This window comes from Bos javanicus, chromosome 21, assembly GCF_032452875.1.
Source record: "Bos javanicus breed banteng chromosome 21, ARS-OSU_banteng_1.0, whole genome shotgun sequence".
Classification (NCBI taxonomy): Eukaryota; Metazoa; Chordata; class Mammalia; order Artiodactyla; family Bovidae; genus Bos; species Bos javanicus.
Genome location: NC_083888.1, coordinates 21555169 through 21677064, shown reverse-complemented (window position 1 = coordinate 21677064; position 121896 = coordinate 21555169). Strand labels below are relative to the sequence as shown.

Below are 121896 nucleotides of genomic sequence, written 5' to 3'. Positions count from 1 at the left end.
TCTTCCACTCTCCAGTTTCAGCAGCCATCTGTTTCCTGCCCGGACTCTGACTGATACACCGGTGGACCAATTAAGGTCTCAGTTAGGCAGAGACTTTGCTGCTTGATCTGGAGGGTGGTTGTTACGATGAAAAGGCGTGGGTAAATTCTAGAGATGTTTAGGAAGCAGAGTTGGTTTACTGGGTGTTGGAAGAGTGGAACCTGGGTCAGCAGGTGCTCTACAGGAAGTATTCTAAGATTGAGAGAGATGATTTTAGAAAACTGATTAATTTTTGCCTAACTAAAACATTTATGACATTTTAATTCTACTTGTTTGACTTAGTATGAATCGAATGCTAGCTTTCTAATAAAAAAATATGCAACAAGCAACAAAGGTTTACTATATAGCACAGGGAGCTATAGTCAATAGCTTGTAGTATGTAGTAACCTACAATGGAAAATAATTTCAAGAAGAATATATGTGTTTGTGTATAACTGAATCCACTTGCTGTGCACTTGAAACATTGTGAGTCAACTATATTTCAGTAAAGTATATATATTAAGAAAAAGAAATTTGGAAAGTGTGTTTCATCATTCTCTTTGGAAGTCACAACACACATAAACATTAAAAACCTCTGAGGGACTTCCCTGGTGGTGCAGTGGTTAAGAATCCACCTTCCAAATATGTGTGGATTATTGTCAAATATCTTTTGATATTGATGTCTGACATAATTCCACAGGGATAAAAGAACAGACTCCATATGATCTCAGTACCTTTAGACCATGACATTTTTGCACCTTGTTTTGCTTTCCTGAAAATGCTCCAGTGTCTCCTTGTTTATAGTCTATGGGAACTTGAATAGAATTTGTATCCTACTGTTGTGTGAAAATTGTATAAATCTTAATTATGTTGAATTGGTTCATAGTGCTTTTCAAGTCTACTGTATCCTTCTACTTTTTTGTCTATCCATTCTATTAATTTTTGAGGGGTGATATTGAAAGTCCAACTAAAAATCTTAATTTATCTATTTAAAAAATAATTGTAAGCTATAATGGAACTATGTGTGTAATTTTGTTCTGTATTTTCCAAGTCCCTTGTAAATGTGTTATACTTTCATAATTAAAAAAAAGAACCCACCTTCCAATGCAGAGGATGCAGTTTCGATCCCTGGTCAAGGAATGAAGATCCCACATGCCCAGGCACATCTAAGCCCATGCACTGCAACCATGAGCCTGTGTGCCACAAAGAAAAATCACACGTGCTGCAAATAAGACCTGATGCAGCCAAAAATAAATAAGTAAGCAAATCTTTTAAAAAATAATAAAAAGCTTTGAGAAATCCTACAGTCAGGAGACCAGCCCACCCCTCCTGCTTTTCAGGGAGCCCTTCTTAGCCATCATTGAGACTCATGTTCCATGAAACACACCCTGTGAGATGCTAGAGAAAGAGGAGGCTACAATAGTACCCGGCTTTAAGCTCTCAATAACTGTTAAATATTACTTAGGAAACAAAAAAATAAAAAGTGGGTATTTGTAGGTCACTTTTGCTAAAGAATTTTGGATTCCATTAAAAAACTTGAGTTGGGTGAAGTTATTTGTGAAATACTTTGGGCCTTAAATTGCAATTCTGACATTTACCCCTAAGTTTGATATGATTCGGTAAAAATGTATACTTGATAAGCTCACTATACATTCTCAGAGTCACTGACCTCTGGAGAAACACATTTCCAGCTCCTATGAGTACAGAGGCACCAAGTCTGCAAAGTGGAGAAAAATCTGGAGGTAGGGCTTTCCTGGTGGCTCAGTGGTAAAGAACCTGTCTGCCAATGTAGGAGACACAAGTTCAATCCCTGGGTCAGGAAGATCCCCTGGAGAAGGAAATGGCAACCCACTCCAGTATTCTTGCCCAGAGAATTCTGTGGACAGAGGAGCCTGGCGGGCTACAGTCCATGGGGTCACAAAGAGTGGGAGATGACTTAGCAACTAAACAACAACAGAGGTTGAAAAGGCACACACGTGAAAGGGTGACGTGATAGAAGTTAAAGGATAATTCCTCTCAAAAAAAGCCGACTCAGAAAGACTAGCTTCCAAAAATAAAAGAACCAGTGCCCAAACACCCTTTTCCATGAAAAGAAACCAGGACTACTTGGAGAAGTGACCGGTTCTGGGACTGGAAAGGAAAAGTACAAGATGGTCAGGATATCTTGTTGTGTCCAGAAAGAAAAAAAAATACTAAAAAATGGATAGGGACATATTAGAAGGACACAGAAGCCAGATTAAAGGTTAAAGCTGGGATAACTTCAATGTAATGATAGTAATGGGTTATAACCTATTGAATGAACTAAGAATTCATGAGCCCATTCTAATATAAAAGAATAAATAGGGAAAAGGCAAGAATCGTTAATGAGTACTAAAACTAGTTTTTTGCAAGTTTCAGTTCAGTTCAGTTCAGTCGCTCAGTTGTGTCCGACTCTTTGCAACCCCATGAATGGCAGCATGCCAGGCCTCCCTGTACATCACCAATTCCTGGAGTTCACTCAGACTCACGTCCATCAAGTTGGTGATGCCATCCAGCCATCGCATCCTCTGTCGTCCCCTTCTCCTCCTGCCCCCAATCCCTCCCAGCATCAGAGTCTTTTCCAGTGAGTCAACTCTTTGCATGAGGTGGCCTAAATATTGGAGTTTCAGCTTTAGCGTCATTCCTTCCAAAGAACACCCAGGACTGATCTCCTTTAGAATGGACTGGTTGGATCTCCTTGCAGTTCAAGGGACTCTCAAGAGTCTTCTCCAACACCACAGTTCAAAAACATCAATTCTTCGGTGCTCAGCTTTCTTCACAGTACAACTCTCACATCTATACGTGACCACAGAAAAAACCATAGCCTTGACTAGACAGACCTTTGTTACTCCTACCCCAAATGCATAATCTGAAATTAATCATCAGGACACACTACACAAACCCTAATGAAGGGACAGTCCATAAAATAACTGGCCTGTCACTTCAAAGGGCTTCCCTGGTGGCTCAGCTGGTAAAGAATATACCTGCAATGGGGGAGACCTGGGTTCGATCCCTGGGTTGGGAAGATCCCCTGGAGAAGGCAACGGCTCCCCACTCCAGTATTCTGGCCTGGAGAATTCCATGGACTCTATAGTCCATGGGGTGCAAAGAGTCGGATACACTTCAAAAATTTTCAAAGTCAAAGACAAAAACTGAACAACTGTTCCCAATGAAAGGATACTAAAGAGGACTTCCCTGGTGGTCCAGTGCCTAAGATTCTACATTCCCAATGTAGTGTTAGGGGAACCATATCCCACATACACCAGCTAAAGATTCCACATTCCCAGTGAAGATTGAAGATCTTGCATGCTGAAACTAAGACCTGGTGCAGTCAAATAAGTAAATAAAAATAAAAATAAACATATTTTAAGAAAGAATAATAAGATTAAAAAAAAAGCTTTAAGAAAAAAAGGGATACTACAGAGACATGTCAATCAAATATTGAAAGCAATCCTAGATTTTCTTTTGGCATACAAATGTATTGGGATAGTTTTCAAAATTTTTAAATAATATCTGCAGATTATATAATATACTGTATCAAAGTTAATTTCCTGATTTTGATAATTTTATTATGGTTACATAAGAGACTACTCTTGTTTTTATGAAATAAACACCAAAGTTTTTATGGATAGATTGGCATCATATCAACTTACTCTCAAATGGTTTAGAAAAAAATGAACATATATACAGAGAAAGAAATAATAATGCAAGTGCAATAAATTCTTAGTATTTGGGAACCTGGGTAAAGAGTATATGGGAATTCTTTACAAAATGGCAACTTTTCTGTTAATCTGAAATTATGAAAACATTAAAAGTTAAAGGAAAAAAAAGAAATGAAGATGTTTACTGAAGTGCATCAGGAATGATTTTGGCTGCAAGAAATGGAAAACAGACTCCCCGTGATTTAAACATTGAGATCTACCTTTGTTTCACAGACGTCTGGAAGAAAAAACTTGCTAGTGTTGGTTTAGCTGCTCACAATGCTGGCCCTGATCAGGCTGTTTTCTGTCTTTCTGAATTTGGAATTTTTTAATGTTTTCTCTTTTTGTGACTGCAAGATGGCTTCCATAGCTCCAGGCATCACGTCTGTATTCCAAGTACAAAGGGGATAGGGGCTGGCTGCAGTTGAATATGTTCCTTTGATCTGAAAACCAAAGATTTTCAAAAAGCTTCCTGTTTGGCTTTCCCTTAGGTCTCAATAACCAAACTGGTCATGTGGCCAGGCCCATCTGTGAGACAGCCTGGGAAGTGGCATCTGCCTATCTGGGCTCTGCAAAAGAAGAGTGGAGAGAGTTTTGCTAAGGAGTGATTGCTTTCCATTTGAAAAATATAGCCCATATTAATTCTTAGGTTCATCCTTTTTTATATTTATTTATTTCAACCTTTAAAAATATATATATTCATTTACTTGGTTGTTCCCGGCCTTTGTTACTGCATGCAAACTCTTAGCTGAAGCATGTGAACTTTCAGTTGCAGCATGTGGGATCTAGCTCCCACACTAGGGATCCAACCCAGGCTCCCCTGCACCAGGAGCACGGAGTCTTAGCCACTGGACCACCAGTGAAGTCCCTGTGATTTCATTCTTAATGGCAGCATTTCTTAAGGTTTGACCCATAAATGACCTACATCAAGATCGCCTTCTATGATTTTGATCTATGGGCCCTGAACATTCTTCAACATTCTGGCCAGTTATGCCACATATACAAAGCTCTGGTCATTCCTTGCTGGGCTGTTCCTCAGAGTTGTGTTTATAGCGAGCAACTCGAAGGGATGAAGCAGTGTCTTCTTCTGAGTCAAAGAGCAAATTGATTCCTCTCCTGTAACAGAACCCATGCATGTCTGGGCATCCATCTGGGCCCTTATTGTTTTTAATTTTTAAACATATTTATTTATTTTTGGCTGCCCTGGGTCTTTGTTGCTGCCTGGGCTCTTCTGTAGTTGGGGTGAGCAGGGGCTGCGCTCTAGTTGCAGCACGCGGGCTTCTCATCGTGGTGGCTTCTCTTGTTGCAGAGCACGGGCTCTAAGGCTTGGGGTCAATAGTTTCACAGCAGGTGAAAGCTTCCTGGACTAGAGATGGGACCCATGTCTCCTGCATTGGCAGGTGATTCTTCACCACTGAGCCACTAGGGAAGCCCCATCTGGGCTTTTCTGCATCATCCCTGTGGGACCCGATGGGCAAGGTAAACTGACACATAAATGATGCTCACGAGGCTTGCTGTCTCTGACCTGGGAATCTCATGCCTCCTGCCAGCAGCCATGCAGTAGTAACAGGTTGATGTACATGTCTGTAAGCAGGGTAAAATCCCAGCCTGAAAGAGTAAACTCTACTACAGGCAAAGCTGACAAGGAAGTTTGACTCTCTCTGCCTGGGTTTTGACAGGAGTGGGGAAGCCCCTTGAGAAGCCAAAAACTTGGCCCATACACGGGTTTAGGGTCTGAATGTATGGTTTCTATGTAATAAAATTCTCATGTCTAGTAATTGATTCCCATGCACCTCAACAAAAAAAACAACAGCAACATTCGAGTCATATTCCCACTACCCAGGATTCCCATGGGGTATAAATCGAGCCCTCCTAAAGTTGAAAGCATAGTTAAAAACATTAGGAAATAATTCATCATAAACAAGAGCCTGCAGATAGAACAAACAGGGTTCAGTTCAGTTCAGTTCAGTTCAGTCGCTCAGTCGTGTCCGACTATTTGCAACCCCATGAATCACAGCACGCCAGGCCTCCCTGTCCATCACCAACTCCCGGAGTTCACTCAGACTCACGTCCATCAAGTCGTGATGCCATCCAGCCATCTCATCCTCTGTCGTCCCCTTCTCCTCCTGCCCTCAATCCCTCCCAGCATCAGAGTCTTTTCCAATGAGTCAACTCTTCGCATGAGGTGGCCAAACTACTGGAGTTACAGCTTTAGCATCATTCCTTCCAAATAAATCCCAGGGCTGATCTTCAGAATGGACTGGTTGGACCTCCTTGTAGTCCAAGGGACTCTCAAGAGTCTTCTCCAACACCACAGTTCAAAAGCATCAATTCTTCGGCGCTCAGCCTTCTTCACAGTCCAACTCTCGCATCCATACATGACCACGGGAAAAACCATAGCCTTGACTAAACCGACCTTTGTTGGCAGAGTAATGTCTCTGCTTTTCAATATGCTATCTAGGTTGGTCATAACTTTCCTTCCAAGGAGTAAGCATCTTTTAATTTCATGGCTGCAGTCACCATCTGCAGTGATTTTGGAGCCCCCAAAAATAAAGTCTGACACTGTTTCCACTGTTACCCCATCTATTTCCTATGAAGTGATGGGACCAGATGCCATGATCTTCGTTTCCTGAATGTTGAGCTTTAAGCCAACTTTTTCACTCTCCACTTTCACTTTCATCAAGAGGCTTTTTAGTTCCTCTTTACTTTCTGCCATAAGGGTGGTGTCATCTGCATATCTGAGGTTCTTGATATTTCTCCCAGCAATCTTGATTCCAGCTTGTGCTTCTTCCAGCCCAGCGTTTCTCATGATGTACTCTGCATATAAGTTAAATAAGCAGGGTGACAATATACAGCCTTGACGTACTCCTTTTCCTATTTGGAACCAGTCTGTTGTTCCATGTTCAGTTCTAACTGTTGCTTCCTGACCTGTATACAGATTTCTCAAGAGGCAGGTCAGGTAGTCTGGTATTCGCATCTCTTTCAGCATTTTCCAGAGTTTCTTGTGATCCACACAGTCAAAGGCTTTGACATAGTCAATAAAGCCGAAATAGATGTTTTTCTGGAACTCTCTTGCTTTTTCCATGATCTAGCGGATGTTGGCAATTTGATCTCTGGTTCCTCTACCTTTTCTAAAACCAGCTTGAACATCAGGAAGTTCACGGTTCACGTATTGCTGAAGCCTGGCTTGGAGAACTTTGAGCATTACTTTACTAGCGTGTGAGATGAGTGCAATTCTGCGGTAGTTTGAGTATTCTTTGGCATTGCCTTTCTTTGGGATTGGAATGAAAACTGACCTTTTCCAGTCCTGTGGCCACTGCTGAGTTTTCCCAATTTGCTGGCATATTGAGTGCAGCACTTTCACAGCATCATCTTTCAGGATTTGGAATAGCTCAACTGGAATCCCATCACCTCCACTAGCTTTGTAGTGATGCTTCCTCAGGCCCACTTGACTTCACATTCCAGGATGTCTGGCTCTAGGTGAGTGATCACACCGTTGTGATTATCTGGGTCGTGAAGATCTTTTTTGTACAGTTCTTCTGTGTATTCTTGCCACCTCTTCTTAATATCTTCTGCTTCTGTTAGGTCCATACTATTTCTGTCCCTTATCGAGCCCATCTTTGCATGATATGTTCCGTTGGTATCTCTAATTTTCTTGAAGAGATCTCTAGTCTTTCCCATTCTGTTGTTTTCCTCTATTTCTTTGCATTGATCGCTGAGGAAGGCTTTCTTATCTCTTTTTGCTATTCTTTGGAACTCTGCACTCAGATGCTTATATCTTTCCTTTTCTCTTTCTAACTAACAAGGTTAGAGCTCCCCAAACTTGAAATAACAGAACTACCTGTTGAAAGAGAATATAAAATTAATGTAACTAGAGGCATAAAGGAAGGAATAAAAAGATAAGGAAAGAATAGAACTCAGTGAAGAGTAGTTGTGCGTGCTCAGTTGTGCCTGACTCTTTGCAACCCCATGGACTGTATCCTGCCAGGCTCTTTGTGGGATTATACTGGCAAGAACACTAGAGTGAGTTATCATTTCCTTCTCCAGGGGGGTCTTCCCAGCCCAGGGACAGAACCCATGTCTCCTGAATCTCCTGTATTGCAGGCAGATTCTTTACCCTGAGCCACCAGGGAAGCCTTAGTAAAGAGTAGGCATATTTGAAAAAGAACTAAATGGAGTTTGTAGATGGGAAAACAGTTCTTAAGGAAGAAAAAACTCAAAGGATAGGTTAAACGACAGATTAGACATGACTGGAAAGAGAAGTTAGTAAACTGGAAGACAGATTTGATGAAATTACGTAGATGTAGCACAAAAATTAAGAGTAGAAAAATATAAAAGGGAGGTAGAAAGACATGAAGAATAGAATGGAAATGCTTAATACGCATCTAATTAATCTTCTACAGGGAAAGAACAAATATGAAGAAGCGGCATTTAAAGAGATTTTAGAAAAATTTTCTAGAACATTTGGAAGACATATAGCAAAGTCTTCCAGTTGTTCCCTGTCATCTAAAAGTAATGGCCCTCAAAGTGAGATCCCAGAGAACAGGCAGCATCAGCATCACCTGAGAATTTGTTAAAAGTGCAAATTCTCCCCACCATCCAAGACATACTAAGGCAGCAACTCAGAGTTTCTGAGCTCTTTGAGCCCCAGAATGTGCTCATCAATCTGTGTTTTATATGACCAGAGGTCAGCAAACTATAGCCAATGGGTCAAATCTGCCCCACTGTCTGCTGTTGTAAATAAAGTTTTATTAGAATACAGTCATGTCCATTTATTTATGTGTGGTCTATGGCTGCTTTCATGATACACTGGCAGAGGTGAGTAGTTATGAGGAGACAGGAACAGATGATCTGCAAAACTCTTTACAGCAAAAAGTTTACCAACCCCTGACTTAGACCAATGATACATCTCAGTGAGTGTGGTTCCCAGAGTTTCTCTTCTATTCCTCTTAGATGGATGCTCAAGTGATGGTAGCAATGGTCAACAGACCTGAAGAGCTTCCAAATAAAGCTTCCTGGTAGTCCAGTGGTTAAGAATCTGCCTGCTAATGCAGGGGACATAGGTTCGATCCCTGGTCTGGGAAGATCCCACATGTCTAGGGGCAACTAAGCCTGTGCGCCACAACTGCTGAAGCCTTCCCTCTAGAACCTGTGCTCCACGACAAGAGAAGCCACTGCAATGAGACACTGTGCACCACAGCTAGTGAGTAGCCCCCACCTGCCAACCGCAACTAGAGAAAGCCTGTGCAGTGACAAAGACCCACTGCAGTCATCAATACATTTAAAAATAATTTTTTTAAAGGTCCCAGTTTTAAATTTACTCCTGCAAAAGCAGCCATATCAGTTCTTGGAAACAACTTAGGTGACATTAGCACATAAGAAAATAATTTTGCCATTCTGCAAGTCAGGTCACCTGGGTCTTCATTCTGGGTTCACCATCCTGAAATTCTTAGCGTGTCCAACATATGCAATTTCTCCTTGCCTGTGCCTTTACTTTTAACTTTTTTTTTTTAACCCTCCCAGAACTTCAACATATAACTTTTAATTTTTGTCCAGTTAGGGGCTTTCCGGTAGGCGGCCTAGTCATGACTTCCACCCCATGGACCAATAGTAATCAGCACAGCAGAACATAAAAAGCTGAAACCAAAGTACCTGCGAAGCAGGGGAAAGGGGAAAATCTAATGAGAAGCAAGATGATTTACATCAAAGAACTTCAGAAAGAGGGCCGAAGCACCTGAAGAAGGAAGGGATGGAGTTAAAAATACAAATATTGGTCAAAAATGTGTACAAGGTGCAGTTAGACACCCAGATCCTTTCCACTGTGGCTGTAGACGAGAGGTTAACTGGGGAAGTAGAGGCAGAGATGTTTTGGACTTAGGGAGAGGCAAATACAAAGCTTCCAGTGAGGTGTTTTTTGAAAACAGAGAGATTAAGCACAAGGCAACACGTCAAATAGTGGGACTCTTAGCAGTTTTTTTCCCCACGTGACTCTCAGAGAGCCAGCAGCTTATTTAAACTTCTGGTTAGTCAACTGGAAGATTCTTTAGGCAGGAGAAATTGACCTGCCCAAGAGAAAAAACAAATTTTAGAGTCTCTCCTGTGGTACAGATGAATCTATTTCCAGGGCAGGAACAGAGATGAAGATGTAGCATGTGGACACAGGTAGGGAAACGGAGGGTGGGGCGAACTGGGAGGTTAGAATTGACATATATACACGACCTGTGTAACACGCCGGCTGGGAGGAACTGACGAGAACGCATAAGGAGCTCAGCTCGGTGCTCTGTGATGACCTAGGGGGGTGAGATGCAGGGGTGCAGGAGAGAGGTCTAAGAGGGAGGGGATGTATGTATACACATGGCAGATGCACTTCATTGTACAGCAGAAACTAACGCAACATTGTGAAGCAATTATATTCCAATAAAGAAAGCAAAACACACCCCAAATCCTAAGGATATTGTTACTCGGAGGACATGCATTGAAAATTCTGGGTCTCTGTTCCAGTGAGCTCTTTAGTCAGGAAACCTCACAGGTGCACAGAGCTTCCAGTCAGTTCTTTAAAAACAACTGATATTTGTACTCCCTTATTTTTTCCTGATTCTACTAGTAATGCACACTTATCTCTAAAACTGTATATAATTTAGAAATGTGTAAAGTGGAAGATAATTTTCCCAGTAGTCCCTACTCCTCAAAGACAAATGTTATTAACCGTATCTTGATATACTTACAAATTTTTTTCCATTTAAATGTAACAGGTCCTGGCTTGATTCCTGTAATAAGGCCAAAATAAGTGGGTTTGAGACAAAATCAATACTTCTCTCTCAGCCACCTTATAGCCTAGAAGCAATTTAGAGCTGATACCGTGGTTCCCCAGGGCTGGGAACCCAGGGGCCATCGCTGCTATTGTTCTGTCATTCTCAACACAGTTTTTATCTAATGGTCTACAAAGAGGGAAAAGGTCTTTCTCCTTTTCATTTAAGGGCATGATCCCAAAGTTGCCTGTATTTCTTCTGCTAACATCTGTGGGGTGAAACATGACCAGATCTATTCACAAGGGCGAGTGGGAAATGTAGTCTTAAGTTGATTTTAGCTGGGCAATGAAGCATCCAGTTAAAGTTCAGAATTTCTTTTAATGAAGGAAGAAGGGGAGAATGAATGTTGAGAGAACAGCTAGCAATTTCTGCTACAGAATATATAAAAATATTAATTTAAATCATTTTAATTTCCACAAACAAGATATCTATACATATTTAGTGTTTCTGTCTTAATTATGAATGGAGTCAAGGATTACCAGAGGCGTGAGGGAAGCCTCTAGATGGAGACCAAAATGAACAAACTAAAAATTGAACTCAGACAAAACAGAGACTGACAATACAAGGAGTAGAAGAAAATATAAAAAGAGGAATAACCTCTAATTAATAGCACACCCTTGAAATGAGTATAGGATGCTATTTTAAAAAGGAGCAGTCAGAAATCAGGAAAGAGCATTTAGAAATTAAAAATACAATCATAGAAATAAAAGTTCAACAGAAAGGAAAGACAAAATTGAAAGAAAGAGCTGAAAAAATTTATTAGGAAATAGAATAACAACAGCAAAAGACAAAAAAATAGAAAATAGGAGAGAAAAGATGAGAAAATTAGAAGAGCAATGTAGGCGATCCATTAACTGATCAAGTAGAATCTCCATGAAAGAAAGAAAAAAGAATATTGTCAAAAAGATAAGACAATTTCCCAGAACTAAAGGATATGAGTATTCAGTTTCCACATACATATCTAATGCCAGTGTGGTGAACAAAAATAAAGCCTCCCACCAAAGGACATTATCATAAAGTATCAGAATACTAAGCCTTCAGAGAATGGGAGTGTGTGTGAAAATAAACAAACAATAATAGCCCTCAAAAAGCAGGTCACCTACAAAGGAAAGGTGAGTGTGAGTGGAATGTGAGTGGACTTCCCAATGGCAATACTGGAAGTGAGAGAACAGTGAAGCAATGCATTCAAAGAAGTAAATGCGAAGGATTTCTGATGAAGAAGACTATTCTTAGCCCAAATATCAGTCAAGTCTGAGGGAAAAATAAAAACATCTGCACACACACAAAGCCTGGAGGATTTTATTTTTATGTATTCTTTCCCAGGAAACTATTGGAGAATGTCCTCCGCTAACATGAATTAGTACATGAAGCAGGAGGACAACTTGAGATGCAGGAGGCAGAAGTCAGAAGACGGGAGATGAAGGGAACTCTCAGGACGATGGAGGAGAGCCAGCAGATAGCAGGTGAGGAAAGCAAGAGTACAGGATGGAGCAGGTAGGCAAAATGGTCTGCAAGAGAAGTTCCCTCCCAAACTGACCATTCATAGGTTCAGTAATGTCTTTCACAGTTCAGGGAACTTTAGAAAGAAGACCAGAGGGACCAGAAGACGGGAGAGACAGAACTAAAATCCAAATACTATAAATCAGAGTTTGGGAAAGGATTTCTAATGAGTTGAGAGAAATCTAAGCAAGTAAAAAGAGAAATCTAAGCAAATAAAAAGTTTTTAACTAAAAAATAATGTAAAAATGGAACTATTGTGTATTGTGTAAACACTTAATATTGACTTAACAAAAATTATCATATATTAATAACTACATTGAAAGAATGGGAGCAGGGAAAATCATATTTGTGTTGGGGGCACAAAAGAGCCAAAGCATTCTTCCCCATAGTAGAAAATGAATAGTTAACATCTAAAACTGAAAAAATAATCACAAAACAGCAGGAAAAACTTATTTACCGTGGGAACTGGGACTTACTTGGGAAAATTGTGTGCCTTGTAAAGCTATTGTTAAAAAATTCACATGTATTTATTTGATTAAAACATTAAATGGAAAGTGATTAGATTAACCATAATAAGAATAGAAGTAGAATGACTATTTTCCAAATTAGATAAGGGAAAAATGGAAATAAAAAAGAGTCATTCAGGGTTTCCCTGGTGATCCAGTGGTTATGAATCCACATGTCAATGCAGGGAACACTGGTTAGATCCCTGATCTGGGAAGATTTCACAGGCCTCGGGGCAACTAAGCCCTTGCTCCGCAACTACTGGGCTCCCACGCCTAGAGGCCAAGTTCCACAACAAGAAAAGCCAGTGCCATGAGAAGCCCGCACACAGCAACAAAGACTGTAAATAAAAACGGAAGTTAAAACAACAACAGCAACAGTCATTCAGTGCAACAGAACCCAGACATGATAGATCCCTGCATTGGTGAATTGGTGGATGAAAATAGAGGATTTAGCTCAACACCCATTCCAGTGTCCTACGGCGCCTTCCTATATCTCAGAAGCTGAAAGGCTATAACTACATTGCCTAAATGTTATTGCGGCTAGGATTCTGGATGCAGTTTTGGCACTTCCAGTCCAATTTTGTTTATTAGATTTGTGAGATGGAAGCGAAGCTGAGCCTTTATATGTGCTGTCTCTATTGGTGAGTACTGTTGTATTTTTCTATGGTGGCTTCAGGATCCAGGAGGTGGCCAGTGTAGTGACAACCTTCCAATTCAGTAGGTAGCTTCCAGATTTTAGAAGAAGCTGTGGCTTTTTTGTTGGCCTGGGTCTGTAGCATGTGTCTCCAGGTCACTTCTGAACTTTCAACCCAGAGTCTGTTTCCTCAGCCGTTCACACAAGTCCTTAAGCCATTTTATACCCTATAGTAAACTCTTCTGTACTTTACCTAGGATGAATTCTGTTCTTTGAAACTGAAACCAGACAATGTAACAAGAAAGCAGAAAATATAAAGTAAAAGCATGATAAACAGTACAAAATAAGACAGAAGAAATAAATCCAATTATAATGAGTGAATCAAACTAGCCTCTAGCTAATAGAGATACATTCTCATTAAATTTTCTAAAAAACAATCTATGAGACACATGAAAAGTAGAGTGAAATACTACACAGGAATTAAAAGAATCAACACAAACGAATTTCAAAAGCAATGGTAAATGAAAAAAAGCTGTCAAAGTTTATTTAGCATGATGTAGCTTTTTTTGTAAAATTAAAAAAATAAAATTTGGTATTCCATATGCAGTTGGTGGATCCATATGTCGTATATAATAAAAATGTAAAAACATTAATGCGAATGACACGAACCAACTTGAGCCCAGTGACCATCTCTAGGGAGGAGGGATAAAGAATAAGGGTGGGGTTTTAGTTCTGCCTGATTTTCTATTTCTTTAATAAATACCAAGTAAATGAAGCAAAATGTTTTGATACATTTAACTTTGATAGGGGAGGGCGTGGGTGGCGCTAACATTTTCTGCAATCTTCTGCGTGTCCCTGATAGTCGCTGCCGCTGCTGCTGCATAGATACCAGTTTACAAAAGGCAGAGACACACTCTGAGAGGCGTCCAGGACTCTTTACACACATCAACATCTCTACGGAGAGGAACTTCGGGGGCTGCAGCAGAGGGAGAAAACCAATGAGGCTGACAGACTAGGCTGGAGCTGGAGTCCGAGAGAAGCCACGGGCGCTCATAAAGAGCCTGGAAAAGGGGCCGGGGCTGAGGAGCGAAGAGGGGGACCCCCGGGCGGGGGGGGCACGGTGTCTCAAGTTCGTGCAAACTCGGGAGATGGTTTTAGAAACTGAGATCCAGATTTAGTAACTGTTTTCTTGGGTGGGCCCGAGCGGACCGTCAGCGACACAGCTCGAGGGAGGAAGCGGGCTGGGAGGCGGAGGACGGAGGGCAGCTGTTAGGCCCCACAGGGTGGGAACCGAGGGAGAGGATTGCTCAAGCGTAGGTCGCCCGTTTTCGCCCCACTGAAGGAATTCGGCCTGACTGGGGAGGGCGAGCAAGGTGTTCAAACTCTTTGAAAACTGTAAGGCCGAAGGCCAGGCGAGCCCTACCAGGGAGCGCTTCAGTAAAATGGTACCCTAGCTGCTCCCTCACGTCTGGCCCACTCTGCCGCGCGAGCCGGGGGTTTCCTCGCGGGGTCCGCGCGGCGGGTCGCGAGCCGGGCGCGGGACGCCGGGGAAAGCCCTCCGGCGGCGGGCGCGGGGCAGGGTCGGGGCCGGGCGGCGGGCGGGCCGCGCCGAGGGCGGGGCCGGGCGCGCGGGGGCGGACCTCGGCGCGCTCCCGGCCGCTCGCTGGCTGTGGGGCCGCGGCGGCTCCTCTGCCGGGTCGCGCCGGAGGACGGGCTTCGGGCGGCGGCCGGGGCTGGCCTGCGGACGGACGGGTGGGCCGAGGCAGGGCCCGCGCCCGCCGTCTCCTGCCTCCTGCCGGCGCCGGGCCCGCGCCATGGCCGCCTCGCCGGGCTCCGGCAGCGCCAACCCGCGGAAGTTCAGTGAGAAGATCGCGCTGCACACGCAGCGGCAGGCCGAGGAGACGCGGGCCTTCGAGCAGCTCATGACCGACCTCACCCTGTCGCGGGTGAGGGCCCGGGTCGCGCGGGCGGGGGCGGCCGCGGCACGGGGAGAGGTCGCGGGGCCGAGGCGCCGGCGGGGCCGGGCGCGGGGCCCGGGAGCTGGCCGGGAGGAGTCCGGGAGCGGGGCCGGCGCCCCCCCGCGCGGCCTCGGCGCGGGCCCGCCTTCCGACACCCGCTGACCGTCTGCGGTCGCCGCGGAGGTGGGAGGGTCGCGGGGGCCGGCTGTGCGGGGAGATGGGAAGGGGCCGAGCCCGGGAAGGCGGGCCGCCGGGTGAGGGAGGCCTAAGGGGGAGGGTGACCGGGAGCCCCGGGAGGAAATCACAAACAGCTTGGAGGCGGGAGGTGCGGCTTCTCGCTGCTCCGAACATCCACCGCCCGCGAGTCCTCCGGGACTGCCCGGCGGGGCGGGCCCGGGGCTCCCACCCGCTCCCTCGGGAGAGCTCCGCGCACCCGTGCATCCGGGGACGGTCCCGGCCTGCTTTGGGGTCCGTATGGGTATCAAGCGGTGACTCCTTATCGAGTATGGGGCTTCGCTTCTCTCTCTCAGTGGAGGTGCTGTATCCGTCAGGTTTACCGAGTTCGGCCCCGGTGTATCATACGAACTGGGAAGGTGCACAGCGTTGCGGGTGACCCGAGGAGGGTCCAGGGGAACCTAGTAAGGCGCGGGCCGCGCGACCAACACCCAGCGAGGTTAGGTAACTGTCGAGGGAGGCAGTGGAGGATGGAGAACCAGCAGGAGTGTCCGCGCAGGGCTGCGGGTAAGGAGGGTCAGCGTGAGCGGGGACAGGCCTTGAGGATCCTGAGTGCTGACCTTGAAGGACCATCAGGAGGATGGGGGAGGGTATGCAGGGGCGGGGCCGGGGTGCGGGGCAACCCGGAGGAGAGCTGAGTCGCAGACTGGTGGTCCCTGGCTCCCCGAGCTGCAGACGCGTCCGTTTCTGGCCAGCAGTGTTTGGGTATCTGTTGCCAGAATTGGGAGGGTTTTCGTAGAAATCAAAGTTAAGAGATTTTAAATGTAAAACCGACATTTCTTTACATTTAAAATTGGGAGACCTGATAACACTCCTGATTCCCATGTGACAGCCGCTGGCTGGAGCTGGGTGGTGGCTGCGCACGCCTTCTCTGGCTGGCCACAGTTCACACCACACCCTGTCATGATCCCCCCTCCTGATCCCCCACTGCTGAGCCTAGGTGTCACTTGCCATTTATCATATTTTTGATGTGTTTTTTTTTTTTTTTTAGCGAAGTTAAGGAGAAACAGAAATATTTCTTATGCTTACTTTTCTGTCATCATGAGAAGAAATATATGCAGATAAAAAAGACAGGATTTCAACAATTTTTTTCCCCCTTGTGTCCTGGCTGGCTTCACTCATTTATGACCTGCCTGGCGTCCATTTGCGACCTTGGTTGTGTCCCGGGATGAGCATGTCAAGCCCATCCCATTGAGGAACATGACAGGGTGATGGTTGAGAATTAATGCTGGGGCCTGTGTTGTTTAAATACATAAATTTTATGTGTACAGATACATGCATTCTGTATGTATATCTAGAGTTGATCTGCTTGCTCACCTAATTCATGAATCCTGTTTAAAGTGTCTCAGACAAACGAGGCCGTGAGTAATGTACAGACTCTTTCAAAGGCAGTTAATTTTCACAAGTCCTGTGTTCACTGAAATGAGTCTGATTATGTTACTAAAAATGTTCAAACGTAAACTTGTATGTAAAATTCTTTGCTTTAACTGTGATATAACCATTAGCTAAAACGTAGGTACCAATAAATTCAAAGTTACAAATGCAGTGAGTTCAAATGGAATTAAGTTAATGTGATAAATGCTGTTTTGCTGAACTGAATTGAGGCTTTCAGTGTGAATCTCATGTTAAACCCTATAGTTCAGATTATCTGGAGTTTAGCAAGCTTGACCAACTGTGCCTTATATGATAATTCAATTCAGCCACCACTTTTCTCTGTTCTAAGTACTATAAAATTATGATGTCATTTTGTCATTCACCTTGTACAGGACATTATTTACATGTTAATTCTGCCTATGTTCATTTCTGCTGTCTACCAATTGCAAGTAAAATCATGAATGCTACTTGGCTCCGCTGTGTTCATAAACACAAAGGCAAATGATAACTGTATTTGCCTAGTAATTTTTGCTTATTTACATTTTTAGGAATAACTTTCATAATGAAATGACAACGCTGAAGTACTTTTCATAGAGAATTCTTTGATTCCCTGAGCATATGTCCAAAACTCCAAGGGTCCAAAGATCTCAGATGGAAAAGAATCTATCCTGTTCAGTAGATTATCGATAACCTGATGGCACATATACTGATTTTCCATCACCAGCCCATGGCAGTCATGCTTATGGATGGAACAGACATTGCTAATCAACCTAGGTACTCTTTCCTTCCTGAATCTGTGCTGGGCTTTGAGTCTTTCTCCTTATAATCAGAGTTGGAGCTAAATCCTGTTTGTTTAGTTGGTGGGATAGATTAGATTATGGAGAATTTTCCACTCTAGCTTTAGGGGTTCAGTCTTATCAGGAAGCAATGGATAATTTTTGAGAAGAGAATGCTAGGAGGATCAGTTCAGTGATGATGGTAAAGAGGAGGAAGAAAACGGAGGCAGATAGGCCTGGAAAGAGGCCGTTCCTTTGTTCATTCATTAATTTGTCGGTACTTGAGTGCCCAGTGGGGAGATGTTGGGGTGGAGTGAAAGGTGGGGGGAGGTGAAGATGTGGTGCCTCACTTCAAAGATCTTATTAATTTGTTTAGCAAACACCTTTTGAGTCTCTAGAGTGTGTGTGTGTGTGTGTGTGTGGTCGGGGGAGGGGGCATAGGGTAGGATGGACCCTGGGGATACAGTAGTACAGTGCGTGCGTGTGAAGTCGCTCAGTCAGTCATGTCTGACTCTCTGCAACCCTGTGGACTGTAGCCCTCCAGGCTCCTCTGTCCGTGGAATTCTCCAGGCAAGAATACTGGAGTGGGTTGCCATTTCCTTCTCCAGACAATAGTACGGTAGTGTCTCTTAATAGATTGTAGGGATGCTAAGGAAGACAAAGATTAATGGAGAAGACATTCATTTGATAAGTAAGGGCACATTTTGATGAATATTACGAAAGGGGAACAGCTGGGAGGGTATGGTAGAGAGTCCTCACCTCTTCCAGTGTCATAAAGAATTAATGGGAGTGGGCAAGGGTACTTGCATGTTGAAGGAGGCAGAATGTTTTAGGCATAGGGACAGAGGTGCAGCAAAGGAATGAAGAGGGTAATTTGAGATGAAGCATTCTCGGGGATTTGGGACTTGATCCCAAGGACAATGGAAAGGCATTGAAGGGGTTGAACCAGGAGAGATTTACGTTTTAAAAGAATGACTGTAACTCCCGAATGTAGGATAGATCAGAGGAGGAGGTCACAGGGAAATGGTTTAGAGTCTAGGAGTTGTGATGGTGGCAGTGAAAAGGATGCAGAGAGGTGAACAGGTTGATACTTAGGAGGCAGAAAGGACCAGAATGGTGAATGGACCAGGGAGCCAAGGGGGAGGGAGGACTCAAGAATGATCTCCAGCTTTCAGAGCTGAGCCATTTCAGGGTGTCCTCTGTTGAGAGGGGCTTCCCTGGTGGCTAAGGTGGTAAAGAGTTTGCATGCAATGCAGGAGACCTGGGTTCGATCCCTGGGTCAGGAAGATCCCCCTGGAGAAGGGAATATCTACCCACTCCATTATCCTTGCCTGGAGAATTCCATGGACTGAGGAGCCTGGCAGGCTACAGTCTTTGAAGTCACAAAGAGTCGGACCAACTGAGCAACTAGCACTTTCACTTCACTTCTGTTAAGAGAGGGAGTGCTGGCAGGAGCAAGTTGGGAGCAGACTCGGTGTCAGGAGATGGCTGAGTTTGAGGTGCGCATGAGGCACTTAAGTAGAGATGGTTCAGCAGACGGTTGTCCATGCACTTCTGGAGCTCAAGAAGGAAGTCTTAACTGGGGGGGTCTCTTTGGTTGGTAGCAGCAGGAATAGATTCTGCTGCCTAGGAAGAATTTCTAGAACAGATCTTACAGATTGGTGGCCTGAATTGTAATTTGGCTGTGTGATTTTTTTTTTTTTTCAATTTCTTTGGTGGGAGGCCCCAAATGTTTTGGTTTTTTTTAATTAGGGCCAACAGTGAATATTGAGATTTTTACATTAAAATCTGGACTCTGGCTTCTTTTGAAAAATGAGATTATCTAACAACACTTACTGTCCATTTCTGTATGACTGCTGAATGGCAGCTGCCCCCCTTAGACAAGGCATGGACATGTCCTTCATTCTGCCACAGACCTCCTCATTCCCTGTGGTTTCCTCACAAGTGATTCTAGCCTGCTTCGCTTATTTGCCTTCCATACTTGACACCCCTATGCTCTTGAGTTTGTAACCTCTGCTGCAGAATGAAACATGCAAAGGGCCTAGGAGATGTCCAAGGAGCTGCACCATTTAAAGGAGAGGTAAAGGAGGAAGGGAGGAGAAGGGGCGACAGAGGATGAGATGGTTGGATGGCATCATTGACTCAATGGACACGAGTGTGAGTAAACTCTGGGACATGGTGAAAGACAGGAAAGCCTGGCACGCTGTAGTCCATGGGGTCACAAAGTCGGACAAGACTGAACGACAGCCGAGAAGGATGAGCCCACAAAGATGACTGAAGAGTAGACAGAGAGGTAGGAAAAAAGCCAGGAGGATTACGGTTCAGAGAAGGGAAGGTGGACCAGCCGAGCCCGGTGCTGCTGGCTAGTCTGATGTGATAAAGACCCAGCCTCTGGTCTAGTCATTTGGAGGTTGTTGGTGACCTTGCTGAGAGCCACCACATCCACAGCATACTGGGTAGAAGGGAGCTTGCGAGGCATTGAGGGCTTGAATCAAGGAAGCAGGGAAAGGGTTGGGAACCTGTTTAAGAAGTCTGGCTTTGAAGGACAACTGGTAGCGTTGAGAAGCCACAGGATAAATGCCACATCAACCTGGAATGTTAATTTTGCTTGACTATTTGGGAGGAACTATCACTTTCTTGGGCTTCCCAAGTGGTGCATGGTAAAGAGTCTGCCTGCCAGTGCAGGAGATGCAAGTGATGTGGGCTTAGGCCCTGGCTCAGGAAGATCCCCTGGAGTAGGAAGTGGCAACCTGCTTTAGTATTCTTGCCTGGAAACTTCCATGGTCAGAGGAGACTGGTGGGCTGCAGTCCTTGGGGTCGCAGAAAGTCAGACATGACTGGGCATGCATGCACATCACTTTTGTATTAAAACAGGCAATAGATAGGGTATAGTGAGGCCTCTGGGAGAGGAACAGAGAGAGGGGAGGATAAAGATTAGATGTGGTTTGACTATGGAGTGTTATCGCTTTGCCAGGCATTGTGCTGATCACTTTCCATTCATTGTCTCATGTAGTTCTCACAGTAACCCTATGGACTGTGGGTCTACAGTGTTCCTCATTTTGTGGAAGCTTGCATGGCCAGTTCTAGGGTTTGATTATGGTTGTCACACTGAATATCTATATGCTCAACTGCTTTTCTCCCCCACTGAGATATCCAGGGGTACTAGCGGCATTTGCTGAAAACAGTTCTCCACTGAACTGCTGTGACACTGGTCAAAAGTCAATTGGCCATATATGTGTGGGTCTGTTTTTGGACTCTCTCCTGTTTCTGTTGATCTGTTCATCTTTCTTTTGAACAGTAGCACACTGTCTGGATTATGATAGCTTTATAATCACTCTCAAAATGAGGTAACTTAAGGCTTGTGTCTTTACTGTTCTTAAAAATTGCTTTGGCTACTCTAGCTCATTCACTTATCCATAAATTTTAGAATTGTCATGTCAGTTTCTGTGAAGAGGCCTGCTGGGATTTTTGAGGGGAATTGTGTTGACTCTTGATAAGACTTTTTCAAAAAGGAATTGGTGAGACTTAGATCTCATTTTTATAGACATTAGAGGAAATTCCACTAAAGTATGAGACAAAAAAAAAAAAAAAAGATAACCAACCTCAACTGTACAGCACAGGAACTCTGTTCAATATTCTGTAATATCCTAAATGGGAAGAGAATTTGAAAAAGAATATATATATATTTATAAATCAATCACATTGCTGTACATCTGAATCAAGCACAACATTGTAAATCAACTATAGTCCAATATAAAATAAAAATTTTTTAGACTTTTTTAAAAATTGAAAAAAAAAGTGTTATGCCTATAGGCTAAAAGTTGCTAACTCAAGGTACCAGGTGAGGTAAAAAAATGAATGGAGGGATCAGGAAGGAGGTGGTAAATGGTCACTGATCTCAGGCCATAGGGAGGATAACAGGGTACAGTGAGGACTTGGGGAAACCAGAGAACCCAAGCCCTGTCTAAACTTCATGCCACATCTCACAGCTCCATGCCTTGTTGCCATGCAAGAATATGGGTTCAGTGTTTGTCAGATCTTTCAATCAAGAGAAGATGGAAATCCAGATTTTTGTGCCTTCTTGCAATGTTTTAAAATTTAAAACAAGTGGGTCAGTACCATGTGGGTCGAACAGAATTCTGTAGGCTAACCATGGCCTATAGCCTGATGGTCCAAGACCTCTGTCTCAGGCCACTCATTCTTTGGTCCTCATTTTCCTTGTCAGTAAGCATGATGGTATTGGAGACCATCGCTGAGGTTCTTTCTAGCTCGCTCGTTCTCAATTTCAAAAGAGGAGGGCATCAGAATTACTCAGTAGTTTAGGAGATAGCTGAAGATATCAGCACTAATGGTGTTTTGAGCAGTTGTCCCAGACCCTTACACACCACTGTCACATCTGTTCTCTGACTTTAATCCTTCCATCATCTTTGTGAAGTAGGCAGTAAAGTGATTTGTGCAACCACATGGGAATGCCAGGTTACGAAGTCAGGTCTTCCCATTCCAAATCCAGCGCTCTTTTTTACTGTGGTACAACCAGCCCTCTCTGAAAACTCTAGAAATGGGCATTTTGGTAGAGCCAGCAGATACAGGAGATGTGGGGAGGGCCTCCAGTTCAGCTGAAGGCAGATCTCTAGCTAGATCCAGAACTCAGCTTGGTTGAAGTGTCAAAGCTTTTGGGTAAGAGTTTAAACCTTTATGAGAACTCCCTGAAGGCAGAGACTTTGGCACATGTTCATCTTAGTAAGCTGGTGCCTGGCACTGTACCCAACACACAGTTTACCATTTTTATGTAAGTGAGTAAGTGGATGGGTTGATGGAAGAAGGAATCAAAAGCTTTAGATCAAGGGGGCTGAGAATTTTGTCTAGAGAATCTCAAGGACAGAGAGTCAAATGTTTCCGGTTGAGAATGTTAAAATCAAAAGCTGAGACTTTATACTGATAACTTAGCTGATAGATGGGAAAAGCTTACCATGGCCTCCCACTAGTATTTAACTCTCAGATCTGAGTTTTGATTAATAGATTATTACCGTTTCCCTGTGCCATGTTTATGAAAAATCAAGCACTGTGGGTATAAGGAAGCTAAAGCTGCCAAAGGGTTTTATATGATATGCCTTTATAACCTTCAGACAGATACAAGCCCTTATCTTTGGAGATACCTATTGAAATATGGAATGCTAGGCTGTCTGGCTTTCAGTGGAGTGTAATGGGTGAAGATGGAGATAAAGATGAATCAAGGTTGGATGTAAGCTGATCATTGTTGGAACTGGAAGATGAAGAGATGGGGTTTCATTATACTCATCTCTATTTTGTATGTATTTGAAAGTTTTCATAATAAATGTAAAAACAAAAAACCAGAGCACACCATAGGCTCAGCGGAGCTTTTGGTTGCTTTTCCCTGAGCTTGTGAATAGTGTGATCACTGAGGAAGAAATGGATCAAAGGAGAGGAACACGGCAGAAAGAAGAATGTGGGTTTTGAGTTTGCCATAGCTCAGGCCCCTCCACGGTGCGACCTTGGGCAGGTCTCTGACCTTCCCTAAGTCTGGGTTTCCAGGGCTATAAAAGCAGGAGCACTTGGTCTCCCTTGGTGGTTGTTGAGAGGGTGAGGGATAAAGTGGGCATAGCATCTGAGGACAGCATCTGGCTCATCTTCGGGGCTCATAGCTGGCACTTTTTATGATTATTAGGCAAAGACAGAGTAACGAAAGGGCACAACTCTGCCTCAGGGTTCCCAGCTACCCCCTTCTTCCCTACATGAATTACAAGTGCCAAGGGTTATATAACCACAGAGGTAATTTATTGTTTTAGAAACAGAACTCTCAAAGATCAAACTGGACCACTCTGGGATTTACAAGGACCGTAACCAGTTTACTGCCTTTTGAAAAATGAAGCAAGAAAGAACTTACAGAAGAAAAGCATATTAAAACAGTGGGACACCATGTTATACCTGTTGAATTGGTCTCCTTCTTTCCCCTAATTAAGGATAATATCCCGTGTTAGTGAGTTTTTGGCCCAACAGTTTCCTCACATATACATTGGTATACCCTCTGGGAAAACATTTTGGCAGTGTGTATTGAGAGCCATCTAAAAGCCCAAACCCAAGACTTAGCAATCACTCTTTGAAATGTATTCTAAGTCAGTAATGCTGAAGAAGAAATGTTATGTAGCCATTTAAAATGCTTATATAATATCATAGAAAAAAGAGTTGTGATGTAAGCTTGCAGACTTGTGCCTATATTGTGATCACCACTGTGCAGTTGTTTTTTTTTTAAATTTTGGCTGTGCTGGGTCTTTGTTGGGGCATGCAGGCTTTTTCTAGTTATAGCGTGGGCTCAGTTGCCCTGCAGTATGTGGGATCTTAGTTTCCCAACCAGAGATCGAACCCACGTCCCCTGCACTGGAAGGAGGATCCTTAACCACTGGACCACCAGGGAAGTCCCAGTGCAGTTATTACACTTAAAAGTAAATGGAGACTGGAAAAGAGCATGGAGAAGGGAAGATAGTATGTTAGAATCATGGGCAGTGGCTTATTTTTTTTTTTAAGAAATTTCTTTTATTGCTGTTAAAGATTGTGCTTGCATGCGCCGCCTCCCCCCTCCGCCCCCTGCCCCCCACACACATATGCACTCAAAGACTGTGCAAGAAGGTCTTTGAGTCATGCCTGGGACATTTAGAACATGGATAAATTCTTTCCCTAAAATAGACGAATCAAAACCCAGAAAGCCCCGGAAACTGGAAGGTTTTAAGTAGAGAAGAAATTGAAACCAAGACTTTCACTCTTGAACCATGTCGCTGCATAACACTGTACTTCGATGCTTCTTTCAGCTCTTTGCTGTCGTGTCTCAACAGCTTTGAACTCTCTCTGTCCCCAGGTTCAGTTTCAGAAGCTTCAGCAGCTGCGCCTTACACAGTACCACGGAGGATCCTTGCCCAACGTGAGCCAGCTGCGGAGCAGTGCCCCCGAGTTCCAGGTACCCGAGATGCTTGCTTCCTTCACACCTCGTGAAATCTCAGCTCCCTGGCCAGGGATCGAACCCAGGCCCTCAGCAGTGAAAGCAGAGTCCTAACTACTGGGCCACCAGGGAATTCCCAATACTTACTATACTTTCTTTGAACTGAGTGGAGTGTAAAAGAGGCAAAAATTTTCCTTGAAAAGATTAGATATGAAAGGATAAAGTTCAGTAGTGTTCTGGGAAATCCATTGTTATTCGTTTCGCAAATGGTCTAATGTAGCAGTGGAAATACACTGTGAGCTACATACATCAGTTAAACATTCCTTCATTTAAACCGTGTTAAAGAGAAAGAAATCAGTGTAATTAATTTTAATATTGCTTAAATAATTTCAATAATTATTTGACCCAGTCTATCCAGAATAATATTATTTCAACATATAATCAGTATTAAAAAATTAATGAGATATTTCATCATCTTCTTTTTTTAAATGAAGTCTTTGAAATCTCATGTGTATTTTGCACTTAAAGCATATCTTAATTTGTACCAGTTATGTTTCACCACCTTTATGTGACTGGCTTCCACTGTATCAGACAGGACAAATCTATGGCACAGATAAGTGGTCAATATTTTGTTTAGAGGAGTAGCGTCACAGAGTGCTTTAATCACTCATGTTATTGAAAGCCTTATTCAAAACAATGTGGAATCAGTGATTTAGACAATGGTATATGATATTGTTGTTGAAATCTGAATTAGATTTAGGTATCGAGAAGGTAATGGCAACCCACGCCAGTACTCTTGCCTGGAGAATCCCATGGATGGAGGAGCCTGGTAGGCTACAGTCCATGGGGTCGCTAAGAGTTGGACATGACTGAGCGACTTCACTTTAACTTTTCACTTTCATGCATTGGAGAAGGAAATGGCAACCCACTCCAGTGTTCTTGCCTGGAGAATCCCAGGGACGGGGGAGCCTGGTGAGCTGCCGTCTATGGGGTCGCACAGAGTTGGACATGACTGAAGCGACTTAGCAGCAGCAGTCTCTGAAAAATTAGGAGCCTGACATTTTCGTTAACACAATTTAAGATTAAGTGTTAAATCTGAGATATAAACTTTAAAATGAAGTATAACTGTATTCATTTAGATGCCTCTCTATTTTAAAAGTACTGTCTTCTTTCTCTGTGGTGAAATCTGGTTCACTTGTTTGATGATGTCCCGTAAAGCAGAAGTAATATTATTTAAACGGAGGCTTCCGTTTGAGAGTGCTGATAGAAACTCTTAAGTATAAGGTGGAAAAAGTACTCTGTGAACCGGTTTGTGCCTTAGTACACTGGAATCTTGTCTTGAGTATAATGACTTTGGAATCTCACCATAATAAGGCCTGCGTTAGAAAGCCACTTCTAGCAGTCAAGCTATCTTACATCTTGGCCTATTGGGTCATTCAGTATCCAAATAAATTAGATCTCTACTTTATGCTGGAGTTCGTGCTTCAGAAAATAGGCCATCGCTAAGGGGTACTGGGTTTGAGATTCCAATTTTGTGGTACTCCTGTCAGCCTTGGAGGAATACAGAACGAACTGTAGTGTCCCTCCCCTGGTATATTGGATGAGATAAAGTGACAGGCCCTGGGCTCCCCAGGATTCTTTCTCTGAGTAATTTCTAAACTTTGAAGCAATTGCAAACTTATAGAAAAGTTGGGAGTACAGTAAAAATAGCTCTGTTTTCCCCCTTGAGAATAAGTTGCTGATCTCATGCCCTGTCAGCCCCAAATACTCGACCATGTATATTTCCCACCAGCAAGGCTATTGTTCTACATGAGCTGAATAGAGCCGTGAAATCAGGAAATTAACAGTGATGTGTTACTACCATTTGACAAGCTTGGGCACCTTCAGGGTGGTATGGCTGTGGACACATTATTGATATTTGATCCTGAGACCCCATTCAGGTTTCCCCTAGATGTCCCTTTACTGTCCTTGACAGCAAAAGGATAGAGTTCAGAGCACATACATTGTCTTTAGCCCCTTCTGGACAATTTTTCCGTCTTTTATTTATGACATTAAAAAAATCATTTTTGAATTGTGTGACCTTGCCACTTCTGAAGGTCGCAAGCCAGTTCTTTTGCAGAATATCCCTCGATTGGGGTTTGTCTGATGTTTCTTCAAGATTAGATTTAGATTATGCGTCTTTGGCAGGAATAGCCAAAATTGATTTTAATTTTGTATCCAGTGAAGTGGGGGATTTTTCATTTGCATGATGTTCACTTTTATCACTTAATTCAGGTGGTGTTTGTCAGTCTTCTCCACTCTAAAGTTACTCTTCTTTGTAATTAATATGTATTTTGTGAGGAGGTAATTTATCTGGATTCTCATCACACTTTCAATTTATACATTTATTTATTTCTACATATTTATATGGTTTAGTGATTTCTTATATTATCCGATGGGTTGTAATCTCTAACTATTACTGGTATTTTGGTCCTCACATTTTCCCTGATTAGGCTGATAGGAGCCCCTTCCCAAGAGACTTGTCAAACTGAGAAAAAAAGGGAATCCCAGAAGCATAAATTATTTTTAAGCCAACAGTTTTAGGGTTTAATTTGTATACAGTACAAGTAGCAAGGGGGGACTAGCCTCTAGTTGCAGTGCGTGGGCTTCTCGTTGCGGTGCTTTCTCTCGTGGCGTATGGTGTCTAGAGCTCATGGGCTTATGCTATGTGTGGGCTCAGTAGTTTCGGCTCTCCGGCTCTCTGGCTCTAGAGCACGGGCTCAGTGGTTGTGGCATATGGGCTTAGTTGCTCTGAGGCACATGGGATCTTCTCAGATCAGGAACTGAACCCGTGTCTCCCGCGTTGGCAGGCAGATTCTTTACCACTGAGTCACCAGGGAAGCCCTGACCTCTCTATGATTCACAGTTTTACATTGTATAATTACCACCACAATCCAAGTTAAGAACAGTTTCATCATCCTGCAAAAGTTCCCTTAACATCCCTTTGTAATCTGTTTCCATCCCCACCTCCTGCCTCTGGAACCACTTATCTGCAGTTTTGCCTCTTCCAGAGTGTCCTCCACATGGAATCAGAAGCAGAATTTGTTGACATAGAAATTGCATTTGAGACTCACTCACCCCTATTGTAGCATGTATGTGTTTCTTAGAGCTGCCATAGCAAAATACCACCAACTAGGTGGCTTACATTTTAAACAACAGAAATTGATTCTGTCACAGTTCTGAGGCTGAAAGTCTGAAGTCAAGTCCATAAGGCTATACTCTCTGGGGACTCCAGGGAAGACTCTATCTCCTCGTCTCCTCCGAGCGTCTCTTGGCTGCCGCCAGTCCTTGGTGTCCCTTGGCTTGGGTGCTGTCACTGCACTCTTGGCCTCTATTCCATATGGCCTTTCCTGTTTGCCTGTGTTCGAATACTCCCTTCCTTCTCTTATAAAGACACCACCCTAATCCAGTATAACCTCAATGGCAACCCACTCCAGTACTCTCGCCTGGAAAATCCCATGGACGGAGGAGCCTGGTGGGCTGCAGTCCATGGGGTCGTGAAGAGTCGGACACGACTGAGCGACTTCACTTTAACTTTTCACTTTCATGCATTGGAGAAGGAAATGGCAACCCACTCCAGTGTTCTTGCCTGGAGAATCCCAGGGACGGGGGAGCCTGGTGAGCTGCTGTCTCTGGGGTTGCGTAGAGTCGGACACGACTGAAGCAACTTAGCAGCAGCAGCAATGTGTTTGCATCTGCAAAGATTCTCTTCCCAAATAAATCACATTCACAGGTATTTGGGGTTATGACTTGAACAGATCTTCTTGGAGGAACATGATTCAGCCCACTACACTGCAGTTATCAGTTGTTGTTTAGTCGCGGAGTTGTGTCCGTGTGTCTTTTGTGACCCCACGGACTGTAGCCCACCAGGCTCCTCTGTCCATGGGATTTCTCAGGCAAGAATACTGGAGTGGATTGCCATTTCCTTTTCCAGGGGATGGTCCCAACTCAGGGATGGAACCCGAGTACCCTGCGTTGGCAGGTGGATTCTTTACCACTGAGCCACCAGGGGAGCCCAGTTATCAATACTTGGTTCTGTCTGTGGCTGAGTAGTATTCCACTGGAGGGAGAGACTATAATTTGTTTATCCATTCATCACTTGGTGAGCACTTGGATGGTTTCCACCTTGGGGAAGTTGTGAGTGAAAATACTCACATCCAGCTTTTGTGTGAACACCTCGTGGCAGAACTTTTGGATCAAACGTAAGTGTGTGTTTACCTTTGTGAAAGACTGCCAAACTACTGTACACAGTGGCTGTACCATTTCACATTCCTGCCAGCAAGGTTCCAGAGACTCTGCACTTTCTCCAGCCCTTGGTATTTCAGTTTATTTATCTTTTTAATTATGATTTAAAAAGCACAACACAAAGCTTATCATCGTCACCATTTTTAAGTGTGCAGTTGAGTAGTGTTGAACATATACACGTTGTGGTGCAGCCAATCTCCTGAACATTTTCATCTTATAAAACTGGAACTCCATACCCGTTAAACAGCAACTCTATTCCTTCATTCTCCAGCCTCTGGCAACCACTGTTCTACTTCTGTCTCTATGACTCTGACCACTCTAGGTACATTATATAAGTGAAGTCATATAATACTTGTCTTTTTGTGACTGGCTCATTTAGCATAATGCCCTTGAGGCTCATTCATATTGCAGCATGTGACAGGATTTCCTTCCTGTTCAAGGTTGAATAACACTTCATTGTATATATATGCCACATTTTGTTTACCCATTCATCTACTGATGGACACTTGGGTTGCTTCTACATCTTGGCTGTTATGAATAATGCTACTATGAACATGGGTATGCAAACACCTCTGTGAGATCCTGCTTTGAATTCTTTCTGATGCATACCCAGAAGTGGGATTGCTGAATCACATGCTAATCCCATTTTTAATGGTTTGAGGGACCCCCATACTGTTTTCTACAGTGGCTACAGCATTTTGCATTCCTGCCAACAGTGTACAAAGGTTCCAGTTTCTCCACATTGTTGTTACTATTTGCTGGTTTTATTTGAATTTTTTTTTTTTTTTTTGATAACAGCAGCAGCAGCAGCATCCTAGTGGGTGTGAGGTGGTAGTGTATCAGTTTTAAAAAGTTGATCATTCTAGTACATGTGTAGTGGTATTTCACTGAAGTTTTAATTTGCATTTTTCTAATGACTTAAGAGGGCATGGCAACCTACTCCAATATTCTTGCCTGGGAAATCCCATAGACAGAGAAGCCTGGCAGGCTATAGTCCATGGGATTGCAAAGAGTCAGACACGACTGAAGTGACTTAGCATGCACAGTACGCGATGACTTACGATATTGAGCATCTTTTTGTATGCTTATTGCCATTCTTATCTCTTCTTTGAAGAAGTGTCTGTTTAAATTTTTTGCCCAGTTTTAAAAAGGAGTTTTCTTCTTCTTATTATTAAATAGTTAGAGTTCTTTATTTATTTTGGATACCTTTTCTTCAATAGATATGTATTTGACAGTTTGTCCTGATCTGTGGGTTATCTTAATTTTATTTTATTTGGTTATTTTATGTGGGTTATTTTAATTTTCTTAAAGTTTTGAAGAGCATAAGTTTTACATTTTGATGAGGTCCAGTTTATCAAAATTTGTTCTTTTATGATTTATCTTTTATATTTTATCTAAGACTTCTTTGTTTAATTCAGAGTCAGAAAGACTTTTTTTTCCAATGTGTTCTTCAGAAGTTTTATAGTTTTAGGTTTTATACTTCAGTAATTTCAAGTTAATTTTTTTAATGTGATGCAAAGAGTGGGTTGGAGGGCTCTTTTTGCATATGGATGTCGAGTTGTTGAGCATCATTTGTTGAGAAGACTTTCCTTTCCCTACTGAATCTGCCTTGGCACCTTTTAATATTTTTATTTACTTATTTATTTGACTGCACTGGATCTTAGTTGCAGCATCGAGATCTTCCTTCTTCCTTGCTACATGCAGGATCTTTAGTTGGGTCATGTGAACTCTTAGTTTTGGCATGTGGGATCTAGTTCCCTGACCAGGGATCAGACTTGGGGCCCCGCATTGGGAGTGCAGAGTCTGAGCCACTGGAAGTCCCACTTTGGCTCCTTTGTTGAAAATCAATTGACCATATATGTGTGGGTCTGTTTTTGGACTCTGTCTTCTGTTCCACTTCTGTTCCATCATTTCGCTAATATCACACTGTTTTGATTGCTGTACCTTTACAGGAAGACTTGAAAATAGGTAACAGGAGTCCTTTAGCTTTGGTCTTTTTCAAAATTTTTTTGCTTATTGTAGTTCCTTTGCTTATCCATAGAATTTTAGACTCAGCTTATTGACTTCTACAGAAAGGCCTGCTTGGATTTTAATTGGGATTTCATTGAATCTATAATGATGGTGAATCTAAAACTGATGTTTTAATACTGAGTCTTCTAATCCATGAACATGGTACAGAAGCAGAGGTTCTTGAGTCAAGTATTATTTAAACACATTCCACTTCCTTTTTGTTTATAGATCCTTTTGGAGTTTACAGAATGTTTTCACTTCTACTGTTCTACTTGATCTTGCATACATTAGTTGGTAAGCATGCTGCTGCTGCTGCTAAGTCACTTCAGTTGTGTCCGACTCTGTGTGACCCCATAGACAGCAGCCCACCAGGCTCCCCTGTCCCTGGGATTCTCCAGGCAAGAACACTGGAGTGGGTTGCCATTTCCTTCTCCAATGCATGAAAATGAAAAGTGAAGTCACTCAGTTGTGTCCGACTCTTAGCGACACCATGGACTGTAGCCTACCAGGCTCCTCTGCCCATGGGATTTTCCAGGCAAGAGTACTGGAGTGGGTTGCCATTGCCTTCTCCAGTTGGTAAGCATAGTACTGTGTTAATATTGGTTAAAGACTAATTTTCTATTCTAATGGAGGATCTGAAAGTATACTCTTCATCTAATCCATTGGGCTCTTGTTTGGAGAACACAGAGTTACCTGATGAGTAAACCAAAGTAAGCTTTTCAGGCTATGTTCTGATAGCCCTTAGCAAGAGGCAGGTCATCAGTCAGGAATGGGTAGGGTCACAGCCCTCCCGTTTCTGGGCAGGGCCTGGCTTGTGTACATGGAAGGCAGAGAGAGGAACTGAGTGTTGTCCTCTCTCTGAGGGTCAGGGGAGGGCCAGCTGGTCTCTGGCGTGTTTCAGTCCGCATGACAGCCAGGGCCTCTGTTGACTGTGCAGCCTGATTGTCAGGCAGCTACAGAGAGACACAGAGGACATCTATTTGTATAGCACTCTCTGGGTGCAACTGTCCTTTCCTAACCTTCACATAACTCATCTAGTTCTTTCAAACTGTGTCACTAAAAACTAATCACATGTTTGACATTTCTGACTTCTTTAAAAAAAGTTGGGTCATCTTATTTGTAACTGAGAGTTTATAAGATCTAACTAATTTAGGAAACAGTCTGATGGGAGAAAACCCTGTTGCAGGCAGCAAGATGTGGGCCAGATGTGGAACCTGATTTTTCTGAGACCCACTCCCAATACACAGGGGTGTAGTGAGGCCCAGAGTTCCTGTAGCAAGTATATAGGAGAAACCGAAATTACAAATCCTGGTTCCATGTTAATGGCTTTCCATTGCTGCATTTCCTTTAAAATTTTTATAAGATTCTTTCAAAAATGATTGACAGAAGATTTATTGGTTGAATTGAAACAAATGGAAGACTTAAGTAGCAACATGAACCTTAAAATGCTACTAATAATAGCCAGCATTTGTTGAGTGTGGGCTGTGTGCCAGACACTGCATTAAGCCCACTACAAAGATTATTTCTTTTCACAAAAACCAATTGGAGTTGGTATATGTTTTTGGTAGTTGTCAAAGCATTCTTTGAGTCCTATGTGATAAAATAACATAGCAACAAATTATAGTTCTGAGACAGAAAGTTTATATTTATCACTTTTGACTTCCTTTTTTCCCCCCTGTGCTCTTCCCATTCTCCCCACCCTGCCAAGACCTGTGCTGTCCAATATGGTAGTCACTGCTGTGCTGTGCTTAGTCGCTCAGTCATGTCCAACTCTTTGCTACCCCATGGACTATAACCCACCAGGCTCCTCTGTCAATGGGGATTCTCCAGGCAAGAATACTGAAGTGGGTTACCATGTCCTTCTCCAGGGGATCTTCCCAACCCAGGGATCAAGCCCACGTCTCCTGCATTGCAGGCGGATTCTTTACCATCTGAGCCACCAGGGAAGCCTAAGAATACTGGAATGGGTAGTCTATCCCTTCTCCAGGGGGTCTTCCTGACCCAGGAATTGAACAGGGGACTCCTACATTGCAGGCAGATTCTTTACCAGCTGAGCTACCAGGGAGGCCCATGGTAGTCACTAGCCATATTTAAATCTTTAATTAAGGTGAAATAAAATAAAGCACAGCGGAAGATTCACTTTCTCAGTCACACAAGCCATCCTTCCAGTCTCAGTAGGCGCACGTGGGGGTGGCCGCTCCTGCGGTCGGCACTCCTAGGTTAAGGCTGCGCGTGCCCTGAGCACCCAGTGCTTTCAGATGGTCTGTGCTCCCTCCTTTCCTTCAGCAGCCAGTCAGGTCACTGTGTCTTGGCTAAAGTGCTTGTTTGGATTATAAGAAAAGTGTTCTGGGGCAGTTCTCAGTGGTTAGGACCTCACGCTTTCACTCCCGAGGGCATAATTCCATTCCTGGTTGGGGAACTAAGATCCTGCAAGCCAGTAGTGTGGCCAAATAAATAAATAAATATATAGATATATTCTGATTAAATTTATATAAAAATTTTTGAATGGACCTAGATATTATTATACTAAGTAGCAATAAGTCAGACAAAGAAAAATACCATATGATATCACTTATATGTGGAATCTAAAATATGATACAAATGAACTTATTTACAAAACAGAAATAGACTCCCAGACTTAGAAAACAAACTTATGGTTACCAGTGGGGAGAAGGAGTTGGGGAGAGATAAATTAGGAGTGTGGGATTAACAGATACAAACTACTGTATATAAAATAGATGAACAACAAAGTCCTACTGTGTAGCACAGGGAACTTTTATTCAGTATCCCCTAGTAAACCATAAAGGAGAAGGATATGAGAAAAATGCGCATATGTATAACTGAATCATTTTACTGCCCACCAGAAACTTAACACAACATTGTAAATCAACTGTATTTCAATTTAAAAAATAAAAAATGTTAACTTCCACTTCACTACTCTGAGGCACATGCATTTTGGAAGAGGGTACCTGAAAAAATCACGCATCTCCAGTTGGCAGAATTCCACACAATAAATGGTGGTGGTTAATCTGAAAGGCTGTGCAGAAGGGCTTATCCTTAAATTATGGAGTGCACACACACACACACACACACACACACACACACACACACGCTGGTGGGCGTCTGAACGAACAAACTGACGTGTGAGGCCTTTGTGTTCTCCTGCTCCTTCCCTCCTCTAAGAGAGGATTAACTACTCTTCTTTTTCTCTTCTCACTAATTGATAGATAATCAATAAATACATTCATAAATTTCTTGCAACCACTGTGGTGGCAGAAACGTATTTCTGTATGAAGCTTAGGAAGCGTGGAAATGGGTGAGCTGGCCTCTCTGCAGAAGACTGTAGCCCAGTTGGTGATGGGTGAACCCGCTCAGCTTTGGCCCTGAGGTCTGGGCAGCCTGCACGCGGCCACTGCCCCTCACTGAAGGACGGCTGCTATGCCTTCGTTCCATGATCGTGGACTCTCAGAGACGATCCCAAAATAGTTAGGGCTTGAGTCATGGATGAGAGTCTCCACAGAGACCTCAGAACAGCCTCTCTTGTGCCTTCAGATGGTCTTCAGAAATTCTATCTATCTCTACCTTCAGCTCCCTCTGAGAGCTGATGGTATCTGCTGACCCTCTCCCACCTCATTCTCCCTTCTCCTGAAGTCATGGCAGCAGCTTGCAAGGTGAACTTGCCCTGAGCCTCTGCCTCCCTTAGGTCCTGGGCAGGAGTAGGCTGTGGTGTGCCGAAGAGTGTGGCTTGGGTGTCCAAGCTCTGGCTCCACTGCTCTTTTGATCTGTGATCCGTGGCTTTCCCTCAGCCTCTCTAAGCTTTTTTTTTTTTTTTGGTATGTAAAGTATAATCATAATTATCCATAAGGTAATCTGAGATCGTGGGAGGCATGGAAGCATGGACTGAGGGATTTGGGAGCTGGACTGAGTTAAGGGAACTAGGGTGTAAAGATAACTGATTCCTTCCCAAGCCGCTAACTAAATTCTGTTTATGTATGCTCGTTCGTCATAGTTTGTGGCTTCTGTGGCAGTCATCTCTCAGAACTTAAAAGTGAGAGGGAATTTTGTTCCCAAGGTCATAAACCTTAGCTAGTGCTGCACTTGGGCACAGCATGCTCTCTTCCAGCCCTGAAACAATACCCTTTTATACAAATACTATTAGTTAATAATAGAGAGGGCAGTGACCTTGGTCTTCTGCGTGAGATTTAGAAGACCACATTTATAGATTATTTTATCATGCGTTATTTCCAAGAAAGATTTTCACCGATTGCTAGTATCTGTCTTATGTCTTAGTTTCTTTTCCAGCAAACGATAGTTTTCTGAATTTGTCACTAGACTTTGTTTAGGAGTCTGTACCCCCCAAACTACATGCACTTTGCAACTGTAATTTTTTCCCCGCTGTCTATCTCTGTGCTTGATTAGCTGCCTGTTTTGCCTTTGCTTTTGACTTCAATGAGAAGTTCTTCTCTTCTGCCCAAGGAAATAGTGAGAAGCCCAGAAAGCTAGGGGCTTACTTAATAGCTCTGGAATGTGCCTCTGTCCCAAAATAGGAACTGTGACCAAGAATATGGTTGTCATATTTTTAATACAGAGTCGTGTAGTGCTTTCCCCCCTTTTTGTCTAACCATACATGTTGAGTAGAAAACTTACAGAATGAGGGAGAAAAGTAGGCAACTCATGAGTCTCTAGGCACTCAGAGTAGAGGTCTGTGATATTATGCTAGGGGCAGGGAAACACTGGCCCCACACCCTGAATCGGGAGCATCTGCCTCCGTGAGAACTTGAACGAGAAACCTGGAGTACAGCCACATTCATTCTGCCCTTCACGTGCTCCCAGCTGTTCCTGTAGTGGAGGGTAAGGAAGAGCGTGGATACCCCAGACAGTGCTTCCGAGACTGAGCTGTGTTCCATTAATTTAAAATTTTTTATGCCAGATAATACTGGAAGAGATGGGAACTTCTCCTGAGAAGTCCACCTGTTAGATAAAATCAGGGGTCTGCTTCAAAAGAAATTCTGAGGACCAGAGTGCCTGACATTTTGTTGTTACTGTTTTTCAGATGCTAAGTTGTGTCTGACTCTTTGCGACCCCATGAACTGCAGCACACCAGGCTTCCCTGTCCCTCACTATCTCCTAGAGTTTGCTCAGATCCATGTCCATCGAGTCGATGATGCCACCCAACCGTCTCATCCTCTGTCGTCCCCTTCTCCTCCTGCCTTCAGTCTTTCCCAGCATCAGGGTCTTTTCCAGTGAGTCAGCCCTTCACATCAGGTGGCCAAAGTATTAGAGCTTCAGCTTTAGCATCAGTCTTTGCAATGAATATTCAGGGTTGATTTCCTTTAGGATTGACTGCTTTGATCTCCTTGCAAAGGACTCTCAAGAGTCTTCTCCAGCACCACAGTTCGGAAGCATTTTGCTTTAGAATAAAAGCTTTAGTGCCACACATAGGCTGCCTAGCATGATGGCCAAAAGGTCATGAGTTCAAATCCTGCCTCTGCCGCTTTCCAGCCAGGTGACATGGGACAGATTACTAACATCTCAGCCTCAGCTTCATCATCTGTAAAGTGAGGGTGGTGGCAGGGCCCATGTCAGAGTTTTGTCGTGAGGAATGGATGAGTTAATACATAGGACACTGTCAGAGCAGTGCCTGGCACGAGGTGAGCCTTTGGAGGTCTTTCCTCTTGTTGTTGGCTTTGTTCCTACCCTCTACTCCCACCCTGCTGTTCCTACCACTGTAATTACTTCTACCACCTCGTCTGTGGCCACCTCTGTGGGCACTACTGCCTCTAGGGCTTTGGCATCTGCCTGGCTTGAGTTCTAGCTCTGCCACTGTTTAAGTCCAAAAGCCTCCATGTCTGCATTTGCAACATAGGGGTGTTATGAGTGTCCTTCCCAGGGGCCTGGTAAAGATGACCTCAGGGTGTCATGCAGGTAGGGCTTGTTGCTGTCTTATTTTACTGCGACAGCTTGAAGCCAAGGTGTCACCCACAGAGTGCTGGGCTCTGTGGTGAGTTCCAAGTACTTTGTTCTTGTTAATAAGCTGCCAGTGCTTGAGAATTGACACGACTGAAGTGAGTTAGCAGCAGCAGCAGCAGCTCGAAAATTATTTTTAAAAAGTAATTGGAACTAAGTCAGGTTATCCTCATGTAGCATTGCTGTTTGCTTGCATATTGAGAAATGGGCAGGTGCTTGGAGGGTGGGGACACCTGGGGTACACCTGCTGGACTATGGGTCCTGCATTTGAAAGTTGAGAGCTTTGTGTGAAGCAAAAAGCAGGTGCGAGAGCCATGGGTCTGGGGTGCTGGCCCTTCTGTCACAGAGAGTCCTGTCCACAGTCTTGCACATTCATGCTCCTCCACAGGGCAAATCCCTGTTCCTGCTGCTTGTCAGACCAAAGTGCCGTCCTCCCCAAATCCAGCCATTTTTATCCTGTCCATACATGTGTGGGTGTGCAAAGTCGCTCTGTCGTGTCTGACTCTGTGACCCCCATGGACTGTAGCCCACTGGTCTCCTTCTCACCGTGGTGTTATTCCAGCAAGAATACTAGAATGGGTCACCATTGTTATTCTGTCCAAACATACGTGTGTGCTCAGCCGCTGAGTAGTATCTGACTCTTTGTGACCCTATGGACTGTAGCCCGCCTGGCTCCTCTGTCCGTGGGATTATCCCAGCAAGAATACTGGAGTGGGTAGCCAGTTTCTTCTCCAGCCAAACATGTAGATACTGAGGAAATACTTGTTTGGACTCTGAAAATCACTTTCCATATACATTAAACAGCTACTATGACTTGGTGTGACTTTACCCATTAATAAATATTGACTGAGTGCCTGTTAAGAGTCAAAGATAACTGTCCACTTAGGAAGCTTATAATCAAGTTTGAGAGACAGGTTGTGTACACAAGAACTTGAGCAGAAAAGCATTGACTCTAGTTTCTTTTTCTTTTTTAGCTTCCATTTTAAACTTTTATATTAAAAAAAAGTAACACATTGCGTTTTTTTTATAGCTTGTTCCCTAATTCTTTGTGGTTCCTTGAAAAGTGATATATACTAATTGTATAAAATATAGAAAATATGTAAAAAATGAAAAAGGAACAGAAAAAGTTATCTGTATCTCATCAACTAGAAGTCTCCTTTTGAATGTTTTATTTTAGTTATTTTTCATGCATCTTTTATAGGTGGTATCATTCTCTGTATTTATAACCTTTTAAGAAAATTTCAACCATTATGTAATCATTATTTCCCTAAGTTATTAAGATACTTTATAATTTTAATAGCTAAATAATATTTCATCACAAATGACATAATTTATAAGCACTTTCCGTATATTTTGGATATTTTGATTGATTCTGAGTTTTCTTTATTACACATCATACAGTAATAAACATCTTTGTGTATGAGTCATCTGTGTTTCTGAAACATAGATTCCCATAGGAAGAATATTCAAGGAGTAGAAATATTTGTAAGGTTATTAATACATGTGGCTTTGTTGCTGTTTTGTAAATATCAAAGATATTTAACCTAACAAAAATTTTGACTCTGATTTGAATATTTATTGCCTTAGCCAAAATATTCATTACCTTAGGTCCTTAGCCTTTGCAGATCTTACGTTCCAAGTATTGACTGTTCAAGAATGACTTCAAAGGGGGGAAATAAAACTATATAGATACATATATACGTGTATATATATATACACGTATATATGTGTGTGTGTGTGTATATATATATATATATCTGAATCACTGCTATACACCAGAAACTAATACAACATCGTAAATCCGCTGTATTTCAATTTAAAAAAACTAAAAAAAAAAAAGGAATGACTCCAGAGTTCATGACATAAGAAGTCTGCATATCTACTGAAGCACAAAACTTAATCACATGGACCTTGAGGGGCCATGAGTTGAGCCCCTTGCCTAGTGAGTGACCAAGGCTGCTTAGCACATGTTTCACTGGGGCTTCATGGTTCTTTCTGCAACACCTCTGGTATGTTGCTTTAAAAATTAATTTTTTTTAAGTGTAGAGAACTTCTGTGAAAACTGAAAAAGCCATTAATTTATAGTATACAAGTATGCAAAGAAAATCTATGATCATCAGAGAAATGTGACTCAAGAAAAAAACAAGTTTGTACAATTATTTCCATATTAGAAAAATGAAGATTTTCTTTCCAATTGTTTACCAGTGTTTATTAATCTGTCAGTCATAGAAAACAAATACGATTTCTTGTTTAGTGCCTACTGAAGAAATTTTTCTCTTTATAATAAGTCGTGAAATGGTTATATGTATCTTTATGACAAAATAAGAAAATACATTCATGAAATCATCAGACAGTAAGCTGCAACAGCTCAACAGACATTATCCCCCTTGCATTAATTCTAAAAGTTCTTTGTATTTTGGTGGGAATGTCTTATACTCTAGCTAGGAGAGACAATATGTGGAAAACAATTTAATCAGTGTCTAGGAAGGAGTCAGAGAGCACTCTTAGCAAAAGAGACACTGCTTAGACCAATCACAGGTTAAGCTCTGCTTAACCTAATACCTCTGAGTGGAGCCACCCACCTGCCAGGCTCCAGCATCATCATCTAGAGCAGCTTCCCCTGCTCCCTTTGTCTGAACTGTTCCCCTTCAAGTTGCTTTCTGTCCTCTTGGTGACGAGGGGGTGGCAGTTAGTTCCTATCTCGCCCCCAGCGTGTTTCTTGCTCTGATTTCCCAGTCCCTTGGCAAACTGTCACCCCCAGCTCTTCCCATCCCAGGAGCTGCCTTTTCTTCGCTCCCTTCTGCAAGGTCTCAGACACGTATGAAAGGAGAGACTCATGTTTCTGCATGCCCGGACCTTTCACATAGTGACCTGGCTCCATGGCCCTGCCCAGTGTGTTAAAGGCCTGGAGTCAGTCTGTGATGGGCCAGCATCACCCTGATGATGCAGCTGAGCACAGATATGGAGTCAGGTCTATCTGGTTTCTGGTTCCCAGTGTGGGCTCCTTCCCCAGGCTCCGGAGGCCACGTGACGCCTGATCAGCCAGCCTTCTCACCATCCCTGAGGCCCAGAGAGAGAAGCAGATGGACTGGGGCTGCCTCTCACCCTGTAATTTGGCTGCAAGTCACCATCGTTGGCCTCCTGCCTCAGCTCTGATAACTGGACTCCTGTCTGGTTCGATTGCCAGGATCCCATGGTAACCTGCTTCGTATCCCTGGGCCTCCCTCCCGCAGACTGAAGTCCTGCCCTGAGACGGTGACCGTGGCTCTTGGCTGATGTCAGCCACCCCTCTCACTGGATCCCCGTGCCCTAGATTTCTCATTGTTCCAAAGGGCCTGCAGTCAGGAAGCCTCTGTTCTGGACTCTTATCTCAGCAATGGCAACTCTGCCGTCCCAGTTACTCAGGCCAAAACCTTGGGCTCATCCTGAACTCCTCCCGTTCTCTCTCATCTCACGTCTGAGCCTTCAGCAAATTCTTGGTCCTACATGAAACATGTATCCCGCCTCTGCCTCCTCTGATCTGCACCTGTATCATTCCTGCCCTGGATTCTTACAAAGAACCTCCCGACTGGTATCCCGGCTTCTGCCTTATCGCTTTTCAGTTACTCTCAGCTCTGCCATTTGAGTGACCCTGTGAAAAAATGAGCCAGGTTCTGTCACTTCTGTTTTTGGAGTCCTCCGTGGCTTTCCGTCTCACAGCGTAAAACCAGTGTGAAGCACAGTCCCTGCACCGTAAGGCCCTTCCCCTCTCTGCTCTCACCTGCTACATGTCTGTCCAGCACCCTTCTCACCACTCTCTCCACTCTGGCTCTTTTCTCTGCTCCCCAAACCCTCCCTTGGACCTCACTGCCAGGAATGCTCTTCCCCCAGATATCTTTTTTTTTTGGCCGTGCTGGGTCTCTGTTGTAGCACTTGGGCTTCTCTAGTTGCAGTGTGTGGGCTTAGTTGCTCCGAGGCACGTGAGATCTTAGTTCTCCTACCAGGGATCGAACTTGCATCCCCTGCATTGGAAGGCAGATTTTTTAAAAATTTATTTATCTTTAATATTGAAGGATAATCACTTTACAATATTGGGTTGGTTTCTGCCATACAACAACAACAATCAGCCATAAGTGTACATACATTCCCTCCCTCTTGAACCTTCCCCCCCAAACCCACCCCTTTTTTGATTGTCACAGAGCACAGAGTTTGAGCTCCCTACATCATACGGCAAACTCCCACTGTCTATGTATGTTACATATGGTAATGTCTGCGTTTCACTGTTACTCTCTCAATTCTTTCCCCCACTCCTTCCCCAGCTGTGTCCACAAGTCTGCTCTCTCTGGCTGCGTCTCCATCGCTGCCCTGCAGATAGGTGCGTCAGTACCATCTTTCTAGATTCCCTGTGTATGCTATATGGTATTTGTCTTTCTCTTTCTGACTTACTTCACTCTGTATAGTAGGCTCTAGGTTCATCTACCTCATTGAAACTGACTCAAGTGGAAGGTGAATTCTTAACCACTGACCATCAGGAAAGTGTGCCCTTCCTCTCTCAGATACCCAAATGGCTTCCTTCCCCCTGGTCTTAGCTCTTTATTCAGATATCTCTCTTCGGTGAGGCCTTCCCTCCTTAAAATCATAACCCCACCCTACTCTCTTGTTTCATTATTTTTCTTCTAATCACTATCCCACATGCTATGTATTTCTGTTTATTCATCTTTTTTTTTTTTTTTTTCTGTTTCCTCCATTGGAATGTAAGCTCCATGAAATCAAGGGCACTTTGGTTCACTGCTATATGTCCAAAGTCTGAAACAGTGTCTGGTCAGGGTATGAATTCATTAAATTATCTGTTGAAAGAATGAATCAGGTAGTTGAATGTTTGCCATGTGTCAGCACTGTTCCAAGCATTTTATATGAACATTATCTCATTTAATTCTCATGATTACCTATGTGATGGTACTTTTGTGAATCCCATTTTGCCGATGAGAAAACTGAGTCTAATGAGAGAGGTTAAGTGACTTGACCAAGAGGATCTGACCACACACAAAACATTGGTTAGGACAGTGTGTTAGAATGAATGCTTCTTTTTACTAAACGAATCTGCATTCAAGTCCAGCTCTGTCAGTTATTGGTTGAGTTAAAACCTCTGTTGAGCATCAGTTTTCTCAGATACAAAATATGGACAATGATTCTACCTCTCAGGTAGCAGGACTGCATGAGATCATGGGTATGTGATTTTCGTGTATTTTTTCCTGATGACTGGTAAGGTTGACATTTTTTCATAAATATATTGGCCATTCAGATTTCCTCTGGGAATTTCCTGTTTGTAGCCTTTACCTTGCTTTCTTTTCCTTTCTTTTTTCCTTATCAAGTTGCAAGAGCTCTTTAACTATCAGATATATACAGTGTCCTATGTGTTACAAATAGTTTTCCTCCCACTGTCGTTTGTCTTTTGGTAATGTTTTTGGAATCTTCTTTTACTCATGTATGGGCAGACCTCAGAGACATGCAAGTTCAGTTCCAGACCACTGCAATAAAGGAAATACCACAATAAAGCAAGACATAGGAGTTTTTTTTTTTTGTTTCCAGTGCATATACAAGTTGTGTTTATACCATATTGTAGTCTATTAAGTATAATAGCATTATGTCTAAAAAAACAACATACATCCCTTCATTAAAAATACTAAATTGCTAAAAAAATTCTTTAGCAAGTGGTAATCTTTTTTACTGGTGGAGGGTCTTACCTCTGTGTTGATGGCTGCTGATCAGGGTGGTGGTTACTGTAGGCTGAGGGGGCTTAAAATAACACAACTAAAGTCTGCTGCATTGATTGACTGTTCCTTCCACAAACAGTTTCTCTGCAGTAGTCAATTCTGTTTCATGACATTTTACCCACAGCAGAACTTTCAAAATTGGAGTCCATCCTCTCAAACTCTGCTGCTGTTTTATCAACTAAATTTAAGTAATATTCTAAATACTTTGTTGTCATTTCAACAATCTTAACAGCATCTTTTCCAGGAGTAGATTCCATCTCAAGAAATTACTTTCCTTGCTCATCCATAAGAAGCAATTTATGTTTAAGTTTTATCATAAGGTTGCAGCAATTCAGTCACATCTTCAGGCTCCATTTCTAATTCTGATTCTCTCACTGTTTCCACCACATCTGCAGTGCCTTCCTCCCTTGAAGCCTTGAATCTCTCAAAGTCACGCGTGAGGGTTGGAACCCACTTCTTTAATGTTGATATTTTGACCTTTTCCTGTGAGCCATGCATGTTCTTAATGGCCTATTGAATCTTTTCCAGAAGGTTTTCAATTGACTTTTGTACAGACTCATTAGAGGAACCACTATCTATGGCAGCTAGAGCCTAATGAAGTATATTCTTTTTTCTTTTGGCCACACCGTGCATGGCATGAGGGATCCTAGTTCCCTAAGGATCAAACCAATGCCCCCTGCAGTGGAAGCACAAAGTCTTAACCAGTGGGCCAACCCGGAAGTCCTGAAGTGTATTTCTTAAATAATAAGACTTGAAATTACTCCTTGATCTATGGGCTGCAGAATGGATGGTTCACACCTGCTAACACAACATTAATCTCCTTGCACGTCTCCATCAGAGTTCTTGGGTAACCGTGTACCTTGTCATCAAGCAGTAATATTTTGAATGGAATCTGCTTTTTTCTTTTTTTTTCCTGAGCAGTAGGTCTCAAGCATGGGCTTAAAATATTCAGTGAATATGTTGCCAACAGACGTGATATCATCTAGGCTTTGTTGTTCCATTTATAGACCACAGGCAGGGTAAATTTAGCATAATTCTTAAGGACCGTAGGATTTCCAGAACGGTAAATAAGCATGAGCTTCAACCTCCAGTTACCAGCAGCGTTAGTCCCTACAGGAGAGTCAGTCTGCCTACTTTGAAGCTTTGCAGCCAGGCACTGACTTCTCTCTAGCTATCGAAGTCCTTGATGGCTTCTTCTCCCAATAGCAGGCTGTTCGTCTACACCAGCAGTCCCCAGCCTTTTTGGCACCAGGGACAGGTTTTGTGGAAGACAGTTTTCCTGGACCGAGGCTGGGGGGGAGGGTGGTTTCAGGATGATTCAAGTGCATTGCTTTTATTGTGTGCTTTATTCCTATTGTGATTACATCAGCTCCATCTCAGATCAGCAGGCGTAGATCCTGGAGGTGGGGGACCCTGGTCCGCTGAAGATCTGCTGTGTAGTGTAGCCACCTTCATGAATCATCTGCGCCAGGTCTTCTGGATAACTTGCTGCAGCTTCTACATCAGCATGTGTTGCTTCACCTTGTACTTTTATGCCATGGAGGTGGCTTCTTTCCTTAAACCTCATAAATGACCTCTACTGGCTTCAGAAGTTTCTTCTGCCTCCTCACCTCTCTCAGCCTTCACAGAATTGAAGAGAGTCAGGCCTTGCTGTGGACTAGACTCTGGCTTTACGGGAATCTTGTGGCTAGTTTGACCGTCTGTCTAGACCACTGAAACTTTCTCCGTATCAGCAATAAGACTGTTTCCCGTTCTTATCATTCATGTGTGCACAGGAGTAGCGCCTTTACTTTCTTTCAAAAACTTCCCTTTTGCCTTCACAGCTTGGTTAACTGGTGCAAGAAGCCTAGCTTCTGCCTTTTCTGGCTTTGGACATGCCCTCCTCACTTCAGCTCAATCATTTATAGCTTTTGATTTAAAGTAAGAGATGTGCAGCCCCTCCTTTCACTGTGAACACTTAGAGGCCACTGTGGGGTATTAATTGGCCTAATTTCAATACTGTTGTGTCTCAGGGAATGGAAGAGGGATGGAGGACGGCCGGTAGGTGGAGAAGTTAGAATGTGCATATTTACTGCTTAAGTTTACTGTCTTATCTGGACCCAGGTCCGGGGTGCCCCAAAATAATGACATCAAAGATCACCGATCACATATCACTGCAACGAATACAATGATAATGAGAACGTTTGAAATTGCAAGAATTACCAAATGTGACACAAACGCACAAAGTAAGCAAATGCTGTTGGAAAAATGGTACCAATAGACTTGCTTGATACAGGGTTAACACAAACCTTCAATTTATAAAAAACAAAACAAAACGCAGTATCTGCAAGGCACAGTGAAAGCATTATATGCCTGTAGTTAGCGATCGAGCGTTAGTGGCCGCTCAGACCCAGGAGAATACAGATTTACTCATTCAGCAGTACTGCTTGAGTGTTAAGACCTCACAGGATGGTCGCTCAGTCAGGGCAGTGCTGTGTCTCTGACTTTGAGTTTGCGTCACCAACGGCGGCTGTCCGCTTTGATTGTAGCAGATTCTTGAAAAAGAACGTGTTTTCTCAGAGTCAAGTAGACCCGACATCTCCCAGACTTTGGCCACATAACCAGAAATTTCCAGAGGCTTGGAATTTGTGGGCGTAGCTCCAAGAGATCAGGCCTGCATCGTCCTCTCCTTTCCTTGGCAGCTCTGCGGCATGGACAGAGCAGAGAACGAGGCCTTCAGACTTGCCCAGTGAGGTGAGCTCCAAAGGCAGCTACTGGATGCATAGTTCTTCCTCCCAGCCTGGGAGGCTCTTCAGAAGTCATGTGATGTATTACCAGGTCGCCAGCTCCGTGGGTGCTTGAAGGTCAGGGTGGGTGCAGCAGTGTGGACCAAGAGCAGCATCCAAGTGTCCCCCGCCCGAGCCCAAGCTGCAGGTCCGTGCCCCTGGAAAGTAAATGTCCTGGGAATGAGTCACCGATCCTCAGACGTCTCACACAGGAATTGTCTTGCAAGCCTCTTGGGGGTCAAACAAAACGGGTCTCTCAAAACCTTTAATAACACAAAAGTCCTTGTTTTGAAAGAAGCATCTTCAGCAAATTTCTCCCGTAAGACTCTACAACCTGCCAGCCAGTACAGCAAAATAAACAGTGTTCATGCTCTGCTTTCATATCTTAGCACCTGGTCAGGTATGCAGTCCTCGGAGGCAGACTGGGGATCTGATAACCAGCTTCCCCACCAGCTAGCACTGGGACTGTAGACAAGCTCTCTAAACTCTCTGTGTCTCAGCTCACTTGTCTGAGGTGTGCTACTAAGAGTACCTAATACAACATTGTGGTGAGAATTTAATTACAACATGTGTCTTTAGAACAGTGCCCGACACTTAGGTACAAGGATGCTTGTTCCTTGAAAGAAAAGCTATGACAAACCTAGGCAACGTATTACAAAGCAGCGACATCACTTTGCCCACAGAGGTCTGTATAGTCAAAGAAACGTTTTTTCCAATAGTCACGTACGGACGTGAGAGTTGGCCCATAAAGAAGGCTGAGTGCCAAAGAATTGATGCTTTTGAACTGCGGTGCTGGAGAAGACTTGAGAGTCCCTTGGAGAGCAAGGAGATCAAACCAGTCAATCCTAAAGGAAATCAGCCCTGAATATTCGTTGGAAGCACTGATGCTGAAACTGAAGCTCCAGTACTTTGGTCACCTGATGCGAAGAGCTGACTCATTGGGAAAGACCCTGATGTTGGGAAAGTTGAGGGCAGGAGGAGAAGGGAGGGACGGAGGTTGAGATGGTTGGATGGCATCACTGACTCAATGAACGTGGTTTGAGCAAATTCTGGGAGATAGTGAGGGACAGGGAAGCCTGGCACGGTGCAGTCCGTGGGGTCACAAAGAGTCGGATACGACTTACCAACTGAACAATAGCAAGAACACGTAGCTATTGCCTGAGAAATGCTGTGAAGTTCCTGGTACATACTCTCCTGTTGAGTGAAATTCTAGAAGCTAAGTGTACCAGCCTTCCAATTTGATTTCAGTAAATTGTCGGTATCATTTTTCTGTCTTTCATTGCAAGTACTCTTTCTAGGGCTAGAGAGTTAAGCTTTGGCTGTTTATATAAAGCTGCTTAAATTCCAGACAGGCTAGTTACTTCCTACTCAGTCTTCAGTGACTAGCTGAAAATACTTTTGTGGAAAGTCTTCGTCAGCCTCTCATGGGGTCAGCAAGGCTGTGTGTTGATCCCCTGACCCAGCGCAGCTTCCAGGAAAGGTAGAGGGAATAAATACCCAGACAAAGAAGATGGGCCTGAGTGGTGCACAGCCCAGGACAGAGCCCAAGCCTCTGGATTTCCTTGCATTTCAATTTCATGTTAAGTTCATCTCGTATTGATACGAATACTTGGTTCCTGAGCCCAGCTTGTGACTACTGAATCATGAAGAGAGAGAGAAAGAGCACTACCTTTAAAGCAGTGATTGTCTCCAACTAAACTTTTCAGTTCTCACACTTTTTGGCAGTAGAAACAGCCAAAGTTTTGTTCTGATTCCCTGCAAAATTTCACAAGAGTCAGGAGTCAGAATTGGTCCCTGTGTTATGAAACTGCCATTTTTTATACTTTAGACTTTAAAAATGAATCTTTAGTTGTGTATGACTACTTTTGATGTTTTCCAAGAGTCAGGATAGCATCTGCAGAAGATTCTACACTGACCTTGATACCGGGTACCAGAGCAGTTTTCCCAATTCCAAAGCAAGAGTCAGTGCTTCAAGGAACTCCCCAGGTACAGAAATTGGCTGCCTTGGTGACAGCTCACTAACTAACATCTTAGCCCTCCTCTATCTTTACCCCCACCCTCTTGGGGACATGACTTCAGAAAGCTCTCCCCTAATTTTCTCCTGTAACCTCAGCAGAGGCAGTCGCCTTGGAAACCATCTCCTTTTATGTTAGTTTGCTTGAGTGCAAGAGAAAACATTTCCCCACAGACATTAATTAGGTAGAAGTTTAACAGTGGCAAGGAGAAGAGTGCACACTGTGCCTGAGTGCCTGCCTGTACTCTGTGTACCCCATATCCTTTAATCCTTGCATCAGCCCTCTGAGATAAGCATTATCGCCATTTTACTGGGGCTTAAGAAGTAACGTGCCCAGGGCCACCCGAGTGTTAAGTGCTGGAGTCTGGCTTCAAATCCGTGTTTCTCTTGCCCAGGCTTTTGCTTTTATTTTGCAAATCAAACAAGTATGGACACACAAAATCAATTCATTTTTCAGTTAGAAAAGTGTTTTTATTTTCTTTTTCTCAGTTTGAGTAGGTAGATGCCTTTTTCTCATCCCCTGGGGCCATCAGTTGCCCAGTTCAGGGTGATTGTGCTTGGGTTCCTTCTCTGAGATTCTGTCTGTTCACTTGTCTGCCCCCTGGAAAGTCTTTTTGCTGGTTGAATCCTGCTTTAAGTACTTTCCTTGACTCTCTAGGAACCCTGTTTGGGGGTTAGTCTTAAGCTGCCCCTGAAATGAGATCTTCCTACTGGAACTTGGTCGGGAAAAGCTAGAACTGGGTGGCTAGTGTTAAGTCACTCGGTCATGTCCAATTCTTTGTGACCCCATGGGCTGTAACCTGCCAGGCTCCTCTGTCCATGGGATTCTCTAGGCAAGAATACTGGAGTGGGTTGCCATTTCCTTCTCCAAGGGATCTTCCTGACCCAGAGATGGAACCTACAATCTCTCGAACTGAAGATGGGGCTCAGATAGCGAAGGCAGGAGCAAGACCAAATGCATACAGGGTCCAAAAGGTCAAGGAGCCAGTCAGGATGGTGGGGGGTGGGCAGTGGTCAGTTCGAGCAGACATGGCCCCACAGGTCGTGACTCTCTCCAGGCCCCATGCCTGCCCAGCCTGCTGGGTGCCTGGGACCTGAAGAGCTCAGGGACTCGCTGTTGAATCAGAGGCATGCTTATCTCTCCTCAGTATCTCTCACCACCATCTTGTCATTCACGAAATTGCTCAAGACATCCCTTCTACTAGTCTGTGCCTGTTGGTCTCTAAGTAATTTACAGGCCTAATTTAGAATTAACTAATGTAGGACCATCACTCAAAAGGTTTGAAGCAGCTTATAAATTAAAGTGTAACTCGAAATGAAACCAAGAGAAGGACACTCAAAGGGAAACATTTATGGGAAGCAAAGCACAGCCTTGGCTGGGCTTCTGCCGATAAACTCTCGCTTGGAACAGAGGTCTTTCTGTATTGACTGCTGGCTCTGGCCGAGACAACGCTGAGCTTTTAGAACCAGAACAGACCCTGGAAATCTTTGTTGCAACACGCTTACAGTTACGGGTGAGAAAATGGAAAGCAGGAAAAAGTAGGTGATTAGCTTAGTGTCTCTCATCTAGTAAGGAGCTGATCCCAGGATCAAATTCTACTTCCTGTGTCCATAGAGTTTTCCAGCCACCGTGTACCATTTGACCAGCACGTTTGCCTTTTGTCTCTGAATGCAGTGGAAAAGGAAATTTACCCCTCCCTCCTCCCTCCCTCCTTCCCTCGCTCCCTTCCTTCCTTCTAAATAGGGTTAATACCATTAGTTTTTGTTTTTTAAGATTCTTTTTTTTTTTTTTGATGTGGACCATTTTTTAAGTCTTTATTGAATTTGTTACAGTATTGCCTCTGTCTTATGTTTTGGTTTTCTGGACACGAAGCCTGTGGGATCTTAGCTCTCTGACGGGGGATTGAACCCACACCCACTGCCTTGGTAGGTGAAGCTTTAACCACTGGATCACCAGGCAGGTCCCTCATTTTAGTGCTACCACTTGTGCCACTGCCTTGCATGGTGAAAACGTCGTGAATTTGTACCAGACGTGGGGCACTATTGCTCAATACTCTGCATATACTGTTTACTTTTCCCAGTAGCCCCTGTCTCGATTTAAACGGGGGACAGTGGAGACTAAGCAGGATTAGGACTAAGCAGCCTCCCCAGATCTCACAGCCGTATGTGGTAGCACCAGATCTCAAGTCCTGGCTCTTCGATTATGGAGATCGTGCTTATAACGCCAAGCAGTCCTGGCAGTTTTTTTTTTCTTTGTTCTTTTGTCAGATGACTAAAACAGAACCATTTTCTCCAAATGCAGAAGTTGAAACCTGTTGAGGAAATTCAACCAGAGTATTTCTTGAAGAAAAAAGAAACCATTTCCTGATTTCTTCATCTGTTCACCCGGTGACATCTTTAGGGCTGTTACTAGCCGCCCCCTGCCTTCACACACCAGGATGGAGTTCTGCGATAGTTCTTCAGGGACTTCTGGGGCTGCTCGGAGGGTCAGAAGCTCGACACCCTGCCTCTTTGATTCTTTTGCCCTTGAAGTCCAGCCCTTGAAGTCTTCCTATCCCAGCCAGCCATCAAGGGGAGGCAGACGGCAGAGGCCCAGGTCTAGTCCCTGCAGTTACTGTAGACGTTCTTCTCTAGATTCTGATTGACTTTTACTGCAGACTGCTGTCTTGTCCATTGTCAAAACCTTGGCTCTGAAACTCTGGCTTTTCAGCTACCTCTGATCCTTTGGACTTGTTTGTATTTGCCACAGATAGAAAAATCAGGAAATATGAAATTCACTGGCAGAGAGATCTCTGGGAGTGTGTTTGTTGTTCTCTAGAAGCAATGATACGTAGAGTAAAATGACAGTGAGATGCCATGAGCAGGAGTGATTGGTAGATGGACTCAGACTTTAGACAGCATGGTTCAAAGCCTGCCTCCACCCTTGCTGAACTTTGTGCTGAAGACCATAAGCTTTCTAAGCTTCAGTTTCTTCATCTGGAAGATGGAGATATTAGTAACATCTCACAAGTTTGTTGTAAAGTTAAACCAGATGATGTATAGGAAGCATATGTGCCTGGAGTGTTGTCAGTGCCAATAAAGGTTAATCATTTAGCCTGTTTGCCCATCAAATAAGGAAAAAATTTGAGTTCATACTCAGTGTTGGTGAGGGGCTAATAAGATTTGTTTTGTCTATGTTACTATAGACAGTGTAAAGCAGTGCACATCTTTTTGAGAGCAGTTCAAGAATATATATGAAGTATTAAGATACTCCTTTTCTGTGATGAAATCTCCTTTTGGGGCTCCAGCCTAAGAAAGTAATCCAAGGTAGGAAAAGAAAATTTCAGGTGTGATAATGCTGCAGTATTATTAACTGACTCGAGTAAAAGAGGGTACATCTACTCAATACAGTTAAAAATGACAAGTGTGAAGACTCTGCAGCTAGATGGAAAAAGTTTGTACTGTTAATACTATATTAAGGAAACAGTTGAAAAGGAGGCACAGCATTGTAGGCACCAGTGATTAGAGGAGAATGTGAAATTTCCGCACAGCTGCCAGGACACAGCTGCTTTACCCCCAGGGACTTTTTGACACTCCCACTGTGACACTAGTTAGTTTGTTTTTAAATATGGGGGAAAAAAAGTCAAGTAATGAACGAAACATAGGACCTAACTCATGCCTGAGTCTCACTGTCCGTTGCCAGCCTCTAGTCTCAGGCCGAGGGTAAAGGGTGAAGGGTAGTAAGGGGTGAAGCAGGGGCTCCGAGATGCTCTGAGAAGTCACTCGTGTCTTATGTGGGTTTCCTCTCAATTTCTCGAACTTCTCTTTGTAGACCCGGGGTGGGGAGAGGCGGATGTGGGCATCCGTGTGGTTTCTCACTCTTGACCTTGCCACTGCTGGGGACCTACTCAGTGAAATTTCTAACAGTCTCTTCAGCCACACATCCATCCTACTGAGGCTTCAACTCTTCATCCTAGTGATTATTTGGGAGAAAGAGTGATAAGTTTTAGAAGTTAACCAAGTAGGTTGTAAATTAACCATTGCTCTTTATAGAAATTTTAATAGTAATTCACCCTCATAAGACTTCAGACAATCCAGGAATTAGTGGGATACAAAATCCCCAGTAATGAGAGGTAAGTTCATGATAAGAAAGAGCCTGGGATGTCTGTGGTCTCTTGCACACATGACTTGATTATAAAAACAGCAGTCTTTACTTTGGCTGATAAAAGTTTCATGTTTTGACAGGGTTCAGTGAAATATGTTCCCCGAGCAAAATGCCTGTGTCAGAAGGGTCTTGTCAAAATGTCCAGCTTGGGAATACAGCTAGGAAAAAACACATACAGGGAACAAAACCACTGAGTGAAAACAGTGCTCCTTTTTGTGTGGTAGGATTATAATTATAATATACATAGGTTAATTATATACATTATATAATACATTATTAATATATAATTATATAATATATTAATCAATATATTACAAATATAATTATACATTAATATATCAATATATTATATATAAATGCAATTATATATTAATATATTAATCAATATTATATATATGATTATATATTAATATATTAGTCAATATATTAATATATAAATATATAGGTTAATTATAATAACCACCTGTGTCCCAAATTTGTCTGTAAAAGTGTTACATCACTCAGTCATGTCTGACTCTTTGCGACCCCATGGACTGTAACCCACCAGGCTCTTTGTCCATGAGATTCTCCAGGCAAGAATAGTGGAGTGGGTAGCCATTCCCTTCTCCAGGGGATCTTCCTGACCCAGAGATTAAACCCTGGTCTCCTGTGTTGCCGGCAGATTCTTTACCACCTGAACCACCAAAGAAGTCCAATCTACCTATAATGTGGCAAAAGTTTCTTTGTAATGAAAGTGCGATTTGGCAGATGTGTGTTGAACATACTGTCTATGTGCCACGTATTGTGCTTGGTGCCCGAGATCAGACAGTGACCCAGACAAGCACAGTCACCATCTGGAGGAACTTCAGTCCAGTGGAAAAGGCGAATGATTTTATAATACAAGTCATTGTGAAACAATATGATAAACCCAGGGTGGAGGGGTTCAGAAAGTGGCTGGGACTCATCTGAGTGGTGCCTACCCTAGACCAGGGGTCGGGGGACGGGGGGCACCAGGGAAGATTTTCCTGGGGGGAGAGATGTCTGAGCTGGGACCTGAGGGCTCTAGGACTATAGGACTAAAGGTTGGCATGGGGAGTGTTCCAAGCAGAAGAAACAGCATTTGGCAAAGCTTGGAGGCAAGAGAAAGCGTGTCCTGTTTGAGGAACTGGAGGTTTGGTGAGACTGGAACATAGATTGAGCGTGAGATGGGGGTGGTGAGAGCTGAGACTGGAGGGTGGAACAGGAACAAGATCACAGAGGATTGTTCTTTCTTTTTAAGGGATTTAAATGTCGTCCTAAGGGCAATGTAAAGCTTTTGGGGAAATACTTCTTTATTTGCTTGCCTGCTCACTCAGTTATGTATTCTCCCAGATTAGTGCTTATGTAAAAGTAATACATGTTTGTTGCAAAGACTCAATACAGAAGTATAGAAAAGGAAAAGTAAGCTCCCTTTCTCTCCTTTTCTTTTAAATAAACGTATTTATTTATTTATTTAGGCTGCCCTGGTTCTTAGTTGTGGCATGCAGACTCCTTCGGTGCCTAGTTGAGGCATGCATGCGGGATCCAGTTCCCTGACCAGGGATCGAACCCAGGTCCCCTGCATTAGGAGCGCAGAGCCTTAACCTGCACTCTGGACCACCAGGGAAGTCCCTCCCTTTCTTTTCTTGACACACTCCCCAGTCTAATCCCCGGAGGTACTTATTGCCAAGGGTTTCTTTTGCACCCTTCCAGGAGTTTTCTCTGTATATGCAAGTATGTATTGTATGTTTGTATACTTTCTCTTTACACAAATGGAACCATGCCATTCTAAATATCTTCCACCTTAAAAACAAAACTTGAACATCTTGGACATCTTTCTATATCAGAATATAAAGATACGTATTCTTTTCAAAGACTGCATTGTAAACTGTTACATAGCTGTCTCATCATTTATAATACTTAACCAGTTTCTTACTGAGGTCTAGCACTTAAGACTGTGTTGTTGTTTAGTCGCTAAGTCATGTTCTATTCTTTACGACCCCATGAACTGCAGCACACCAGGCTTCCCTGTCTCTCACTATCTCCTGGAGTTTGCTCAGATGCATGTCCATTGTGTTGAGGAAGCCATCCAACCATCTCATCCTCTATCACCCCCTTCTCCTCCTGCTCTCATTCTTTCCCAACATCAGGGTCTTTTCCAATGAGTTGGCTTTTCGCATCGGGTTGCCAGAATATTGGAGCTTTAGCTTCACATCAGTCCTTCCAGTGAATATTCAGGGTTGATTTCCTTTAGGAATGACTGGTTTGAACTCCTTCCTGTTCCAGGGACTCTCAAGAGTCTTCTCCAGCACCACAATTGAAAAGCATCAATTCTTTGGCACTCAGACTTCTTTATGGTCCAACTCTCACATCTGTACATGACTCCTGGTAGAACCATAGCTTTGACTATATAGACTTTTGTTGGCAAAGTAATGTCTCTGCTTTTTAATATGTAGTCTAGGTTTGTCATAGCTTTTCTTCCAGAGAACAAGCATCTTTTAATTTGATAGCTGCAGTTATCATCTGAAGTGATTTTGGAGCCCAAGAAAATAAGTTTTTCACTATCACAAAGCAAACTGCAGTGGACAGTCTTGTTATGTGTATCTTTGGGTATTTATGTAAGGTTGATACCTATAGGTTATGTTCCTATACGTGTACAATATATCCCCCATATATACCTGTATACCCATGTACAATAGCTGGGTAAGAGGATGTATACATTTATAATTAAGGAAGATATTACTGATTTAGTCCCTGTAGAGACAGTTATACTTTCTGTTCCCACCAGCATTATCTGAATGTCTGTTTGTTTGTATTGTCTGCACCATAGGCTATATATGCTTTAAAAAATTGTGGTTAAAAAAATAATAGTATATACTTCACCACCTTTACCATTTTTAGCCATACAGTTCAGTAATGTCGAATATGCACTGTTGTGCAATCAGTTGCCAAAACTTTTTCATCTTGCGAAATAGAAACTATTTCCATTAAATGACAACTCCCTGTTTGCCCCTCCCCCTGCCCGTGGTAACCACCATTCTACTTTCTCTCTCTATGATTTTGACCACTCTGTGTACCTTATATTAGTGAAACCTTGCAGGGTTTGTTCTTTTGTAATTGGTTTATTTCATTTAGCACAATGTCTTCCACGTTCATCCGTGTTGTATCACATGCCAAGGTTTCCTTCTTTTTACAGGCTGACTAGTTTTCCATCGTGTGTATATTCTATGTTCTGTTTACCCATTCATCCGAGGAAGGACCTTTGAGTTGCTTCTACATCTTGGCTGTTGTGAATAATGCTGCTATAATCATGGGTATGCAAATTATCGCTTCGAAATCCTACTTTCACTTCTTTCTGATACACTCTTAAAAGTGAGACTTCTGGATCCTGTGGTAATTCTGCTTTATATTTGAGGGAATAGCCATACTGTTTTCCGTACTGTCTATACCATGTTACGTTCCCACCAGCAGTGTACAGAGTTCTTGTTTCTCCATATCCTCTCCAACATTGGTTATTTTCTGTGGTTTTGATAGTAGCCATTCTAATATGTGTGAGAGGATATCTCATTGTAGTTGATTTGCATTTCTCTAAGGAAAACTGATGCTGAGCATCTTTTCATGTGCTTATTGGCCACTTGTATATCATCTCTGGAGGAAAGTCTATTCAGATAATATCCATTTTTTTTACTCTTTGCCAATCTAATGGGTAAAAATGCATCTTGTTGTTTCAACTGGCATTCCTTTAATTAGGAGTGAAATTTATTCATTCCTTCAGCAAATAAATATTGAGCAGCCTCTAGTTGTCTGGCACTGTGCTAAACTGTTAAGGACATAACACAAAAGGCAGGTTGAACGTCTCTTTATGCTTCTTTGACCATTTGTATTTCCTGTTCTGCATGCTTTGTTTTTAAGTCTTTTGCCTGTTTTTCTATTGAGTACTCTATCTTTTTATTGGTTTTTGAGACTTACTTATTACATATTAAGGAAATTGACTTTTTGTGTATTAGATTTCTATTGCTGTGTAACCAATTACCACAAGCTTGGTGGCTTAAAACAACAGGGATTTTATTATCTAACCGTGTCTGTGGGTCAGACGTCTGGTTACAGCTTACCTGGGTTCCCTGCTTCAGGGTCTCACCAGGCTGCAGTCCAGACAGTGGCGGAGGCTGTGGGCTCATTAGAAGCTGAGCCGAGAAGGCACTTCCCAGCTCCCATGGGCTGTTGGCAGTTTATTTTCTTGTGGTTGCTGGACTGAGGCATCAGTTTCTTGCCGGGGAGTCCCCTTGGCTCCTACAGGCTGCCCACACTTCCTTGCCACGTGGGCTTCTCCAGTTTGGCCAATAGCTTCACAGCAGTTTATTTCTTCAGGCCAGTGAAGAGTCTCTCCAGCACTTCTGCTTGCAAGACAGAGTCTTTCAAATATCAAAACAGAATCACTCCATTGCCATGTCCTGGTGGTTAAAAAAAAGTCACAGGTTCTGCCCACATTTCAGGGCAGGGAATTTCACAAAGGCATGAACCAGGCTGTGGTGATCATAAGGAGACACCACAGAGTCTGTGCACCACGATCTGCCATATATATTCCAAATAGTTTCTTCATTTAGTAACTTTTATTTGTTTGGTAGTTTTCTGCTCTAATTTTTATGAGACAAATGTATTGATTTTTGTCACTTCTATATTATAATTTGTATGTTTAGAATGACCTTTATCATGTCAAGATTTCTCAAGCATTCACCCAATTTTTTTAAAACCCATACCATATTCTAATACTGTTGTTACTTTGGGATTTATTTTGACTTGAGCCTTGAGAGAGCCTTTTCCTTCTATGTGCAACCTATTGTCTCAGTTCTTGAATAATTTATTTTTTATATGATTCTTTCTGTTTTGTTACATTGATGTGGCTGCCCATTTCCTCTGTCCATTTCCATATCAGTGTAGTTACTGTAGCTAAATTTATAATATACTCTTTGTTTTTAATTTTAATTGTTTGTTTTTTAATATATATGTATTGGGTTGGCCAAAAAGTTCACTTGGGTTTTTTCATGTGACCTAGTAGCAAAACCCAAAGGAGCTTTTTGGCCAACCCTGTGCTTAATATTCATGTGGTTTAAAATTAAAGATAATCAAAAGAGTATGCAATTAAAATACCCCTTCCATCTCTGTCCTAATCACTCAGTTCACTCCCTACAGGCAATAACCATACACATTTCTGTAACTTGATATTCTTCCAGAGGTATTTTATTTAGTATTGAATCCACTTCACCCCAAGGTAGCTAACTATATACATTTATGTGCCTTACATTTTTCACTAATATATTGGAGATCTTTCCATCACACCTCACCAGGAGCATCCTTACTCTTATTTTGTTTTGTTTGAGTGCACAGTATGTCTTCAACTAATTCTCCATGGATGAACATTTAAGTTATTTACAGACTTTTTGAAAATATACAGACTAAGTTGCAACAAATAACCTTATACACATATAATTTTGCACACCTGCAAATAACAGCTGCAAGAAAAATTCTATAGGAGTGGAATTGCTGGGACAAGGAGTATATGCATTTATAGCTTTGATGGGTAGGATCAGTTCACCCTCCATAGAAACCGCACCAGTTTACATCCCTACCTGCTGCATATGAAAGTGCCTGTTTGCCCACATCCTCCCCAGCTCAGTGTTTTATCAAACTGATCTTTGTCATTGTCAGTCTTATAGATGAACAGTCGTGTCTCTGTGTACCTTTAAGTTATATTTCTCTTATTATGAGCGCAGTACATTTTCTCCTATGTTTATGAATTATGTATTATCTTTACTGTGAACAAACTGTTCATATCTTTTGCTCTTAATTCTTTAGGGTGGTTGATCTTTTTCTTATTGCTTTTTAAGGAGATCTTTATATATTAAAAAAGAAAGTAGACATTTTCCCAGTCTGCCATTTGTCTTTTGACTTTTTCTGTGATTTTTTTTCTTTTTTACCATGCAGACATTTACATTTTTTATGTATCAAAATTTAATGTTTTTCAGTGACTTCTAGGGTTTTTGTAAAGTCTTTTTCTCTTCGTTTCTTGTAGTACTTTGTTCCTTCCTCTTTAGCTGTAAAATCTTTGATCCATTAGGAGCTTATGCTAATGTATGGTGTGCAGTCCGGATCTGACTTAATTTTTTTCAGTTTCCTAGCCAGTTGTCCCAACACTGTTTATTGAAAAATCATCTTTTCTTCACTGATTTAAAATACCGCTTTTATCAGATACTAAATTCCCACAAGTGTCTGATGATATTTTGAGACTTCCTGTTCTCTTTTATTGATTTGTGTGTCTATTCATACACCAGAATCACACTAACTGATCACCGTAGCTTTATATTACATTGTAAAATTCTAGTTGGGTTAATTCACTCTCATGCTTCTTTTCAGGGATTTTTCCAGGCTGTCCTTGCATGGGTATTTTTCCAGGTGAACTTTAAAATCGACTCATTAGTACCTATTTTTAAAAATCCTGTGGTTAATGGGTCTTATGTAGTTGAATGATGTGATCAGATTTGTGTTTTAGAAAAATTACTCTGGCTGCATTGTGGAAACTAGGTTGGAGGAAACAAGATCAGAGACAAAAAAAAAAACAGTGACAAGCTGTTGCAGTGACTCTGGGGAGTGGGTGGGTGAGAAAGTGAGGAGTAGGTTTGGGAAGTGTCTGCAAGGTCAGAGTGACCAGACTTGGTGATGCCTGGGATGGGGAGAGGCTGGGAGGAAGTCTTCAAAGAGGACCCCAGACTTCCAGGACTCAGCCCTGGGGCAGTGCCATCCCCAGACATGTGAAACACATGAGATAGAGTCATTATGGGAGGAAAAGGACAGATTTGCCTCCGCGCACGCCAGCCAGGTAGTCCTAGAAGAGTTGTCCAGTGAGCTGTCAGACTACAAGTCTGAAGCTTTGGTGAGAAGTCTGTGTTGGAGATAGAGGGTTATATGACAGAGCCCTGAGGAAGGCCAGCACTTACAGGATGATCAGGGAGTTCAGGAGCTGGCGTGTTAATGTTTGGTCGCTAAGTTGTGTCCGACTCTTGGCAAGCCCATGGACTGCAGCTTGTTAGATTTCCCTATCCTTCACTGTTTCCCTAAATTTTCTCAAACTCCTGTCCGTTGAGTCGGTGATGCCATCCAACCATCTCATCCTCTGCCACCCCCTTCTCCTCCTGCCCTTAGTCTTTCCCAGCATCAGGGGAGTCAGCATAGAAGAATGGAAAGAAGCCCCCCCAGTGGTAGGAGGAAAACAGAGCATAAAGTCGTAGATACCAGGGAAGAACGTCTTCAAAAGAGAGTGAATTGTCAGTCATCTCAGATGCCTCTAAGAGGTCAAGTAACTTAACAGCTACAAAAGTCCAACTGGATTTAGTAACAAAGAAAGTCTATGGTTATCTTGGGGAGAGAAGGTTCAGTGGGGAGGGGTTGGGGGCTGAGGTAGGGGGTCGGGGGCTGAGGTGGGGGAGTCGGAGTTGTGGTGGTGGTCGAGGCAACTCCATCAAGAAGCTTGGCTGTGAAGAAGGGAAGAGACAGAGATGTGAGGAGAGTAGAGTAGCAAGTTCTGTTTCAAGCCCTACCCACCCCCCCCCCCCCCATGGGAGAGGCTTGGCTATGATGAAATGCAGGTGAGAGGGAGGCAGTTAAGGTAAGAGGGTAGTGACTGTAGGCTTGGAGGACCAGTAATCCTGAGATGGATAGAAGGACTTAGAGAAACTGGCCAGCGTGAACTGTCTAGAAGAGAGTAATCCAGTTACAGTGTTGGTATATGTTCTCTCATGTTTTGTTGTTGTTGTTGTTGAGTTTTCTGATACTTTTGTTTGGCTGGTTTTTTAAAACTCTATCTATTTATGGTGCACTGGGTCCTTCTTTGTTGCTGCACGTGGGCTTTCTCGAGTTGTGGAGAGCAGGGGCTCCTCTCTAGTCGTGGTGACAGGCTTCTCACTGTCGTGACGTCTCTTATGGAGCCCGGGCTCTAGAGCACTGGCTTAGTAGTTGTGGCACACGGGCTTAGTTGCTCCGAGGCATGTGGGATCTTCCCGGACCAGGGATTGAACCCATGTCTCTTGCATTGGTAGGCAAATTCTAAGCTACTGGACCACCAGGGAAGTCCCAGTGTGGCTATTTTTATGTCTTGAGAATTTAGAGAAAGAACTTCTAAAAATTGGAATCAGGTTTAGAAATTTAATTGACGATTAAGTTAAAAAGCAAAGTATAGAATAGTGTATTAGTATGCTACATTTGTGTAAACAATGTAGTAGAAATAATATATATTTATATTTACTGTATATATATAATCAGTATTTGGACAAAGTTACAGAAACTAATAAATCTGGTTACCCACTGGGAGGTGGGAGATGGAAACAGGTGAGCAAGAGTTGGAGGTTGTCTCTTCACTGTCAAGCTTTTAAGAATTTAAATGTATTATTTATCCAAATGATATGATCTAAGCTGGTTGGTTGTTCTAAAAAGTAATGGTTCTGCCAGAGCCTGAGCTTTCTTAGTTATTTATGGCTCTAAGTGTGATCTCTCTGTCCTGCCATGTCTGAGAACCTCCAAGAAGCAAGCTTTATGCCTGTGAGCTGTGGGTGTTTGCTTTTTCTCTGCTCTTCCCCACTGGAGACCAGCAGTCCTGGGGAATTGGACAGTCCTCTATTATGGTTCAGGGAAAAGGACTGTGCCCTGGACTGGCGTGTCCTGGCCGTACAATCCACAGTTTGACTGAGTGGGCTATTAAGGGTTCTGCACCCAATTCCACCATGGACAGCAGGGGGTTCCTGGCATCCACAGGCTCATCTCCTACTATTCAACCCGGTTATGACACCATCTTCCCAGAGATAAAGGACTCAGCAGTCTTACAAGACTGCTGCCCTCTACACTTTAGACACCAGTTGCAAGTCTCAGTCTTGGAGTTACCTACAACTTCTGTCCAACTTGGCTGCAAATCAGAGGTTTCCATGACCTCCCCCTCCTTTGGATTCAATGAATCTGATAAAGCATCTCATAGAACTTAGGAAAACATTTACTTACACTTACCAGTTTATTATAAAATAATATGATAAAGGATACAGATGAACATCCAGATGTAAGAAAGGCGTAGGGCAAGGAAGGTGGGAAAGGGCACAGAGCTTCCGGGCCCTCTTCAGAGCATACCGCTCTCTTCAAATCTCCAGTGCTCACCAACCGGGAAGTTCTCCAAACCCCATCCTCTTGGGTTTCTATGGAGACTTCATTGCAGAAGACTGACTGATGACATCCCTGACTGTTAGTGATTGATTCAGTTCCCAGTCCCTTTCCCCTTCCTGGTGGTGGGGTGGGGACACTGAAAGTTCCAACCCCCTGGTCACAGAGTGGGTTCTCTTGACAGCCAGCACCTACCCTTAGGTATGCTCCAAAAGTCACCCGATTAACAGCAAAAGACACCTGTGCTGCTGTGAGCCCTTAGGAAATTCCAAAGGCTCTAGGAGCTGTGTGCCAGAAATGAGATGCAAAGCTGGCTTATAGGAAGAGAAAGAAGAAAGGGGGCAAGTCATAATCCTGACAGGGGCAAAGTCGCCCCCTGGTTGTCTGCTTCCCAGCTGAGGCACACCCCCTGACAGTAATCCTGTGACTTTTCAGTCTCTCCATTTCCATAAAGAATCTGCAGTTTTGATCCCTGGGTTGAGAACATCCCCTGGAGGAAGGCATGGCAACCCACTCCAGTCTGCTTGCCTAGAGAATCCTATGGACAGAGGAGCCTGTCGGGCAACACTCCACGGGGTTGCAAAAGAGTCGGACACAACTGAGTAGGCACCCATACACTGGGATCCAAATGGGACTTCCCTCCACCTTCTTCCCTCCTCCTGGAAGTGAGGTTGCTTGACCCGGCATAGGCAGGGCTGACCATGCTGACCTCCCTAGTCACAGAGCTAGGGAAAAGCCCACCTTCCTCGCAAGTGAGGGGAGACTCTGCCCTACTCTTGGGAACCAACAAGCTGTCAGTACACGGTACCCCACCAAGGGAGGGGCCCCGCTCAGGACGGCAGCCCTCCTCAGCTCACATCTGAGTGGTCGGTTCTCTCTCTCCTGTCTGTAGACAGAGCGGGGCCCTTGTAGGTGAGATGAAATGGTTTCCTCCTTGTGAGTCCTGCCAGTGTTTATATGAGTGAGGAAAGAAACGCCAAACCAACGTAACCCGGGGTCTCCAAATGAGCAAACCTGACGTATTTGCAGGTTTAGCTCAAATTAAATGGAGAACCTGGTCCCACACCTCAGCCCCTCCACTTTTGCTAGTTTGGTTCCTCATGGAGAAGAGTGACCTTATAATGGTGAATTTTTAGAAACCTCTCAGTGGGCAGATTCCCCCAAGGATAGTTTACAGTTCAGCCTAAGGGAAGATGTAGCAGAAGCAGGGCTGTATGAAAAGGGAGTGGCCTGCCTGGGAAGGTCGTCGGTCCCCTCTCAGCAGGGGCTGGATGCCCATGGCCAGGGTGCTGCTTAGTGGGATTAATGACCTGTAAGGGTGTTGAGACCAGGAGGAGCAGGACGTTATATGTGCCTCTTCATGAGCAAGTGGTCAGATGAGGAAAAGTACCCAAGGCTCTTTTAAATCAAAAACAGGATGTACATTTTTTTTTTTAACTCAACATGCTTTATTTAGAATTGCCACGTGCTGTTCTAACTAAATATTTCAGATTATTTTATTCCCTCTAGAAACATTTTCTTTTAGGATACCTTTTTAGTTCCATTATTATACACTTACTTTGTCCTTTAAAGTCATGTGAAAAAAAGTACTTTAGTACTAATTTTGGCAGGCCATGTGGTAAAACACTGAGCTTTTATCCCTTTTTTTGCATGTCTGTAGAAGTTATAGAAGGTCCCTGGAGAAGGGCATGGCAACCCACTCCAATATTCTTGCCTGGAGAATCCCCATGGACAGAGGAGCCTGGCAGGCTATAGAGTCCATGGGGTTCCAAAGAGTCAGACATGACTGAAGCCACTTAGCGCACATAGAAGTTATTGGGCTACAGCTAATAAAGGTACCCTTAATTTATTATAGTGTCAAAATTTAATTATTAAAAATTTAAAAAACTTAATTAAAAAAATTAAGCTTTTTATTTGAAAATTTAAGGTATACCCCAAAGTAGAGAGTAGAATAATGAGCCCCTTTATACTCATCACCAGTCTTAGTGTTTTCCAGTTTTACTGAGGTGTAATTGGCAGGTAATGTTGTATTAGTTTAAGGTATACAGCATAATGATTTACTATGTGTACATATTGCAAAATGGTTACTGCAATAAGCCTAGTTAACATCTAATAAAATAAAAACTACTCACTCAGGTGATTCAGGGGCTCTGAGAGTACCCTGTAAGACTGGACTAAGGCCAGCCTGAAGATAGTGTAGCCTTGGCCAACCTCTGGGAGAAAAGCCCGACGTTATTGCCCAAACCTAGGAGCCTTACAGTTTTGTAAATCAAAATCTCTCCTTCTGGCGTGGCTGAGCACCAGCTCCTGCCCAATTCTGACACTGCAGAGGCAGAGGAAGAGGCTGGGAAACTGGTCAGTGGGGGCTGCCAGGGCACTGGTGGGTCTGATCCTGGAGATTTGTAAAGTATTTTGAATTTTTCTTTAAGGTTTTTTTTTTTTTTTTTAATGGTAATATAATAGAGTCTCTAAGCAAGCTATGAAATCCTTTTTATTCTGCTCATATTTTAAGCTAGAAGTAAACTGCTCCATTTAGCCCCGAGGCAGTGGATTCAAAGCTGCTGCTTTGCTGTGGGTTGGTCTTCCTCCTTCCCTCCCTTCATCATGAGAACCAAAGGAGGCACTGGCTGTGGCTGGAATAAGCTCCAGCTGGATTCCCAAGAGAGGACAGTTGTCCCTTGGTTAGACTGGCCCTTTTAAAAAGAGGGAACCTATAACATCTTCCACTAACTTAACCTGCATGTAAATAAGAGGCCCTGCAAGCTCAAGGAACCTGCCTTACTCCCTACCCTTGTAAAATCTCCACTCTTCCCCCTAGAGAAAGTTATTCAGTACCAGGGGCCAGTCTTTCATGCACTTACCAAGAAATAAAGACGAGCTGCCAGCATTGTGAAAAGGCTAGAGTGCCTGCTAAGCAGATTAGCGAGTGTGACCTCAGGGCCAAGCAGTAACACACCGTGTCCAGTAGAACCTTTTTGATCTATTAAACTGCCACCCAGTCTCCTGCCCCACTTGTAGGTCTACCAGGACAGATGAAACAGACGGGAGTCAGATACATAGAGGAATTTGGGATGATTGAGGTAGCATTTTAATTCTATAGGAGGGAGCATGGGCTGGTCAATAGATATTCTTGGAACTCATAGCTTATCTTTTATAAAATATTAAGTCAGACCCCTCCTCCAAATGAAATTGTTGGATCTAGTGTAAAGATGTAGGCATGCTGTTTATACTGCAAGGTAGCCAGATATCTCAGCTAGGCTGTTACTCTGCAGTTAGATCTTGGGTGTTCAATAGATTTATGAGAATGTAATAAAAGTTTATTTGGGACATTTCTAGAAAATACATATTGTTTTCTGTATATATCAGCAAAAATCCACTTACAATCCACTTATATATGGGCAACTGAGCAAAGGAGGCAAAATGACAGGGTGATGAGAGCCCTGAAGGAGTCTCAGAACCCCAAGTTCAGACTGCTAGGCTATATGGCTGTGAGAACGTCACTTTGTCTCCTTGGATCCTGGCTGCCCAGCTGTAGGAGAGCAGAGAGCTGGGCTCCATGGCGGTCAGCGGGCCTTTGCTCAGCACTCGGGTAAGCCAGCAGCCCCTGTGCCCGTGGCGCTCATCCCCACCTTGTCTTCACCTGCTCTGCGCTGAGAAGCCAGGTGGCTGGTTCATGAGGCTCAGGTGAGGTGCAGTGGAGACCCTGAGGGGCTCCCTCCAGAGTGCTCTCCCAGGGGGCTCTGTTTTGTTGCTGAGAGCCTCTCTCTGCTTCCTGGTTCACTGGCGAGAGGGGTGAGATGGTCACATAAATGACCCCTGCTCCAAGTTCACACGTGGTCCTTATACCGTAAAACAACAATGGCACTGCATCCTGCCAGTATGTATTTCCAGTATTGACAGTGGTATTCCAGAAAAACATTTCTTGCTCTTACAGGAATTTTATTATTTTTTGTCTTGCTCTGTAGTCATAACATCTACAAATGAAACTGTTGAGAATTGTCCTATGTAGACTTATTCCTGTTTGAGAACACTGATTGGGCATCCCCTTGCAAGGATACTGAGGTTATGTATTCTGGATCAGGACTTTTCAAAGGAACCATTTGTCTGCTTAATCTCAGTCTTCTAAAATGTTCTTAGCGGTTTTTTAAAAAATATTTATTTGTCTGCACTGGGTCTTAGTTGCGGCATGTGGGATCTAGTTCCTTGACCACGGATCAGACCCAGGGCCCCTGTATTGACAGTGTGGAGCCATAGCCACTGGACTACTAGGGAAGTACCCCTAAAATGTTTTAAATCTATTAAAAAAAAAAAACTCAGAACTTCTGACAATGCAAGAAGGTACTTGGTCATCCTACTAGCATTTAGAAATCTGTATTTCACTCAAGAAAATTTGCAAATTACATTTCTCCTGCTTTTAAGAACACTGTATAGAAATATAGCTGTAAGCTAGAATTGACTCTGTTGCAAGGAAAAATGTCTTGGTCATTGACATACATATAATATACTATAGCATATATACCTTTAATAATGATCATCTCCTTGAGTTGGCAATAACCAGCTCTCCAGTTCTCAGACTTCAGCTCACTTCAGGACTAAACATGGGCTTCGTAGGAATCTGCTTGCAGTTTCTTAGTCACGTGAGAAAGATCTGGGGTTTCCAATTAACCGCAAACTTAATGATACGCTGGCGGTGTTGTGCATCTGCTGAAAGAACCAATGCAAATGTAGGTCACATTGATAGATCAGCAGTGCCTAACTAGAGGAAGTGATCTCCTCTCCTAGGAAAAGATTGCCAGGCCCAGCCATTCACCCCAGGCTGAGGTGATGTGAGGTGGCTGGCAGCAGGTGGTGCCTGCCTGAGGTCTCGGTCCTGGTGGGGAGAACACGGTGCTGTCTAACATTGGCCTGCAAGTCCACAGGGCTGCTGCTTTTGGCAAATCCACATGTCCTGTTTCATCCCAGAAAGAGCTCTGATGTCAGCATTAGCCCTGCCACCCCCACCCCATCAACCACCCTAATGCCTGCAAACCTGAACCAGTTTGCTGGCCACATAGAGATGTTTTCAGAGACGTCAGGAGCATGCAGTCCTACAGAGTGGGGAGGATCTGAGACCAGGACTCTCTGCACGTGGACACTCAACTCCCGGTAGTACTTTGAGCCCCTTTAAATTTGTTTCCTCCTCACAGAGTTCAAGGGCTTCCCCAATGGCTCAGCAGGTAAAGAATCTGCCTGCAATGCAGGCGACACTGATTCAATCCCTGAGTCTGAAAGATCCCCTGGAGGAGGGAATGGCAACCCATTCCAGTGTCCTTGCCTACAAAATCCCATGGACAGAGGATCCCATGGCGGGCCACAGTCCAGGGCCACAGTCCATAGGGTTGCAAAAGAGTCGGACACAACTGAGCAGGCACACACGCCTAAAGTCCAACCACAGCAACTAAGTAAGGATCACCTGCGGCTTCCTGCTTGCCAACTCAGGAACCACCCTGACCCTCTCACCCCAGCTTCATTGCCCTCTACTATTAAGGTTTCTGGAACCTTGGTGTTCAGGCTGCACTCCACCCATCTACCCTCTCTCAGGTTTGGGGACATAAGCCCAGAAGCTACCTTTGCCCTGCCTTGGGTTACCACTCGGTCATTCCTCTCCGTGCGCAGCCCTTGGCAGTTCAGTCACAATGCAAAACAGAATTCTCTGGCCACTGTTTGGCTATTAGGGTTCCTGCTGAGCCTCCTAGTGCTAAACTTCACTGTCAGGCTGTTGATGCTGGCACCCCTGAGTTCAGTTCCCTCAGCTGCCAGCAAGGACACTGCTGCCACCAGGGTCCATTCCCATCTGTTTTCTAGTGCTTGGGGGCCTGTGGGGAAACCTGTGCTGGCCCAGGCAGAGACTTGAACTTGTGCCACAGGGAAGAAGAGAAGAAATTATCAAATGTAGGCGGAGTATCCCACCAAACACACACTGCATCCAAGTAATAATACCAGATCTGGGCCAACAGGGGTTAAGTCAAAAGAGACAAGTGTAAATAGAAAATATATGTGTAATAGGAAACCTGGAAGACATTCCAAGAGCTTTCTGTGTTTTGGATCGTCGTCTTCTTCTTTTAAATTTAGTGTTCTGGCCGCCTAGTTCCCCAATCAGGGATCAAACCTGCACCCCCTGCAGTGGAAGTGCAAAGTCTTAACCACTGGACTGTCAGAGAAATCCCCTTGGACCCCTTTCTAAAGACCCTCCATGCCCCCTCTATTCGCTGGCCTCTGGGAGTCCAGTCTGGCCGTAGTTGTGCTCCAAGACTTCTAGATGAAAATGTTGTTTTCAAGTACATTTCCCATTTGTCTGATTTTTTTTTTTTTTATCACCAGAGAGACCTCTGTTTTCTTTAGTCCTGGAACAAAGTCATCCATCTCTTAAAATTATGTCTGTTGTGTGAACAAGTTCTGATAAAGTGCACGGTGGGTATTCAGCCTCTTGATGAACAAAGGTGTTTCAGTTTATTATTCCTACAGTAGCGTACTCTCTCTTCTGAGCTCAACATCCATCTTGCCTATCGCAATGGATATTTTTCTTCCAGTACCACAGGTGTTCCTCAGGAAGATCTTTTTATTTTAGGCGTTGATAGATTTGGATTGTAAAAGAATTGTTCAACTAAACCAGCCCCAACGTTTCATTAGCCCCCTTGGGAGAAATAGGAGTCATTCCCAAATCCAAGATATGAAAATCCGTATGTTTAACAGCAAAATGAGTGGCTAGTTCTTAACTAAAAGGAACTCCCCTAGAAAGACATACTCCATCATAGGGTTCTTTTCATAATAAGTTAGCTCTTTGACCTATGATTCAATTTACATGAAAGAAAATCTGTTTTCATGTATATCACAAACACCTCTGACATAATTTTGTATACACATTGCCCCATTATGTACAATATAATGGTGCACCCTAGGATTTGGATTTTGCCAATCAAAAAGCTTTGCCTTTTATGATGCCAGACTCAAAAATGTGAAGAGTGTACTCCAAGCCTGCCTTAACAAAGGACTTTGGATTTATTGACCATGACTTTATCTTGAATCTGTTTATATTTTCATTTGTACCATTTGGGGTATGGCGAGTTGCGTGTTTCCCACTAGTATTCAGGTACTATTCTCTTTTTCCTCCTTAACTCGGGGTCACAAACTCAGACATCTAACGTAAGAAGTCATCAAAGTGGTGTGGTGTCCCACTTGCAGAGAACAGCTACTCTCAATTTCAGTCCCCATTGCCGTGTGGGAAGTTGGGACCAGTGTGGCTAAAACGTTCAGACTTTTCACTAGAAGCCCCAAAAGTTTTTAAACATTGTTGAGTTTAAAAAAGACAGTGAGTTTAAAAAAGACTGTGTAAGCCAGTAGTCCCCAGTCCATAAATACCCCATTTTATCTCTGGATGCTGTGTCTGTGTTTCTGCATGCCGGATGCCATAGGTACCCACTTCGTTTCTGTCTTAAGCCTACCTCTTTTTCATTTCATGCATACCTCCTTGTCTCTGGGATTCTGTGTAAAAATTCATAGTCTCCAAATTGTGATAGTGTTTAAAAAGTCATTCTTTCAACTTCCATCTTCACACACTAAAGACTCATTTATTTTTTTAAATATTTAATTTATTTTTTTATTTGGCTGTGCTGGGTCTTAGCTGCGGCATGTGGGATCTAGTTCCTTGAGCAGGGATCGAACCCCAGCCCCATGCATTGGGAACTCAGTCTTAACCACTGGACCACTAGGGAGTCCCAAGACTATTTCAAATTATTCTGTGATTATGCAGACACAGCTCCATGCTGCATTTGATTCACCTTGACTCAAGGCAGAGTCACAGACACCAGTAAAACTATAAAGTCAGTCTTGTCATCTGTTGTTGCTAAGAGTTGTTGTTGTTCTTGATGACAAGTGGCAATGTCACAGTCACAGGCCAACCAACTCTTCTTCATTCTCTCTGCAGCCGGTGTTCCACCCAGCAGACAGCGTGCGAGGGACCCGCCACCACGGGCTGGTGGAGAGGCCGTCCCGGACTCGCTTCCACCCCCTTCACCGACGATCCGGGGACAAGCCAGGACGACAGATATCCTTTTTCATTGTCTGAGGAGAGGATAAGTTTTGAAATGTTTGAAAACTTTTCAGAATTTATTTTCCCAGTAATTTCCTTTTGGCCTCCAAATCTTCATTTCATCTGACGAATGGAGGCAATAAACCTAAGTGACTTGGAAACTAGAAACATTTCTGCGACTGAAAACTGGAAGGATCCCTGTAGGTGTTTACTTTATGAAAGTGTCAATAAAGTTCCATCTAATGAAGTAACTATACATAAACAGCCTGTCATTCAGCCCCATTGCAAGGCCTGCTCAGCGTTTTCTTCAGACATTGACAAAAATCAGAATTAACCCTGACTTTAAACCAGGTTAGATTTAGTTGGTCACACTAAAACAGACATACAGATAGCTGATTTATGTTTATTTCTGTTCATGCACTGACCTGCTGCTAGAACTTATGGAAGAAATTTTTATATAATTTTCTATTTAGGGAATTTCAGGGGAGAAGGCAATGGCACCCCACTCCAGTACTCTTGCCTGGAAAACCCCATGGGCAGAGGAGCCTGGTAGGCTGCAGTCCATGGGGTCATGAAGAGTCAGACATGACTGAGGGACTTCACTTTCACTTTTCACTTTCATGCCTTGGAGAAGGAAATGGCAACCCACTCCAGTGTTCTTGCCTGGAGAATCCCAGGGACGGGGGAGCCTGGTGAGCTGCTGTCTATGGGGTCGCACAGAGTCGGACACGACTGAAGCGACTTAGCAGCAGCGGCAGCAGCAGCAGGGAATTTCAGACTCAATCAATGACAACTAAAATACAAAGCTGGTATTTAGGAGAATTTTGCATAGTGATATTTATTCACACCAAATCCTATGCTGTAAAGTAGGAAGACAGAAAAGGAGGCTATGAACTCATCGGACAATTTTACTTATCAGGCCAGAGCAGGACGTGGTCTGGGGGTCCAGCAGTGTGCACAGGGCTTTGGGAAACAGGCCTGAGCTGGGATTTGCGGGAGAGGAGACAGGTAGGTATTTCAGGAGAGTCTGCACTCTGCCCTCGTTCTTCTCACCCGCAGGGCCAGAGGGAGGCAGGAGAGGCGGGGTGAGTCTTGCTGCAGAGCTGGGTTCCTGGCAGTGACGGTAGGGTTGGCTTCAGCAGCCTAGAAAGCAGGAAGTGGGGGGAGGGCTCTCGTGTTTACCAAGCACCTACTCATGCCAGGCACTGTGCTAGGCAATTCATAATCATTTAGATGAACTCAAAATTTACTGGGCAGTTTGCTTTTTTAACCCCCATTTCCCAGTGAGGAAACTTGAGTGTCAAAGTGACTTGCCCCAAATTCCACAGCTGAGGCTGGAAGGGCCCAGATTCACCCTCAAGTCAAGCTGTCCGACCCCCCCAGCATGGGCCCCCTTCTTGCTCCAGCGCTCAGTCGCCCCCAGGACCACACTCAAGAGAGACCCCCGTGGAGGAGGTGTGGGGACACAGAGGAACTCCCACTGCTTGTCTAGCCCTCAGGCTTCTCACAGTTTTTTATCAATCTGAAGTGAGGATAAGGACCCCAAAGGATGTTTGCTTCTCCCCTCTTCCCACCCAGGGGCTCCCCACCCAAGTCCACCAAGATGCCTTGACTCCTGACATCATGCGGCCATTATCAGAGCAGGCAAGAATGATGACTGATTCTTTCCCTTTCCTTTCTGGGAGGCGGGAATTCTACCATTTAACCACCAACACATCCCTCAAATTCCTTTCTGGAATGTATCATAACTTTTAGATAGAAATGCAAAAGGGAAATGAGAATGGAGGCAGTTCTTCAGCAAATTCACACTCAGGTAGGTGGTTGTCCATCAAACCATTGTCTAAATTGCTTGGAATTTTCTAGTAAAAGACTTAGTGTATTTCTTTGCTTGATGTGACTAACATTTTGTCTTTTCCTAATTTCTCAGTTCCCTCTTTCTCTCAGAGATGTTCTCTCTAAATATTTTAATACATATAGATATATTTATGGCTACCTCAGATCTTTTTTTACAACAAGTATAGTCTAAATATATGCATATACTCACAGCTTTTTAATTCAAAAAATTTTTATTTTATTTTGGCTGCACCTTGCTGCTTGCAAGATCTTAAATTCCCCCACCAGGGATTGAACCTGCTCCCCCTGCACTGGAAGTATGCAATCTTAACCTGGAATACCAGGAAAGTCCTCCTCACAGCTATTGTGTTTTTTTTTACTTTTTATTTTGTATTGGCTATAGCCAGAGAGCCAACAATGTTGTGATAGCTTCAGGTGGATAGTGCAGGGACTCAGCCATACATATACATGTATCCGTTCTACCCCCAACCCCCACTTCCATCCAGGCTGCCACATAACACTGAGCGGAGTTCCCTGGGTTGTACAGTAGGTCCTTGGTTATTCATTTTAAATACAGCTGTCTCATAGCTTTTTTTTTTCGGCTGTGCTCGGTCTTGGTTGTTGAGAGGGCTTTCTTTAGTTGCAGCAAGTAGGTGCTCCTCCCTAGTTGCAGTACGCAGCCTTCTCCTTGCAGTGGCTTTTCTTGTTGCAAAGCAGAGGCTCTAGGCACACGGGAGCCAGTAGTTGTGGCACGTGGGCTTAGTTGCCCTGCAGCATGTGGGATCTTCCCAAACCAGGGATCGAGCCAGTGTCCTCTGCATTACAAGGTGGATGCTTAACTACTAGAACACCAGGGAAGCTCTCATAGCTTTTAAAACTAGAAGACTATCTAGAAGAGGAGGAGACTGAGGAAAGGCAACAGAGAAAAATGGTCATTCACTTAAAAACAGTTGGTGCCGGGCGCCATTTACATTCTGTGGGTGTCACGGCAGAGAATCATGCACTTCTGGCCTCTAGTCGCTCCCAGTCTAGCGGGAGAGGCTCAGTGTGGCGACTGCAGGCACCACCGCCTGGAGGCTGTGCACACTCAGCCACACAGCCCGAACCAGTCCTGGGGGATGGAGAAGGCATCCTGGAGGAAAACCTGAGGCTTGAAGGCTAGGTAACATGTGAGAGGACAGTGTTTTTATTTATTGAACAGGTGTTTTCACACAACCCGTTTTCTGCACAGGTACTCATCTTCTAAGCACTGGGGACTCCATGGTGAGAGAGACAGCGGTGTCCCTGCCTTCCTGAGTGGGCGATGTCAGACAGCAAACAGGTTAAAAAAATTTATCAAAGCAAAATAATTTCAGGTGGTTGTAAGTGATAGACAGAGAGGAAGACACCCCTGGAGGGAATGTTTCAGGCAGAGGGAATAGCTTGTGCAAAGTGCTAGAGAGGGAGACTTCACTGTGTGTGCAGGCTACTGTCTCCTTTCAGGTAGTAAGTCGTAGGCTATATAACTTGACCATGTATCCAGGTCAACTCATGAGAGCAGCTGCAAAGCAGATCACCTCCTAAGGGGAGGAGAAGCAGGAACCAAATAAATATATAGATGAATTAGAGTTTTTCATCAGACAGTACACATCTGATTCACAGACCGTGAGGCATCTCTCTCTCAAGCACCTAATGGGGGTCCCAGGACTGGACATCTGCTGACTTAAAAGAGTTATTTAGTGTAGGTCTGCCCATGAATAAACAGTGAGTCTCCTTTGAGGAATCAAGGGACCTTGAGCTCCTGTGTTCAGTCCCTAAGTCAGGTCTGACTCTGCAACCCATCAACTACAGCACGCCAGGCTTCCCTGTCCTTCCCTCTCTCCTGGAGTTTCCTCAGACTCACGTCCATTGTGTTGATGAAGTCATCCAACCATCTCATCCTCTGTCACCCGCTTCTCCTCATGCCCTCAGTCTTTCCCAGCATCAGGGTCTTTTCCAGTAAGTCGGACCTTCATATCAGGTGGCCAAAGTTTTGAGCTCTTGCTGCTGCTGCTGCTGCTGCTGCTGCTGCTGCTGCTGCTAAGTCACTTCAGTCGAGTCCGACTCTTAGCGACCTCATGGATTGCAGCCTACCAGACTCCTCTGTCCATGGGATTTTCCAGGCAATAGTACTTGAGTGGGTTGCCGTTGCCTTCTCCTTTGAGCTCCTAGTAAAATGTAAAAGTAGAATGATTTTATGTTGAAGATATTAAAATATGTAGAAAAGATGGGGAGGAGGGCTGCAGTGCCATCTTTCCTTTCATGGCCTGCATTCATTTTATTTTGTGATAATTTGCTTAAAATGGTTGCCTTTCTCACCAGTCTATTACCTCCTGAATGAAGTTTTATCATTTGAAAGGATTAACAGTGGTTTGAATCTTTGTTAGAACAAAGAGAAGACGTGTACCCAGAATTTTCTTACTCTAGCTGTTTCTTGGCTTGGGTGTTATTTTAGATCGCGGGTACACTGGCTTAGGAAGGGGTTGGTCTCATGATACAGTGATTGCAAATACAGTGAACACTGTTAACAGTGTGGCCAGACACAAGCAGCAGAGCACCGGCACCAGGGCATTCCTCCTCTGGTGGGTGGCCATGGTCACAGAGAAGGCTGGTGCACTGGGCTCTGCGCTCTGCCATGGGCATGGGGCCACCACAGGCAGAGACCAGGGCACTGCCCAGCTGAGCTCCAGTCCAGACCACAGTCAGGACAGAGGCAAGGCGCTGACTGGTCCCCGACTCAGGGTCTGGGTTTGAGAACTCAGAGGGAGGCCCTCCCGCCTTCCTGCAGCTGCTTGTGCCCTCAGCAGCCCTTCTCACTCCTCGAAGGAGCAAACGTGTACCCCAGACACCATCCTGTTGAGTTTCCAAACCATTAACATAAATTTACATATTTATTTGTCATATGATCTCAGACCTGAGGGTTGTACATAGAAGAGAAGGAGGACCCACTAGTGACTCATAGAAGTGCCTTCCTCTCAAAGAGATGTGTTTTTAGGAAGAGAGAAAAACAAACGTCTAGACATTTTCTTACTTATATTGCCAGCAAGGTTGGAGCGTGTGTTGCATCTGGAAAACTAGAATGAATGGTCATGATGAGACCACCTTGAGATCCACTAAAGCTAGGAGTGGCTTTCCTCTTTGGAGCAGGCCTTGCTTTGGTTCTGTTCATACAAGGAGATGAAAATGTTAGAACATTGGTTTATAGAACAAAACTATTTCTTCAAAGGGCACCGCCTGTTGTATTTGAGACATGTTGGACTATGTCTCTTATGGAAGCTTCACAGTTTTATATTAGGGCTGTGAGAAGCCCGGCAGTTAAGAAACTTTAACCCAGAGTTTCCAAATCTTACTTGATCACTAAGTATCAAGTTATCACCCATTAAAGATTTCCGTCTCAAAGGGAGTGCAAGTTTTTAGAGTTTTAAGGGGGAAAGAGTCCGACTTCAGAATTCTACCCATCTCCCGTTTGTCACTCATGTGCTGAGGGAAACAGGAAGACATCTTCACACACACAAGGACCAAAAAAGATCTTGTTCCCGTGCCTCCCTTCATGTTTGACGTGCAGATGTGTTGTAGCAGGACGTCATTGGAAGCCAAAGGACCAGAGGAAGTTGAGTGATGGTGAAGACATGGTTAAGAAACTAGGAAGGAACCAAATGGTGACTGGTTTTATATACTAAATCCAGCCCTGACACCTGTCTCAGTGAATGTGGGTTCTACTAAGCAGACCTAGAGTTCAGGAACCCTGCCAGCAGCGTGGACGACCACAGGCCAGCCCCACAGCCCCAGTAGAAAACGGAGTTCCAGAGGGGAAGAGAGAGCCTGGCGCCCCAGGCTGCTCCTGAGCCCTGCCCCAGTTCCTGAGCCCTGCCCCAGGTGCCCTTCCCGCATGGGAACAGGAAGCCAAAAGAAGAACTGGGCCATGCAGCCATGACTAGGGAGCCTGGGGAAGAGACAGGGTGGGTCTTGTGTGGGGTTTCTGAGGCTCACTGACCCCACCCACGTGCAGGGAAATGGGCCACAGATGTCCTGTCTCATCAACAGAAGGGCAGAACGTTCTCGGTGACTGAGGCCTTCCCCTCTAACGTTATCTGAGCTGAGAAGGAACAGGAGTCCCTTGGGTGGACTGGGGCGGGAACGTGGAGGAAGGATTCTCCTCCACAGAGCCGCAGGGCCTGGGGATAGAGAACAGCCCAGGGTGACCGACATCTCCACCTGAGCGCCTGGGTGGAGGGCGCCCTGCATTACTTACGATGAACTGGAACATGATGAGGAGAGGAGAGGCAGCGTGACGAGTGGGGTTGGAGGTAGAGTTTGGGATGCTGGGGGTGGAGAAGCTGAGTAAGGCAGTGGGAAGGGCGGGCTTGGAGTTCATGAGAACTGTGGCGAGCTGGAAGTATGGATTCACGAGTTACTGGACTGTGGGTGATGGATGGAGCCAAAGACATGGATGGGACTGAGCAAGGCAAGAATGGAGGACAGAGGAGGGGGGCTGCCTCTCAGAGTCTCCTCAGGTGCTCTTCCCAAAGTGGCTGCACCCGGAATCTCTCTCCAGCCTCCCACCCTGCTCCCACTCTACATGGTACCCACGAAACCGAGCTGTTCTCCCCATCACATGCTTTTGAGAGCAATGCAGGCGGATGTGGGCTGAGAGACTGTGAGGCCATAGAAACTCTGGGACTATTAGGGTTGAAGGCAGAAGAGGAAGAGCCCGAAAAGGAGCTGAAAAGCAGTGCACAGGGGGATAAATCAAAAGATCCATTATAATGTAGATTGTTTTTTGACTTAGGTTTAACTGAGGTGATGGAGGCTTTCCTGGTGGCTCAGATGGTAAAGAATCTGCCTGTAATGCAGGAGACCCAGTTTCAATCCCTGGTCAGAAAGATTCCCTGGGGAAGGAAAAGGCAACCTACTCCAGTATTCTTGCCTGGAGAATCTCATGGACAGAGGAGCCTGGCAAGCTCCTTGAGGTCACAAAGAGTGGGACACAACTGGGTGACTATCACTTTCCCTTTCTTTCAAGGTGGTAACGGATGAGGGGCTAATCTGACTTGATTTCCCTGTCACCTAGGCTGCTCTTGTTTGTTTCCTGGCAACTCGCAGGCATTGTAGAAATGTTCATTGAATTGAAGGGTAAATTCTAGTTTACAAATAAGGGTATTTTTTCTGTCTATTTAGGATGTTCTTCATGGCATATTAGTACTGTGGAGTGATTAAAGCCACCTGAATAAAGTTTTCTCAGATCTTCAGAAGAGCAAATAAGCGTTTTCTAAGCTGCTTCTGTTGAATTTAGCTGTAAGCTACTGACATGAGGGGCAGTAAAGCAGACAGTATAGCACCCGCCTCAGTGCAGGAGGCCTGGGTTCCATCCCTGGGTTGGGAAGACCCCCTGGAGAAGGAAATGACAGCCCACTCCGGTATTCATGCCTGGAGAATCCCATGCACAGAAGAGCCTGGTGGGCTACAATCCATGGAGTCACAAAGAGTCAGACATGACTGAGTCACACACAGACACACACACACACACAGACACACACACACACACACACACACACACACACACACACACTGACATGAGTAGGCTTCCCTGGTGGCTTAGTGGTAAAGAATCTGCCTGCCAATACAGGAGACATGTACCAATCCCTGGTCCAGGAAGATCCCCCGGAGAAGGAAATAGCATCCCACTCTAGCATTCTTGCCTGGAAAATCCCATGGACAGAGGAGCCTGGTGGGCCACAGTCCACGGGGTCGAAGCGTTGGATACAACTTAGTGACTGAACAACTGACATAAGTGATCGCTAACATTAGGGCATCTCTTGATGCCAATAAGGTGTTGGGTTTTGAATACCCATTAAGTGAGATATGAATGGTGAGAATTGAGAGAGCTCAGAGGTCACATCTTTTAACTTTTGATGCCTCAGCCCCGTCATATTAAAATCTCAGAAATTCACCACGTTTCCATGTTGTTGATATACATCAGAAAGGCTAACATGCCGACCTACTCCTCAACATTGAAATGATCGATGTTTGATCGTCGTACTACTAATACACCACTGTGTTCTAATTTGTTTACAGGTTCTAGACAAGTGGACTTAATGACTTTAAAGGTGGCAGTGTCCTGAGAGAAGTGGTAAATTTCTGCTTCAGAATTAAGTATTTCTGGACAGAGGTTCATTAAAATCTGCTGAAAAGAGAAAAGTCCAGTGCCTTCTCCCTAGTGGTTCTGCCAACTAAGATACCGCCGTTTTTCCTCTCAGAGACGTTCTTGTTTCTTCTTCACCTTTTCCTCTTCTGTCCCCTACTGTGGTCCATTCCGACCTGTACTTTGCATGCATGCATATGTACAAAGTCGCTTCAGTTGTGTCTTAACTTTTTGCACCCCCATGACTGTAGCCCATCGGGCTCCTCTGTCCTTGGGATTTTTCAGGCAAGAATACTGGAGTGGGTTGCCATGCCCTCCTCCAGGGGATCTTCCGGACCCAGGGATCCAACCCACGCCTCTTATGTCTCCTGCATAGCCTAATAGTTAATGTTGAAGAAGCGTCTGGTCTCTCTTCTGAAAGCACCTCTGTTTTATTGCATTGACTAAGATTCAGATTCAGAAAGAAGGTAACTAGACATGACCACACTAGTACACAGGAAGTGAAACTTGTGATCGTAGTGCTTCTGGCAGAGGAAACATTTCCTTAAGAGTTCATCAGTGTCCATATTTTACTAATGCCAGGTTCTGCCTGCATGATAGTTCTTCTCCATCAAGGCCCCCACTACCTCCTGAGCCTTAGATGGTGGTGGCTTCTTTTATACAGAATCACTGAAGATCACAGGAGAATAATATGACTTAGAATGTTTTGAGAAGGTATTCTATGAGTATAATTAAATTAACCAAACAGCTCTATTGTACTCAGCACATATAGTATAGCATCCCATCTGTTTTTCCCTGTTTCCATTTCATCTGGAATGTGTTCTAAGGCAGGCTAGACCCAGTGAAGAATATAGAATCCATAAAACAGGCCACCTGACCATCTAAGGAAGTTCACATTTCTCAATAAACCTAATGTAGCTCTCTTTGGGTTGTAAGAAACAGGAACCCTCAACTTGAAGAAAAAAGAAATTTATTGGCTTATGTTACTAGAAGCCCAGAGGGCTAGATCCAGGGATCCATACAATAGCACTGAGACTCAGTATCTGGGGGGCTGCCACCTCTACCTTGACTTCCAGGGAGAGAAACCCAGGCCCACATGGTCCCCGAGCTCACCACCTCCGCTGGGGATAGTCCTTTCTTCCCCTGTTTGTATCGTGAGTCCATCCCTGAACTAGTCACAGGGGTTAAGTGACCTTGAATGGAAGTGCTGGGTGTGGGTACCTTCTGTGGACAGGGAGGCCCACACAGAGCGACAGCCAAACCAGGTTTCGGATGGGGGTGCGGGCAGTCCTTGGAAGTAAAAGAGCTTGGGCTCGCAAAAAAAAAAAGAAACACCCCACGTGAATCACGCAAAGATGGTGCTGGTTAGGAGATAGAGGAATGGACTTTTCCAGAGGAAGTTGATAAGCCGAAGTAGGAGGAAGAGCTGTCGGGTATAGAGATAAAGATACAAACTGAAAACTCAGCAGTGGAGCTCCACGCGACTCCAGCCTCTTAGTTCTGCCTCAACTTCCCCTTCATCTGAGTTTTCCTTGATTGAAATTTCTACTTTGATGGTAGCACGCTTGGAGCAAATTACGCCTCACAGCCCCTGGATGAAAGTTGGCCCAGGTAAGCAAGTCATATTTTCAAAGATATGATGGGCGTGTGCTGTGCTTGGACACTCTCACTTTATTTTACCCGCCTCAGAGGTCATTTTAGAAATTTCTAATCTAAAGCACAGACTCTTTTTTTCTCTCATAAAACTTAAGTCTCTCCACATATAATCATGGGCTTATATGAAAGTCTAAAATTAAAAGTTATTTAAATCAATCTGGGTCTTCATTTTAAAGACCAAATAGAAACACATTCAGAATACATTGACCAACATAATAGTCTGAGTTGGTATTATTATATTTAAATATATAAAGGTGTCATGGTAAGCTACTGAAAGAAACAGAGGCCATAGTAAGCTCCTAAAATTGTAATTTGCATAGTGGATTTGATTTAGGGTCTCTTTGAGTATTTTTATATGTAGAGAATATATACCCCAAATTGAGTATTTTTTGGAATAGTACTGGAGGTGACAGAATATAGAGTTAACTGAAAAGATTGTTACATCCAGGATGCATGATATCCAGGATGCATGATATCATTTTCAGATCACCTGGTCAGATTTAAGAGGCATTTGAAATGGACATGTTGAAAAATTTTAGCTCCCTGGATTGAAGTGCATTCTCCATCTATTCTTGGGGCAGATACTGACAGCACTTACTGTGGATAATGTAGTCAGGACCTGGGAAAGGCAGGTATGAAGATGGATAACAGCAGGCCCCTACTGCAAGTAGGTTTTCAGCAACCCTTAAGAATCTTGGGATCCATGATTGTAGAATAAACACAGTATCTTATTTTAAGTCATAAAAGCGTTAGGCAGTCCATCATGTCCAACTCTCTGCAACCCCATGAACTGTGGCCCGCCAGGCTCCTCTATCCATGGGGATTCTCCAGGCAAGGATACTGGAGTGGGTAGCCATTCCCTTCTCCAGGGGATCTTCCTGACCCGGGAATCGATCCTGGGTCTCCCTCATTGCAGGCAGATTCTTTAATTAAATCATAAAAAGATTTTTCCAATTTGAGATTATAAAAAATTTGTATTTAAGAGAAAAATGTCCTATGCTTTCTAGAGCATGAGGATTAGTTAGATTAATATTTTCAAACATTGGATTACTGTAACAGTTACGTTCCTCTTTATGGACCTCTGTAGAGGAGTGTGGCATTTCTGTATCAGGGTTTGCCAGGCATCCCCTATGCACATACTCGGGGGATGTGATGAGGGGTAGTTTTTCACACATCTGGAATAAGACCTCACATCCCCAGAGAGGATTTGGTCATGGATCTGAAATATTTCGAAAGGCATTCAAAAGTGCTTGTTTGCTGCTTAAAAAAAAGACCAAAAACCTCCTTGCATGCCCAGCTGGCTCATTTGCTTGCCCTATTTGCACGAATTTCTGATAGTTTTTATCATAGAAGGGAGAAATCACAGGACCTGGAGAGAGCAGCTGTGCAGCTGAGTGAATAGAAGGGCTGGTTCTCAAACCCAGGCCTGAGGTTTCCCTTTCTCCTTGTGGACTGAACTTCTTTTCTTTTTATGTTATTCTGGTTTTTAAAGGCAGCAGCCTCCTTGGAAGGAAGAGAAGCACCCTGGGTTCAGGCTAACATCTGCACTCAACAGGTACATAGCTTGTTTTCTAGTAGAAATAAACTTTAAAGAAGGCAAATCACCCTGTTGATCCTGCTGCTTTTTAATCTATCATCTGTTTGCAAGAGTACTCTTATATCAATGGGTTGTGTTTATACGAAGTGTTAAAAAGAAGCAACCTAAATCTCCCACCGTGTAGTGAACGTCTGCTCAGGACAATGTAGCTGTGAGAACATGAAGTCTGAGTGAATGACAGTTTGCCTCCTACTCTGTGTCCTTGAGCAAGTTGCATGGCTTCTCTGTGTCTCAGTTTACTCATCTGGAAAAAGGAAGATAACAGTACCTACATCAAGCGATGGTTGCAAGGATTAAATAAGATGCATAAGAAACACAAGGAAGCATAAGCGTTCAATAACCACATTAAACCATCACTTCAAGCTTGACCCCAGTGTTTAAGTCACTTTGTTCAATCCTGATCACATTCTACAAGAATGAGTATGACTTTCTGTTCTAAGAAGTTACAAATGACTTGTCCAAGGTTGCTTAGCTAATATGTGATGGAACTGGGATTAAAAAAAATTTTTTTTCAGTGCAAAATTTTAACATACACAAAAGGGAAAAGCATTCCAAGAATTCCGTGTGCCCATCTTTTAGCTTCTGTGTCTACCCCTACCTCCTCCCTTCCCACCCTTATCCCACCACCAGCCAGCCAGAGTATTTCACCTGCAGATATCTCTAACACTATAAGGCTGATAGGAACCTTTGAAAAACAACAACAATATAACGCAATGCCATTATGCCACATAACAAAATTAACAATAATTCCTAATATTATCTAATACCCGGTCTGTATTCACATTTCCCCAGTTGTCTCTCTGCATTTGATTGATATTCTCTTGAGTCTCTTTGAATCTGAACCCAAGGCTCCCCGGTCCCAGAGTCCTTGCTTTTGCTGCTGCTTCATCCTGGTTCTGAACTGCCTGTCCCTTGTGTAAACCCAACCCAGCCATGGTACACAGTCCAGCCACGGGGCTTAGTGGCTGCAGAAGGCATCACCTGAAACAGCCCACAGAGAAGCATTTTAGGCTAATTTGAAGCCTCACACAAGTTCTTTTTTGGCAGTTTGTCCCTTGATGAGACAAGTAAATAATGTCTCTTGGAGTCAAAGCTTCATGTAAACTGCAACTGTCTGGGAGAATTTCAGAAATTTGCTGTAGTTCAACAGTTCCCCCAATTTTTGTCTTATGATTCTGTCACAATCTTAAAAACCACTGAGGCCCTCTAACAGTGTTTGTTCGTGTGGATACATTTGTTTGTATTTAGCTATTGATATTGGAAATTAAATTGAGAGATTTATAGAAGATACTTATTAATACACTTAGAAATAGCAGTAATAAACTCATTACTCATAAATAAACTCATTTATGTCAACATAAATCATATTTTTGTAAGCACAGTTATATTTTCTGAAACAAAGGAAATCACTGAGAAGAGAGGCGTTGTCCCCTTCATGTGTCTCTTGAAGACAGCTCGATCCTCTGCTTGTGCGCTGCCTGCACTGACACTGCACGTCCCAAGGCTCTTGGAAGACCGCTGTGCTCGTGAGGGCAAGAGTGAAAGGGCAGGGAACACATCAGGGTTATTCTGAAAATCGCCCCGACCTTGTATTCTCCCTGGAAGGGCTGGAAAGCCACTGCTTTGGTGATCCTTCCTAGGGGAGGAGTTATTCCCAGATGGAGAAGATCTAGCCCAGCTGCAGAGAATATATTGGCCACAGCCATCTTCTGAGTTGTGAGGAAAGATGGAACGTTTCTTTAAGAAAGCCGTGAATCCAGTGTCTTCCTTGTTGAACCATATCGTTACACCACTAGCTTCAAAGTGTGAAATCTCACAAGTACAAATTGCTGTCTTCTGGGTGTGGGTCATCCTCAGAGGCTGATGTTGTAAGGGACTGCAGGTAGGTCCAAACCCCTCATTTTATGGATGATTGTAAATCGGTTATTCCTGCTTTCTCTCCCGTTGGTAATTTTCAGGAAAGAATATTGCATTTTCACTAAGGAAAAAATGGATTTTTCAGCCAGACTCTCTCTCTCCCTCCTCCCCCTTAGGACCAATTCTGACTCTGCTCTTCACACCAGCGCTCTGAGTACCAAGCCCCAGGACCCCTATGGAGGAGGGGGCCAGTCGGCCTGGCCTGCCTCGTACGTGGGTAAGACACGTAGGCTGGATGCCAGCCAGTACTGCGCCGTCTTGTTCTGTCCTCGGGGAGCAGGGGGAGAGACAAGCTTACACCATGTGCCTTTCCCTGGCTCTTCTTCCACAGAGAACAGCTCCTGGCCAGGGAGGTGTGTGTGTGCTCGTGATGAGGTGAGAGTGGGCCTTCCCTCCCACCTCTTTCTCTGCAGGTCCTCCTTGGCGTCTCTCGGCCCTCAGACTTTGTGTCCTCCACACTCTCCCATTGTAAGGTCCTCATCAGTTTTACAGGGACTCACAGCAACTTTCTAACTGGTCTCCTTATTTGCAGTCTCCTGTCTTCCCAGTCCAGTGTTATGTCGGGTTCTCTGAAAGCCCTTTTTCCAGCCAGGATCTGGACAAACTGAGAAATAAAAGCAGAAGTGACACAGGGAGGTGGATACCACCTTTCCTCCTGATAAGAGGAAGTGGCTTCTCTCTGGGGGGCCATGTCTATTCAGACCAAACCCCAGAGGGACACTGACTCCCCCAGTGGCCAGCAGCCCTGGCCCAGGGTGGCCCCCACGGCGGGAGCCCTGCAGGCAGGGCCAGCCCCGGGGCCAGAGGAGTGGGAGCTCACCTGTTGCCCACTTTGCTGCAGGTCATTGTCCCGCCTCCCCAGGGTGACCAGGAGTAGGGGAAAGAGTCATGCCATCTGCTTCCAGAATGACCCAAATCTGATCAGATTCCAATCACAGTGCAGTAAAGAATCCGTTTGTGATATAGAGATACAGGTGGCGTGGGCTTGACCCCTGGGTCGGGAAGATCCCCTGGAGGAGGAAATGGCAACCCACTCCAGTATTCTTGCCTGGAGAATTCCATGGATGGAGGAGCCTGGCAGGCTACATGTCTGCCACATGGCATGGTCAAAAAAAATAAAAAATAAAAGAGAGGGGGAGAATATATAAGCCTAAGAAAGGTGCAGCAAGGTCTTAGTCTCCCTGGATTGGGAGGGAACCAGACGGTTAGACTTCGATCTGGAATTCCCAAGAAAGAGCTGCCTTTCTGCCTCTGCCATGCCTGTATTCGTGTTGCCCTCTGTTTAAAGTCTGTGCTTCTCTAGAAAAGCCTAAAAGTTTAGAGGGAACAAGGAAATCCTAAGTAACAAGACTTGGAGGCCTGCATGCAGAGAGGAAGAAAAATAGCTAAAGCAAGTGATTAATCAAGTGAAGTATTTACCCTAAGAGTGATGTTGCCTGCAAGGGAAGAGGTGTGAAGTGTCAGAAGGCCTGAGTGAGGACAAATAAGAAAAGCAACAGAGTGTCAGCGTTGATCCTACAACGGAGCCATAGGGAAAGCAGAAAGAAAGAAGGAAATCCTGGAGCAGAGTCCCAGGGTCCCTGCTTTTCACATCAGCAGCTTGAGCCCGCTGTGTTTGTACCCCGGTATCTGACAGCTGTGGAAGGCAGGCCGACCTCCAGCCTGGACGTCTGAACCATGTCCCTGCTTCAGTTGCCTTGGAAGTGCAGCAGAACTCAGAAACACGTCCAAATATGGCCGTGTTTACATGGGAAAGCCAGTGTGTTTAAAATATTATTCAAGTCTCCAAGGATCAGAATTATTTCTGGAGAATTCTATCTGTTGGTGGGAGCTATTTTAAATAGTTTCTTGTCTTTCCCCTCTCCCCCTGTCATTCATGAAAGTTTCTCATTTGCTTTCCTTTCAGACTTTTAAAAATATCGACTAGCTTTGCAAAAAGGTATTTCTTATTATAGGAGCGACCAAATAAAGTAAAGATTTAAAAAGTGATGGGAAAAATTATAATTGAAGCTGGGGATTAGACTCCACAAGCAGAAAGCAATAACTGCCTTTTCCCTGGGAATCTTTCCTGAGCATAGTGATGTAGCCTCAGTTAATGTTCCCACTATTTTTTTTGGTTCTGAGCAGATCATAAGGGAGCATCTGCTGACAGCTTAACTACATGAGCAGAAAGCTGTGATACATTCACAAGCAAAAGTTTGTGTCCCAAGAAGACACAGTCATTAGGCTGATACATGGTTAGTAATTCTCATAATGGTTATTCAGTTTGCGAGACAGGCATCCCTGGTGAAGAGTTGATGGAAATGAGAGAAATAGATTTTTATGCAACCAAGCAAGATTTTTATAATTTCTCTCTTCTTGTTTAATTATCCAGAATTTGTCAAGAAAAATGTTGATCATTTCCCTGGCAGCATGTGCAGTTTAATTATCATTTCACACTCACATGCACGCGTGCACACACACACATATACCCCCTGAATGGGTAAGCCTGATGGCACTCTCTGACACTTGCCCACTGCCCTGTAGTCTAGGACTGTACCTAACCCACCTCTGCTCATCACTAGCGAGTGGAGGAAGGGGCCAGGGTGGTCCTTGCCCTTTCAAGTAGCAGTCTAGAGCTAAGGGCAGAGCAAGGCATGATGGTTGTCTTCTTAGCACCCAGAGCTGTAGAGGCTGAGTCTCACCAGCCTTAAGAAACACAGCCCTGAGCTCCTTCCCAGGGAAGGAGATCTGCCTTGAACCCCAGTGATCTTACCACAGGTAATACTATACCTTTGACCAGCACCATGAAGGCTTAAAATGCAAATAACCCTGAAAGAAATGAGCCTGTTGAAGAAAATGGCACCCTACTCCAGTATATTCTCGCCTGGGCAATCCCATGGACAGAGGAGCCTGGTGGGCTATATATTCCATGAGTCGCAAAGAGTCAGACACAACTGAGTGACTAAACAAACGAGAGAGAGGTGAGCCTTGGTTGCACAGACAGGAGGAAGAGGGGGATGGCAAAGGCATCTGAGATCTAAAGAGGGGGCAGAGGTGTCACGCAGGTGGCAGGAGGGCCCAGAATGGGGAGGTTTCCTGAGAGAGACACTCTGGTTAAGTACTCTGCCCCCTGCCTCCACCTCTGTTCAGCAGATCCAGGCTGTGCTGGGAGGTGTTTTCGATTCGTCAGGCATGAGGGTGAGGAGAGGGAAGGCGGTCTCAGTTCCGTTCAGGAGGTCGGCCCTCCGTGGCTCCTGGTCCGCGAGGTTTCTTGGAGCACACATGAGCCTTGGTCGTGGCTGTTTGTCCCCTGCAGGGCTGATCCATGTTTCCTCTGCTTCTGGATACCCACTCACAACTCGTTCCCTTTTATTTTTATCCCTTTATTTATAGTTGTATCATCTGATATTTTTCATCCAGTAGTAAAAATCCAGGCTTGGATATGTTGGAAAAAAATCGTACAACGTGAGAGCTGTGAGTTAAGTTTTATTTGGGCAAAATGAGGACTGCAGCCGGGAGATGGCATTTCAGATAGCTTTGAGAGACTGCTCTAAGGAGGCGACAGAAGGAGCCAGGATATATAGGAGTTTTGCAACAAAGGGCAGGTAGTCTGAACATCAAAAGATTGTGGTTAATTAAAGAAAACCAGATAACCCAGGTTAAGGAACCTAGCGCTTTTCTATGTATGGGAAGGTGCAAGAGTCTGGGCTCACTGAAATCCTTCCTTTCGTATGCATCTCAGCTGTCCGGGGCCAGTATCCTGTGTTTTCACATCCCGAATTTCCTCAGGGCTCACCATGGGGAGTGGCTGTAGTCTGAGGGCTGGTATTTTTTCCTTCCTGGGTTCCCTGGTGGCTGCAATCGCTGGTGACTGTGACAGCCTTTGTTTACTGATATGGTAGGAAACATTCCATTTCTCACATATTTTGGTTATATATTAACTTGGTGCTAACACATCGGTTATTGCCACCATCATCCTTCTAGTTACCGAAACTCTGAACCAGGAGTTAATTGTCTTTAATTACTCTCATTCCCACACCCCTCACACCCATTGAGTAGCCAAGTCTTGTTCATTCCACGCCTGCTGTGTATCTCAAACCTGCTGCCTCTTTTCTGTCCTCGCTACCAATAAATACCCCGACTTATTTCCTTCTTGCCTGGACTGTTATGGAAGTTTTTCACTTGGTCTTCCTGCCTTCAGACTTTCTCCTTTCAATCTACCTCACATTCCACTGCAAGAACAATCTCTCCAAAACAGAGGGGATACACGTATGTGTATAGACTTCCCAGCTGGCTCAGTGGTAAAGAACCCACCTGCCAGTGCAGGAGCTGCAGGAGACGTGGGTTCAATCCCTGGATTGGGAAGCTCCCCTGGAGGAGGAAATGGCAACCCACTCCAGCATTCTTGCCTGGGAAATCCCATGGACAGGGGATTCTGGTGGGCTACAGTCCATGGGGTTACAAAGAATCGGACCCAACTGAGCGGCTAACACTTTGTGCCTTTTTACTTCACTCTCTAAATTACTTCTTTCTTTTCTTCGTGATTTGGTTAGAGGTTCTCAGACTTTGTAAACTGTTCTTCTTTCAGGACAGAGGCAGTAAAAGATTTTAAAGATGGAGATAATTTTAAAGAAAAGTAGACAGGCACCAACTTTAGACTTCAATTCAGTTCAGTTCAGTCACTCAGTAGTGTCTGACTCTCTGCCGACCCCATGAATCTCAGCACGCCAGGCCTCCCTGTCCATCACCAACTCCCGGAGTTCACTCAGACTCACGTCCATCGAGTTGGTGATGCCATCCAGCCATCCCATCCTCTGTCGTCCCCTTCTCCTCCTGCCCCCAATCCCTCCCAGCATCAGAGTCTTTTCCAATGAGTCAACTCTTCGCATGAGGTGGCCAAAGTACTGGAGTTTCAGCTTTAGCATCATTCCTTCCAAAGAACACCCAGGACGGATCTCCTTTAGAATGGACTGGTTGGAAGTTAGTTCTATCAATTTTAAGTTTAGTATAAATGCTGATGCCATCTGAGTGAACATCACTATACCAAAATCGCCTTGGAATTTTCAAAATTCTATTTGAATCAGAAAGATTTACGAATTCATGAATAAATAAATGTGAAAGCACCGCATAATAGTGTTTTTTTCTTTCCCACTAGGTTTCTGTGATGGTGAGAATGACGTGCATGGGGAAGGTAATGATCTGATTTCACCTACCTGTGCTGAGTGGGATGCTGACTGTCGTGTACATAACCTCCTCTTAACATCTGATCTAGTTAATACTCAAGTTTTCTGGACTTCCCAAAAACGCTGACAAGTGCTGACTGGTTTACTTTTCTGAGATGCTCTATAAAATTAAGGCCAGCCCTGATCAAAGCCGTGAGAAGGGAAATGTGTGGTTAGACTACAAAGGCTCCTTGTCATCTGGGTCCCCATGGTCCCATAGTCACAAGGCTGTACAGGGGAGCAAAAGTTGTGATCACATGAGAATAGTGATGAGACACTTAAGCCATTGGTTGTTCCAATATCCTTCCTTCCTCAGCTGTCTTTCTCAGCTTGTTTAGAAAGTTTTGTGAGCCAGTAATCGAAAGATATAAATAATGTGAGGAAAATGCAAAGTGATTGCAAAGTGAAATTGCAAACCTTATAGAAGATAATGAGTTTCATAAAGCTGATTAATGTTGGGGATCTACTAAATGACTCTGGAAGCCATCGACAGATGAAGGCCTGACACAGCTCATTTATTAGTTCAGTACCAGGCACTGTTTTCTTTTCCCTAAAATTTTATAACCTGAAATTTAATTTTCATAATCTGAAAGTGAACAACTAAATTAGGTTTATACACCGCAGGGGTCAGGACTTACAGGGATTGTGATAAATGGGGCGCTTCCTGTGCCAGAGGTGCACATCTCTTTCGTCATCTTATGTACTCCTTTCTGGGAAGGCCATTTCAGGCCAGGAGTAAAATCATGAAAAGTTGAAACAGCAATAAATATCTAATCCACTAGGACAGAAATAAAGCGATGGCTGCAAGGTTGTTTGCATTCCCCCAGTGAGTTCTTTGAAGAATTACAGCCAGTCTTGGGTATGAAGTGACAAAAAGCAATGAACTTCTCCAAGGAAACAATCCCCTTTACAGTGCTGTAGTCCATTCCAGCCATATTCTTATGACCAGACTCTCATGAGGAGTAGCCTTAAGTCATCTCACGCAGCCCTTGCAACTTTTCCTGTCATCTGATGTTATCTTTCAGGGGCTTCCCTGGTGACTCAGATGGTAAAGAATCTACCTGCAATGCAGGAGACCTGGGTTAGATCCCTGGGGCAGGAAGATCCCCTGGAGAAGATTTCCTCATCTGGGTTCTCAACTCCTCTTTCTGCCCCACACCCAGCCCAGGACCAGGCATCTTCACTGCCACCTTGTCTTCCATGGAATATTCCTCTTCTCTCTTTGTTATCTTCCTCATTCCCTCTTTCCTGGGTTTTTGTGGGTCCCCCCTCATCCCTTTTCTTCCATCTTCTCCTCACCAGGTTTGCAAGGCCCTCCCTGACCTGACCTTGACCTTCCCACCCTTCTCCTTTATATACTCAGTGGCTGTCCATCGCCTCCACTCTCTCTCAGCCTTTGTTCATATTGCTCTCTCTCTGGGGATGGCCGTTTCCTGTGTCCCTAAAAGGCTGCCCTCAGTGCCGAGCCCTAGAGACTGGGCTCTTCCTGATCCACCCAGAGCAGCACTGAGCCCTTCGACCTTTGGGGCCTTCCCCCATCCTCCTTCCAGACATGGGTATCCACATGCCACCCTTTCCCATGTGTAGGGTATGAAATCCTCAGGGGCTGAATTCACGTCTCACCCATGCATCCCCCACAGTAACACTCAAAACACCATCTGTAGTAGACAGTCAATATGTGTTAACTCAGCCGTTTTCACAGAGGTCATTTGTTGGGCCAGAGGTGGGGGTGCGGTGGGGGGCCTTCTAACACGGCGACTGTGCTTCTTCTCCCCTTCAGTGGTGTCTTTCCCTGGCCCGCTGAGGGAAGAGAACCTGCTGAACGTCCCCAAGCCACTCCCGAAGCAGCTGTGGGAGACCAAGGAGGTGGGTGGACAGCTGTGCTCCTTGTCACTGCATGTTTGCCCTTCAGAGATCAGCGTCAAGTCCCAGAGAGGATTTGGGGGAAAAAAGTAGAGCAGAAGTCTGGCGACAGAGATAGAAGAATATACTAGGGGATGATGGTTCAAATAAAACAAGCATAATTATATCGATGGATTAGCACAACCATCTCTTAACTTTCTAGTTCTCATGTGAATTCCCTCTTTCAGAAAGACTGGTTGGTCCCTCCTGTCTCTTTCATATTATAGGAAGTGCTGAAACCCAGTTACAAGTCAGAGGCAGATGTTTCTGTTTTGTAGCCAACACCAGCTGCCAGTCACTAGCTTCTGTCCATAATGGCTGGTTCACCAGATAACTCCTTTCTTTAGTGAAACCCATTTGACCCGAGTCACCTGGAGGTCAGAAAGAAGTCTTCTGTTTAACAGTTTCTAAGACCTTTGAGTACTTGCCCCTGTCTCCACCATGGCTCCCTCTCTGTTAAGCCACCTGCTGTGGAAGAGAGGGGGGTCCCGTGGTACCCAAGTCAGGCTTTCTTCCATACGGAATCTGCCACCTCTGAAAGAAAACAACCCATCCACCCAGCCCTGAGCCAAAGGAAACCAAATGAACTTTCTGGACAACCTAATATATATATATATATATGCTAAAAAAATAATAATAATAAAAGAATGAACCTATTGACTCAACTCTTCTCCCAGAAACGAGCAATGGAGAACTGCAGGTCCGTAAGAGCTCAGTGGGATGAGGGGCACTCCCTGGTGGTTCAGTGCTGCGGCTGTTCGTGTTGTCTCGTGCTTAACCACTGCCGCCTGGGCAGGCTTCCTGTGGGCCAGTTTCTTCTGCCAGGTCTACCAAAGTTGTCGTTAGCATCAGGGTGGGCTGGAAAGGTCTTTTGTAAAAGCAAGATGTTTTGACATTCTGTCTTTTTTGGGGAAAGAGATGTAAAAATTCACATACTTAGACACAGGAGAAGCCCACTGTCCTTTTCCACAGGAGGTGCTGGTGGTTTTGGAGGCCTTCGTCAGAGGACAGCTGTCTTCCCCACAGAGGGGTCAGTGGCAGCCAGTCTCCTCTGAGCACCGGGAAGAAGTACTCTCTATAGAAAGAGGTGTTCATCCCTATTAGTTCTTTTTTTCCTCTGCTGTGCCGCATGGCTTGCAGGATCTTAGTTCCCTGACCAGGGATTGAACTCAGGACCAAGGCAATGAAAGCGCTGAGTCCTAAGTGTTGGACTGCCAGGGAATCCCCCTCATCTCCCTTAGCTGTTACAGATTTACACTTCTCCATAAATCACTTCAGTGAGAAGAGACGAGTCAATAGGTTGATTCTTTTTTTTTTTTTCCTTAAGCATGTATTAGGTTGACCAAAAAGTTCGTTTGGTTTCCTGTAACATCTTAGGAAAAAAACCCAAACAAGCTTTTTGGCCAACCCAGTGTATATTGAGCACCTGTTGCCAGACATTGAGGTGCAGGGATGGGACAATAAATAAACTGAAAATACCCTCCAGGGGCATCCCTGGTGGTCCAGTGGCTGAGACTCCCCGCTCCCAGTGCAGGGCACCCCTGACTTCCCTCCCTGGTCAGGGAACTGGGTCCCACATGCCGCAACTAGAAGGTCCCCCGTGCCACGGCTAGGATTGAGGAGCCCGGGAGCCACAACTAAGACCCAGCGCTGCCAGATGAAGTGAATTTTAAAAGGCAAGGAAGAAAAAAAGAAATCCCCCCAACTTAGATTTTAGTTGAAATATTTCTTTTCTTCAGATGTTAATTTCCTCTTTCTTCACTCTAGTTTATGTCTCTTTTTTCTTCTGTTCCTCCGAGGCTCGTTAAAAAATGAATGTCTATTTAAAAGCTCTATGGGAAGCATATTGGCCTTCTATAAGCAAATAATTCATTTAGAAGAGAATCATCTAGAAGCATCAAATTAAGAAAATTTATTAGTATCTTGCCTCCCTTATGCCTGGAAAAGTCTAGTCAAAACTTAAACGGCTGCTTTGTGAGGATGCTGTTTCTATATGCTGGCTCTCCACTTGACTGACTGGAGCCCCAGGATACCTGCAATGACAGTTTTTAAAATCTTGAATCTGGCTTTACAGTGAGTAAGCCCGGCTTCCTATGTCTCTCCCCAGATCCAGTCCCTGTCTGGGCGCCCTCGGTCCTGTGATGTGGGAGGTGGCAGGTAAGAGAGGTTCTTTCAGTTCTTGTTTCAGGGCCGTCCTGAGGGTTTTACCAAAAGGAATGTCTCGCTGCTTCATCAGAGAACACTGAGAAATTTCACTCATTACATGAGTTGAAAGTCAACTGAATTTTCACAAAAACAACAGCTCTTTTTTGGTATGCTCATATTTCATTTGTTCAAAGTAATTATATGACATAACTGCAAAAGTAAAACTGCCATAAATATGTTTGAGAATGACATCACCGACTCTGGGTAAACAAACAGCCCCACTGGAGGAAGCCAGGGCCTGCAGGCGTTGAGGGAGCCCGCCAGCCTCACGCCTTTGGAATCCGCGGGCCGCTGGCAGCTTGGTGAGCCAGAAGTTGCCTAAGAGAGTTTGCACAAATATACTGAATGCCACAAAACCATGAACCTCAAAGGGATAGATTTTGTGTTATGTACATTTTATTTTTACCACATTTTTTTAAACTAATGGAAGATGATTAAATAGGAAAACTTGTGATATTAAAAGGAGTTTCTGTGGAACAGCTAATTAATGTATTCAGAAGTATACAACTTCACTCCCTGAAAAATGTGAGAGACAGCTTTCAAAAAAAAAATATGTGTAGTACTAAAAGATTAAAACGTTCCTGAGGAGATGGGACCAAGGAAGAACGTGGAGACAACAGAGGTGATGAGGCCCACACACTGACAGACCCGTGAAGGTGCACTCACCGAGTGACATGGGGAGGGCCCTCTCTCGGGGTCTTCACAGAGAGGACTGAGCCCTGGGGTGCACGGTGGGGTCCTGAGAGCATGGGGGGGCAGGGAGGGGGCCCAGTGACCCTCAGGGCTGCCCCCCAGGCTTGGAACAAAAACCTCGGAACGGCAGCTCTTTCCAAAGCCAAACCATGTGGTTTGAAAGCTGGCCTCTTGCATGACCTAGCTGAGCGCAGGTGCACTTTCTAGATGGTCTGACGGTCTGCAGAGGAACTCATGCTGTAGTACCTCAGGCCGTCCTTCTTTCTCACCTCCCCTGTTGTCTAACAGCACTGAGTTCAGGGCCCACCCTCCTGAGCAATGGCAGCTCAGGCATTCTTTTCAGCTAGTTAAATATAAACCCATGCAGTGAACAGCCCACTGAGCTGAGATCAGGGTTGACCTCTTGAGAAAGTCAGAATGCCCTCTAGGAGGCCCACTGGGTGAGACCAGCACACCTAGGGGTATAGGTCATCCCCACAGTGAGGGCTGAAGATTCTTCTCAAGAATTCGTTTTGGCTCAATCCTCAGGCAGATGGGTGATCGAGGCCCCACAGGCCTAAATTACAGAAGGGGCTGCGTACTTTCAACTCCTCATCCCCGCCCCCGAGAGCTTTGAAACCAGGGTTCCTTAGGTGACAAAACTTGCTTTCCTACTCTTACACTAGGTGTAGGATTCTGTCCCGTGACTCCTGTTCATCTGGTGTTTATTGACCCCCCTACTCCTAGGCACTGAAGCAGAGCAGTGAACAAAACAGAACAGGTCCCTGCTCTCAACAAGCTGAGGCTCCTGTGGAGCAAAGTAGGCGAAAACAATCAAGCCAATGAATACACGTCATGTATTGTTAAACCCAGTGAGGAAAAAGAAAACCGAGTAAGGAGAAAGGCGACCACAGATGTCTGCAGGAGCCTCTCTCATATGATGAACTGTGACCAGAGTCCAGGATGCAGTGCAGGGAAGGGCAGAGGGAACAGCAGGCGCGTGCCTGCCGAGCATGGAGGCAGGTGCAGCCTGACCCGGAGTCAGGCTGGACTCGTCGGAGAGTTCTGAACCAGGGAGTACATCATCTGCCTTAATAGAGGATCCAGGAGGTGGTTCTAGCAGCTGTATATGCAAAGTTACAGTGTATATTCCTCTCAAGCAGAGGGAAGGTACTTTGAATGTCAGTGACAACCTGGGTTGTGTTTGTCACGGCTACCTTCTCCATCCCTGCTCTGTGCTACCAGACGCTGTTTCTGCCTTCACCTTGCCTCCCTCCCTCTGAGCACCCAGTCAGAGAGCCCGTTGCCCTCATAGCGAGCAGCTCTGCATTTTCAAGTTTATTTCCTAGTCCTTGGCCCTAACACTGCAACCAGCTGTCTGGAAGACAAAGTATCCCATTCAGCTTTTCTACAGTCTAAATCATCCTCCTTCCTCACCCCAGAAGGACCCCTTTCCTACTTCCCCTTCTCTCTTCAAGCCTCCACAGTGATCCCAGTCCTACTTCACCAAGAAAAGAGAAGCGGCAGGAATGAACGCCCAGCTTCCCTCCCGCCCCTCACTCCATGCCTCCCAGCCCCACGTGCCATCCTTCCTGGTTTCTAGTCCCAGGGACCCATCTGTTCATGCCCGATAGCTTTACCCATGTCCTTGGCCCTTCCAGAGGACTCTCTCCTGCTTATCCTTCCCGCTTCTGTGTTTTCTACCTTTCCCTGTCTACTAGGTCTTCTCTCTGCATTAATCACAGTTAAGGATTCTGCACCGAAAAGTACTATCTGACCTTGCGTTCCCTTCTAGTTCCCTCCTTCTCAGCCACACTTCCAGACTTCTCAGCCACACTTTCTGAAAGGCTTTCCCCTCGAGGCTCCCTTACTGCTTTGTCTGTTCCTCGGCCCACGGTGGCCTGGCTCCCTCCCACACTGTTCTGACAGAACGTTCCTCGAGAGACATCCCATGACACATTACCGAAGCTCAGCATCTACAGCAGAAGTCCTCCTCTTACCCACACCACCTACCCTGTCCCCAGTCTACTCATGTGCTTCCCTGTTCCCGTCCTGGTGGGGGTGGTTCCATCCATCCCTGTGCCAGAAAATCAGGAGTCGCCCTTGAGCACTTCCTTAAACACCTCCAGAATTTCTCCCTATCTCTCCGCCTCCACGCTCTCATTATGTCTTGTTGACTGCTCAGCAGCAGCATAACTCACCTCTTTGCCTCCAGGCCCCGCTTCTTACACCCTCCCCCAAGTCTGGCCTAAGGATGAGTGTGTCTTTCCGTGCTCTGCACCTTCCCTTGGCTTCTTGTCATCAGTTTAAGCCTCATGTACTTTCTGCCCCCTCCTCCAGGCCCATCTCCTGTCACATCCCCCCGTCCTAAACTTGACCTTCCTGATACTCCAGATACTGCTTTGTCCAAGTCTCCTGAGGCCCTGATGCCAGTGGGCCGCACCCGGAAGGTGCTCCGCTGTGTGTGCTGTGCTGAGTCAAGGGCCCTCAGTTGCATTCACCATCTTCCTCCTATCCTGGCTGAGGGCACCTCCTCCAGCCACTCTCCTCCTCTTCACCCCCTCTGTTCTTTTCCTACATCAGATGTGGACCGCACAGTTCCTTCTAACCGGTTCTCCCCAGTAAGGAACCCTCCACACCACAACTACAGGGGCCTCTCTAAACTGTGGTTCTCCATTTCACACCTGGGCTCCCTGTCTCCTGCCATCACTGATCTACACTCTCCAGAACAGCCTCTCATCACGCCCTTGTTTCCTCCCTCGCCCGCTCATCTGCCCCCACTTCCACACTCTGCCCAGCGCCCTGGCCATGCCATGCTGCCGGCTGTTCCATGAGCACAGGGTCACACGATTCGCAAGACCCTCCCTCCCCAACCATCCCCACAACCACGACTCCTGCTTCTGCGTTCCCAGTGACACTTGTATCAGTCCTGGACCAGCGAGCTTCCTGCCATACTGCAATCGCTTGCCTTACCTGTCTCTCTCCAGCCTGTCTGTGAACTCTAAGAGCAGTGCCCCTCCAGCCATGGGCTCAGCGGCCCCTCCCCGGGCCCACACTTCAGAGGGCTCCACTCCCATGACGTAAGGAGTCCAAGGGGCTAAGAGGATGCGGGGAGCGGCCAGACCTGGGTCCCCAGGCTGGGGAAGACACAGGCCTGGTCTGCAGTGCATGACAGGGCTGGGGAGGTAAGCAGTGGACTGCGGGCTGGGGCTGCCTCTCTGCATGTTCCAGCACAGAGCTCCAAGGAGTGGGAGAATTCCAAACTTTAATCTGGCCTTCCAGGCTATTATAAAGGTACAATCTGTCAAGACGGAAACATAGAAGATAATTCATTTAAAGATTTATTGATTTGATTTATAACTTTAAAAGATTTAAACAGTTGGCCTGCGGGGCCCCCAACTGTACTCCTGCTCAAACTGCACACGCTCTGCTCATTCATCATCCTCCCAGCAGCACTCGGCCTGGTGCCTGGGCTCAGAGCAGCCGCGCCACCGATCCTGACAAAGGGACGGTCACATCTCTTTCTCACTTGAAAGTTTATGGAAACTGTTAATGGAAAAAGTATACTTTGGAAGGTATCTGGCTGATACAGGAGATTCTTTTTTTTGGGGGGGGGGGGAAGGAAAGATAATTTAGAAATGTAACCAAAAGAATTGAATAAATGCAGAGCAGCGTCTCATATCTTACACAGTGCTTGACAATTTTCAAAGTACTTTTGCATCAATAATCTAACCTTCTGTACAGTGAAGTAAACCAGCTATATGTGTATCCCCTCCCTCCTGGACGTCCTTGTATAGTAGAGAGTAACGCAACATTGTAAACCAGTTGCACTCCCCCCCAAAAAAAATGCTGACAAAGGAAAACAGTAAAAGCACATGCACGCAACTAATCTTGTCTTAGAAAAGATTCCTGCAACGCGGGCATAGATGACATCTTTAGTCTAGCATTACAGGTGAGCAGATCACACTCTCAGAACGAGGAAGAGGCAGTCTCCACGAGGACTTGGATCTTTGGTACCCACAGCTTTTATTGAACAAGGAAAGGTATCATACACATCCTATTCCCCAGCAGCCAAATGCATTTTAGAAAGTAATACTTAACCTTTCTTTTTTTCAGCACTTTCCCACACAATGGTCAAAACATGGGCCTCTCCCCCTTCCTGGGAACCCTGAACACTGGGGGGTCATTGCCAGATCTAACCAACCTTCACTACTCGGCACCACTGCCAGCCTCCCTGGACACCGGTGACCACCTCTTTGGGAGTATGAGTGTGGGGAACAGCGTGGGCAACCTTCCCGCTGCCATGACTCACCTCGGCATCAGAGGTTCTTCTGGTAAGTGGTCCCCGCTCCATCGGGCCCATGCCTGTGTCCCTTGGTGGCTCAGCCATTGGTGGTCCCTGGCCGGGTGGCATGTTAGTAAATCGTAGAGTGAGGATGACTGTGTCTGAGTTAGAGATAATAGCCCATTGGGCTTCCCAGGTGGCCCTGGTGGTAAAGAATCCACCTGCCAAAACAGGAGATGCAAGAGAAGTGAGTTCAATCTCTGGGTTGGGAAAATCCCCTGGAGTAGGGAATGGCAACCCACTCCAGTATTCTTGCCTGGGGATAGAGGATCCTGGTGGTCTACAGTCCATGGAGTCACAAAGAGTCGGACACAACTGAGTGACTGAGCACGCATGCACACCACCCACTAGCTCATATACCTCTCAACTCTGCTGACATTTCACTTAGGTGGTTCTCTTTCTGCTGAGTTTGATGAGCTCTGGGGCAGCTCAGTGAAACCTCATTCTTTTTTGTTGTTCTATTTTCTTTTGGGTGGGGGTAGGGGCAGAGTTGACCGCACCTCACGGCATATGGGATCTTAGCCCCCTGCATTAGGAGCATGGAGTCTTAACCACTGGACTACCAGGAAGGTCCAAAACCTCATTCTTCATTGTCTTCTCCAGCCCACGTGCCCCAGGGACTTGGAGAATAAGATTTGAGAGTCAAGAAATAAGTGTCCATTCTCTTCTGTGTTAGCTGTGGTCCTTTATCAACATATGATGATATTTAATAATTACAGATATCTCTCTAGATTCCTCCAACTTCCCAATAGATTGCAAAAGAGAATATTTTGAATTTTAGAAAATTGTGGGTACAAGGAAAATATCTATCCTTAATAGATATGTATATTAAGTATAAATCTGCCATAGTTCAAAACTACTGGATCAGATTTTCAGAAGTGCTTAAAGGTGCTTTAGCTTTACTAAAAAGCTTCTCATGAGGTGACTTGGCTGTTACCATAGGAGTCTGAGTCCCTGCCGCTCAGACCACATGTTGAAACATGACTGCATTTGCTTGAACCCTGACAGACGCTCTTGTCAATGTCTGGGGCAGGTAGTATAGCCTCTGGCCACAAGGGTCCTAAGAATGGTGGCATAGCCTATCTCCTTTAGAAAGATCCCCAGCAATGGTCTGTCAGTGGGGAAAGTGCTTGCTCTTTCCGCTCTGGGTTCAGTAAGACTTGTCTATGCAAATCTGAACTCACCACTCAAACGAGGGTGGGCCGCTTCATCATGGTCCCCTGGAAGTTTCTCTGTTGATTATAGTGATGCTGCCATTATGCTATTAATACATAATTTTAGGTTTGAAGAATTGACTTCAGAGACCACCCCTATTTTGGGGTCTCTGGGAGTCTTTGGGGTCTCTAGGGTCTTTGAGTTATCCTGCTGCTTTACTTATGTGACCTTGGTGACGTCTCTGAACAAGGTCACCCGAGGTCACGTGAGTCCAGCAGCTTTGGCACTTAGCCCCCTTGGGTCCTGGGGAAGCTGGCGTTCTCCAGAACAGCCTTGGACGCTGCTTCAGCTGAAAATCCTGTGTTTAATTGCTGGCTGTTATTTTCCTCAAACAAGCATTGTATTATTGAGGATATGTCACAACCAGTGCTTAAGTTTTTAGAGTTTCTATGCACTCCTTAAAAATGCATGGTATGAAAGATTGCACATATATTTTTTAAGATGTGTGTGCTTTCTTTCTGAATGACTGAGTTTTTTAAAAATGTCTAAATTCATATCTTTAGCTCTAATTTTCATTCTTATTTGAGCCAGCCACATCTCTGACTTTTCCATGGTGAGTTAGGTAGGGGGACAACCACTTAGAGTTTTGTCAGAGACATCTTTCCTACCTTTTCAAAATCAATTGTGTTGGGGTGTGTGTGTGTGTTAGTGCTCAATCATGTCCAACTCTTTGCTACCCTGTGGACTGTAGCCCATTAGGCTCCTCTCTCCATGGAATTCTCCAGGCAAGAATACTGGAGTGAGTTGCCATGCCCTCCTCCAGGGGACCTTCCCAACCCAGGTATTGAACCTGAGTTCTGCATTGCAGGCAGATTCTTTACCATATGAGCCACCAGGGAAGTCCTCAGAATCACTTGCTGGCTAAAAATCCTTTGTCATTTATGCATTCCATAATTTTCATCTAATACTTAACTTTTTATCGATGTGGAACAACACAGACTTCTGCTCGCCCCAGCCGTGGGCACAAGAATGTGGGCTGGGCTCTGAAACACAGGGTCGCCCACGGAGATGCACTGCAGGGCCAGCATTCATTCATGGAATGAAGGCACTCTGCCAGGCCTTGGGCCAGGTGCCAAAGAGCCAGCAGGGCAGAGAACAGGCTCCCTGGGCTCCTGGAGCTTGTGTCCTTGCAGCGTGTGTTATGGAAATGCCTTTCCCAAACTCTCTTGCTCTGGCTAAAATTCACTCCCCTCCCCTTAAAACAAAGCACCAACAGGGGTGTCCTTTTCCCCACACTGGAGGAGACAGTGATGAACCGCTTTTCAGGAGCCAGAAAAACAAAGAGAAAGGAAGCCCTGGTAGAGGGTCCCTTCCTGTGACTTGGTGCTGGGCTCAGGGTGTTTAAAGAGCCCCCCGAGGCAGCCTGCCCCCCACATGGAGAGCCATGACACCCAGTGAAGGCAACCGAGGGTCCTGGCTGGTTGCCAGGGACAAGGCACTGGGGGCCCTGAACATAATGGATTGTCCGGCCTTGGGATCTGTTCTTGGACTGGAGCGGAGGGACTGAACATTCGCCTCTGCTGCCGCCTGCACCAGTTCTTGCTCTCCCGGGGTGGTTTACATGATCTAATTCTCGAGAAAAATCTGTTCTCATCCTTTTTTAAGAAGCTTTTTATTTTGTACTGGGGTAGAGCCGATTAACAATGTTGTGTGATAGTTTCAGATGAACAGCAAAGATACTCAGCCATACATATTCATGTATCCACTGTCCCCCAAACTCCCCTCCCATCAAGGCCACCACGTAACACTGAGCAGAGTTCCCCGTGCTGTACAGTAGGTCCTTGTCGAAACCATTCGCATCAGAATGGCGTCGTCCCTCTTAGTCTGAGTGCCTCTTCTCCTTGCCCTTGATACCACTTTTTTTCCCTTTGGCTTAAACAGCAAACATTTATTTCTCACAGTTCCAGAAGTTTGGCAATCCAAGATTAATGTGTCTGTGCAGAGCCCACTTCCTGGTTCATAGGTTCCTATATATATATATATATATTTTTTTAGTCGGACTATAAGTGCTTTACAGCATTCTGTTCGTTTCTGCTGTACAACCTTGGTACCTTTTCCAGCAGGAGAGTTGCCCGGAGCTCCTCCTCACACAAAATCATCATCAAGTACAAATAGGAAATTGAGTTTTTTCTTTACTGTTTGGGAAACAGAAGATTTGGTCGGTAACTATGAGGTGTACATTGCAAACGATCTGTCTTCCAGGTCTCCAGAGTTCTCGGAGCAACCCCTCCATCCAGGCCACGCTCAACAAGACAGTTCTCTCCTCCTCCCTGAACAGCCGCCCAGAGGCCTCCGCTGCCAGCGCCTCTGCCCTCCACCCTTCACTCCGCCTCTTCTCGCTCAGCAACCCATCCCTTTCAACCACCAGCCTGAGCGGCCCACCCCGGCGCAGGCAGCCACCCGTCAGCCCCCTCACGCTGTCCCCCGGCCCTGAAGCACATCAAGGTTTCAGCCGGCAGCTCTCTTCAACCAGCCCCTTGCATCCGTATCCTGCCTCACAGGTAAAAAGCAAGCGAACTAACAGTGAAACAGACTGAAGCAGATGGGAACTGGACTAGGTCCTCACTCTAAGTGCGGTTCACGAGGCCTCAGATGCAGTCAGTTCTCACTTCTGTGCGAAATCAAATCATTCCTAATGCACTAATGGTTTTCTAAGAGCAGAGCTATTGTGTCGATTTGTCGTTGTTTAGTCACTTAGTCGAGTCCGACTCTTCTGTGATACCATGGACTGTAGCCCCCAAGGCTCCTCTGTCCGTGGGATTCTCCAGGCAAAGATACTGCAGTGGGTTGCCATTTCCTACTCCAGAGGATCTTCCCGACCAACCGATCAAACCCATATCTCCTGCATTGGCAGGTGGATTCTTTACCTCTGAGCCACCAGGGAGGCTCATGTGTTGATTACTCTTAAGCAGACACTGAACAGTTTGGGGTACTCTCAGGAAGTTGGAATTGGAGGAAAGGGTCAGGTGTGGAGGGTGAAACTCAGTTATGTCTGAAATACAAGGGAAGCCAGGTTGGGGTTTTAAGTTTGGTGTGGAAAATCATTAATTGACTATCTGAGCACTGTAAGCCACAGAGAAAGCCAAGGAAGACATTGAAATACCCTCCTGAAGCTTCCAGATTGAATTAGACCTCTTCCCTAATTACATCGACAGATTTAAGAACAGTCCTTCTCTTGTTGATTAAATACTTAGGTACAATAGGATCATATGTCTATAAAAGGGCCCAGATGAGTCTGTTTAGAAAGAGGCACACTTTGAAGTCACAAGCCTGTTACAGAAATTTAGGGTGGAAACATCATCTTTTTGACTTGTTGACTTTGTTTCTATTCTAAGTTTTCAGGGTGGTTTTTCACAGTCATCAGTGAACATGTTTTTAACCTGTTGGTCACTCCCTAGATATATTATAACATCCCTTACTCACCACTTCACTATAAGTGAGTAGTGATTTAGCAAGAAGAAGTTGACAGAACACAACAGAGGTTAGCAGATCCAGTTATTAGTCACTCTTTACCAATTATTAGCCATGGGATCTTTATTATATGAGTAATCCCTTTCGGGAGACGGTAAGAGTATTTCATAATTGTTTTTTAATGGTTCTTTCATGTTATTGGATTGCCTTTAATTTATTTTGCAAGATTATTTTACAGAGGCCTCTCTGGTGGTTCAGTGGTAAAAAATCTGCCTGCAGTGCAGGAGACAACACTTCGATCCCTGGGTCGGGAAGATTCCCTGGAGAAGAATAGCAACTCACTACAGTGTTCTTGCCTAGAGAATCCCATGCACAGAGGAGACTGAAGGGCTACAGTCCGTGGGATCGCAAAGAGTCGGACACGACTTAGCGACTAAACCACCACCACAAGCTTATTTTACAGGATGTAAAAAATAACACCATCTAGCTACATTTTAAGGAGACCGTAGAGATAAACAGCACTCTTTTTCACATATTTTCATTTTTGTCTGCTAAATATTTAAAAATTTTAAAAAAATCAATGTTATTTGTGCACATAATTTAAAAGGTCAAATAGTCCTAAAGGGCCTGTTATGAAATAACAGTTGTCTTCCCCGCCCCCACCAGCCATATTTCTCACCACCTGGAGGTGGCTCCTCCCGGCCACTTTAGCTGCTCTCTGGTGTAACAGTGTTATTTCATGCTGGGTGTGTTCTAGGTTTTTAGTGGCAGGTGTTCTCTAACGACAGCCTCCTGTGGAAGCCTAGGGTTTAAGCTCTCTTTCAACCCTCCCAGGCCCCTCCCTTCCCCCTTCCCACGTGTTTTCCCTACTCATTCTCCCCATCTCCACAGTGTGGTTTATTACACTTAGTTTTGAATAGAACAGTACTCAGTGTTTAGTGTTTCCATGCTTGTATGTAATCAGAGTTGAACCCTATAGCTTAGTATGAAACAACAAAATGAGGATCTTTTTCTCCTGGGGGTTAATAAATGTCTTGTGTTTTCCTCACTGTGGTTTTCTCTGTATGTCTTGCTCTGTATTTGTATTCAATCTCAAACTGTCAGCATCGGGTAGATCTCCTTCTGATATATTAAACACGAGCCCTCCGGTAGCTTTCCTAGAAAGAGTACATGCGGCGTGGCTTGACTTCAGTGTGTCCTCATTCTCCCCACCTTTTAACTAATAATTGGCTAAGTGTAGAATTCAAATGTGAAATAATTTTCTCTTGAAGTTTTGAAGGTATTAATCTGTCAGCTTTTAGTTTCTAGAGTTGCTACTGAGAAATCCAGTGCCATTCTGATTCCTGAAGTGAATGAAGTGAAAGTGTTAGCCGTGTCCGACTCTTTATGACCCCATGGACTGTATAGCCTTCCAGGCTCCTCTGTCCATGGGGTTCTCCAGGCAAGAATACTGGAGTGGGTTGCCATACCCTCCTCCAGGGGATCTTCCCAACCCAGGGATTGAACCCACATCTCTTATGTCTCCTGAATTGGCAGGCGGGTTCTTTACCATCTAAGCCACCAGGGTACCCCCTCTGATTCTTAATACTTTGAATTAAATCTCCGTTTTTTCCTTGCGAGGTTTGCAGGATCTTGTTTCTTCCCCCCTTAGTGTTCTAAAACTTCAAAATAACATGGCCTGATATGAGTCTATCTGGTTGGTTTCTTCAGTCTGGAAACTCACCTCTTTCGTTTCTGAGAAATTTTCCTGAATTATTTCTTTGACAGTTTCTTCCCTTCAGTTTTCTCTGTTCTCTCTTGAATGTACGAATGTTAGCCATCCTGTACTTTCCCTCTAGCATCCTTATTTTTTTTCTTTCTTTTCTCTCTCTGTCTTTTTCCTCTGCTTTCTGGAAGAGTTTCTTAACATTATCTTCCACCCTTCTCTTGAGGTTTTCATTTCTGCTCTCATCCTTTTAAATTTTCAAGACATGTTTTGTTCTTGTTCTCTGAATGTTCCTCTTTTCATAGCATCATATTTATTCCATGGATGCCATAACATCTTTGATGTCTCTGAGGTTTTTAGTGATAATTTTTATTCCAGTTTCTTTTTATTTTCTTTGAATAGATATTTTCCAAATTGCATAGAAGCAGCGAACATGATATAATGAATCCTCCTATGCCCATCATCCAGCCTCAACAGTCATCAACATTTTTTTTTAAAGAAGTAGCTGTCTTTAGCTGTGCCAGGCCTTCGTTGCGGGAACCCGGGCCCCCCGCATTGGGAGTGCCTTAACCACTGGACCACCAGGGAAGTCCTCGACATTTTCATAATCTTGTTTTATCCATATCCCCTCTCTTAAAAAATGTGTATAGGGGTGCATATTATAAATAACTATGTATTTCTAAAAGATAAGGATTTTTTAATCACTCTATTATATTGATAATTCTTTTTCATGACAGCTTCTTCCTACATAAATTTTCCCAGGTTTGTTTTCTCAGTTTGTCTGCTTGGGTCTCTGACTTGCATCCAGACACATTCCTCATGATCTGGTGACCCTTGGCATCCTGCTCATATTTAGCAACAGGACACAGACTCATGCACACAAACTGCCTGGAAGCTCAGTGTAGGTGGGTGGGCCTGTTGAGTACAGTCTTCCCTGGAGACAGATCCAGCGCAGCTCTTGCCCTAGGGACCTTCTGGTATTGTAAGTTGGATTGTCTCCCAGGCTGGTCAGATCCCCAAAGGATGCTCTCCCCATCTTGCGCCTGGCCTGTGCCTAGACCCAGCACTGTGGGAACTGAGCTAGGAAAGAGGCGGAAGCTCAAGGGGCCACAGTGAGCTTTTTTTTTTTTTTGGCTTTCTCAGAAGCCCTGCATTCTCAGCAGTGCCTCACCTTCTAGGGTCTGGTGCACCCAGTCCAGAGACCCCGGGGCCATACTCCCTCCAGAGTGCCGCCCTCAGCCTCCCTGCAGGCATGGGCTCTGGAGCCCACTGCTGCCTGCCAGCCTCTCCAGATTTAGCTTCGTCTTCTCCCGCTGCTGTCCTCCCCTCCCCCCAACCCCCACCCGCGGGGACTCTGCAATGGAACCAGACCGCCTCCCTGCTGCCAGCCCTGCATTTGGTTCCCTCAGGTCTACTCAGCCAGCTACTGCGTGTCCATCTGCTTTTCATTTTCCAAACTTTGTTGCCATTTTCTTCCTTTTCATTATCTTCATCCTCGTGTTTTTTATCTTCATTTTAGCATTATTTACGATGGTTTTCATTTTGTTTATTAATGTTTATTGTTGTTTAATGTTGTTTTAGGGCTTCAGTGGGGTTTGGGGAGACAGCAGAGCTAAGTGCTTTTTTTCAGTCTTCTATTTTTAACCAGAAGTTATGGCTGTTAAAAAAAAACAAACCAAACAAACATGATTTTCACTGAGAAAACTGAGACAAAACTGGTTAAATTGGCTGCATTTTGCTTTGTTTGTTTTTGAAGACAATAGAAATTGTCACTGAATGGAAAATGCTTTGTGGGGAAGTGACATTTGAAGTATACTTTGCAGGAACAGAAGTAGGTTTCTCAGAGCACAGTGTAGACTGCCAGACGAGGAGAATATCAGGATTTTTCCTCACTTTGACATTTCCTAACTGTAAAGGGGGGTTTCCCTGGTAGCTCAGCAGTTAAAGAATCTGCCTGCCAAGCAGGAGACTCAGGTTCAATCCCTGGCTCAGGAAGATCCCCTGGAGAAGGAGATGGCAACCCACTCCTGGGAAATCCCATAGACAGAGAGGCCTGGTGGGCTACAGTCCATGGGGGTCACAAAGAGTCTGACACAACTTAACAACTAAACAACGACAGCATCCACGGAGGACTGACCACTAGCAACTCAGAAGCTGAGTAGTTAGTGGCTTTGTTTTTCAGATGGTGTCCTCGGATCGAAGCCCACTCTCCTTCCTGCCCACAGAAGCTCAAGCCCAAGTGTCCCCCCCACCCCCTTACCCCGCAGCCCACGACCTGCCCCAGCCTCTGCTGCAGCAGCCCCATGCCCAGGAGCCGCCTGCCCAGCAGCCCCAGGCGGCCTCATCGCTATCCCAGTCGGACTTCCCGCTCCTCACAGCCCAGGTGAGTCCCACCCGGAGCCCCAGGCATGAGGGGACGCTCATGCCACCCCGAGTTCCAAGCTAAATGGTTCCTTCCTTGTTCCCTGAAGGGCTCATCTTTGACCAGCTTCTTCCCAGATGTAAGCTTTGACCAGCAGTCCATGAGGCCAGGTCCAGCCTTTACCCAGCAGGTGAGTAATCGCCTGGGCCTGCCTCGTCCCCACAGCAGGAACTGTCACCATCAGGCTGCTCCGAGCGGGAAACCCACACCCAGCAGGCTCGGTCGGTACCTCACTTCTCCGACCTCGATGCACTCAGTGGCTGGGGAGCTGGCATTGCCCTGAGCCCTAGCTGCTGGTGCCGGCTGCCTTAGTTCATTGTCAGGTGTCAGCGGAGGGCCTTTTGGAACACGTGGTGGAAGACTTGTGATGATATTCTAGCCAGAGAATTGTAGACACGCTCATGCTGGAAGGAACCTAGCAATCCATGGGTCTATCATGATGAGGCGTCAAGGAGCAGGCAAAGGCTTTGCCTCAGCCGGAGTTGCTGTGTGTGGCCTCCTGGGAGCCCATCCTAGCCAGGCAGGGGTCCTTCCTGAAGGTTCTTTCATGGAGCCATTTTCTTTTGCTTTTTAGTTTCTCCCTAATAACATAGACTCCCTAATATCTTCCCTGGTGGCTCAGAGGTTAAAGCGTCTGCCTCCAATGCAGGAGACCCAGGTTCAATCCCTGGGTCGGGAAGATCCCCTGGAGAAAGAAATGGTAACCCACTCCAGTATTCTTGCCTGAAGAATCCCATGGACAGAGAAGCCTGGTAGGCTACAGTCCACAGGGTCATAAAGAGTCGGACACGACTGAGCAACTTCACTTACTTAATAACACAGACAATCTTTTATATCCCTAGATTTTATTTTGTTGTTTAATCACTAGGTCATGTCCAACTCTTTGCAACCCCATGGACTGCAGCACGCTAGCCTTCCCTATTCTTTACTATCTCCTGGAGTTTACTCAAACTCATGTCCATCAAGTAGGTGATCCCATCCAACCATATCATCCTCTGTCACCCCCTTCTCCTTTTGCCTCAATCTCTCCCAGCATCAGGGTCTTTTCCAATGAGTTGGCTCTTCGCATGAGGTGGCCAAAGTATCGGAGCTTCGGCTTCAGCATCAGTCCTTCCAGTTAATATTCAGGGTTGATTTCCTTTAAGATTTTATAGTATTCATTAATTATGGTTTGGGCTCCAGGATATATTACGGAGAGAAGGAAGAGCACTTTCCAGAACTTAACAAAAACAGTAAAACAAATAAAGACAGATGTTTTCCGTGTAGGCCATGGGAAGTGGTGAGAACCAAAAGTCTCTGCCGCCTGATTTTCTAGAGAAGCCATGTGAGTCTAGGTGAGTCAGTGTCTTTCTGAAAAGTGATGGAAACTCCTACTTTTGAAAGATTTTTTAATGATTTAAAAATTAACTTCAGGAACGGCACCTAAAATAGGCCCCAGTTCTGACCCGTCCTCATCAAGGCTTTTTGCAGAGAGAGGCTTGCTTGCATTCCTCCCTCTGAGTGACAGATTGAGAGGGGGCTACTGTCTCGTTTCTTTAGAAAGCAAAGAGGAAAAGAGCCCATCGCTTCCTTGGTTATAGACAGAGCCTTTGAAGGGTTCCCACCAATGGTAGTTTCCAGAAGCCTCAGTGTGCTGAGGAGGGAGGTGGCTGTGACCGGTGGGCCCGCAGAAACCACAGCCAGTGGCGTTATCCAGGATGGCGTAGAGCGCCAGGCAGTGTGCGCACAGGGACACATCACCCACAGCGTGGCCCTCGGGCCCCTCCTCCACTGCAGCACCCCCTGCCCTCCACTACCCAAGCAGAATGTTCTGTGTGGGCTGTCACAGCAGAGAAGGGGTATGACAGCTCCCAGGGCTGGTTTTGCTTGGGGGCGCACAGCACGGTCGTTCCCAGGGAAGCAGAGGCCGTCCCTCACACAGTGACCTCTGGTGCCTCCAGGTGCCCCCGGTGCAACAAGGCCCCCGCGAACCACAGGACTCCTTTCATTTGAGACCAAACCTGTATTCCAACTGCGGGAATTTCCCAAACACTGTCCTGACAGGTGAGTGCGGCCACCTCCCAGCTGCTGCTTTCATGTTGCTATGTTTCTCCAGATACTGCTGTAAGACAGTCTAAACAACATGACATTATGTAAAGCCAAAAAATGAAAGCCCTGCAGCCCAGCTTTACCTTGTTGAGGTGTGGGAGTCCAGCCACAGAGACTGCGAGGCAGTGGGGAAGGGCCTGGTGACCCAAGCCTTCTTCCGACCTGCTTAGTTTCCAGTGACTGACAACTATTCAGAGGGAGGAAACCTGCAGAACTGGGACGTGTGGAACTGACTGCAAAGAACACAGATTCCAGAGCAGGACTGTGGGCCTGGGAGTGGTTAGGACATGGGTGATGACTGTCCTGGTGGGTGAGATGGCAGGGGGTTGTCACCAGTCGTGTCCTGAGTGACCTGACCCCCACGCCTTCTAATCCGCACTGTTCTCCCCTCTCGCTGCTCTTTCCAGAAGACTCGAGCACCAGCCTGTTCAAAGACCTCAGCAGTGCACTGGGAGGCATGCCCGAGGTCAGCCTAAGCGTGGACACTCCGTTCCCACTGGAGGAAGAGCTCCAGATCGAACCGCTGAGCCTGGATGGACTCAACATGTTAAGCGATTCCAGCATGGGCCTGCTTGACCCCTCTGTAGAGGAGACATTTCGAGCTGACCGACTGTGAGGTGATCAGAATGGGACAGGAGGACTTATTTCTGAAACAGCTAAAACAGAACGGAATAGAACCAGCTCCACCCCTGGGCGTTAGTTATCTCGGGCTTCTGACCTGGAAGGAACCCAATTCCTCAGCTCCCAGCTCTCAGATGAGGTCCCATCTCAGTCACCATGGCCTTCTCTCAACCACAGAGCTGGGCACTACCCCTCAGGCCCGCAGCACAGGCCCTGTTGCTGCAAGCCTGCTGCTTTAGCACTTCTGATGACTCAGTCGTCACCACACCCGTGACATCTTTTACTGACCATCTAGCCGGTCGATGAGTAAAAGAAAATGTGTGCCGAGAGGCCTCAGTAGCCGTGTATAATGCTCAGAACCACTGATCTCAGTCAACACTGAAGAAAGGACCCAGAGTTGGGGGGCGGTCAGGGGCTGCGGGCCTCTGGGAGCCTACTCTCCTCCAGCAACGGTACCAAGCCCCACAAGGCCTGCCGTGGTTCCGCTGTCTCACCTCGGCACCCCAGGCAGCCATGGGATGTCCAGGGCAGCACGAAGGGCCAGGACTCCCTGAGAGGGCTCCATTGGAACACGAAGAAGGATTTTCGCCGCACGTCCAAGAACAGACTTGAGTTGGGCAAACTGAATTCTAATTGGTTTTCTCCTGGTTTGTAATCTCTTCTCTGCTGCTGCAGTACCCCTTTTCCTTTGGATGAGAGGAAAAGGAAGACTATTTTATTTTATTCTGTCACTGAAAAAAAAAATCCCCTGGTAATGGATGAGCCTGAAGAGAACGGGGCTTCTACTCGGTGGCTGCGGAAGACAGAGAGGGGGGCTGTGTGTAGGTATCTTACAGGTACACGATGTCCTCTAGACAAGCTGCAAACCATCTAGGCCTCCCTGTCTACAGACTGGCCAGGAGGAGCAGCCGGGGGTCTGGACCAGCAATTGTGCAGCAACAGAGGGAAGCTGGTTCTCTGTGGAAAGGGGGTATTCCTGTCACCCTACTAGACCGTAAGCTCCTTGAGGGCAGAGACTGTGCCTTACCCATCACCAAACCCCTAGCACCCAACAAGTGCCTGGCACTGAACAGGTGCCGCCGACCCGTGCGTTGAATGCACACACGCGTGAATGAGCAGATGAATGCACGAATGAATGAATCTGCCTCGCTAGGAGGCAGTCTAATCTTTCACTGACCCTCTTCCTCACCAAAGCTTCTCAGAGCTTCAGCTTTTCTAACACTTGTGCCTGTGGTTAAGTGAAGCATACACTTTAAGATGCTTTTAACACTAGGTGACCAAGTCCACGCTTAGGCCACATGCCCTATCCTCCTCAAGGCTACGGACGTGGGTGGACACTGTCCTGTGAGTGCACCTAGGGTGGCTCAGCAAGCTGGGGCCTCCCCCATATTGGGACTCGGGGGTCCCGGCCATCACAAACATCTTCCCTCTCAGACCCATGTTTTGTTCTCAATTGCATTAAGAGATTCACCCTCTGAGGCTGAAGAAATAGTGTATAGTAAAACAAAGGCCTAATTTACGGAACCATCATTAGGCATCAGTACTTTAGCACAAAATGGTATTACTGTATTTCCACCAGCACCTGCCTCCTCTGATTCAGTCTATGCCAGTCCCTGACCAGAAACCCCAATGGGTGGGCTTAAAAGCCATCAGGGGAGGAGTCTGGGCAAAGGGGCCTCACGTGGGCCTGGGAAGACAGCATAGAGTGGACAGACACACTGAAGGAGGGATAAAGATGCTAGAGCCAGACAGACAGCTTCTTCCCAAGGGACACCAGGCACGATGCTGAAGGGTCCACCTAAAGAAGCAAGGCGGCGCCATGTGGGTCTGAACCTGACACGTGTCCCTGGTGGCAGGAGGGGTCTGTCACAGGGTCCTGGGCTATTGACCTCTCCAGACCTTCTCCTATTTCCTTCTGTCTTCAGGGGGCTCCCCTCCCTCCAGTCTTTCAAGTAACCCCAGTGGTGCACTGATCCATGTCCACTGTGGAACCCAGGTCTTGGTCTTCCCGCATCACATTTGCTCTGAACACCCCAGCTCTTGAATTAGAAAGACCAGCACCCTCCCTGCCTGAGCTCTGGCTCAGGAAGGGGCCATGGGCTTCCCCTTCAAAGCTTTAGTCCCAGTTAGACTTCTAGATCGCAGTGACCTTTTGTGAAAGAAAATGGCCTTTCATTGTACACAGCACCCCAGCGTGCTGAAAGAGCCAGATGCTGCCTGCCTCTCGTGTGTCGGAGACCCCCTGAGATCTGAACTAGCCTTTCAGACAAGGGGGAGTGCTGATGTCATGAGAGGGTTTTTTTTGTTTTGTTTTGTTTTTTTAATGGAGATTCTAGGATAGTCTGCTCTCTACACAGTGCCTTACCCATGGTGATCACTGGTGTCAGTGTCCCAACTCTCTCTGTCTGCACAGCAGCCCAGCCATACAGCCAGAGACCCCGAGACCTGCAGGACCAAGCGTGCTCCCCCTGGGCATTCACCAAGGACTTGTGGAAATGGAAGGCTCCTGGGAAAAGTGACTTGTTTGGGGGGAGGGTAACGATGACAGTTAGGTTTAGCACTGAATCCAGTTTGTCCTTAGGTCCGTCCATCCCCTCTCTTCCTGTGAAAAGGTTTTGGACATTATACAACCTGCCTTGCTTACCCAGTGTCAAGGACACCCACAGACAGGGGTCACCCTGACCTCCTCACTGCTGCCTTTGGCCCTCAGCATCTGAAATGGCTGCAGACTTCAGAGTAAACTATTTTTCAATATTTAGTTTTTCACAAGAAATCGATGGTTGTACTACTCTCATTTACTAGCAGTTAAACAGCATAGAACTAAAAACCTATCTGTGTTTCTGTTTTTTCCCCCTTCTATACGATTGTGGTTTTTAGGACAGAAGGTGTCAGGGGAACCTTGGTTATGTCTCGATCAACATGAATTCTCCACTATCCTGTCTCATTTCTCCTAAGTCTACTGTATATTACCTGAGCTGAAATGTATATCCCAGTCCATTTGCATAGTTGAAGACACTTCCTACTCTGACCCTTGTCGTCTCTTCTGATTCACGCACGGACGGTCTGGTCCCAAGCGTGTTTCTTCCACTGCTTTGTGATGGAAACATCACAGCAAAACTAATCAGACTTCCCATCAGTATCCTAGTCCACATGCCCCTCATCAAACAATATTTAAAGATTGGAAATTTGTATAAAGTAGCTTCCAAGTTTTATAATGCATCGTTTTACATCTTTCGTAATTAAAAGCAGCACAATAAGGTTGTATGTGTGTCTGGTGTCTTCCTTGGCTTCTGGTGAGATAAACCGGTGGCGAGCCCTTCTCAGTGCAGCCTGAAGTCAGAGATTTCTGGTCCATGGCTGAGCAGAGCCTACACTGGCCCACTTCTCTTAATATGTGCTGTGGCGCCCAGTCCTGAGAGAAGTCCAGAAGGAAATAGCGAAGTAGGGGCACATGTGTACCCAGGACAGAGGCATCATTGTAGGGGCTCAGCATTCCACTCCCTCTTCTGAGGTTCAAGCCACTGATGTGCCTCCCCCAGCCTCTCTGCTGCAGGTACTGGTCTTTAGCTCTTTCAATCCTAAAGGAAATCAACCCTGAATATTCTCTGGAAGGACAGATGCTGAAGCTGAAACTCCAATACTTTGGCCACCTGATGGGAAAAGCCGACTCGTTGGAAAAGATCCTGATGTTGGGAAAGATTGAGGGGAAGGGGAGAAAGGGGTGACAGAGGATGAGATGGTTGGATGGCATCACCAGCTCGATGGACAAGAGTTTGAGCAAGCTCCGGGAGATGGTGAAGGACAGGAAAGGCTGACGTGCTGCAGTCCATGGGGTTGCGAAAAGTCGGACACAACTGAGTGATTGAACAACAACAACCCATTTCACCAAGGACTTGGGTTCTGCTTTCTACCCTCCACCCTTCTCCCCCTGTCCCAGCAGGGTTCAGAGTGTTGACCTCTCCAATCAAACAGCCTCAGCTGCCCCCAGAGACCCACTTCCTCAGCCGCACCCAAGGCTCGTCAGAAAGATGACTCTTCTGAAATCTTACTCAGAAATCCCCCTTCTGACCCTGACTTCCTGAGCCACCATTTCTACTCCAGTCCCCACACACCCTGTTACCTGACTCCACTGGGACTTCTGTCCCATGTCCTTCCTCTCAGTCTGCCTGTCCCCTCTTCATTCCCTGGCCGAGCCCGCCGACTCAGAGGCCTTCAGGACACCCTCAGCAGCCCTCCTCCTGCTCTGACCCTGGCGTTTCTCAGTAGCCGCACACTGCCCCTAAACCCCCTCCCTCTTCTGCCTCCAGACCTCTCCTCTCATCAGGGCCCTTCTCTCCTCACAGCCGGAAACTCCAGGTTTCCTTCAGAGGGCAGCTCCCTCAGCAACCCAGCTGCCCCCACGCCATCCTTTCTCATGGAAAACGCCTAAATCTACCCATCTGTACCTCCCTCCCCTCTGCCTTACCTAGTTCTCATTTTTTCACGTGTGATTTATCTGTGCTTCCTCCAAGGATTCCTGGTTCTCCCAGGCCTCCTCCTCATCCTCTCCAGCAGCTTTTCACCCTCAGCCCAAAGAGGGTCTATGTGTGTGTTTAGCTCCTCAGTTGTGTCCGACAACGCCACGAACTGTAGTCCGCCAGTCTCCTCCATCCATGGGATTCTCCAGGCAAGAATGCCGGAGTGGGTTGCCATTCCCTTCTCCAGGGGATCTTCCCAACCCAGGGCTTGAACCTGGGTCTCCTGCATTGCAGGCAGATTCCTTACCATCTGCGCCACAGTCTCCTCCTTACTAAAGGCCAACAGTGAAACAATGGTCTCAACTCTGACTTCTCCTCCAACCACGACCTCTCTCTGGAAGAGTCGCTCATGCTCAGCTCTGGTCTCAACTCCTCTGGCCAGTCCAGTCCCTCTCCTCTGTGGCCCTCCCCTGACATTTGAGCCCTGTGGCCGCTCCTGTTCCCTCCCCTAGGTCCTCTGTCTGGCTCCAGTAAATCCTCTTGTTCTCTCAGGGCACGTCCTCCACTACCATCTCTTTTCTCAGAACCACTGTCCCCAGGCCATCACCTCTAAGCTGATGGGCCCCGACATCCAGCCTCCCATCCCCCTGCCTGTTAGCTCGGGCTCACCTGCGCTCCGCCCCATGTGCCTGCAGCACAGCCCTTCATAGCTCTGTGTACACTGGCGAGCATTCCTCACCACACTTGACACTGGCCGTCCCCATACAACTCAGCTCTGTGAGGACAGGGACCTTGCCTTCCACTTGAATTCTGTATCGCTGGTGCCTGGCATGTAGGAGGTGCTCAAATATTTTCGCACTGCTGACTTCTGCCCGCCCTCTCAGATCACAGCCTTTATCTACCACACAGCCCTCCTCCTCCCCTCAAATCCAGCCTGAGTCCGAAAGGGCTGCCTCAGCCCCCATTCTCTCTCTCCTTAGCCTGACACCCATCTTCTCATCTGGCTCCCTCCTCATCTCTGGCCCAGGAAGCAGCCTCTACCTCCCCTTAGAAATTAGCAGAGTAGGGACTTCCCAGGTGGTCTTGTAGTGAGGACTCTGAACTCCCAGTGCAGGATGCCTGGGTTCGAACTAAGATCTCACTTGCCACATGATGTGGTCAAAATAAAGAGATTTTTTAAAAAGAAAAAAAAAATTAGGGACAGATTTTACTTTAATGTTTTTGTGCCCCAGGGTTCTTAAACAATAAGTACCCCCCCCCAGTTTTATAGCATTGTAGGGGTTCATTGTGTAATGAATTCATAGAGAGCACTTAAAATCATGCCACCAATAAATAAACACTCAATAAATATCAATTATTATATTATTTGTTGCATGGATACACTGTCCTTTAAAAAAAAAAAAAGGATTCACAAATCTTTAGAAGTACTGAATCTGTATAGTGCTTGCTTTCAAACACCAAATCTTACGGTCTTAAGTTGGTCCTATTTAGGTCCTGTTTGCCAAATGAGCACTTTACTATTTCCAAGTATGGAAAAGCCAGTTATATATATGGGACTGTGTCCGCCTGTGGACACTAGATGGAGCCGAGACACAAGAGTAGCTGTCAGGACCCAGAAACAGCCCCTAGCGCCCCCTGACCCTCTCCTCCAATTTCACCTTTAGACGGGTAGACGGCAGTGTGGTTAACAGGTAATCCTGCAACGGCAGAGTGTAAGTCTCTCTAGTGACCGCTCAGACCCTGCACGTCACACGTCCCCGAAGCAGGTCAAGGGTGGCTTCTTGGGTTTATGGGTGAGGAAGGTGGCCCAGATGGCGCTGAGTCACCTGGCGACACCGGGAGCCCAGACCTTGCGCACGGCCGGGCTTCCCCACCGGCGCATCGCGGACCCCCGAAGCTCAAACGTGCGGGCGGAGCCCGGCAAGGGGCCCGACCCCGTCGGACCCCCAGGGCCTGAACCGCGCCCCTCACCCACCCGGGGGCCCGGGGGACCCAGCCCCGAGCGGAGGGTCCTGGAGCGCGGGGAAGGAGCACGAGCCCAAAGGGAGGGCCGGATTTTCTCTTTCCAGCAGTGTTTTTTAATTTTTAAAATCAAAGGCTTTGCTTTTATAATAATAGTACACGCACATTATAAGAAATTCAGGTTAACACTGAAGAGCACAAAAAAGAAAATTTTCAGGTGATCCGGAAAGCAGCACCCGCAGAAATGTCGATGGAGACATCTGCTTACGCACGTATTCAGAGAAAAAGACCAGACAGGTGCCTGGAAATTTCCACCGAGAAGTGTTCACAGAATACATGCTTCTTTTGGAAGAAGTCTTTCACAGAAAGGAAAAAGAAGAAGAATAAGAAGAAGCCTAAATGTAACTAAAGAAATTGCCGAGCTGCAAATAATTAAAAGAGAAGGAAAATACCCAGAAGCTGAATTCATCCTTTAAATTTGTTCCAACTGTAGATGGCATCTCTTGACAGCGCTGGAGCCGGGAGGAAATGAGCTCACCCACTTCCCCTCTCCTCCCCCTCCCAAAGGTTGTGAGTTCTTATTTTTACATTGTCAAGGTTTGTGCTGCTCGCATCCTGTCCTGTAACCATCCTTCCCACCATTGTTTGGCCCCATTCTGTGTGTGCCTGGGTCGCCTGCTCTCTGCCAGGCCTTTCAGAGTGGGTTTCCCAGCCCTCCCTCCTGAGTTCTTTATTTCATTTATTTATTTTAGCTACCCCATGTAGCATGTGGGATCTTAGTTCCCCAACCAGCTATTGAACCTGCGCCCCCTGCAGTGGACGCCCAGTCTTAACCCCTGGACTGCCAGGGAAATCCCGTTAGTTCTTTATTTTGATTCCCCTCATGTCTGACTTGACTTGTCCCTAAGAAATCTGTTTAGGAAGGGCTTTGGGCAGTGGTCACAGACAAGGGGGTGGCTGGCTGCTGGGAGCAAAGGTTGGAGACCTCAGTTCTGAAAAGGGGTGGGTGGGCTCTAAAACTGGCTGAATTATCCCCAGTGAAACTGACATAAATCCCCAATGTAGGGACCAGCACTAATACTCTCCAGTATGATTCCTGGCTGAAAACTGAGTCTTCAGCTTGTATTTGGTGGCACACAGTCCCCAGGTGGCTCAGTGGTAATGAATCCTCCTGCAGGTGATGCAGGAAACTCGGGTTCGATCCCTGGGTTGGGAAGATCCCCTGGAGAAGGAAATGGCAACCAGAATACTGACACTTGTCTGGGAAATCCCCTGGACAGAGGAGCCTGGAGGGCTACCGTCCATGGGGGTTGCAAAAGAGTTAGATACGACTGAGCACACAAGTTGAATTCTTAGAATTTGGAAATAGAGGAAATGACAGGGGTAGGGATCCCAGAGAGTATTGTTTCATTCTTTTTTTTTATTTTTTTGCCACATCATCCAGCACGTAGCATCTAAGTTCCTGGCCCAGGGATCAAACTTATGCCCTCTACCTTGGGAGCACGGAGTTTTAACCACTGAACTACCGGGGAAGTCCCTTATTTTTTGAAGAAAGAACATGCCAGATTTCTGGTTCAGGGGGCCTCTGTTTCCAGGCTATCACCACTACCTTAACAACCCCCTTCACACACACACACACACACACACAATACATACACATTTCATCCCTTTGACAGCAGTGCCCTGTCCCATATTCACCTGGAAAAATCCAACTTCTCCTTTAAGACCTAGGTCAAATGACACCTCCTCTGTGAAGCCTTTGTGAAATCTATATTATGGCTTGGCAAACAGGGATGTATGGTCAGCTTGTGCATAGGAATAAGACCTAGGGACTTCCCTGGCAGTCCATTGGTTAGGGCTCCATGGTTCCACTGCAGGGAGCCAGGGTTTGATCCCTGGTCCAGGAACTAAAATTCTGAATGCTCTGTGGCATGGCGCGCACACACACACACACACACACACACACACACACACACAAGACTATCTAGACACAGTACTGCTTGGGGGCCAAGGGTGCGGGCTCTGGAGTTGTAGAGACCTGGGTTCAAATCTGCCTCCACTCTTCCTGGCTCTGAAGTCAGGGCAAGCAAGTGGCCTCTGTGTCATTCAGTTTCCTTATTTATAAAACAGGGATGGAAAGATTGTGCCAGCCCCTGGTACACACTTCCTAAATCTTCGATATTGTTTTCACTGTTAACTGTTTTCACTAAATGGGTCCTTTATTGCTAGACCTCAGAAACACAACAAAAGGATTCGTTGAGAAGACCAAGTACTCTGAAAGGAGCACTGAATAGTTTTCTCCGTGCACAGAGGGCTCCTGTGGAGCCACCACCCTCCTGTCTAAGGAGCTGGTGTGACTGACATTGACCAGTCTGACCAGGGCAACAGCAGCCAAATTCACATCTCCTGGTTGCACCAGCTTTTTCTTTATTCCAAAGGATTTTCAGGACTAACCTCTTGTGCTGGTGCTCTTTCACTCAGCATGTCTGACTCCTTGCGACCCCATGGATGTAGCCCCCCAGGCTCCTCTGTCCATGGGATTTCCCAGGCAAGAATACTGGAGTGGGTTGCCATGCCCTCCTCCAGGGAATTTTCCTGACCCAGGGATCAAACTCACTTCTCTTGTGTCTCCTGCATGGACAGGCAGATTCTTTTTTTTTTTTTAATTTATTTTTAATGGAAGGATAATTGCTTTACAATATTGTGTTTGTTTATGCCATACATCAACATGATTGAACCATAGGTATACATGTGTCCCCTCCCACCCCATCCCACCCCCTAGGTTGTCACAGAGTGCTGGTTTGAGCTCCCTGAGTCGTACAGCAGGCAGGCGGATTCTTTACCACTGCGCCGCCTGGACTAAACTCAGATGATGCTTCTTCTTCACCTGCTCAAAACTTGGCCTTGTAAGTATCAGATCTTCCTTAACTGATTTCTGCAGGGCTTTGGTTTCACTCCAACAACCCCAGCACACTACCAGGGACTGCTTTATTGGTTGCAAGATGAGCCATGAAGACTGGAGGCTGCTGGGCCCTCCCCTCCCAGAAGCTGGGCCTGCACACACAGGGTCCCCTGGCATGTTGGCTCGATCCACTTGGCCAATCGGATGCTCCCTCCCAGGACTTTGAAGCCTGAGTGGGGCAGTGAGTGAAGCAGGAGTGAGTAAGCAAGGAGTTACCTACACTGAGCCACATTAATGGCAGCGCCTTGGAAAGAAGTTTCCTCAGGCCCCTGCACGGCCATTATTCTGCCATTGGGAAGCTTGGCCATTCAGCAGTTCTCCCAGGCTGGGTGCTGCCCCACTGACTTTCTCATTTGTCCTCTGGAGCAGAGAACTGCTTCATTTCACAGTTTGTGAGGCTGAACTCCCCAAAGAGAAGCCTGGGATCTTGTAACGCTGTGTCTTCCCCAGACCCGGGGGCTGGTCTACCATCTGGGCTCCTGTTGCTGACTCTGCCTTCTCTTTCAGATTCACGGGTAGCAGTGGGAGCTGGTGAAATGTGTCATTCCTGGCTCCAGGTTCTTTCAGAAGAAAGAATTCTGTGGGCCAGCTCTGGGGAGCGTCCACGGTTACACCAGCACACAGCTCTAGCTGCTGCAGACAGCCCTCACCCAGGGGGCCTGAGAACTAGTGCTCCCCACAGCAAAGTCTGGCAAACCCTAGTCCCACAGAATGTTGACAAAGGGATGCACAGGTGGGGCTTCCCTAGTGGTCCAGTGGCTAAGACTCTGTGCTCTCAATGCTGGGGGCACAAGTTCCATCCCCGGTCAGGGAACTAGATCCCACATGCTGCAACTAAAGATCCTGCATGCCTCAACTAAGACCCGGTGCAGTCAAATAGATAAATTAACATTTTTTTAAAAAGTGGCAGGGTTGGGGGAGATGCACAGAGCAATGCTCCTCTGGCCTGGGCTGTTGGCTGCCTGAACATGGTGGAAAGACATCTTCACCAAGGGCAGTCTCAGGGGCTCTCAAGGGCCAACCCACTTCCAAGAGGTTGACCTGGTGGTTGGCATTGCTCAGACTTGTTTGATCCCTGAGTCCTTTTCTTCGGGACCATCTTGTGTGGCTGACGTTCTTTGGAACACACTGGAAAAGGCGTGGAGACAATAGGGAGAGAATTGGACTTTGAAAGGAGCAAAGAAGGAGAAGGGAAAGGATGGAGCAAAATGGAAAAGAACACATGGAAAGGAGAGGGCATCCAGAGGTTTTCGAGGGGTTTGTTTGTTTTGGCCTTGCCTGGAGGCATGAGGGATCTTGGTTCCCTGACTAGGGGTTGAACCCATGTCCCTGCAGTGGAAGTGCCGAGTCTCAATCACTGGATCAGCAGGGAAGTCCCTCCTGGAGGTTTCACAGAAGGCCTGGTGAGTCCAGGCTCAGGGAAGCCCATGAGACGCCTCTGAACCATCCAGGAATACTATTAATGCACCTACAGATGGCTAGAAGTCTTTTTTTTTTTTTCCAATTCAAAAATGTCTCCGTGGTCATCTAGTTTGTGTGAATGAGTGTGGCTCACCAATGCAGGTTTGTTAAAATACCTGTGGTAAAATAGTCATTTTACCAAATGAATCTTGCCTTGAAATCTTGGAGAAAATAAAATTGAAATCCAGAGAAAGTTATGTGATTAGGTGAGAATTAATGGTGAAGAGATTGAATCAATACGGCAGCTTGAACACGTGTTGCAACCTAACGTGTTTCCCTAAGTGGGAAAAAAATGTATACATTAAAAAAAAATCTATCATAGGGCTAGAAGCTACAAAGGGATATCCTTTTTATCAGAAATTGTGAGGAGGGACCTGCCTGGCAGTCCAGTGGTTAAGACTCCATGCTTCCAATGCAAGGGGCACGGGTTTGATCCCTGGTGGAGGGGCTAAGATCCCACATGTTGCTCGGCACAGCCAAAAAAATAAATAAATAAATAAAATAACAAGAAGAAAAAAATGATGAGGAGTAAAGGATGCCGAAGAGTGAAAGGCAAAGAGATGGGATTGAGTTGAAGGTGAAAGTCTAGCCGTAAGTGTTCAGAAGAGGATGCTGTGAAAGGAAGGGCTGGCCTTTGGGGTGAGGCAAGTGCAGGGTAGGTGGGCACAAGGAGCAGGAGATCCAGGCAGCTGACAAGGTGACCAGTGGGTGTGGTTAGGTCTTGCTGCTCCCCACTGCACCAAGCAGCTGGCCCCGGATGATGCTAGCAGACAGCAGAGAGATAAGGACAAACCGGGAGGCTTATGTACCACAAGGGCTGGACTCAGGGCTCATTTCCTTCAGAAACAATGAGCCCTTTATCAGTAAGATAAAGACTGACAGCCAACAGAAACCCCAGGGTGAAGACACCACCAGGCAATTCACAGAGAAAGAAATACAAATAGCTCATACACACATGAAAAGACTCTCGATCTCATGCATAATGAGAGAAACACGTTAAAACAAGGAGATATAAATTGTTCACTCTTGATGCTCACTCTTGACAGCTCAGGGCTGGGGAGGGTGTGGGGAAATAGGGCTCTCACATAGAGCTGATGGGATGTAAATTGGTACCACCTTTCTGGAGGACAGTTTGACATCAACCACTAGGCAGAATTATGAAGGCACTGTAAGAAAATATGATAAAAAAGTTTTTATATTTCTAGAGTGGGGAAAACTTTCCTAAGCAAGATGAATATACCAAAGACAAAAGACAGGTGACAGCCATTAGGGGCGATATACACAATAACCTAAAATATGCAGTCTCTTCATATCACAGGGTAAAGTTTTATTTTCCAACATATAAATGGTCAAAAGACAAGAATAGGCAATTCACAAAAGAAACGCAAGTGGCCACTTGTTGAGAAATGACATTTATGCTCACTAAGGATCAGAGAAATGCAAATTTTAAAAGTGATAATATCTAGCATTGGCAAGAAGAAAGGCTTGCTCCTGGACACAGTGGGCTTTATGTGCTGTACAGTCTTTTGAAGGACCATGGAGAGAAAGCATCAGCATGAAAAATGTCTACTTCTAGGAACCTATCCTTTAGAAATACTTGCTCAATGGTAGGTGGGTATGTGAAGTACACACGTGATAAAACTCTTTGTTTTAGAGAAAAACTGAAGATAACCTAAAGATAATCTAAATAATCAGAATGTGGGAAGAGTAAGGGGAGTTCACCTGTATTTTTGTATTGTTTGAACTTCTATTTAGGATTTTTTAAATTAATGCCAAATGTCTGATTTTCAAGAAGTTATTTAGGACTTCACTCGTGGCCCAGTGGTTGAGAATCTGCCTGCCAATGCAGAGGATATGGGTTTGATCTCTGGTCAGGGAAGATTCCACATGCCACAGAGCAACTAAGCCCATGAGCCACAACTACTGAAGGCCTCGCTCTAGAGCCCGTGCTCCATAAGAGAAGCCACCACAGTGAGAAGCCCAAGCACTGCAACTAGAGAGGAGCCCCTGCTTGATGCAACTAGAGAAAGCTCGAGCACAGCCACGCAGACCTACTGCAGTCAAAAATAAATAATAATTAAAAAAAGGAAATTACTTAGAGTGAGCTGAAACTCCAGCATCTCCCACCCCTAAATTTAAACAACCTTGAAATCAACACCCAAAACCGCTCTGGCACAGCCAGAACAAATAAGGAAAAGCATAGCTCAGAATCTGAATCCATATAATCTAGCCCCTCCTGATGGGAAGAGATGAAGAGGAGTCCCTTCACACAGCACCTCCTTTACCTGGCTGGATGCCCGGTGAGTATGTGGTCATAACTGCATGGAGTAAGCTGGCCAGTTCCCTGCGCCCATATCTGGGCTGAGATCTTTGTCCTCCTCCAAACACTAGTGACCCAGCCTGCCCCCAGGTGCCACTTCTCTCTCTGCCTCTGCCATTTGGTCTCATCTCACCCATGACTCTACCTGCTGTCTTTGTCATTACTCCTATTCAGGGCTGATTGTCAAGATACATAACTACTACTAGAGCATGGCCATCTGCCAGGCAGAACAGACACCAGCTGAACCAGTGGACAGAGGTAGCAAGTTACCCCCAAACTCAGTGGTCTAGAGCAACAGACTTTTATGATCACACACACTCATGGGTCAAGAATTCTGAGCTGCTGAGCTGTGTGGCTCTGACTCAGGGAGTTTCATGAAGTTATAGTCAAGATGTTGGTTGGCGCTGTAGTCCTTTGAAGGCGTGGCCAGGGCTGGAGGATCTTCTTCCAAGACGTCTCTCTCACAAGGCTGTGGGCGGGAGGCCTCAGTGCCTCATGTGTGGGTCCCTCCACAGGGCTGCTTGAGTATCATCACAACGTGGCGGCTAGATTTCCCAGAGGGAGTGACTCAAGGGAGCAAGGCAAAGTCATAATATCTGTCTGTTATGACCTAGCCTTGGAAGTCACATGCTCATTTCTGCAGTATCCTAGTGGTTACACTCATCGGACTTATTTTGTGTGGGAGGAACTACACAAGCATGTAAATGCCATGAGGGAGACTCAATGGGGATCTTTTGGACACTGGCTACCACAGTGCCATATCACTCCCTGTTTAAAATCCTCTAGGGACTTCCCCGGTAGTCCAGTGGCTAAGACTCCGTGCTTCCAATGCAGGGGGACCCAGATCCATCCCTGGTCAGGGAATAGACTGTACACGCCACAAATCTTTAATAAGAGGTCCCAAGTACCACAACTAAAAGTTCACATACAGCAAGTAAAGACCCCACATGCCTCAACAAAGACCGAAAATCCTGGGTGCCGCAACTAAGGCCCGGCCCAGCCAAACAATAAACAAATAAATAAAATTTAAAAAAAGATTAAAAACACAATAAAACAAAACCCTCTAATGACTTCCCACCACTCTTAGAATCAAAAGCAAATTCT

General features: G+C 45.3%; 1 protein-coding gene and 1 non-coding gene across 3 annotated transcripts; both read left to right on the top strand.

Annotated features, from left to right (window-relative positions):
* Window positions 1-14834: 14834 nt before the first annotated feature.
* Window positions 14835-110892, top strand: CRTC3 (CREB regulated transcription coactivator 3). Of its 2 annotated transcripts, none has more exons than XM_061394503.1 (15): window positions 14835-15132; window positions 24400-24498; window positions 68573-68692; window positions 78220-78281; window positions 79819-79881; window positions 81957-82057; window positions 86978-87013; window positions 88825-88910; window positions 91054-91103; window positions 95940-96157; window positions 99586-99884; window positions 104682-104882; window positions 104971-105051; window positions 106862-106964; window positions 107420-110892. In XM_061394503.1, exons 1-15 carry the CDS (start codon window positions 15001-15003, stop codon window positions 107623-107625), a joined length of 1857 nt encoding a protein of 618 aa, XP_061250487.1. In that variant the 5' UTR covers window positions 14835-15000; the 3' UTR covers window positions 107626-110892. The 2 variants fall into 2 exon arrangements, with proteins under 2 accessions (XP_061250487.1, XP_061250486.1); XM_061394502.1 differs by having other exon boundaries at window positions 107417-110892.
* On the top strand, window positions 105529-105600 carry TRNAW-CCA (transfer RNA tryptophan (anticodon CCA)). Its single transcript has one exon. It is a non-coding gene; the product is annotated as a tRNA-Trp (tRNA).
* Window positions 110893-121896: the final 11004 nt, after the last annotated feature.

Excerpts from the sequence above, each read along its gene's own strand:
- CRTC3 (XM_061394502.1), top strand. The coding sequence starts at position 15,001 with ATGGCCGCCTCGCCGGGCTCCGGCAGCGCCAACCCGCGGAAGTTCAGT. Across the intron at positions 15,133-24,399 it reads CCGACCTCACCCTGTCGCGG|GTTCAGTTTCAGAAGCTTCA; the intron begins GTGAGGGCCCGG and ends CTCTGTCCCCAG. Across the intron at positions 78,282-79,818 it reads CTGGATGAAAGTTGGCCCAG|GCAGCAGCCTCCTTGGAAGG; the intron begins GTAAGCAAGTCA and ends TGGTTTTTAAAG.